The sequence below is a fragment of the Leptosomus discolor genome, chromosome 1 (assembly GCF_034619465.1).
Source record: "Leptosomus discolor isolate bLepDis1 chromosome 1, bLepDis1.hap2, whole genome shotgun sequence".
NCBI lineage: Eukaryota > Metazoa > Chordata > Aves > Leptosomiformes > Leptosomidae > Leptosomus > Leptosomus discolor.
In genome coordinates this window covers 15,036,878-15,181,056 of record NC_141391.1, presented here as the reverse complement: position 1 = coordinate 15,181,056, position 144,179 = coordinate 15,036,878, and the positions used below count along the sequence as shown (strand labels likewise).

General features: G+C 39.3%; 1 protein-coding gene across 1 annotated transcript; it reads left to right on the top strand.

Moving 5' to 3' along the window:
* The first annotated feature begins 42,386 nt into the window (after window positions 1-42,386).
* Window positions 42,387-141,889, top strand: TRPC6 (transient receptor potential cation channel subfamily C member 6). The gene is made up of 12 exons (XM_086481751.1): window positions 42,387-42,529; window positions 102,593-103,367; window positions 111,019-111,204; window positions 114,343-114,507; window positions 119,200-119,413; window positions 121,278-121,505; window positions 124,720-124,984; window positions 127,918-128,113; window positions 129,791-129,994; window positions 138,256-138,339; window positions 140,243-140,318; window positions 141,738-141,889. The coding sequence occupies exons 1-12, from the start codon at window positions 42,387-42,389 to the stop codon at window positions 141,887-141,889; spliced, it is 2,688 nt and encodes an 895-aa protein (XP_086337877.1).
* The last annotated feature ends 2,290 nt before the right edge of the window (window positions 141,890-144,179 follow it).

Genomic DNA, 144,179 nt, shown 5'->3' with positions numbered 1-144,179 from the left:
TCAAGTACTCTGCACTAGATGTGAAGTGCTTATGATCAGTCTATGCACCAGGAGAACTGCATAAGTACATCCCACCTGAGGTGCAAGAACATCTGTGATAGGCCATCCAGCTGAACTGTGACATGATGTATTTCAGTCTTCAGTTTCATTATCGTTTTAGTACTATGATTCCGAACTCCGTTCAGCCATATCCAGGGGTGGCAAGTCTGCAGTTTCCTTTGACAAAATGTTACGCTACTGAGACATCTTACCAGAAACCATATCCAAACCTATTAAGGACAAGAAGGTGATTTGGAGTAGGCAGCACGGATTTGTAAAGAGGAAATCATGACTGTTCAACCTGACAGCCTTCTATGATGAGATGACTGACTTGGTTATATGAGGAGAATGGGCTCTCAGCATGTTTGCAGATGATACAAAACTGGAAGGAGTGACTGATAAACAAAGTGAGTGTGCTGCCATTCGGATGGGCCTCAACAGATTGGAGAAACAGGCCAACAGGAATCTCACAAATTTTAACAAAGGGATATGCCAAGTCCTGCTCCGGGTGAGGAATAGCCCCAGGCACCAGGACAGGCTGGGGCCAACTGGCCCTAATGCAACTTTGTAGGAAAGGACCTGTAGGTCTTTGTTAACACCAAGTTGACCATGAGCCAGCAATGTGCCCTTGAGGCAATAGCAGCCACTGGGCTCCTGGGCTGCATCAGGCAGAGCATTGCCAGCAGGTCCATGGAGGTGATCCTCCCCCTCTGCTCAGCACAGGTAAGACAACTCTGGACCCCTGTGTGCAGTGCTGGGGTCTCCAGTACAAGAAAGATGTGGACATACTGGAGCGAGTCCAGAAAGCAGATATGAGGAGAACCTGAGAGAGCTGGGACTGTTCAGCTTGCAGAAGAGAAGGTTCAGGTGGCTGGTATCAGTGTGCATAATTATCTGATGGGGAATAGTAAAGAAAACAGAGCCAGACCCTTCTCAGTGGTGCCCAGCAGGAGGACAAGAGGTAATGGACACAATTTGTTATACCAGAAATTCCATTTAAACATAAGAAACAATTTGGTTATGGTTGGGGTGCCCAGAGACTCTGTGGAGTCTCCATCCTTGGAAATATTCAAAATTCAACTGGACATGGCCCTGCGCAGTCTGCCATAACTGACCCTTCTTTGAGCAGGAGGTTAGATGACACTATCTCCAGAGGTGTTGTCCCACCTCAGCCAGTCTGTGATTGGACCTGAATCACATATTTCGAACAAATATGTGTTTCTCGGTTCTATTTATTTGATACAGCCACTGACTACTTCTCTGCTTTGACCTTCTATACAAATTCTTTTCTCTGGAGATTTTTATTACTTTATTTTAGGAAGATTAACCTGACATAGACTGAAAGTTGTACCAGTTGTATAGGAACTGTATGTACCAGCCATCAGTCTTCTTATGGGATGTTATAGGAATCAGCTCCATCAGAAAAACTGCAAGAGAAGGAAAAAGAAAAGACAGTGCTGCTAAAGATTCAGGTTTATATTGGTGCCCTCTTCAAAGGACATAGGCTCAGATGACATCCATGAAAGTATACCAGAAATACGAGAACTTTTAGATACATTTCTTAATATTTTTCTTTCCTTATTTTAAAATCTTGTATTACTTTTTAAGTGTGTAAATTATTAAAAGTATACAGAACTACTATTTCAACTTATGGAAACAGTTATCTTGGAACAAGTATGGTCTTGCTAAACTGGGACCCAGAAGAGATTTTAATACAATCTGAGTAACCTAAAATGCAACATTTCTGACTCCATTAATTAGGTCCAGATCACTGAGAAAATATTATTTCCTTTTCTTCTACATCCATAATTACACTTCTTCACATGTTTCAGTATTAAAAACTTAAGAAAGCTTAAATAAGAACACTGTTCTCAAAGTGCTCTGGTATCTAAACTAGACATTGTTAACTCCACCTATAACAATACAAGCTGACATACAGAAAGTAGCAGCCTCTCTTGTAATTAGCTTGTAGCCCAAAAGAACAGTTTATAACCTGGCATAGTAATACCCACTTTCAAGTACTGTAAATTGGTGCATAGCTCAAACGTAAATGCACTACAATGAAAATAATTGAGGTTGCAAAGAGACAAAAATACCATGAAAAGTAAATCACTGCTTTCATCATCTGTTTATTCAAGCACTAGTCGTATGTATTCTTGTATCACTATCTCATATATGCATACCAAACTCTGAGATTATACCCTGAGAATTTACAGTTCAAGCACGTATATTCATAATAATAATGTTCTTTCATATAAACATTTCACAGCTTGAAAAAAGGCTAAAGTTTCAATCATAGGAATTCATATTCTCTACAGATCTCTAGTGTGTCTCCAATTATACATTGAAATGACTGACACTTTAACTCCAATGAAAAAGTTAATAGGTCGCTGTGCCTTATGCCTGAGAAGTAATTGTCAGTTATACAATACTATTTTTTCCTGAACAGGGAAAAGTTTGCTTTCAGTCTGTAACACTGCTATGAAATAGAACCATATTTAGAAGGCTGTAATGAAACTAACACATGGTGAAAAATAATTGATGAGTAAAAAATATCGAATAGAAGTTATCGGTTAACATGCATCATTAAAAAATATTAAACATCTAGAAGAAGAAAACTGCCACAGTATTCTCTGCTCATTTAACTTTAATCCGAATTCTCGGGTGCTAAGCATTGACACAGAAAACAGCTGCTGCAGTAACTTTAGGCGCAGGCCAGTTCAAATGCTTCTAAACAAAATGAGTTGCAACTGAGCATGCCTTGCTGCTCTTCTACAGCCCCTAATCGTTATGGTTTCTGAGCACCTCACAGTGTTCAATGCTCTTACTCTCACAATGGTGTTCTCCTTCATGAGATGGCAAAATAGTAGGACTTTTAATTTTTTTCTGGTGCTGGTGCAATCAAACGTTCAGGCGCTTCACTGTTGTCAAATCTGTCATACCCGCCTATATGATTAATGTCCCCACAAAGTGCCTGGGAAGGAAAGGCCAAAACAGAGAAAGCCCAAAGATGAGAGCAGCTAAAACACAGTGTGCTGACTGGGAAGCTGCCTATGATCAGCCTGTGGGGAAACACTGATATGTACTGAAAACTGTTTCTTCCCAGGGCTGAGTTGCCTCATGCACAGTGGCAGATAAGTGCTTCTCTCCACTTGAGACTCTTATCTCTGAATCCTTCAGCAGGGATGGCACCTCTTCTCTCTTTCTGAAGCTACATCTTAGCACTTGGTCAGAATGTGGCATCCTCACATTTAATTCCCTCTTGTACCCAAGAATTTCAGGCCTCTCTTGTCCCTGGAAACGTCCTAGTTTTAAGTTATTCTGGGGTTATGACGTTCTTCACCTCTCCAGGTTTTGTGCTTGCTGAGCAGCAACAATTCCCAATTGTAGACAGAGTAAGATTCAATTTCTGCCCTGCTCAGTGGGGTGCGAGGCGTGGAACTGCAACCACTTCATGGCTCTGTTCCTACAAAATCAAATGGCAGAAAGAATAGGCCCTATAATTCTATAAACTGTAATTCACCTACACGATTTCCCAGCTTTGGTTTATCGCTGATTACAGTCCTCCACAAACACAATTATAGGTCATTATATTTTCCCAAGGCAGCAGAATTTTCCGTGAGCGATAGGCTATGTGCAACTGATGGCTGCGGCTCTGAGCACCTTTGTGCAGTGTGGATCTGGTCACACAGTCACATACAGTCTGACATTATGAAGTCCAGAAAAACTAGGAGATAATTTTACACCTTTGACTTGGATTCCTGTGTTGGGACCACAGAGTCCCTTTGTCGTAAAGGTAGCAGCCTTTAGAGAGTAATTGAGAACAGCCGCGTTGGGAGCCTCCCTCACTCCCCCGCTCCTCGGAGTACACAGGCTCCCACCTTAGGCATAAAGCTAAATGCCTCAAGTACGGAAGGTTAATGTTGCCATTTTTATTAAGCTTAGTAGAAATCACAGAAAGGCCAAATTATCATGTGCTGATGCCCTAGCAACCTTTTGATGTAGTGGCCTTGCTGTAACAGCAGAGAAAGTCTTCCCATAAGATTACTCCCAGTTTGCCAAGAGAAAGGTTATGAATAGATGAGAACAAATATCCTGAGATAACAAAATCTTTAGGATTTTGCATTGGATTATTGCTCAAATAGTAAAAAGCTATGTGGAAAGTCTGAAGCTAAATGTTTCAAATCTCCATTTTGCTGATGGAAATTAACCCCTTCATGAAAAGAATAACCTAGGATCCATACCATCTCCTCAATGTGTGTGTCTCAGCCACAGGACTTGGCATTCAAGCAGCAACTCAGCTGCTTTTTGAGACACAATTTTTTTGTGTGTGTTTACGAAATGACAGGTGGTGGCTGATGCCATTTATAATCCTAGGGCTACTGGCTGCTTCTCTCAGTGTCACACTCAAAAGCTGGAGTGTTTCGACTCCTTTCACTTGCAATGGCTGTAGACAAAGGAGCTCACAAAACACTTCTTAATTCTGCAGTTTCACATTAGTGCAACTTAATGCAAAACAGATCTTTACTGAGGCTTCAGAGTGGGGTTTTTGAAACTTTGTGTACAGCAATACTGCAGAGGAACTTGAGCTAATGCTAAATGGGTCAGTGGGACAGCGGAAGCTGCATGTCCATCCTGGCAGATTGCACTTCATGAGAAGCTCAGCAACTTCTTTTGGGACCAGAACTCATTCAAATTGTCTCAGCTGTTGAGTAGGTGATTTTCCTATGGAAAGTCCAAATGGGATTTGGGATCTTCCTTCACACTGTTCTCCTAAAAAATCTTAGTCTTACGGGATATTTATGCTATGCAGTTTCTGTTAAAGGAGCCATAAAATTGTGTTTTATCATCAAGATTTCTGGTTGTTCTTGTGGCAACTTTTTGAAATAGAGCTGTGGAAGTGCAAAGATTTGTGCAGAACATGTTATCTGAGATGCTGTAACACTTATTTTGTTTATAGCTAAAATTTTAGTAAATATTCTTGTTTTGCGGATAGTAAGGCTACAGCAAATATGCAACCAGCATAGAGGAGCATGCACAGATAAGAAATCAAAAGTAACACTGTCCATTTATTGTTGAAATGGGTAAAAAGTATGTAATACTTTTCCTCACAGGGAATTAAAAAATATAATATTAAATTAAACAGTGCACAAGGAGGAAGGAATAGTGCTGTAATATAGTCACAATTACTTTGGATAAACATTCGCGTAACTTGCAGAGTTACATTTGGCTTTTCAATACTACATTTAGTGCTTCCGATGTTTCGCAAGTATGTAGCTACTAAACACGTAGTACTAGATTGTATGATACGTATATAAACCAGAATATATTTCAAAATATAGTATTATTTAGATGACTTAATGCTGAAAGAACTTGCTGGAACTGATGATGAATGAACTAATGAAAGCATGAGAAAATCTGTGTTATCCTTTTCTTTCTCTGTTAAGATCTATGTTATACATATGACCTTACAACCAAGAACTCAGACTGGACTTTGGATATCACCAAAAAACCAGAAATTCCAGGAACTTCTCAGAGATGTCCGAAATAAGTTTTGGCCTTTCACTAACGTAAGGATTTGTTGGAATGTTCCAAAATCAAGAAAAACATAAATTAAAAAAAAAAGATTATGAACATTTTCTACTGTTTGCTGGTTTTGTTTGTTTGTTTGTTTGTTTTTAATCAAGGTGAGAGAAAATAGACAAAATAAAGTAGATAAATCCATCATTGACCTAATCTAGTCTTGGTGTTAGTCCTGCTGTGAGTAGAAGACTGGATTAGATGACCTTCAGAGATCCAATCCAACTAACATTTCCGTGAGTAAATTAAAATGTATTTAACCAACCAACATTACATAATTTGCCATTAAATCAAGAATGCTTGCCTCAGTGTTGAGCAAGCTGGGGACTTCATTGCCCTGGAATCAACTTTGTGCTCTGTTAGAGACTCCCTATGAGAAGGTTTCTGGGATTTGGAAAGCCCTTTAGTTCATTTCAGAGTGTGTCTCTACAGACATGTAAAGACATAACTACTGGTGTGATCCTTCCTTGATCCAGAAGCCTGTAGCAACAGTGTCCCAGTACTGAGCTCAAGATAAAGCAGAATCATACCCTTCCTTTGTTGTGACTGTAACACTTCTGGAAGAGCAGAAAGGAAGCATACCAGCATGGACTGATTTGATTTTTAGCCAAACATACATATACTATCTGATCTCCACATTTATGACAGTAGGGTTTCATGGATTTACTAACCTCAGCCTTATACAGTTGGTGACAAAAAATAGGCTTTTTCTTAGCAAGCAGCTATATCTTAGAACAAAGGTTTTTCAAAAGCTCCTTGAATGCTGGTATACTAGGTATTTGAATAGCTGCTGTCATGGAAATTAAATGTAAGTAAAAGGAAGAAAAACAAAAAGGAATTTTATAAGGGACAGACACTAAAACTTTTGTTTCACACATATTTGGGATACTGCAAACTAATGCTGGGTTAGAAGAACATAACTCCAACATAAAATGGAGGTGGGATCTGTATAAAAACTTGGAATGTTGTACAACAGAATCATGTAGATATGAAATTGGTGTGTTGTAGATTGTGGATAGAAGCACCAAAATGCCTGCAAAAGTGACGTCTGCAAAAGAGATCCCTATTTGCCAATTACCACAGCAACACATACCAGCTTGCAGCAGTCCATACTCAAATGTCTGTGGTCATACTTAAGAAATCTCAGCTTTGATAAACACATTCAGGTTTTCAAGGTAGTTCCCTTGTGAAACAGAAGAAGAGGGAAAAAAAGACTGTGGCCAATAGTAATTTACGTATGCTAATGATATTTAAATTATAAAATGCTTTTAATCTCACAAAGTACTCATGAGATATAGTGTCTAGCAATTTAAGTCAGAAAAGATTGAGAAATGACAAGATTGCCATACAACTGTTTTACAACAGACTGCCAAGAATGTGATCAATTCTTCATCACTTAGAATCTTTCAATCAAGATTAAAAATATTTGAAGATATGTTTAATTTAAGCATGAACTGCTAAGGTGGGTGCAAGAATTACTGAGTGAAATAGTGTGTCATGAATTACCTAGAAGATCAAATTAAATTTCCATGATATATGGCTTTAAAATCTATGAAATAGCATGACTGACACTAATAAGATTTTGATCTAATTCACTAAAGTGATTCAAAAGCATTGGAGTGTGGGAAACTCGAGTAGCTCTAGGAGGTAATTTGAACATTTTCAGTAGAAAATAAGGTCTTGGAAGGTTGTACTACTGACATGCAAATCTTTGTAGGTAATTTTTGCAAACATATAAAAACGTGATGTATCACATTTTACAGCTCAATTCCTTCTTACTTAAACAAGTGTCTAAATTTTTGATCTGTGATACAGAGAAATTTGTCCATTTTCATAGAAAACAAAACTTGCCATTTCTCATTTTAAGTAGATGAAATATTGTTGAGAAGAGGAATTAAGCAGAAACAAACAAACAAAAAGTTTAAAACTATAACCCTGATTGAAAAATACTGTTTCAAATCTATTGAATGACTTTGAAAGATTTGGCAATATTGGAATATTTTTGGTTTGTTGTCTGTGTTGCAATAGGGTTAGTAATTATCAGTATCTTGGGACAGACATGTATTATCTGTATATGTAACACTCACTACCTTGATGTGGTGCAGGACTTCGCCATTCATTCCAGTAATGTTAACAGCAACGTTTAATCAGTACAGTTAATACTGAAGAAAAGTATTTTTTGTGATCCATTATTGGACTACAAGACTCTTTTGAGAAAATAGGCCTGCCACACTCAGGAATGTATTAAATGTTTGTATGTTCTGAGACTAATGCAGAGGACAATTTATAGAAAGTTGCATTGACTTTTCTTTAAATAATCTTAATGATTCTAAGATTTCTTGCCATGAATGTGCTTTTCTAGGTAATTTTCCTCGCTACTAGATGTTAATAACACACAAAACATCTATATATCTGTCTGTCTAGATATATCTACTTTATTTCGTGAGCACTTAAAAATGACAGAAACACACAAATTACCTTAAAATAATTGCATACACCATGAGACTGGATAATTGTGTGGCTAATCTGCCTTTGCAACTACTGTGATATTTTGAGAAACTCTGTGAACACACCAAGCTGAGTCACCTCAGTGCTGTAATTGCACCTGAATCAAGGCACAGACTTTGTAAGAAGGTGCACACACACAGAGACACTGTAAAATGGGGAACGTGTTCCCTGGCACAGAGCAGAGCGCTGAGTAGGGACTGGCCTCCATGAAGGGAGCGCTGCCCAGAACCACTGTTGGAAGGGGAAGGAGATGGGGACCAAGACAAGTGTGTGGCTTTATCCCTCCACAAAAAATGTATAAAGCTTTTTAAGAATAAGAGGGAAGTTATAGAAGGGAGATACTTTGTTTGAGTGTACCTTAGGAATTAATTAGATCATGATCTCTTTGTTCAAATGCACAGGCCAGTGCCTTGCAGTGAACTGGTGCGCCCTCAATGCCAACACCCAGTCCTGCAGGTTGTTGTTAAACCTTCTGTGCACAGAGATGTCACTGGGCTGAGTCTGGGGCTGACTGGAAAACATGACTATTGTGGGGCCACTTATTTCAAGAACTTATAATTTATTTCAGTTCTGTAACAGAATGGAATTATTTTTTTTTTTTTTACTTCTTAATGAAAAATCCAAGGAAAGCCTAACATAGCTAAAAATCTTTAGTGGTTTTTTGCAGTATAAGAACAAGGATCTGGTGGATGATTTAACTCTGACAAAGATGTAACATCAGCATGTCTTGCCGTTCTTTCTAACTTCCCTTTTTGCTCTCTTTCATTCTCTTGTTCTGACCAGAATTTTCATCCAAGATGTAATAAACCTTTTCTGAACAGAAAATTATATGTTACAAGGAAACATTTTTGTTTCATTAAAGAACAAATTTTCTTCAGGTCTAGTTGACGTTGCAAGAATATGTTCTCCTCAGATTTTCTGGAAAAAAAAAATAAATCTAGTTTTAGACAAATATAACAGAAGAATTAATCTGGTTCTGCTCTTGACTCACCCATTGATGGTTATCTTCAGGGTACTCCGCTTCTGCTTCTGTTAACGCCACTGATGGCACTGGGAATTGCCGAATAAATAATTTTGATTTGTTGAGGAAATGCTGAAATGTTTTTATTTTATTTTTAAATCAGTACAAAATATGTGTTTCAGGAGCTTTTCACCACATCAAGAAGTAACATTTTGCCATTATCAGGCTAAAGTTTTTCAGTGCTGTCCAGATTTTCATGGTGAAAAATATCAAAATTTTGATCAAGCATTCCAATTCAAAAATTAATTTTAAATGTTATTTTATCTTGAACTTTTTTTGAAGGATTGTCCCACCAGGGGCAAGTTAGATCAATTTATTCCTGCTGTGAGAGGCACTACATCTGAGAAGAATTCACCTGCAAATCTACATGAGCAGTCTCTTCCAGAGACTTCAAGGCTTTAGATTACTGCCCAAGGCCATCTTAGGTTCCTAAAAAGAGGAATACGCGAGTTGAGGAATTGTTATAATCCTCTGAAAGCATTTAAATACTTAAACTACTTTTGAAAATTTCATGGCATGGTTGTTTTACATCATAGATACAAACATGCTTTTGAAAGCCTCTCCATTAGCAATTCATAGTATGATCACATTACCCCACATTTGTTTATAATAATGATACATATTATTTAGGAATTCTATATTTGTAAATTATGTTATTAATCATAGTTCATACAAGTTCTTTTCAGAAGAATGAAGCATATCTGGTAGTTTCTTTTTGAATTGATTTGGTTTGAGCCTTCAAGTATCTTTTGTTTCTTGAAAGATGCACTTACGAATATTACCATGATGAAAACAGATGTTGTTTTTCATTCTAACAGTGTTAAATCCCTTGAGTGTCAGAACTCCTCTTTTAGGCATTTGGCTGACAGCAGAATCATTACTTATGGTGGCTGACTTTTTCTCTTTTAAAAGATACCAGGTAGATGAAAATTGCTAATTTTTGAAGGCTTTAAGAGCTAGTCTTTTACTGATGACAATGAACATTATACAGTAGAAACAAAAAGATTATCTTATCTTTCAGGACCCCTCAAATAATGGCTTAAATTGGATGTGCAGCGTAATTATTCGACACGTTTCAATTTTTAGACTGAGTACAAAAAGCACAGTGAAGATCATGTCTTGCTAGAATATATTTTGTATTAAACACCAATATTTTGACATACCCATCTCAGACAATGGATCTCTTTGAGATCAGAATATTTAAACTGAATTAATAGTATAAAAGCTTGCAGAAAGAGTGTAAGTATGGAAAATCAGAGCTGATATTTCAGGTTTTTAGCAAAATTAAAAAAAAAAAAAAAGTATTTGATTCATTCAATACAAATTGCCTCACTCAAATTAAAAAAAAAAAAAAAAAAGCCACCGAAAAAGGATATGTTCCTGTTTGGCCCACTTGCCTATAATAGCCAGTCAGGAATGTAGGATCAATTTAAAAATGTAGGATCAATTTAACTCATTTACTAAGGTATTCTTAAAAGTATATTCCTTCTCCTATGCAAGTGGTCAAAGAGTCAAAGCCATTATGAGACTCACATTTCTGTGCTCTTTGTCGCCATTATTCCACTGTCTGAGAACAATTAAGCCTTCACTGGAGCACTTAACTAGGCACTGGGATCCAAGTATCTCACTTCTGCAAGGACCAAACTAGTGGGGTAAGATACCAATTGCTTTTTATTCTCCCTCTATTCACTGAGCATTTTATAAAAAACCTGGTTTTTATAAAAAAACTGTTCCAGCAGAGAAATTGAAACTAATACCAACAGGCTGCTGCTGAGATGTACATAAATGATAGAAGATCTAAACTTTCTTAAATACAAAAGAGGAATTGGACCTAGGTCTCCCATATTCTGAATATGTGTTACAACTGTTAATTGTAGGATAATAAAAGGGCAACATCACACAGAGGTAAGTCTGACACCTTAATTTAGATGCCAACATGTGACCTAGGTGTCTAGGTTCATATCAATGGGATGTCTAGCCAACCGGGAGTCAATGGAGCCTGGACAGTAATTAATTTGTCTTTACAGAGGAATTCAGTATTGCATCTTTCATGTTAGTAGGAGACTGGCAGATATAACAGAGGTCCAACAGAAGAGCTGTATCCTTCTGGAGTGACAGCTGGAGGCCAGGAATGACATAATGAACTATTTCAAATGGTCTTTGATAGCACTGAGTGAGCAACTTCAAGAAAGATCTCAGAGCTCTCTGGGCTCTGAGCACAATGGCCATATTGCAACTGATTGCAGTGGGAGCAATCCTGAGATACGTAGCTCAAAGGTAGACACCTATATTTATATACACATCTAATTTTAGATGTTTTCAATTAGAACTAGATCCCACTATCTTTATGCAGGAACTCTGCAAGTTTAGACACTGGTTTTATACAAGAATCAAAACTATTTGGGGGATTAGACACAAATTTCTATTGATAATAGAAACTGAAATTTGATTCATAGTAAATTTAGGTACAACATTTTGTCAGGCTCACGAAAAGTGAAATGTCTGAAAATAAACTGTTCTAATAAATGACAATTATAAAGTTATTAGAAGATGCTTTAGGAGTGAGTATTATCTAATTTCAAAGTAATTTTTAATCAGAAAGATGTACTCAATAGCACTTCAATAAAATTCGGCGATGATGACAAGTCACAAGGTGTTGCTAACACTAGTTAAGACAGGAAACTGAATACAGAGGAAGCACTTTAGAAAGGAATGTAACAGAATATCAGAAAATATGCCAAATGGGTTTGCACAGCAAGGTTTTGGTAGCTGGGGGGCTACAGGGGTGGCTTCTGTGAGAAGCTGCCAGAAGCTTCCCCTATGTCCGATGCAGCCAGTGCCAGCTGGCTCTAAGATGGACCCGCCACTGGCCAAGGCTGAGCCCATCAGCCACAGTGGTAATTATTCAAGAAAGGGAAAAAAGTTACTACGCAGGAGCAATTGCAGCCGGAGAGAGGAATGAGAATATCTGAGAGAAACAACTCTGCAGACACCAAGGTCAGTGAAGAAGGAGGGGGAGGAGATGCTCCAGGCGTCGGAGCAGTGATTCCCCTGCAACCTGTGGTGAAGACCATGATGAGGCAGGTTGTCCCCCTGCAGCCTACGCAGGTCCACGGTGGAGCAGTTATCCACCTGCAGCCCATGGAGGACCCCAGAACAGAGCAAGTAAATGCCTGGAAGAGGCTGTGACCCCCATGGGAAGCTCATGCTGGAGCAGGTTTGCTGGCAGGACTTGTGACCTTGGCGGGGACCCATGCTGGAGCAGTCTGTTCCTGAGTGACTGCACCTGTGGAAGGGACTCACATTGGAGCAGGCGAAGCATGTGAGGAGTCCTCCCCCTGAGGAGGAATAAGCAGCAGAAACAACATGTGATGAACTGACCGTAATGCCTATTCCCCATCTCCCTGCACTGCTGGTGGCGAAGAAGTAGTGAAGTTAAGCCCACAAAGAAGGGAGGGGCTTGGGGAAGATGTTTTCAAGATTTGGTTTTATATCTCATTACCCTTCTCTGATTGAATGGCAATAAATTAAGTTAATTTCCCCTGATCAAGTCTGTTTTGCTCATGATGGTAACCGTGAGTGATCTCCCTGTCCTTATCTCTGCCCATGAGCCTTTCGTTGTATTTTCTCTCCCCGTCCAGCTGAGGAGGGGAGTGACGGAGCAGCTTTGGTGGGCACCTGGCATCCAGCCAGGGCCAACTGACCACAACACTGGACTGTAGAAGTAAGTGAAACTCTGTCTCTTGGATCTAGGATGTAACATTAAGAATTAGCAATGGGAGCATCCTGCCATGCAGGAACTAAGTGAACCAATGAAGTCCTCTGTCTTCTATGTCACTCATGCTTCACAGTAAGAACTGCATATTTTAGGGAAGATAGATATAAGGATTTACTTTCATTCTAAGACTTGTGAATAAGTTCTAAGAAATAGGATCATAGCTCCTTTTTTTTACTCAGCTTGACTCTTAGGTAGAGGTCTTCCCTGTTCTGCTAAAGTAATTTCTGATGTAGATGGTGTTTTACTTCTATTGCACATGCCAAGATGCAAGATTCAGTTCATTCACCCAACAGCAATCTATACATGGGTTAGCTTTCTGCCAGGCTGTTGAGTTGCATCAGCTCACAGAGGGATCTGCCCAAGTTGCTAGAGCCAGCAATAGGCAAGCAGAAGGTCAAGGGGATGGAGGAGTGTGGAGCTGAGATAAGGGATGGAAACTCTTCTGCTTGGAGGCAGTGAGTAGTTTGGTTAGCTAATCCTCTTTCATGAAGCAGCATCTAGAGTTAGGTGACACAGATATTTCATGGCCAGAACTGGATTTATATCTTTGTTTTCTGCACCTGAACAAGAAAGTCCAGACATGTGGCAAAATCGCTGTAAACAGGTTGATAGGGCAAGAGCAAATGACCTCAAGTTGCGCCAGGTGAGCTTTAGGATATTGGGAAAAATTTCTTTTCTGAAAGAGTGGTCAAACATTGGAACAGGCTTCCCAGGGAGATGGTGGAGTCACCATCCCTAGAGGTGTTCAAAAAACATGTAGATGTGGCCCTTCAGGACATGGTTTAATGGGCATGGTGGTGTTGGGTTGACAGTCGGACTTGAGAATCTTAGAGGTCTTTTCCAACCTAATGATTCTAGGACTCTATGATTCCAAATGATTAGCAGTGTGCTGTTACCTGACTGGTAAATCAGACTTCCTGGCTCAGCTCTGAAGAAGGGCAGAAATGACAATCATTTTAGCTGGATTTTGCTAAAAATCAGGAAAGCATTAATTACTACATTTTGAATAGTCTTGTATAGGTGTGTGCTATTATTTTTCAGGTACAGCCTAAGGATCAAATGAGATTCCACAGAGACTTTTTTTTAAGAAATCATTTTTGTGCAGAGAAGGTCGTAAGAGGTTTTTCAACTGAGAGTGTTGGAAAAAAGTTATGCATGTATATATATGACCCTTTCTACTATAATAATAATATTTTTAAAACTTCATTAGGCATTTGCTGATTTACGTAGTGTTGGGGATTTTTGGTAAGGTGGCTTGGAAATGTGCTCAGCAGAAATACAAGAAAATTCATCACAAAAGTAGCTGGTAATGACAAGTGATGCAGATATGAAATGAAATAGCCATGGGCTCCTCCATCCAGGTGTATTTACATAAAACAGAACAAAATTAGGAATCTCCTTGTCATCCTGGCCCTGCAGCAGGGTGGGATGTGGGCATGGGACTTGTCCTGTCCCTAGGTTCAGGTCAAAGTCTCCACAAACCTAAAAAAGCCCAGCACAGTGGTGACGGGGAAAGTGATGCATGGTGAGGCAACCGTAGGCAGGCAGGGTAGGAGAACTGCTAATGCTTCTAAAGAGTTTTTATTGCCAACTAGCAGAGTTTCAAAGTATGCTTTGGTATTGGGGGCTCTGTAGTTACACAGAGCTTGCTTTTCCCCAGGGAAGTTGATCTCCACTTTTCAGATATCACCACAGACTTGAGCACTTTCGTGTCAATTTGCCTTTTTCGAAAGGCAAACTCTGCTCCTGCAAATGGAGAACAAAATCATAATTGTCCTGTGATGTACCTGATAAAAGTCCCACTGGATAAACTTTGTCCTGTTTCAGGCCTGAAGAAGTTCGTTTCTTTGCGCAACTCTTTTGTTAGGTCTTTGCCAAAATGTTTTAATGAAATATTTCTCTGTCAGAACACCAGAGGCATGAGGTGGGCACTCTCAGCTCTCTCAGCTCGGCTCACCCTCTCTGGGTGGGGTGGGATGTGGCATACTGTCTGTAGAATAGGGTGACTTTTTGCATAAATTGAGCAGGAATCAGGCATTTAAGAAGAATGAAACATTTTGGATTAAGCTGAAATGAAGTTTTATGGAGTTTAAAAAAAGTGCTAAAATATTCCCGTTTCATATCAACTTTGTTTCAGCTGTGTTTTTTTTTCCCGCATCATTTGGGCAGTGAACTAAAGAGGCATTATTCATACAGCTGTACGTTTTAAGTCACTTGTATATTTTACAGTGTGCATACCATCATTGAGGATAAAGCCTTTTGTTTCTAATCCTTTCTAAACATTATATAATATTGAGTTTATAAAATCCAAGCCAAGGAAAATAATCCAGAATTTGAGTATTATGACGTTTCCAGGATAGATGATGATTAGTATCTGTGGCTTGGCAGGTGGAATGCCTGAAATCCCCAGAGATTATGAAACTCACTCTAAACCATACAAATAGCCCAAATGGGATTCTGTGTAATTTTTCTGGCTTTTGGTATAGCCCATGTCTGTATTTCCTTCTCTGTAGGAAGTGTAATTACAGTAGTTTATACAGATAAAACTTCAAGTGCACTTTATCATTTTTTTTTTTTTTCCCCTGAGGTGTGGCTCTGGGATATCAACCTAAACAAGCAGCTAATAGCAATTGATTTACACTGAGTTTTTACTAATGCACTCTATATTTTTTTGTTATAATTTTTCTTGATTTTATGGCGCTTTTCAAAGTCATGATTTGGATAGGACTACGTGCATAGTTAATTTGGTTAATAAAATGCATAAAGCAACAGCCTTTCATCTTACTTTATGAAAAGATTATTTATTGTCTGGTTTTCAAGCAGAGGCTGGTGATGCATAGAAGCAGCTTCATGCATTTCTTTATTCTTGTTAGTTTTACCTTTCACTGTAGTATTTCCATGATCAACAATTTGATTTATATCTCTCAGTTGCTGTTCTTTTCCTTTACAGGCAAAAACATTGTTTAAAGGCTCTGTTCACTGTATTATGGCCTGCACATTTCTGTCTGTGGGATGTATTTTAAATTGTCAGATGAAAAAGCACTTCGTGAAGTACTAGAAAAACAAATTCAAATGTAATGAAGCATCTGTCAGCTTGTGAAATACCTCATTTTGAGAATGTTTGTATAAAAAGGAAATACTGTGTTTGAATTTTCCAAAATACCACATGATTAACTGAAATGTAAGTGTAGCCTGCTACTCTTTTAAGGCACCACTACAACCAGAAGGAGGAAAGATAGGTCTGCCAGAGACATTCATGATTAATCGTGGGTAAATCAAGGCACTTTGCTTTTTCTCCATTCTTAGTTATAGACTGTAGATAATCTGGACCTCATAAATACTTGACATGCTTAAAAATATTTCCTTGTAATCCTTTCTTAAAAGAGGATGTAGAATAAAGCTCAGATGGAGTTGGATGTTTTTTTCACATTGATTTTTCATATGATGATGATATTTAAAAAAAAACCAACCAAAAAAGTTTTTCAAGTTTTATTATTCTTTTCATAGGAATATCTGCAACATTGTACATAAAAATTTTACTATGACTACCAGAAATCTTTTCTCCCCCAAAATGCTGAACTATACACAAGCCAAAACCAGAGTTGTATAGATTTAATATTTTGCATCTCAAAAGTTATATAATGATCTGTAAGTCTCACCTAATTTTGAAAGATGGTTTGCTTGTGTAAAAGAATATAAAAAAGAGTAACAAATGATGAAGATGAAATTTCTGAATTTTCTTTCTCTAACAAAAGATTTTTACAACACTAAAAGTGCTCATCTACATCACAGAACTACAAACATTTCAGGCCACTAGCAAATCTGCAAAAAAGCACAGAACATGAAACAGTTTCAAGAAATCTGCTGAAAATTACTCTAAGGCACTGAATGCTCCATCAAGTTGGGAACACGAGCAAAGATAAAGAATTAAGTTAAATCACACTTTTCTAAAATATTGTCATCAGAAAGCTGAATTGTTGCATAAAATCAGTAGAAACAAATGTGTTCTTATCATTCAGTGCTTGAGTTGATGCTGTCATGTTGGTGCATCATCCCCAAGTCTGTACGCTAAAAAAATCGGGCTGAGCTTCTGCATCAGCCAAGTAAGGGAGTTCTCTGTTCCTGCTGCTGCTCTGACCAGTGCAGGCCTTTCTGCCAGAGACTGCAGGGAGACGATAAGGAAGCACTAAGGTATATCCCATTACAGGACAAATAAGACTGTCTGGAAGTGGGATTCCCCTTTTAAGAGGTAGCCTTACACTGGATGGTGGATATCCAGCCAGGGAACAATTGCTATTATCTATTTTGGGTTGAGATTCACTTCATGCAGCCTAAACTATCTGGTCTGTGCAAGTTGTCCAGTGTCAACAACAGAATCACTGTAGGATAGGAAAGAAACTATGAAAAAGCAGTGGAAACAGAGCAATCTTAATCCTTGTGTGCCTAACTGCAGCTCTTAGGCCAAAGGAGGAAGCAGAAATACTGTAATGAATTTATTAATATTTACTATTTAAAGGTTCTTTCCTAGCAAAATGAGCTTTTAAATTTCCTTTAATGAAACATAAACAAATTTACAGTGTCCTATTAAACACTGAGGAATTGGGAGTGGTTAGCTAAGTCTGAGCATGTCCATGAGCTTCTGTGCACAGACACTCACGTAAACACATGGACAAAGCTCAGAGGTTCATCCTCAGCCTTTTCACACCCAGAACTGAGAAATCTCTGAAATGAGTATCTTGCGCTTGATGACCTGTTTTAAGTGCTGCTAAGTGTACCGAGCGCCTAGTCCATTGCCTTCAAACTGTCTTCTATGTGACAGAAAAAGGACATTGCTGTTCTGTACAGGAGAACTTTCTCTACACACTGGTTGCTTAAAAAAAGGCAGTGTGCTAGAAGTACTTAAGTGGTGGCAATTAGTTTGTATACTTTGAATAGGAAATGAGAGTCTTTCTCAAGAAAACAATCTCATTTAATGAGCAAAAGTATTGCTGATTTGAGGAAATGTAATGAGTTTGAAATTATTTTTAGTGACATTTATTGCCGTTTTGAAAGACTAAAATAGGAGAAATAAATGTGGTGTTCAAACTGAGGTGGTCACCTCCCATAAAAGGGGATGGGCTGTGGCTTTTATTGAAGAAGCCATTATATTAAAAATTTGGACATTACTGTTTACTTTTTATCTGAGTCCTCCTGCACATTGCTTTCTGCAAAGTGCTCACAGCTTGATCTGTTCTAACAGAGACTCTAGCATCCTTCAGAAAGAAGCAGGATGAGGGAGAAGGATGTGTGCAGATCTCGCAGCAGTATTTTCTATACCTCAGTGATATAGGATGTTTACAACCTGCTGCCTTCCAGACTTATTGATTAAAGGTTATTTGTCACCAGTGTTCGCTTTTCTTTCAGCAGATCAGTGCAGTGCTTCTTGATAAAATGCACCAATTCTTTGTTCCTATTACAATTTTGTTATTCTGATCTATGTATTATTAATCTTCATATGTCTTGGTATTATTTAATCTTAATACTTGGTTTTATATCTTTCAGGTCCTGTGCTCACACCTTTAGACTACATAGATAAGATAGGCTAACACTGGTATGTTATTGACACTGTTCTAATCACAAATCCAAAACACAGCTCCATTTGGGCTGCTATGATGAAAACTAACTCCATCTCAGCCAGAACAAATACACACTGTTATTGTCCAATTATGGTCTGAATTTTTGAAACAAAATAACTAGAACCTGCACTGCTATGTATTTTAACCTCCCCCATATGACTGCAACAAAGAAGTAGCACCTTCACATTTACCGTCAAATAAAAACAGCTCTGTATCCAAAACACTGAAGTTAACTGATGGTTTATTCTTCTTTCAGCAGCTACTCATTAGATAATTTATTTGTTTTAAAGACGGATGCTGTGAATCAGAATTCTTTAGTTGACGTGAAAATCAAGTCCACATTGAAATTGCCTACTATCCTGCTTGGGATGGACTGAGGAGAAATTTAGATATCTAGATTTAAGATTTGAATCATTGTTCCAGTCAAGCTTTGAACAGCTATCACAGGATAGCCATAAATTTTAGTGACAGATGTGTTCTGAATGGCAAATCTCCTAGGCATGCTCAGCAGCACCCTGAAGAGGTAGACCTCTGAAGTCTATTACCATTAAGAGACTGATCTAGGACTTCTAAAACCATCTCAGCCCTCAAAGCCCCATCCAATGGTGCTGAGTACTTATCATTGTGCAGCATTTGAGAATAATTTGGCTTCAGAAAAGCCATCTGTATCCTGGGCTGCATAAAAAGAAGTGTGACAAGGTCAAGGGAGGTGATTCTGCCCTCCTACTCCACTCTCGTGAATTAGTATGAGATTTGATAAACCATTCTTCTTACGATCTTAGACAGCCCAACTGGAAAATTCAGCTTTTCTCTAAATCACATGCTTGGTTTGCACAAACTACACAACAGCATCAGATGAGCAGTGTTTCTGTTTTTCAAAAGCTGACTACTGAATACTGTGATTTATTTGCAAGAAAATTTTGAAAGAGTAATGGTCTAAATCCCATGCCTTTCTGCTGTTTATTCCTAGGTGGGAGCCCAGAAGACAAACAAATGAAACATATAGTTCTGCTTAGATGAATTCCCTAAAGGTTTTTCCCTACACCTCTGGGGTCTGTGATGATGCTGTTGAATCCCACCAGGCCCTGCATGCACAGGGACCAAGCATCTCTTTATTAGCTCCTCGTCCAACCTGTTGGCAGTTTGAATGCCAGCTTTCCCTGGAAAACTGTCAGAGGAACCAGGAAAATAGTTTCACAAATAGGTAGCTCATCTCCTCTGTTTTTTGTTTTTTGTTTTTTTTTTTTTTTTTTTCCCTGTGATTCTGGTAGTGAAGCAGGAATGATGAATTGTGTCCGGGCTCTCTGCAGATTAATGACTTCAAAACACCCAGAGCCCTGGATTTGTGGTGGATTTGGATGCATCCACAGGTCTGTGGAAAGGTCAAAATGAAGCAAAGAGTGAAACGTTAGCTTGTTCTCCCTACTTTTTGCTTCGGATCATACTCGTGTAGTGGATGCCTGCTGCACAATCATCTGGACATGGAATAAAGCAGAATATGAACCTCAGAATTTGATTCAATACTTCACTATTTTAGTTGGATTAATTCTGAGGCCTTCACTGCAGTAGGCCAAATATGGCTCTAATATACTTGAAGTCACATTCCCCAAAGCTAAATTTGTGTTATTCCTCAACATCAAGAAGATGAAGAGATGCTGATGAGTGCTGATGAGTTGATTGGTAATTGAGTTAATTTTTGAATGACTTTGTCCTGATTATTTTGGGGGGTTTTAAGAACTTTTTTTTTTTATAGTCGGGAAACAGAATTTAATTGCTAACCAGAGTAGGTCTCCTGAATTTAGTGGTGATAATTTTAAGCAACTAGTTTTATCCAGATATTTTAAAGCGTGGATTGCTTGTCTAAAGAAGGATATAAATACATGCATACGGACTACACTGCACTGCATTAGCAAAAGTGCTTGTGTGTAACAGCTTTCTTGGCTCCACAGCCAAGGGCTGTGAAGGGGCAATTCAATCTTTTTTTTTCAGTGTATTTGTTTAATTTTTATTATGTTATTAAAATAGAACCTTTTGCTACATAGACTTAACATAATATTGCTATAATCTATTTTTCATAGATTCCTTGACTCTTAAGATTTATGGAAAATAGACTGAAAATTGACTGAAATGTGTTGCTTATTATTTTGATTAGCATAATTATAAATGTGGTAGTAAGAATCTGTATCCACTGTTTGCAAGCTTTCTATGGGCATTTGTCCCTATGCTGGTGAAGGAAGCATCTCTAAAATCAGTTTCGATCTTCCACCATGGAAACTTCAGAGGGAGCAGGGAGGTGGATTCACACAAAAAAATAACTCAGAAATAATATAGGCTCTTAGGGAAACTCCAACTAGCATCAACAAAGACTGAAAGGTGTAAAAGCCATTGATCATACTGCCGAAGAGTTGCTAAACAGGTGTGAAGCATAAACTAACTAAAGAAATTAAATCCAGACCTACATAGAATTCTCTTAGAAAGCTTGAGATTTCCACTGTGGTCACTTGAAATGTCACCCTTGCAGGTTTTCAAGCTGTTATCTTGTCAGAGTCCAATTAAAAGTGTATTTTTATCCCACACCTAGTTAGCCTTACTCTCTTTTGCCCCACTAAATGGGCTTTGGCAATGCAAATCCAGGATGTAAATTATATTTGCAGTCTCTCTCAAACAGTTTTACATTGCTGCAGTGGTGGGAAGAGGTCTTTGTAGGAGAATCAGGTCTGGTGTGTCTTTTAATATTTTGTTAGGAATTTATCATGAAAGAGGTTATCACTGGGATGGGTTTCAGGAAGCCCAGCAGGAATGTGCTTACATACAGTTGGGGATTACTGCCTGTGAGAGGCTTTTCATGCAAAGACTGATATCTTACATGATTTTAATACTGCATGGACAAAAATGGTAAGTCGTGAAATGGAAGCAACAGAGAAAGAGTTAGTATTCATAGCAGAAACAGAGAAAATGTATCTGGGTGAGTTGCACAGATGCTAGGAGTCTTGATGCAGACAGTGCTGTTCTTTATTTTGCTCCTCATTTGCTATTGAAATTTAGCAAATCAAAATTCTTCTCTGTCTTCATTTATCCATAATACATTCCCGTCTCCCAAGTTGCTTCAAAGATTCATTAATTAATTGGTGTTCATGTAGTAATTAAAGTCCTTAGCTGAAGTAATTTGTTAAGTGCTGTCACGAAAGAAAAAATACTTCTTGGACCCTGTAGAAATTGAGGGGGACACTTCAGCAATAGTACACTTTATCAGATTGTGGGAAGTTTTATTATTTGGATTGTGTAAGAATAAGACTGTAAAGTACAAAACCATGGGTATAAAATCAAGCAATTGTATGTGATGAAAGTTAAACGTAACAGCACACTAGAATGGAAAATTTTTTATACAAGACATCTCTGAAATGCCAATTCCCCCAAATTAATTGTTTAACACAGATGGATGAATTCAGGTTTAACAATATAGATCCATGCACAACAAAACTTGTTTGTTACACAGGAGGTACTGAATCCTCTGGGACAAACCCTGAGATATTTGCCTAGCCTTTACTCAGCCCAAACTCTCATAGGAAACTTTGAGTGGAAACTCTGTTGAGTGAGGTCCACCCTGGAGCACTCTGTGAGGATTTTGCAGTAGCTGAAGAAGGTTTAGATGAAAATCAATATATTTTGTTTAGGGTTTGATGATTAAGAGAAGAGAAACAAAGTTCTTAGAACTTCTCAGATCCAAGGATTTCACAGGAAAATTAAAGTTTGGCCAGGCTGTTTTTCTAATACCTTAATGGTAATTAAGAATGAAGGGTTTAACATGACAGCTTTGATGTGTATATGTAAACTGTGATGCAGCACTAAGTCAGTGTAATAAAACACTGGAATAGGCTCATAAAACATTGAGGAAGGAGTGCGTAATAACGGCTTAATGCTGTTTTCAGTATCTTGAGAAACACATTGCATAATGATGACTTACTGCTAATGGATGATTAATCAGGAACTTAGATTGCCATATTTAAATACCATATATCATGAACTCACTTAATTAGGACTATTGAATGGGTTAACTACTATATACCAGAAGTAACATCTAATAGCCTAGTAAAAACCAGTCAATATGCTTGGGAAATGGTATGGTGCTATGAAATACCATCATCATTTCTAGGCTTTTGTCACAGCTTCAGAACTGCCAGTGGTTTCTGGATAAACAATACAAAGAAATAGATAGCACTATTTTAAAATATTAAGGGTTCTTATTCAGACAAACTTTAGTACCTCCTTTCTTTCCTTGAGTAAGACAAAACAAAAGCAGTTAGTTCTTCAGCATTTTTTTTTGGCATGCCTGAGACTGTTATCTGTCACATACAGATGCAGAATTTAAGGTGTGGAGAAACAAAATGATTTAACATCACACAGCAGTTAATGGTAGAATTAGGACCAGTTCCCATGTCAGCTGCCAATGGGTCCCAAGCCAGTGTTCAACACAGTAGATTGTGTTTCATCTGTTACTGAACTTCTTTTGTGAAGTCCAAATAAACGGCTTCAGAGGGACTGAAGGTGAGAATGGGAATCCTTTCCATAACTCTCCTGTGAAGGTTTTGTAATCCCATTGTTGCTATAGTGGTAAATGAGATCCTGTGCATCCCATGAAAAAAAAAAAGGATAAACATGGTAATCAGAGATCCTGTTGTACTGAGACAATTTCAATGCTTGCACCTGAATCTTGATGTTGCATAGCTGGCCTTTTTCTCTTTTGATTCAAGCTGTCACTAGCCTTGTCACGACTTGCCGTTCCCCAGATGAGTGCATTATTTACATTCACAAGGCAGGAAGGTGTTGGTGTTCAAATGAATCATATGAAAACCAATACTACCACCAAAATAGCTTGGAGAGCAGCTGTATGCCTGTTCAACACACCCCTTCACTTCAGGAAAAACTGCTACAAGAGATTTTCCAGGTGGAAGTTTCAATTCCAAATGTGAAATGTAGAATATTTCACTTCAGGTAAAAATTGCAAAAGCATCTAAGGTGCAGTTTCAGAAGTCAAGCAGCAAGGCAAATGAACCTATGGCTGTACCTTTATTGGTACTTGTACTAATTTAAAGTTAATGCCTGTGGTCCTTTACTATTCTGTCATCAAATAGATGGCTGATTGATACATAGAATCATAGAATCACAGAACACTTTCGGTTGGAAGAGACCTTCAAGATCATTGAGTCCAACCTTTGTCCTAGCTCTACCAACATCACTAAAGTCCCTAAGTACAACATCTACCCATCTCTTAAACACCTCCAGGGATGGTGGCTCCACCACCTCCCTGGGCAGCCTGTTCCACTGCCTGATAAACCTTTCAGTAAAGAAATTCTTCCTAATATCCAGCCTGAACCTCCTCTGGTGCAGCTTAAGGCCATTTCCCCTTGTTCTATCTCTTGTTACTAGGCAGAAGAAACAACCCCTGCCTCAGTACAACCTCCTTTCAGGTAGTTGTTCCTTAGGAGATCAGGGTGCTTTCATGCATTGGTCTATGCACAGAAATTTATCCCATCTTCAGTTTGACTCAGACTCAAAAATGCATACATAATTTTTAAAATTGTGTCTTGAATGTCTAAGTCAGTTCACTACTTCTGGACACCTGATGAAGATTTATTTATCCAGGAGGGAGACAAGATACAACAGAGAATTCCTGACATGTGTCATCCAAATCCCGTGAGTACCATATTGATTTTTCTCCCAAGGGGCAATTGTTTCAGCGAAGCAGAGCTTAGCAACACATTACATCTAAAACTGAAATGAGAAAGATAAGTTAGGAGCAGCAGGAGAAGAGGAAAGACATGGATGTGCTCAAGTGGGTCCAGAGGAGGACCATGAAGATGATCAGGGGGCTGGAGCGCCTCCCCTACGAGGACAGGCTGAGTGAGTTGGGGTTGTTCAGGCTGGAGAAGAGAAGGCTCCAGGAAGAACTTATAGCGGCCTTCCAGTACTTAAAGGGGGCCTGCAGGAAAGGTGGGGAGGGTCTCTTGGTCAGGGAGTGCAGTGATAGGACGAGGGGTAACGGTTTCAAACTGAAAGAGGGGAGATTTAGATTAGATATTAAGAAGCAGTTCTTTACTGTGAGGGTGGTGAGACACTGGCACAGGTTGTCCAGAGAAGCTGTGGCTGCCCCCTCCCTGGCAGTGTTCAAGGCCAGGCTGGATGGGGCTTTGAGCAACCTGGTCTGGTGGAAGGTGTCCCTGCGCATGGCAGGGGGGTTGGAACTAGGTGGTCTTTAAGGTCGCTTCCAACCCAAACCCTTCTGTGATTCTATGAAAGGAACTGTGACTATAGTGGCAGTAGGATCAAATTTATACTACAGAGAAAACAAATCTGGGAAAGGTGACTTCATAAAACACCTTGCTAAAGTATATATGTACTGTAGCTAAGTTATGGGATCATAGCATCCTCAGCTAGGTTTAACCAAGGTAACATAGATACTGATGATGACAAGACAAGATCATGAGTTTCAGCACAGACAGCACTAAAATACCAAGGGACACCATCTTACATTCACAGCCTATTTCAAAGCCTGCGCCATTACCTGGGCACTCAGTCACCTCCACATTTCCCCCGTCACAGAGCAGGTGACTATGAAAATACTTTTGTAGATGCAGATGACAAGATGTTCTGATCCTTTGGTTCTCTCTGTTCTCCAGCTTGCAATCTCCTTGTCTTCTATAACGAAAATGACTGTCAATACAAATAGATGTTGTCATATAGAATAGCTGTAATCTGTCTGGATGACAGAATAATAATAATAATAATTTCCTTCATATTGGGAAATGACAAATGAGAAGCTCAACAGGTAAGTAAGTCCTGCTAAAGTGCAAGAATGAAAGCGGTTGGAGCAAACAGAACCATAGCATTTAACATCCTACACAAGCATCAGTGATGATATATTGTTAACAAAAATGTTAATTCTTCTCCATCTTTTTCATCCAAACTCTACTTCCTCTTGATGTTACAATCTTGGCATCTGGATTTTACACAGCTAAATTTGAGTCACAGTTTTTTAATATTTATAATCCTTTTTGCTGCAATAATGTGGGCATGTTATGACTATGATTCAGCATTATCAAAATCCATTACATCAATTTGGAGAATTTGTATAGCTTGCAAATTTCAGTTTGATTTTATGAGCCAGTGCTCTTATCCTTTTCCATACTAAAGATGGATAAGAAGAAGTTTTCCTGCCTTCTGAAGATTTTCACGTTTTCCAACATTTTCTTGTTTACTTCAGGATGAAATTTTTAAAAGTTTTACATGAAAAAAAAAAAAAGTGTATGAAAACAGTTTTACATCTCCTAGTTAGAAATTATATTCAAAACACTTGTTTAGAACAGGGACTTGTGTTTGACTGTTTCACATATTCTTTCGTATTTTTCTTTTTTTTTTCCTTTCATTTTGAAAAAGTTCTACTTTCCAATCAAAAAAGGTAATCTAGTTTCAATGAGTAAACCTCTTTGTTTTGCACTGAATAAATCCCCGTCACTTGCACAACCAATTTTTAACATTGCCTTTTATGGTCTTGTCTTTGGAAACAGCAAGGAAATGGTCTGGGGTATGGTAAGCATGGGTGGGGTAGTGAGCAGCCAATTCAAACCTACTGCAAGGTGAATAGAGCTATCTGGAAATAGAATATATTTCTAAATGAAGATCCAGAATGTTGACAGGTACATAAGGAATAGGACCATGTGCTGAATCACCTAGAGAGGATTTTGATTAACTGAAGAGCCTGATCACTTAAAAGATATGAAAAAATCTCAGTTGGCTCTCTGTGTTTGAAATACTTTTTGCAAGACAGTACTGGTTGCTGGCTGCGAGACAAATATAAGAGCAAACTCTCATACTATATACATTTGGAGGAAAAACCCTCCAAGTATAATGAAGAGATCTGGGTATCCAACCAGACGCAAAAGAATAACTTTCAGTGATGGGAACACAGAGGCAACAAATGATGTAAATTGCTTAAATGGTTTTCACCAGGTCTTATGGTATTCAAAAGAATCAATAGCTGTGTTAGAAATCTTTGATGTGAAGAGATTTCGCTAGTACCTGTCCCTAGGGATACCTGTTAGCTACTACAAATCCATCAGATACCTCTCCTTGCCACTGGAGCCCAGAGTAGATGGGATGCGAGTGGGAACTCTGGGCACAGAAATGTCCCACAAACACAAAGAAGGCGCATCAGCTCAAAATGCAAGTTTAGCACTTATTGTGAGTGTCCAGACAGGACTAAAGCTGTTACATCTGCCCTGTTAGTTTTTTTCAGGTAACTGTTACAAGACAGCAAGCAAGTAAAAGTGGGTTCACAAAACAACCATAACAATAGGAACGTATCCCATAGTTGTAACAGCTCTGTTTGTTCCTTGGCTTGGGGACAAACTTGGTTCAGACTTTTGATCCACTTTCTGCTTATGGCTTGTATGGGTTGTATCCATTTTCCAGAACGGGTGAATTTTGCTCTCAGTTACTCAAGAGGAGACAAGGTGCTGGGGGAGGCTGTGCAGCCTTGCGGCTGTGGCACGAGAGCACTGGTGACACTGGCCAGTGTTAATTACAGAGGCTGCTGTCCCCTCAGTTCCATTAGAAAGTAGTTCTGGACTATATTATTACAGTGCTGGTTTAATCAGGATAAAAGTCAAGACTGCAGGAAAAAATATTTACTAGTACTGCTAAGAGCAGAATTTGGAACATATGAATTGTGGAGTACCCAGCTGTCAGAGATATAAAGCATCCTAAACACAATATTAGTGTATTTTTAAATTTCCCACTTGCATCCTATGCAATGGAGCAATATCTCTGTGTTTGGAAATTTCTACTTTCTTTTGTTCTTGAGCAGCTACTACGTGTTCTCAGCAGGATGGCTTTGTATGTTGTTTAATGTGCAGTTTTAAACTTAACAGTGTAATTGTATTTACTACTGATAAACTGTATAGATTTTCTAAATCTGTTATGACTGATTGTCAAAGACCAAGTTTAAGACCTCAGTTCCACAACCAGAGATCCAGGTTTTCTGATTTAAATCCTGAAACCTCAGATTTAAACCTGAAAAAAGAGCATCTCAGCTCTTCTCAGTTGCAGGACAGGGTTTTGAAGAAGTATTCTCGCTTTGAACACAACACTTCACAACTCAGTGGAATTTAGTGCTAATTTTAACCTATGTGATAAAAGAGCTTCTTCTGGAGTACTGCTGAAAGGGCTTAGAAAGGCCCTTTCGTTGCTGCATCAGTGGGTAAGAACAGAGGACACATGCACAAGGAACTTCCCAGAACCGTTGTCTCCAAACTGGAGGTCTATTGCACTTATTTTCCCCTTATATGTGGAACTAATTCGTGTTCTGCTTGAAGTCAAAATTAGTTTTAACATTAAAACCTGAAAATTATTTTTAACATTAATCCTAAAAGGAATATGAAGTGAATTCTTATTTTCAAGTCTGTCTTTGCAACCCAGAGGACTAGAAGTTTTTTTTTAGTGAGAACCCTCATACAAGTAACATGATCCCAAAAGATGATGAGTGAAGAAGATGAGCAGATTCTTTAAGACTCAAGATTCTAAATAGTAATTATCAATATGCAACACTCTACTCAGAGACAAATAACAGCAGTCTTGTGGTTCAGAAAGCAGTACCATGGGAGATTTAGCAGAGAATTTATTAAATAAATCAGTTAAGCCACAATCATTTATTGTCTCCAGTGAAAACAAACTTCCAAAGAAAAATGTTGCCTAAAAAGTCCTCTCTAGAATGCTACTGTGGTCTTGGCAACCTTAGCACTTCTTAGAAATGTCAGTGTTTCAGAAAACACCTGAAGGGGACAGAACCTGAGGATTCATTTTTGCAGAGATTTCCTATTCCCAGCCTTATACTTCATATGGTCCTTTCCAATGGAACAACATACACTCTCAGAAAAGTATCATAGCTGAAAGGAGTTATAAACATGTATCCACTGTATGTACCTTAGCACAGAAAATGAATAGAAGTCATTATTAAGTATGGGATTTGGAGAGCAATTCCAAAGACCTTCAGTCCTGCAAAGATCATGTATTTACTCTAAGCATGTACATAGTGCCACCGCAGTGAACAAGGTTGCCCACGTAGACCTAAAAAAACCTGCAGGATTTCAGGTCTTACGAGGTGTAAAATGTCATGATATAGCAACCTATTAGGTCCTCTGGGATTTGTTGGCTGGATTTATAACTGACGATTCTAAAAACATCCACTGAACATTCATGATATTATAGAATATAATATTGCAAGCACAAATAACTTAATTCATACAATGATAATTTTCAAAGTAATTTTCAACAGTTCCCAGTAAGCAAGGCCAAAACAATTAAATGGAACTCCACTGGGCTGGTTCGTTGTTGTGGGAAAGTTTTTGGTATTATTATGAACTATTAATAACACAATGATGCTGATCTATCTCATCCAGACAGCTGAGATTTGCTTAAAGCTTTTGTCCAACCCTGGAAAAACTCTTGTTTCTGTTGTAGTCCATTGATAGCATGATTTCCATGGATTTCAGTGGGATCAGAATTTCATATCAATAATTAGTTTCCTAGTGGACTATCTACAGAGGGTGATACCATCAATTTGTTTCTTTATCAGTAATTCGAACAGTTTGACTTAACTGTCACTGTCTGAAAAGATAAAAATGTTCCAGTGCTTAATTGATGGGGGAAAAAATGAAGTTTATTTGGCTCCTGGAACTATTGCACTCTGAGAGAATTTAAGGTACTTCATTCTGATTTCAAATTTTCAAATGTAATTACTAAAAGTGAAATAAAGTAATCACAAAAAAAAAATCAAGGGGATACATTTTGAAGGGATCAAGAACAGATGTTTTTCAGTTGGGGACTTAACTGCTTTCCCAGACAAAAAAAAACCCTGTCAAGTAATAACTGAACATTTTGGAGACATTGGATCCTCTGAACATTGAGAAGAGTTTTGTGTGAAAAGTTTCATCAGCTTTAGTCAGGATATAATTAATGTGACACGGGTTAGCTCGTGTATTTTGGATAAGATTCAGTGTTTATGTAATTTTTAATTCTTCAATATCCTTTCTTTCTGACTTTTTCTTAGAATTATTTGCTAGGGACACAAATTGCTTTGACAGAATAAATGCACACCTTTTTGTAGAAGTTTATAGTTGTTATTAATTGATATTATGAACTAAAACTAAGGGTGTTGCTTACTTGACACAATATGGATAGTTTTGTGGGTGTTTTTTTTTTCAGGTAAGTTTTTGGTTTGTCCTTGTTACGAACTTTTTTTGTCAGCTAAGACAGCCCTACTAATATTATCCTGTGGAGAGCAGCAGAATATTCGGTTAGTCATATTTTCAAAAACACCATGTAGAGTGAAAAATACAGCGGTTCATCTATTTATATCAATGAGCAGGATTTTTCTAATCCAAAAGAGGATTATGGCATAGTTTGGAGGACCCAGACAGGATTAAAAATATATCGTAGAACTGTGGCTCCATATAGGTGGCATGGAATTTAATAGTCTCTTCAGGACATTGACAGAGTTTTTATTGCAAATGTACTCCATTTGGATCTCAGTAAAATCTAATTCAGTAAAAAACCATCTCGGAATCGAGGTGAACTGTGGAGAATGTACTGTTCCACATAACTGATGTGTGTATAGCTGTGTGCAGGGGATCACTGCTGTAGTCTGCTTACATTTCATGTATCTTTTGCAGTCTGTTTTCTTAAGCACTGAGGAATCAGGAGGCCGGCAAGAAGCTGAGAACTGTGAAGTCTGGGACAAGATGTTTTGCAACTGCAACTTGTCTTGCAACTTCAGCTTCGTGAAGAAAACAGAGATCTGCTGACTAAACCATCAAAAAGCTGTTAAACTTTACCTGGAAACACTGAGTTTAGTTTGTCTCTCAGTAGGCCTGGTTTATTCAAAATTATTTTGTCAAAACTTTTTTTTCCTAGAGAAAATTTCGTCTTAAAAATTTCTTCTTCCTAACTTTCAATCCAGCCTTGCTTTCTACATACATATTTATCCATTCCTCATTAATCCTACTTGTCAGGAATGAACTGAACACTCCAGATTCCTTTTGTGGTGTTTTTTGTGCATATTGATACTTTGCAGAATCTCATTACATGTGGTACAGCTGGTCTCAGGGGATAAAAGAAGATCCCTGCATATTTACCGAAAAGGAAATGAGCATAACAATTCAATGCATTCTTTTTCATATTTTATTTCATTGCTAGCATTATTTACAAATGCACCAACCATGCAGCCATTTTTCAAAGCCTGAACAAAAAGTATCCAACCAGATTTTAATATTGCCATTTTATTAATTAGTGCTACCAGATGTAAAAGATCAGTATTTTGGAAAGATTTCTTACTGTATATCACTTGTCACAAAAAAATGGTAAAAAAACCCCTCAAAGATGTAGATTTTCTCCAATTCTTAATGAATATTTTTAATTAGAAGGAGAAAATGGTCTTCCTTAGAGCTGCCGTGTCTGTCCCTCTGCCCTAACCTCATCCCACTCCTTTAGTGGCATAATTTTATGTTAAAAACAGTCTTTACTAAATGCTAGAATTGTTTTTTGTTTGTTTGTTTGTTTGTTTCTTTTGAGGGTTAAGTGACCACGGCATGAAATACGCAAAAGGGGACTCTAGAAACAAGTATTTCTTGTTTACCACATTTCCCAGTTTTGTGTGTCATGACTTCGTGGGACGGGCGTACATCTACAATCTACATCTACAGTCTTAAGTTTTATGTGATGACGTGTGTGGGGAGGCCTAAAAGTTAATAGGTGAATGCTGAACTGCGGAGTAGAAGTTACTTTGTTCAACTTTTACACATTCGAAGTGTAAAACCAACTACTTCTGGGGTAATTATCTAGACTTCCCTGAAGATCACTGGGTGAAAATTTCTGCCTGCAGTGTGCAATTAGTCTTAAATTAAATGGATAGACAATTACCTAGAGAAGAAGCCTAAATATCTATATGTCCATGTTGCAAACATCCAAACGTAAGCGAAAATGACTTTCCACCCATATGATATTCTTAAAAACCCAAGGATGATGTATCTTTGCCTCCAAACATACCTTCCCTCTTCTATACCCAGCCAGTATCATGTCATTAATAGTGCAGATAGTTTGGTAAAGGATTAGGCAGACGAACACTGCGGTGCATTTTGTAAACTCCATCAGAAGGAAAGTTTTCTTCAGAGAGACTGCAGATGTGCCATGATCTGTTTTGTGGTTTAACTTTTTTAGATTGACATTGATTTTACTTACATGATGCTGTGCTTAATGAAAATATTTCTTCGAGCTTTCCATGAACTACAACAATTTTCTATGTGCCTTAAATTTCTTAGTTCTATGTTATGGTGTTATCCAAACCCTTCCATGCTATCAGAATTTTCACAGGACAAATAATAGCAAATTTCTCAAAGCAAATTTCCTGACTACAAAACAGTAATGATCCAGTCGAAATGATGTGTCTTTTATCCTGAAGTGGAAATGAAAAGTCTACGTTAAAGCACAGTCTGTTTTATGGACTCTGCCTTTACTGCTTGGAAATATTATGGAAGAAAATCCTAAAACCATTAGAGTTTACCATTGCTTATAACATCATAGTTGTATCAAAACTAGAAGTAGCAAGCTTAAATCTATCCATCAGTTAAGCTAATAATACCAGTCTAGGATATATAACACACTTCAACAGTGGAAGTAGCTTCATTGTATCTAACAAAGGAGTATGAGTCATTGTAATTTTTTTAACTAAGTGGTTTGGCCTGGATCAGAAATTTCATAAGCTGCATAAGTAGTGACCATCATTCCTGAAGTGCCATGGTGTAAGAGTAGTAAGCAAATGTTATGCAACATGGCAGAGTCAATCCAGAGGCCTGTGACACCCGTTAAATACTAAAATAGCGTCATCAACAACAGTATAAAGTATTTTGTGACACTGTGGTGGCATAGGCAGACACAACAAATAAGCATCTTACATAAGTATGTCAGCAATGTAACCTCTGAAGGGGATAATAATTTAATGTTTCAAGAATGATCATGTTTGACAAGACCAAATAATCTGTCAAACCTAGTGTTCTGCATCTGTCAGTAATACATGCCTAAAGACAGTGCAAAATAAAACAAACATTAAGAGATATCTCCCCCTTTTTTTTTACTAAAAGTCCAGTGACTTGTGTCTTAGAAGCATTTCTGGAGTTAGAATTAATATCCTTCTGCTTAGTGAAAATTGGTATTAATGCATCTAACTGAAAACTCAGCTGTCAGGATAGCAATGTTCTCTGATTATAGATTGAGCTTTCGTCATCTGGCAGCCCTACAGCGCCCATTCACTAGCACTTACGCCATCTCAGGGATGCCCAAAACAGTGAGGCTGGTGCTCATGGAATAAGGCATATGAGTTTCCTTCTTAGAGGTGCACTGATTGCTAGATCTGTCAGCCCAAGAGCAAAGAAATATTCCAAACAGCCATGATGACACCAAACAAACAAAATCTACAGAAACGCTGCACATTTTCTATCCTGAAGTCACGCCATTTTTTTCCAAAACCAATATTGTATCAGTCCAACACTTGTGTAGAGAGCAGTAGCATCTAATATATTTTAACTTCTCATATTCCAGAGTTTGTGTTTATCTGGTTTTAGAAAGCAAGCCTAGCACTTTAAGAATAAATGAAGTGAATAAGACCCTGCTGCCTTTGCCTAATTACTACAGCAACCAACCAATTTCCCAAAAGAGATCATGAACAGAAACGTTACGACACAAAACTGAAGGGAAGGAATGACATGAAAATCTTCTGTGCTCCGTATCACAGTTGTTAATTCACCTGAAATTTAAGTTTCGTAAACTGCAGGTAAAATGTAATTAAACACCTGACTGTCCCTCCCATCTGGTGTCAAGACACAGAGTTACTGCTCACTGAGGTCTGAAGTAACGATGGGTAGAACTGATTGTCAAAGCATGTCCTGGCAGATGCCACCACAGCTCAAACTGTTGGATGGAGAACATATATAGGCAGAATACATTTATATGAGACTTGATTTTATCCAGAATGTTGGGTAGAGCTTGTCAAATTGTTTGTGACAAGCCCATTATGTAGTACACTGAGTTGTCTTTCTTACATTTTCTGTATCAGCCCTGTTTTCTTCCTCAAGATATATATGTGGCTATATTATATATACTATATATTATACAATTTAGTTCATAGAATTCAACAAGTGATGTATGTAAACAAACTTCATCCAAGAAATCTGGTTTTGTGGGTTTTTTTCCTAAAGTTGCAATAAACAAGTAATTATCCAAGTTTTATGATATTATTTCTTCTTTATGAATGCATGGTGGAACTTTCGAAAAAGACAACAGCAGCAAGGGTAGTAACTGTCTTTTCTTGAACAATCTCGGCCACATGTAATTGCTGATGTGTGACTACAGACATGAATTTTCTCTCAAAACAGTTATTCAGACAAACCCTTACTGATCTAAAAATATGTGAATGCCAAATAGTGGAAGCCGTGAATGTAGAGCAACCAGAAAGTCATGGGAAGGCTGACAGTGCACCACACAACGCAGGAAAGCCCATGGTCGCCAGGCGGAGCTGTTTCAGCTGGCACACCCCTTCATGCAACACAATGTTCTTTTCCTAACTCACTTTCCCCTGATTTCCAAACAAAACAGATCAGGTCAATTGTCTGCAGCAAGAACACAGAACTACACTACAAATATATAAAATACGGGCCTGCCTGCAGAGCCCAGCAGGGACATTCTGATAGTTGGCAGATGTATAGCATACCACATCATGTTTTCTCTGTAACCCTGATGCTCTCAGTCCCTAGAATTACAGGAAAAAAAATAAAATCCCAGCATCTTAACATTTTAAGAGGTGGAATCCCATAAAACAATTAATGCTGAGAAGCATTAAAGCCCTCTACTCTACTACTGAAGTCACCCTTATGATGAAAGGCTGAGGGAGCTGGGTCTCTTTAGCTTGGAGGAGACTGAGGGGTGACCTCATTAACGTTTATAAATGAGTAAAGGGCGAGTGTCAGGAGGATGGAGCCAGGCTCTTCTTGGTGATGGCCAATGACAGGACAAGGGGCAACGGGTGCAAGCTGGAGCACAGGAGGGTCCACGTTAACATAAGGAAAAACTTTTTCCCTGTGATGGTGACAGAGCACCGGAACAGGCTGCCCAGAGAGGTTGTGGAGTCTCCTTCTCTGGAGACATTCAAAACCCGCCTGGACGCATTCCTGTGTGACCTACTCTAGGTGGTCCTGCTCTGGCAGGGGGGTTGGACTAGATGATCTTTCGAGGTCCCTCCCAGCCCCTAACATTCTGTGATTCTGTGTGATTCTGTGAACATGATGCACAATTCAGGGAATACATAAATAAGAGACCATTTGTGGATAACTTAGAAAAGATATCTTTAATAGATAAAGGGTTCTGAGTTATTATTTTTAATACAGTGGAATATCAAAGATTATAAATTCCATCTTGAAGGCAGCGTGGCAACACTAATATCCATCGTGTCAGAATCTCTAAATGATAAAGTCGACATCAGTGGGACATGTTCAGGAGGTACTCACTACAGCTAATCTGCTTTTAAATGTAACAAATCTCTTCTATTGGTCTCCTGTCAACATATTTTTTCACATTTTGTGTTTTTATCTGTTTGCCAAAGATGCAGAGAATTGCCAGTGTTATGCTGGGCAGATAAGTGATATGAGTGTCATCAATAAGCATGGGAAACTCCCCCTCCCGAAATCATAGAATAATATCCCTATGCATGATATTTGGTTTGAGAACTAGAGTAACTACTGGGGTCATCTCTTAATATGATGTAGAGACAAACCTGAGTGTTAAATGGACAGGGCTAACTCAAGATTTCTAGTACTCACCAGAAAAAAAAAAAAACATACTTTTTTCATTATTAGAAGCTTCACACCTTCAGCTTATAAAGATCACTTATAAATGAAAATGAAAATGTTGCAACTGTTACGAACCACATTATTTTCAAGGCAGTATGTGATCACGCCAAGTTAAACGACTCGTTTGTGCAAAGACACTTCTTTGCCAGTAAAGGTTAAATGTCAGCAATAGTCATTTGAATTTGAGAATCTCTTTTTGCTAAAGCTTTAATTTATTTGTCACTATTTATGATACTTGTTTATCCTTTATACATTGGTAGGTCTAAATATCAAATCTCCAAGATGAGTCACACATATTGATTAAGTATGGACACGAAAGGCTTTAACGTATCACTTTCTTTACTTCCTTGATAAAGTTAGGTAACAAGAGGAGATGCTTCAAACCACTTGGGCAAAACACAGAAGTTACTATAGTGTCTTGAGTGAACACTGAACCCGCATAGAAAAAGTCTTATATTGGTCACTAAAAGGACATTGGGTTATCGAAAATATTTTATTTCTTTATGTAGTGACAGGAAAGGAAAAAAAAAAATCTAATTTTGGTCTCACTTATACTGATTCAATAATGCCATAATTCTATTGATTTCTGTCAGATTACTTTTGCTTTTTACAACATATATGATCTCTGGTCCAGCATCTCTTCACACATACACTCTTTTTGGTAAGTTAATACTTTTCTTCTTCCTTGGAAACTAGCAAGTTATTTTCCACTTAATTCTATCTAGTTTTGACTTCGAATATCCTCCTACTCACTCATAATACAGAAGGAGTATCTTATTATCTGTAATGGGAATAGGGGCTTGATGACTAGTAGTGTTCTTTATCTTTGAGCAGCATGCCTCAGACTACTAGGTTGGAAACCCAGTATTTATCCAAAACCCACAAAATTATGTATAATGAAAATGCAATGGATTTAATGACAATATTTCAGTTGCACTGACTTTCACAGTGTAGATACAGTACAGGTGGGTGTGAGTGCATTTCAGATTTTTAAAACTAACTGACAATAATTAATTATACCATGTAAACCAAGGCAAGTGTAGTGTGAGGGACCTTGTGTGAAAGTGGGTAAAGAAGAATTGTATATTTCTGACAGCAAAAAAATAGGATAGCGGCTGAGCAGGATCCTGTAAGTTGTGTTTGTGTACACCTGTGTAAGTGATGGTGATAGGAACATCCCTGGCAGTCCAGCAACAATGATGTTTCTGGAAATCTCTGTCTCCCCCCAGACTAGAGTCCTGAGTATTAATGTCCAGGTAGGAACACATCCTTAAATTCACTCCTCCTCATCGCAGACCCTACTTCTCTCCCCTCTCTCTTACACTGCAAAAGTCCTGCAGTATTTCCTGCCCCTGAACGCCCCAGAGTATTCTTAGCCAAGATATTCTGGACAGCTTTTGAAAACATTTCTACTGTTTCTGTGATCCAGTCCTAGTGCTCTCATCTGGGTCCCAATATCCACTAGCCATCTGAGCCCACCTCCTCATCGAGCTCTCCTTTGCAGAAAAAAAGGCCCAGCTGTAATTTCTGACAGTGATTAGAATTTGCACTTGCAGCATCCCGTGGGAAGAAAAGGAGTACACATATGAGAGCTAAATGTGAAGCAGCAGGCTGGATCACGGCCAGAAGAGATTCTCCTGGGGAAGGTTTTTGACATAGAGAAGGTTTCCTGGAGGCATAACATGATTCTGTCCTCATTCACATTTAGACAAAGGCAGAGACTAGCTGTGATCAGAAAGAGTAGTTGACAATGGCTATTTCATTTTTTATGGAGAGAACTAACAAAACTACTGAGTACCAGTGGTTCACTTTGCTGGCTTTATAAAAGCAAGTCTTGAGCCCCGTACGATGCAGCAGGGAGGAATTCCAGCAGGCAGGTTACACATCTTTCACACCTCCAAGAAACCTGTGTTCCTTCACTGTACAGCATACTCCTTTTCTTTCCAAGTGATGCTCACACCCACAGCAGCAGCACTGATTAGCCATGGCACTATTACACTGACTTGTCCCTTTCCTGGCTTTTTCAGGCGTATCTTTGACAGCATTGCCAGTGCAGAACTGAGTGCCAGGAAATGAAGACTCTGGCATGAGCTGGAGTACCTTTGTCAGTGCAATCTAACCAGTTCACATCACAAGAGTTTGGTTAAACATGAGCAACTCAACATCACTCTGTGAATCCTTGAAAGTTTCTGGGCTACAAGTAGAGGTTGCTGTTGCCACTTCCTTTTGTTCCTAAAAAGGTTTAGTTTAATCTGCAAGTGAGCAATGTAACTGCACCTATATCCTGCTGTATAGAGATAACCTTTAGCTAAGTTATTCAGCGAGGCTGAATCATGGTGCTGTGCTATTCTGCGTGGCTTCTTCTGCAGCTTTCCTTGCCATGGTACCCAAGCGACTTCTAGCAGTCCATTAAGCAACGTGCCTGTCACTTGTCAGGCAAGTTCACTCTGTCTCTCATCCTTTCCCCTGCATAGGGAATAGGAGCTTTCAGTTTCTGTTTTTCATCTTTCTGAGTGAAACATCTCGGTCACTTGACAGAGTGAATGATGACAGAGTAGTTTGTAACTTCCTGTCTGTAATAAAACCAATTAAGCCAGATCTAAACTAACACTTTAATTTCACACTAAATACATAAGTTGTTTTTATCTGAGAAGACAGATGTATTTTCAGATTATGTAATACAAAAGGTGCACAGAAGGGAAATATTAAGCAGGTAAATTTTGCAATTTTTGTATCATCAGTCAGGATTATAATTTTTTTTATTTCAAAAGAATGAAAGTTAGTATGTGTACAAGTCAGATAAAGACTCAGAAAAAATAGCTCTTTTGTCTAGTTCTGTATTCACTCTGATTTAAAATATATATCTGAATGGGAAAGACTGCAGTGACGATCTGGTAACTTTTTCTACAACATGCACAGGAATTTCATTGTAATTCGATTTGCAATTTAAATGTCTAATGAAACACTGCATGAATACCAATAGTGGGTAATTCGTTAAAAAATAGCATATGTTGTTTATTTGTGCAACAGAAACATCAAGTCATTAGCAAAGCCAGAATAATATATCAATTTCATTTTGGTGTTGGAAAGACCTGCAAGAAGTGTAATGAACAATTAACGTCATACTGATAGGAATCTCTTGTCTTGTCTCTCACAGAAGGACAGGACCACTCCTCGCTTCTTCATCCCAGCATCTTGCCGCCAAAGTGATTCTCTGTAACTTCGCCAGCTTTCAGACAGAGTGGATCATCACCCCTAGGCTACTACTCAAAGAAGGAAATAGAGGCAAGTTCACTCATATCCTGAACTGTTCAGATTCAAATGCATCCAGGGGACCATAAGTGCAACAGGACACCACCTTTAGCCAGGGTTTCCATCGCCTTGTGCTCTTGGGACACCCACTGACTTCAGAAGACATGTGCTTATCTAACATCTAGTAGAGGTATGGCCCACTCCCATAGTGATGCATATTTTCTCTCTGTAACCAGTCAATGAAGACTAGACAGTTGCTATGGTACATTGAAAGACACTTTATTTTTTTTTTTAATTCAGAATTTCAGCTCAGCACTCAGCACTTCTCTCTTTCAAGGATGATGAACATTTTTTGTTCCTGTGACCTGAACTGCCCAAGGTTTCTGAAAACTCACACAGCTGTTTAACTTAGCAAATCCTACTGGTCCTTGATGAAGTGAAGCAAAACTGCACCATACAGAGGTGGTTTCCCAGAAGTGATTTGTACTTGACAAGCAGTTAGGGATGGAAAAGCATAGATATTTTATTTATCACCAGACTGAATACCAAAAGACAACATAAATATGATTTTTTTTTTTTTTTTTCCACCATTCCCAAGATAATAGGCACTTTCTCTGTTCTGGAGAAAATTCATTGCACAGTGCCTATTCAGGTGTCTCTCTGTACAGACCCCTTTTTATAGTTCATTTTGACAGCAGTGCTATGAAACACGAAGGACTAAAATAACTAACCCGTATCACAGAAGTAATGACCATGGCCATCACATGCTGCTAATCTGAAATAATAAAAAATCTTGTACTGAGATGAACAAGAACTGGAAGAGTTCACAATGCTACCATGTTTCTCAGCTATCAAATACTCACAAGCAGCTGTTTGTGGTTAACTTAACTTTCAGTAAGCAGTGAGTAAAAATACCGATGTAGGCTTCCCTGTTGAAGTTCGTTGATATTCTCATGGTGTATCAGTTCTACAGCACACACAAATATTGTTTTCTTTCACCTTTCATTAGTTCCACTGTTGTAATATGATCTGAAAGAAACCAGAGAGTCATCACTGCAACTCATGTGTGGCTTCAGAATTCGTGGAAGATTTGGGATAGGTCAGAAAGTAAGAGTGCCTGGGGTGATACCAGAGCTTACAAGGCTGAAATAAAAATTAAGATGAAGGAAGACTTGGGATCTAGGAAGGGAAGCACCTGAGAATATGAGAAATGTCACCTGGAAGCTCAGAGAGATGCACAGGTATCATGGGGTAGATGGGAAACAGTCCTAGGGGCATTCCAACAGTAAGTAGAAGATTGAAGATTCCATAGAACCATGGAATGGTTTGGGTCGGAAGGGACCTCAAAGATTATCAAGTTCCAACCCCCCTGCCATGGGCAGGGACACCTTCCACTAGATCAGGATGCTCAAAGCGCCATCCAGCCTGGCCTTGAACACTGCCAGGGCGGAGGCAGCCAAAGCTTCTCTGGGCAACTTGTGCCAGTGTCTCACCAAGGAAGCAGCAGAAGAAAACAGAGAAAATGGCTGAGCAGGCTCTGAAATCAAAGTATCTGATAACCCATCAGCAAAGCAGGATGGTATTAATTTTAAGAAAGAGGAAAATATACCAGAGGGTGAGCAAAAAAGAACAGAGGAAAAAAGAAAAGGATCTAGAAGAGAGGATCTGAGACACCAGTCTAGTATCAAACAGAGCAGTTGAAATAAAACAGAGAAATAAAAAGTATCTGCAAATATTCTGGGAATATACAAAAAAGACTAAGTAGAGGAGCACTGTATCTTCATAACAGCGTAGGACAAGTGAAATGAAATGGTTATGCACAAGAGCAGTGAACACATTAAAATTCTTCACATCCCAAAGTACTCTGTTATTGGCAAACTATTTTCTTACAATAAAAATGTAATCAAGAGCATGTTTCTCAAATGCAAAGCCCACACATAACTTTGTCTGTTTTTACAGTAATATGAAATAAGAATTAGCATGAGAATATAAAGTACAAATGGTAGTATTGCTACTAAACCTCCTATTTAAAATAAAACACACTTTAACAAAAAAAAAAAAAGTCTTGCAAAGAAAGAAAGATTTTTAAAACCCGTTATAGTCTAATTTTAGCAGCTGTAAGTATGAGGACAAAAGAAATCTCAGAATTTTTGAGCAACTGTGGAATTCCCTTTGACTGCAGGTATTTCTGAACCTCATCTAAAGACCATGTAAATACCGTCATAACTTCAGTGAGCTATGGATGGCTTTACACACCTCCTCCTCTTGCAGCTCAGCAGGTGAAACGAGTCTCAGTGGCTCAGGCAGTCATCAAAGCCATGGTCTGGCAAAGGCTGGTGGAGAGCACAGGGAAGTGTCAGTCAGCCTGCCTGGCAAGCGATTGGGCTGGGGTTTACCCAGGTGGTTTCTCAGCACATCCACAAGTTGGGGGAAGATGTGCCTGCCTGGAGAGTAAAGGGCCGTGTGCCCTTCAGATACACACACTGGTGATAGTTTCAATATGTGAACACGGCCGGGGATGAGGGAGACGCTTTATTTGGATGCGCTCGTTTTACCTGTACATTTAGTTATAAATACTCCCTTATGAAATAGTAAGCCTGTTATGATGAAAAACGTGAAAGATGCCTGTGGGCATATGTTGTTTCTTCAGTGCCTTACATTTTTATTCCTAGAAAACTTCATAATTATTTTGGTTTATTTCAGCTATTACAGTCTACAGAAGCGGAATATCACCAAGAAAGCGCTGCCAGTGAAGCACAACTGAGGAATACAGGCAAGACTGAGTTTTGCTAAAGTGTTATTGCTGTGAAACTGTCGTTTTGCTAAGAAAGGCGATATTTTGCCCCTGCTCTTACCTGAAATTATTAGAGGTGGTAAAAAAAGGCGAACATGTCAGTGGAACAGCACCCGCTGTCTTCCCCAGCCAGAACGGAGTGGGGGGGGCTCGCTCCCTCTCCCGCTCCCCAGGGCGGGACCCCACCGCCGCCCGCTCCCACCGGGGGAGCCCTGCGCGGGCGCGGCGGGCCGCGTTATACACAGAGGGGTTGAAGGGGAGGGCTGTCCCTGCCGACGTCGTCTTTAGGACACAACCCCTCTTTTTTGGGGTGTTTCGGAGCGCAGGTACGCCCACCCCTACCCAGGAGGCTGCCCCGTCCGAGCGCAGGTGAGGCGGTGTCGCCGGGGCGGCCGCCGGCCGCCAGCTCCGCTCCGGCGGGGCGCTGCGGGCCCGGCGGGATCGGCTCGGAGCCGGAGGGGGCGGCGGCGGCGGGACGGCGAGGGCGGCGCGGAGGGGGGCACGGCAGCCCCTCAGGGGAGGCGAGCGCAGCCCGCCGCCCTCCCACCTCCCGCCCCTTCCCGCCGGCCGGGGACGACTGCGTCGGCTGACGCGCCGCAAACTTTACTGCCCCCGTTCCGAGCTGCGCCGCGCCTCGCCTCTCCTCGGCGCGGCGGGCGGCGGAGGACACAGCAACCCCTCGGCGGGGCGCGGGGCAGCCGCCCCTCCGCGCTGCCCTCCCGCCCCCGGGGGACGCGGCGCCGCGCGGAGGCAGAGCCGCAGGGCTGCGCTTCGGAGCACCGTTCCGCGCTGCCTCCGCGCCGCCCCGAGGGAGCCTCCGCGCGCCCGGGCGCCGCAGCCGCGGGACAACATGAGCCAGGCGCAGCCCTACGCCCCGCGGAAGAGCAGCTCCCCGGCGGCCGGCGCCCGGCGGAACGACAGCCAGGACTACCTGCTGCTCGACGCGGAGCCCTGCGAGGAGAGCGCCCTGCCGCCCTACGCCTTCTACCCCGTGTGAGTCCCGCTGGCCGCGCCCGGGGGTCCCTCCATCCCTCCCTCCATCCCTCCCTGCGCGGGCGCGGAGCGGGCGGGGGCGCCGGGCCCTGCGCGAACTCCCGCTGGAAGTGGGGAGGCGGCGGCGGGACGGGTGCTGCCGGGCCGGGCTGGGCTGGCTGCCGCGGCCGGCGGGAGGTGCCGCGGCCGCCCGCTGCGTCCCGGCTGGGGCAGAGCCCGCGGCGGGACCCGCCCGTGAGCAGCCGCCGTGGGGACTTGGTCATTTTTCCTCGTCTTCCCCGGTGGAGCAGCGGGGCGGTTGTGTTGGCGAGAGGCGGCGGAGCAGGAGCAGCCCCGTGCCCGGTGGCGGAGGTCTCCTTCCTCGGCGCGGAGCGCGGTACCTGCCCCGCCGCGGTGGGGGCGAAGAGCGGCTTCGGTTTGCTGGGAGAGTGGTGCGAGGGGCGTCGGCCGTACTTAAAACTAGCGGTACCTAATGGGTTTAATACATTGCCAGAAATCCTAACCCCCACGATCAGTTGCTCCCACAGAGAGAGTGCACATTAGAGGCGCGTTCATAAAACCGTAATCCTTTCATCACTGCATTTTGTCAAAATTATCTGGCCTTGTGCAATTTCCTTCTCTAAGTTTTGATGGATAGTTGTCATTTAAAGTAGGGTGTAAGAACATATGCGATAAAAAGTAAATGAAATGTAAATTATAAAGGTTCCAGGAACCGCAGTTTTTAGCATCCAGGTCAATTGACATTCGGTGTTGGCGGTGTCCCTCTGGTTATGTGTTGTCAGCATGACTTCTATAATTACCACTTGTTAGTGCTTTTGAGGAGAAGCTATCCCACAGAGGGGGAAAATGGGTATTAAGCAATTCAAGATGAGTCCTAAAATCCCAGGTGATTATCAGAAGATGAGTACTTTCTTTTGTACAAATTGTATTTTAATGTTTAACTGCTAAATTCCAGTTATCAACCTCCCATAGTTTTTGTTGTTTTATCTATGAGGGGCTTGCTAACCACTTGCCAGCTACCTGGAAATAGGAAACAAATAAATGTAAGGAAACTGGCAGCACTCACAGTGTTTGATTATTTATAAACTCAGCCAAGAACAACCAGAGTTTTCAGAGTTCACTGCTCTATTGCTATTCCTAAGTGTCTTTGTAGAGTACTAATTCAGTATTCTCATGTAGCAGTAAGAGCATACATTATTGCACATTGGACTTACATTCACATATTTTGAGATAAACTCTATCTGTCTGAGGAATGCTTTCAGAAGTAAAACCTCATGACAGTTCAGAGATTGGTTCTGACTAGTGGACTTCAGCTGTGAACTCATACGGCAATTCTGAAGTTCCTTTGCTGTGTACTCATTCAGATTGGTTGTGCAGCTACGAGACATGTCCAGGGTATAGTGATTACTAAGCACAGGTTTTGAATTTTCCTGCCTAAATTCCAACTACATGTTTCAGGTACATTTTGCAGATCTGTCTTTTCAGCCAGAAGTCATTAATTCAAAGCATCTCTTAAAACAAAATCTGTGGAGTGCTAATATTTTTACTTCAGCAGTGTAAGCCTGTATTAGCAGCTTTTGGTCCAGCACACAAGTGTGGAGATCATCTCTCATCATCTCACAGCAACTATAAGGAAAGCCCACATCCTAACCAAGTTGCTTTGTAGGGTAGTACGAAATGCAGGAATTTATCTCCCACTATGTCATGTCAAGGCCTTAGATGACTGATTCTGTGATACAGGTAGGTCTAGAACACTGGAGTCCCTCCCTGATGGAAGGTGTTTCCACCAGTCTTTGAGAGAATAGACAGAAGCTGCCTGATACACGTGGTGGGTATAAATTTGAGGAATGTGCCCCTTCTCAAATATATATATAATTGCTACTAAAAGGATGTTTTAGTGGGCAGTGCTTGCTTTTTAGATGCATGTTAGGCATGGGGAAGCTGTTGTTTGGGTCTTCTCTGGATGTGGAAAGGAGCCGCTTCACAAGCACCTGTAGACAATGCCTACACGGCAACAGCTGCAAGGACTTCCTTGGCTGGCGGGGATGAATGCAGTAAGTATTGGCTCCTCCAGGGTATGGTGATTACTAAGCACGGGTTTTTAGTTTTCCTACCTAAATTCCACCTGTGTAATGTTTTAGGTACATTTTGCAGATCTGTCTTTTCAGCCAGAAGCCATTAATATGGCCAAGAACATAATAATAGGATACACTGTTTCTAATCTTTGTCATCTACATGCAGTGAGAATACTTTTCTCTGCTTCATTTGAAAATCCTCAAATGACCAGTATTTCCTGATGTTGTTATGGTAGGGAGTGTTATATATATCTTACCTTCTATCTGTAGAGTCATAAGGTCTCTGGAGATCCCAAGGATACTGATGATGAAGGGCATGTGTTACTCTGACAGATAAATTATGTAAAATCAGTATTTCATGTGTTGTGAATCTGCTTGGACTCAGTGTGTGCGCCTTATCTGTCTGCTTTGTCAGTGTTTATTCTTTAGCTACTTCTCCAGAAATGTGGCAGCTCAGGGAACTGGTCATACTGTCAGCTGCCATATTTTTCCCTGAAAGTCCTCATATGAACCTTTGGTACCCATTGGATTATGAGTCTAGACCATGGGGTCTGTGGGTCTGTCCACTGAGATAGAGCTGTGTGTCCCTTGAGATCGAATGGTATGTCTGTGCTTAAATGCAGACACAAGAAAATAACCCTCCAGCTTACATCAGTTGGTGTATTAAAGTATTTTATAGTTGGTGTGTTTAGTTTTAACTAAAGCTACTTAGATTTCACTTAGAGTTATTTCATGGTATATCCAATTGCTAAGGGTATTTTTTTCAAGCTAACTGGAAAATTATGGGCGTCATTTGCATGCACAAAAGTGCCCCAGGAACATCTTGTGTGACGGTGATTAATGCAGAACTGTAATGCAGAGTACAGCTGATGTCCCAAAACAGCTGAAGTGTACCTCCTTTTAAACAGTACTGAGAGGGCGACATGTATACTGGTGTAATACGGCATGTGACTGTCGCTTGAAAAGTAGTCCGATACCAAGGAATAGTTTTCCTCAAGTGGTGACTTAGTGCTAGTGCTGACGTTATTGTGTGTGTTGTTTGTAGAACATGCTTTTCCTGTGTTGTTTTCCCTTTAAAGTGATGCAGTGGCTGGATTCTAAAATAACCATTTTAAGAGAACTAAAGCTCTAATCCATCAAACTACTATGTTAGTTCAGTGGTGTTGCTCCTCAGCCTTGATATACAGTCCCTTTATAACAGCAAATAATTGTCTCTGTAATAAAAGACACTGAGTTTGCCTTTTATTTTCGCCCAGATGATTTTGCAGATGATTTGTTAATTGTAAAATAGCATGGTCATATTAAAAAACAGAATAATTGACAGTGATCAGCCCAGCTGGCTTGATGTTTTGTCAATGAGTTCAGCAGCACTGATTGGATTATTCTGTTATGTTTAGGCTGAGACAGTGTAGTGCGCTTAAATATTAAATTACCTGTAAATTGGAAAAATATTTGAAATATTGACCTGTCAATGTTAACTGACTCTGTGAGTATCAAGAAACCTGACAGGCTTACTCATATATTTGGGGCTTTCTTTGAGTTTCAGTGCTCATGCTTAACAATTTGCATCATACGGAATGAGTATGACCTCTGAAGAACAGCTTTGCTGTGTCTGAGGTAGCTGCTGTCTTGTGGCAAACAAGACTTCAGCAAGGTACCTTGGGCACAGCAGCTGTGCCAAGTAGGGTCACACAGTCTTTTGTCAGTAAGTGGGTAGAAGACTCTTACCTTTATTTGCGGTGTGGTGCAAAATGAAATTCTAATGGGATTTTGTGCTGAAAAATCTTGCTTTTCTTTTGAATTCAGAACCTTTGGTAGGAAAACCACACTTTGGGCTATTTGCAGGATTTGTAATTAAATGGTTTCCAAAAGATGAGGCTGCTTTTTAAGAATTTAATGATTGTATATTAGAAATGATAGGCAAGTAAACACTTTCTTTCTAGTAGTCCTCTTCCATCTAGTCATCAAATCTCACCCCTAATGTATCAAAAAATACATTGTGACATACATGTCAGAAGATTGCTTCCTGAAATTACAAAAACATGGATACATTTTGAGGTTTTCTTCCTCTTGTACAAGCATTTCATTGGCAAAGAGCCCAGTTTTGTAGTTTAAAACAGGATGGAAAGTGCATTTCAAGGTCTAACCCCAAATCTGAGTGCTGATGTGTAGTGTGGGATGTGAAAGTGATAGTACTTGTGTGTAAACTTCCCTGCTGAAAAAATGTTATTGAAGAACAGATTGTCAGCATACTGAGATAGTGAGAATACACTAATTCAGTCAGACATCTGGTTATATTGCTTATTTATACTTTGAAATATTTTGCATTGTGAAAAATAAATATGTTTTCTTATACACGTGAGGAAGGATAATTATGCATTAAAACGTCAGTTGTAAAGTAAACGAGGCACACAAATTATCAAATGAAAACAGGGGAAATAAGGGTTCTGATGTGTGTAACTGCCTTGAGGTATAGATTATGCCTCAGCTTTTGTGGTTTTCAGATCAAGTGTTTCTCGGCACTATCAAACCAAATACATACTTTAAAATCCTCTCTTTGTTAAATAATTTGTTTAAGAATTTCTTTCCTTCCTGCAATATAACATTTTCTGCTATTGGCATAACATCATTTTTATCTCCAGCCTCGACTATCTTGCTTGAAATGACCTGTAAAATTATCTTCCAGGCTCTTCATTAGACATAATCTCTTCAGGGAGTACTGTGCAATGTGGCAGCTGTGTTTCAGATTGCTAGTCTCTTTGCTGAGATGCTGTGTCCTCTGAAAATACATTGCAATAGTTTTGTTGATAATAAAAAGGTGGAAGAGTTAGTATGGAGAGGGCTCATTTCCTTGGATAGCCTAGTGGGTGGAACACTTTCCTGTGAATTAGGACTAATGGATCTACTTCCTACTGGGCACAGGAAAAAAAAAATCATGTCTGGATCTCTCATATTCTGGGTGTCTGAATTTAATCTGTGAAATCTTGGGTAAAAGAACATCACCATTATTACCAAGCCCCAGAAAACCCAGCTTTCTGTTCCCTCTGCATTTCCTACAAGCATCTGGAAAAGACTGCTTCACTTTGAACTAAAGATATGTTTAATGTTGAGTTCTGCTTTTTTTCAGGAAATATTTTTTTTTCTTAATGAAGAATAACAAATAAATATTTTGTTTTAAATCCAAAGGAAATATATTTATTTTGATATTTAAGCCTGACAGATTAATTAGTAAAAGAAAAAAAAAAAAATCAGTCACGTGGTCTGATATTTCCTGCCTCATCAGAAATGAGGAAAAAAGAAACCATAACCATGTTTTTTTTGGGTAAGAGATTCAATAAAAGTTTCTTTTAAAAGAGTGGCAAAGCAGATCGACAATGTTTATTTCACCTTGGAGAGCTGAGGTCTGTTGCTAGCGAGTACTGCTCTAGCTTACCCATGCAGCTCAGTCAATAAAGTCAATAAAGTGGATGATACTGGCCAGGGATAGGTGCTGGGTTGGTCATCTTCATCGTGCTCTGTTCCAGCACATCCCTGGAGCAGACTCACTGTTCTGTAGACGGAGTTTTCTACCAGATCATTTTATGCTTTGAAGCTGTTTGAAAAAACAGGGAGCTTATGCAGAGACTGGTACACAGCCTGAAAGCTATCTCTCAAAGGTGAATTGAACCACATATGTTCATTTTTGGTGAAGACCTGCGGGGTTTGTTGGGTTTAGTTGTTAGGCACTTTGGTATTCACTGCATGTGCTCACTGATTTAATAGTGAACTTCCGTTGGTCAAGGACATTACCTGAACAGTTTCCTGTGCTAATGCTTCAGAATAGATTTTGCTTGACCCATTGCAGTATTTCTGTAGGTTTATTTATACCCATTCTTAAGGAAAAGGTATATTTGTGGATCACTCTTACATAGTTACCAAACGAATGAAAGTCACTTCTCTGTGGGACTTAATTTTATAGAACTGGAAGCTTTCCATGTGAATATAAGTAATTTGTTAAATTTGCATGAGGAAGGTGGGTAGTGCTTAAGAAATGTGTGGGATATATGTGGCATGCTTTTCACTGCAAATGTTAATAACAAGTGTGTTCTTTGTCAAACACCCTCCCGGCAGCATTTGCCACCAGAGAAGCTAAAGGTTATAATAACTGGCTACTTGAAGAATTCCTGCCAACTACCAGTATCCCCAGATAAAGGTGACTTGGCCTGGTGGGTCTACCTCGTCATGCTGTGTTTATAGACTTTCCAGCTCTGCGAACATGAGCAAAACCTCAAACTGTGACACAGTGCAAGGCAACAACTTAGCAAAGGGCTTCAATCTTAAAGTGCATAGAATGAGTCTTACATACATGTTTGCACACGTACTTGTGGGTAGAGACACCTGCGAACAAAGCCTACTCAACAGGAGGCTTAGAGGATTTGTGTTGATAAGCAGTATTTACATGTAAGTTTTGATAATTAAATGTGGACAAAAAGCTTAGTGATAATTAAATGCAGTTTTCTCTGGAGTGGGTTAACATTTTTATCTTGCAGTAGAATAGTTATTATTTGTTTAGCAGTGACCACTTAAATACTTAATCAAGTATACCATTTTTAGCAAAATGGAAGTTACAGAATATAATGTGAAGATGACTAATTGAACTGTGGATTTATTTTCTATATCCATTTCTATACAAGTACATTTTTTCATACCATAGTACAATTGACATCACAGCTCTATTTCCCCTCCCAACCTAATATATCTTAATAAACATTTGCCAATATTGGGAAAAAAAAAAAAAAAAGGCAAGTTTGGAATAAAATGTGAGATTGGCTACAAGAACTGCAGGTAAGTGGAGTAGAAGAGGAACTGTGTATCAAGACTTGTCATTTCAGATGTGTTCTTGAAGTTATGTGGGAAGTGTGGATAGTTTTTCTGCCAGTGTTGAATGTAGTTTCCTTTTGTTAAAAAAAGTTACTAATTTGAACAAAATGTCAGTGTTGTGGATTTGAATTTGCTAGGTGGAAGCTTTGTGGTGGATGGGCCACTTTCTATTACTGTGGAATAGTATTGATGAAATAGAAATGACGAACAGTAATGATAATAGTAGTAATGAATCACCACGAAGTAGATGTGACGCCCACCTCTTTGCTCAAACATTCTTTCAGTAGTGCCCTTGCATACTACATAACAGTCATACGGCTGTTAGTGTTCTCCCTCATACATCATTAATTAAAAGCAAACCCAACCTTGCCTATTGCCAGCTCAGAAGAATGTGACTGGAGTTCTTTTTTGGCCTTAGAAATGGATTAAATACTGGTTGTAATGTCAGTATTTACCTTCATGAAGAGGTTAAAGTACTGAGGAGTTTTTAAAATTATTGAGTATCTTTGAGGCCTTCCCATGCTGCTAGAAAGAAAGATCATGAACCAAAAGATCACGGTTGATGCAAATTTGATTTAAAAATACCCCAGAAAATAGAGTACAGATCACAAGGTCTGTATGATGCAGAGAATATTAGAGTATTCAGACTGGAGAATTTCCGTGAAACTTTCCTGCTTTGTTACCAATTCTTGAATGAAACAGTGCATCTCTTACAAGTGGCACCTCATATTCTTTCAAGTTAAGTCCTGGTCTATTGAAGGTCATGGGAGTTTTGCTGGATAGCCCAGGTGTTTGGCAGGTTCATATCAAATCTACTCAGTTGTAAATGACCAGCAGCAGCCACAGCCCTTCCTGACCATGTGCACAAGTAGCTGTTCCAACAGACTTGCTCTTGGCTCACTTGTGGTACGCCCTTAGTTGTGCACGTGGCAGGTTGTAATCCCTGAGCTGCACCAGAGTCCGCATGTATTTCTAACCGGGTGCTGGTTAATTTCTGCTAATCAGGGCAAACTACTATGGAGCCAGTTGAATTGTTACTTTGTAAAGAGAGGACCTTGATGTCACTGGGACATGTGGGGACCCACCATGTGTAAGCAGGCAGCGTCTTAACTCTGAGCTGGACAGTAACTAGCATGAGACCAAGGAGGTGTTGAAGAGACTTGGCAGCCACAACCATCCTGGTTCTTCCTGAAATGTTATTTTTATGCATCTGATCAGCTTAACTAGCAAATAGGTATGTGCACAGCAAACTGACAGAGTGGAGTACAATGCTGGTCTGTTGCCTTCTGTGGTGGTTTTGTGTCTGGCGGGGTTTTGGCGTGGTTTTGGTATCGGGGGAGGAGGCTACGGAGGTGGCTCCTGTAAAAGGCTTCGAGAAGCTCCCCCGGCTCCAATTTCGGACCTGCCTCTGGGCAAGGCCAGACCAATGGCACCTCTGCGGATAACCACTGAAGAGTGAAAGAAGCCGTTGATCGTGTCTCTTTGTTCTGTTTGTGTTGGTGAGCGAAGGGGGGTGGGAGAGAGACAGCCCTGCGGACACCCCGGCCAGTGAGGCAGGAGAGGGGGAGCTGTGCCGGAGCAGGGGTTCCCCTGCGGCCCCTGGAGCCCAGCACTGGCCCAGAGGTTCCCCCGCAGCCCGCGGAGGGCCCCGGGCCGGAGGAGCAGGGGCCGGCCCGGAGCAGCCGTGACCGGGCCGTGGCTCCGAGGCAGCCCGCGCTGGAGCCGCCGGTCGGTGGGAGGGCGGCAGCCCCGGGAGGGCCCCGCGCTGGGGGGTTCTGGGGAGCTGCGGCCCCGCGGGAAGGACTCGCGTTGGGGCCGTTGGAGGAGGAATGTCTGCCGGGAGAGGGACCCCGCGGTGGGGCAGGGGAGGGCTGCTAGGGCCCCTCTCCTGAGGGGGAAGGAGCAGCGGAGACCCCTTGTGCCGGACGGACTGTGACCCCCATTCCCTGCCCCTGCGCTGCTGGGGGGGAAGAGGGAGCAGAGCTGAGCCGGGGAGACCGGGGGGAGGGGGGGGAGGTGTGTTGTATTTAAGACCTGGTTGAATCTCTCATTCTTCTTGATGGTGGTGGTTGATTTGCATTAAATGTATGTTGTTTTCCCTGAGTTGAGTCTGTCTTTTGCCCGTGACCATAAGTGGTGAGTGAGCCCTCTCTGACCTTTGTCTCAACCTTCGGGCCTTTTTGGTTGTATTTTCTCCTCCCCATCCCTCAGGGGACGGGGTAGGGGTGAGCAAGTGGCTTCGTGGGGCTTTTTTTTGCCAGCTGGGTAGGCTCAAACCGCGACACCTCCCGTCTTCTTCTGTCAGCGCTGGTGTTAATTCAAATGGACACTTTGGTTGTGCTGATTTTCCTTCTGGCCCAGTCTGGATTTCTCCTGTCATGCACGTTGACTGAATTTATTCAGGTAATTAAGGGAATATTCCCTCATCTTTGAGGAGCAATTTATGTTTTCTTTCTCTTCTGTAAGATTTTTGCCTGCTACGTACATGTTTCAGCTGTTCTAGACATGATTTTTCTTCCCTTTTTTAGAACAGGTAGCCAGGTCAGACTGCTAAACTTTGTTAGTCCTACTATGTGTACACGTCTTAGGCCTGCCAAGTGGTAATAATCCAATACTTGGCACTTTTTGTATGGCTCTTGAAGTGCATTGCAAACAGACGCGTTGCACACAGTCCAGCTGTCAGCCTTCCAGCCGCTGGGTGCTTGGCAGCAGACAGAGCGGTTCTCACAACAGCAGTGTTTTAAATCACGGATTGCGTCAATTGAACACCTCTACAGCACCTGGCACATTGCAGGAGAACGTGACAGCGGTACCACCAGCGTGAAGCCAGGAAATACTTTTAACTGAGGTGCAGCTTGTGGGAGGATGCTTTGTAAACTGGCAATCTGAAGGTCTGTGCCATTGAGACTCATGGCGTGAATGTCATGATTACCATTTCTCTGCTAATCTTGGTGTGGGAAAGTGCCCTCCCTTCCCCACGTGCCCACGCTCCTGCCAAGTCATGCACAAGCAGAAGCACGCTTATGAGTGGGGGCTTGTGATGGGGACAGTGTCTGATGCATTTGATCACTGAGCACTGGGCTCCTGCATCCGTCCCACACGACACAGCTGAGCTCGAGAGCGCTGTGTGTTGACTTACAAAGCCCCACCACACAGGGAGCTTAGTGCCATGAAAGATCCAGGTATTACTAGGGTTTTTTCCTAAGCATCTGCAGCATGTGCCAATGTTTACAGTCACATTCTGGGAGTTTTTAACCATGTTTAAGATTTATGGGGCATCAGAACTATTGAACTGATTCTTAAAAATTATTTTTTGGTTTTTGGTAATCCTTTCAGCAAACACAGTTACCCTCTTTGAGAATTGTTCCTAACCAACTGTTTTTCATGACTGAAGACTGTAAACCAAGTTTTCCTTCTGTTTTGCAATGCAATAATTGATTTTCTATGTTAGTTTAGTTCCACTCTGCTGAACTTTGTGTTTATGCATTATTTCCTTAGCTAATTTAAAGTTACTTTAAATTTTCAAGTGTTTTCTAAAATTTATTAATGAAATACCACATGTACTAGAAATTTCTAGTTTATTATCTGCATTTGCTAAGTTTCTTGGATTATACATGAGTTGAAGATATATTTCTGTTTTTTTCTTTTCTTGCTGGATTTATTAATTTGTAGTTAATTCCAGGAAACCTCCTGTGATCCAAATATATTAAGTACATTAAGTACAGAAGGATTTTGGAATGGTAATTTAAAGGTTATAGAGCTTTATTTTGGGCACATGTGGGAGAAGAGTCTTTTTAGAAGCTAATATAAACATATGTAATACTAGTGGTGCTTATTAGATCATAGAATCATTAGGTTGGAGGAGACCTCCAAGATCATCAAGTCCAACTGTCAACCTAATACCACCATGCCCATATTCAAAAGGAAATCCCATGCTCTGAGAACTCTGGAGCTTCTCTTAGCTCTGAAGCGAAGGACAAATCTGTACACTCATGGATCTGCCTGCCCCACGTCCACTGCCTGGCTCTTGCTTTCTTCTGTCCTGTAGGAGCACATGGAATAAGAGGGTTGGTCAGAGGGTTCAGGCCCTGTATAGGATCAACATGCTCCACTGCACTGGGAAGGTGAAATTAAATTGACTCTGGTGCAGTGGGGTACTTGAGGACATTTACGATAGAACTTCTGAAATTTCCATAGAGACATTTAAGTCCTGCTCTCACTAAATTATCTGACAAATGAGATGCAAAGAGCAGGCTGCTGGATGGCAGCAATGACTTTTTCCTGTCTGTAGCTCTTCTTTTCCTCTCTCCTTAAGATCAGGTTTACTATTCATTTCTCAAGACAGTTTTTGAAGACTACTGCCTTCACAGCTTTTTCAAGTGAGTCTTAGAATCATACTTTTCCCCTTACAATGTACTATATTGTTTTTATCTCTCTAAGTGTAGAAATCTGAACTGAAAAATGCAATGACCGTTAAAAATTTGATTGAAGTGCGGTACTGCTAATAAAAATTAGTTAATGCAACTTAGTTTTCAGTAGTGGGGATGGAATTTTCCAAGGATACTAGATACTTTGTGTGGCCTCCCAGTAGCATTCTCACTTCAGGATCTTAAAAACTAAACCCACACAACATCAACATTGCTGGAAAGTTTGGGCTGCAGTCTGTCTTACTGTTCTGAGTCCCTTGGAGGTCAGTGAGAGTGAGAGTCTGTAGCAGCCTCTTGCTGGCTAGGAAAGGCTAAGGAGTTACAGCAATGTGGCAGATACTGTGGGGGCAGAACAGCCATATCTTGAACTGACATTTCAGCAACAAATAAAACAAGCAAAAATTAGAGTGGGAGAGGAATATAAGTGAAGACACGGGCTATTCTATTTAAAACATTTTGTAGAGCACTGATAACATAAAAGTCAGCAATAGCAGTCTCTCCAAAAGGTCTGCAGAATGATCCACTGCCTAAGGTATGAAGCGGTAGGAGTTCTTCACTTTCCTTCAGAAAAGAGTTTTAGAGGATTAAGTCAGAAAGCTATTTAATCATTTAGCAACATCTGATGAGAGCACATTGGTAGGTAAACAGCAACTGATGTGATAGTGAAATTTCAGCACTGCTTTGTATGATAAAATAATTATGATCTTACCTAACAAGTTGATATATAAAATATATACTGGGATTTCTTACCCCACAGCCACTTCCAGCCTAAAATCAGCAAGAGCCTTTAATACATAACAGGAAGGGAAACTTAAAAAAAGAATCTAGACAGGGATTTACACAGACAGCAAGGCTAATGCCTCTGGTCTTACAAAGCCACCTAAGGATCATTATGACCTGAAGTTTCTATGTTATTGATTTTTACATCAAATCTGAAAAACAGCAGAAATTTCCCTAGTTGTCAATGAGAGCATTGGTAAGACCTTAAAGGGAAAGAATATCCTTTTGGATTAACCAGCTTCAATTCGTGCAGGATTTGTGATGTGTCTCCATGAATTGATGAGGAATGCGCTGGCACAGGGACAGCAGCACTGCTGGGTATCAGTGTGCTTTTTCTGACCTCTGGCTGTGTCAAGGCTGACTTACTCCCAGCATGCAAGTCTTGGCATCTCCAGAGGGCCAGAAAAGGCATGGAGGTGCATAGCGAGGAGGAAGGGAAATACGAGGACCCACTGTGGGGAATATGGTGCAGTTCCTATCTGGATTTCCTTTTTTATTGAAAAGTAGGGGATGGGAGGTACCTGTCCAGGTATCACCCCAAAGGCAGCATGCATGCATACAGGAAGGTACAGGAACTTGGGAGGACTCCTGGTGGTGGTGATGTATGAACAACATCTAATTGTGTCATGTTGTTGAGTTCATGACTTCCTGGTTTCATGAGTCTTGAACTTCTAGATCAGGTCATAGGTATTGCATATTGTGCATCAAGCATAGTAGGATTGACATGCATCCATGGTTTGATTTCAAATCCTATCTCCTTTAGTAAATACATTATGAACTTTACTATCTTCTATTGCTTTTGATTTAGGTGTGGGATTTGAGGTTGGAAGGTGGAAATCCTACTTGTATCTGTTTTCATGTCTGTGGTGGTCTTCATGCTTCTCCCTTAGTTAAAGACTGCTGCTGGGGTGGCAAAATGTAGGAGAGGCCAAGGGGTTTGTCTGAAATGGAGCATCCAGCCTGGCCTCATGGTCTGAGCACCTTCCGTAGTGAGAGAAAGAGACAGGCCCCTTCGTGGGCTGGTTTATCACATCTGTTTCAGAACTGGGTCAATCACAGTGGTGACTAAAATATTGTGGAAGGATTGTTGATGAATAGCAAATCTATATTCCACAGCATGCAGATGCGTTGCCTCTGACTTTAGTTGCATTTGTGTTCAAATGCCTGTGGAGAATATTATCCTCAGTCTTTGATATCCCTGAATGTATATTTTGTCCTGTGTTTCACTCTTTGTGTTGTAGTGTATACCAGTAATTGATAATTTCAATATGGAAGAAGAGATGACATGTTTCAGGAACAGAAATGAGAAATACATGATATACAGTGAAAAACAGCATGTGATTCTTTGTCTAAGGCTAAATGTGTGTATATATATGTATGGATTTTATGACCTCTGGCTAGTGAACTACACAAAATTTAGATCAACTTAATTTTTTTGAGAGAAAATTTTGGGACACTCAGGAGGGGTAATTTGCATTAGCAAATAGAAGCAGGAAGAAGAACGTGATATATAGGCCCTAGCAGCTTTATCTTTTAACAGAAGGAATATTGTTTCAAATCTTGAATTAAAATTTGAGCCAAGCTATTACAATGTAATTATTCATTTTCATTAAAAGCTTCACTTAGAATTTGCAAAAGTATTAAATCTGAATGTTTTAAAAATAAATTGTAAAGATAGATTCCGTAAGCATCACAAAAGATTTTGCAGAATTTGTTTCCTGTTTTTTTTCAGTTGGTCGGCATGGATAAAGTAGTATTGTTAGTGGTGATGTAACTTTGTCTCAAAATAGAATTTCTTACAGTTAAGGCTGTTTACGAACGTTCTGTAATGTCAGATCGTGTTCTCTTCTCTTGAGTTACACGTATGGCTCACTGACACAAACTTTAATTAATTTAATACTTCTGCAGTCCGCATGCAGGCTAGTACAGACTGAAGTTAAGAACATACCTCAGTTGAAAATGAGAATTTGCTCTACAATTATTTAAAATTGTAAAACATTAATTGCATGAAATTTGCATAAAGCTTACACAGAAAACAGGAACATTTGCTGTTCAAGAATGCATGAAAGTCTTCATTTTCACTGCCTTGATGACCTCGACATTCACCTAAAATTATTTTCCTCCATTCACAAATTATTTACGTGTAAACTGTCCCTGGGGTTTAAGGAAGGATCCTGCCCACTCCATGCCATTTTCTCCTCAAGACAGAAAGGCACTAAAGGTAACTGTCATTTAGAGACATGAGATGGGTAAATTTGTCAGCATTATGTTGGGAGAGGTGGAATGTTGTCCCAAATACGAAATATCAGCCAGACAGCCCACGAACAGTGGCACGGTATGGCTGGCTGTTTTTCATTTTAAGAAATATGGAACAAGATTTGGAGCACTGAATGCTGCCTGAAAATTCAAGTGCATCCTTCTTTGCAAGCTCAGAGCTGGACTCAGCAGCAGGCTGCTGCTGCTCCTTGGCTCGTGAGGGACCTGAGGGTGGCTGAGCTGGGATCCTGCCTCTATCTGCTGGGGTTGTACTGCCCTACTGTGTCACAATAGCAAACAGTCAAGACTGTTGCAACTTTATGAGCATGATATCTCACGTAGGTAAGCACAATGTAACAAGTTGTTATTTCATCACTTAACTATCCTATACGAAACTGAAATTTAGAGATCCCATTGAAGTTCTGAATAAGTTAGCATGATCCCATTTGGCACAACCTGGGAATTTCTTTATAGTCTTGGCTGAAGAGTAGGATCACCTTTACCTCTTGCTCTGCTTAGTAACCTCTGAGCTCAAGACTGAGACACAAAGTGGAAGAGAACAAGAAAGCATCTGTTGCTGCCATGTATGCCTGAAAGTATCAGTTCTGAGAACATAAGAGGCAGTAAATACCAAATTATGACTGCTAAATACCTTACAAAAAGAAGGCAAGCTGCTAAAAATTATGTATCTGGAAGGAATATTTCAAAGGAATGAAGAAATTGAGAGATGTACGAAATAAGAATGACTTTTTTTGCCGCCTTCTCCAATCATCAATCAACACCTTCCTAAAAATTCAAGCTCAGTTCCAGAAAACAGCAAAGCCGGCTGAAGCTGCTGTAGATTCTCATGCCCTGGAACTGGATGTCACAGACTGGGGGAGAGGAACTGTGAAACTATTGTCCTGACACGTTTCACGTGCAGCATTTAGAGAAATGATATGTTGACTAGACGAGCGTTATATCCCAGAGACTGTTTCTGCATCAGAGTATGACTCCGTTCCTCACTCTTCTATGCTTACTGCTGCTCCAGAGAGTGTGTAGTATAGTACTTACAAGAGGATCATGGTGGAAAAAACCCACTTCTCTGTAAACAAAAATTGTAAATAAAACTCTGCAAGTAGATTTTTTTTCTTTCTACCTCTCCCCACTGCCCCCCCCCCCCCCTTTTTTTTTTTTTCTGGGATGTCAGCGTGTAACATCTTGGCAAAACAGAGCAATACAGAATATATATGGACACTCTGTTCCCATTTTCCCAAGTCCTATGTAAAAGTGAAAGTTGAATAAGTTTGGGATTTCCATTCCTGTGAAAAGTTACTGTTTTCGTATGTGTTTTCGTGGTTAAGAATGTTACAATTTAAAATTTTTTTGACAAATAAGTCTTGACAATAAGTCTGGACTGTTCTCAGAAATATTCACCATTTACTTTTTGATCCAAAGTATTTCGATAGGTCTGAAATAAGAGTGTTGAACTTTAGCTTGTTGAAGCCACCCTAAATCATATGTAAGTCAATTCAATATTAACTGCTTTTGTTCCCTACCCCAAAGCCACCCTGTCACTACCCCTCCTCATCTGGACAGGGGAGAGAAAAGTGTAACAACAGGCTCGTGGGTTGAGATAAGGACCAGGAGATCACTCAGCATTTACTGTCATGGGCAAAACAGACTTGACTTGGGGAAAAAAAGGTAAGTTATTACCAGTTAACTCAGAGATGAGGAGTGAGAAATAAAACCAAATCTTAAAACACCTTCCCCCCACCCCTTTCTTCTTTCCCGGGCTTAACTTTGTTCCTGATTTCTCTCCCTCCTCTCCCCTGAGTGGTGCAGGGGGACAGGGAATGGGGGTTGGGGTCAGTCCATCCCTCTCAGGGGGAGGACTCCTCACACACTTCCCCTGCTCCAGTATGGGCTCTCTCTCATGGGAGACAGTCCTCCATGACTTTTCCAGCGTGAGTCCTCCTACGGGCTGCAGTTTTTCACGAACTTCTCTAGCGTGGGTCTCCTTCATGGTGTGCAGTCATTCGGGAACTGACTGCTCCAGCGGGACCCCCCCCCCAATGGGGTCACTAGCAGCAAACCTGCTCCAGCGTGAGCTTCTCTCTCTCCACGGGCCACAGGTCCTGCCAGGAGCCTGCTCCGGTGCAGGCTTCCCACGGGGTCACAGCTTCCTTCAGGTATCCACCTACTCTGACGTGGGGTCCTCCACAGGATGCAGGCAGTCATCTGCTCCACCACCCATGGGCTGCAGGGGGACAGCCTGCCTCACCATGGTCTTCACCACGCGCCGCAGGGGAATCGCTGCTCCGGTGCCTGGAGCACCTCCTCCCCCTCCTTCTTCACTGACCTTGGTGTCTGCAGAAATGTCTCTCTCACATATTCTCACTCCTCTCTCTCACTCAATTACTGCTGCACAATAATTTTTCCCCTTTCTTAAACACGTTATCCCAGAGGTGCTGCCACTGTCACTGATGGTCTCAGCCTTGGCCAGCGTTGGGTCCATCTTAGAGCTGGCTGACACTGGCTGTATCAGACATGTGGGAAGCTTCTAGTGACTTCTCACAGAAGCCACCTCATAAGCCCCTGCTACCAAAACCTTGCTGTGCAAACCTATTACAGTTGCAAAACCAGTATAGTTTGATAATATGTAGATCTAAGTAAGGACTGGTTTTGGCTGGTATTTACCATCACACTGCAATGTCAATGCTCCAAGACCTGCATTTATGTGTCAGTTTGAATAGATACCCCTTAGGGAGATTTCTTATTTCTTTATTTTATCGTAGTGAATTATTTAGTGGTAAGGTATGTTTTGGGGTGTCAAAGACCGAGTTGCAAGACCTGTTTCAACTTGGGGAAACCAGAAAACTCTATCCAGAGTTGATACCTCCCAGAAAAGTCTGTCTTTTCCTCGGATTTCTTCTTGAAGATGAAGGTCTCGAGTTTTTCTCAGTGTATTTTGAAACTATTTTTCCACTCTGAAAGTGAACCTGTTGATTTCCATTTAGATATAATAACAGTCTTTGTCAAGTGGTTGTAAAAGCCTCCCATGTTATTGTATTATTGTTACCTAACTGGATAGCTACAACTAATGATATTGTCAAATATACTAGCTCAGGGATTTCTTCTGTGTGATCAAAGGCAACATGGTGTTCAGTGGATGCCAGGGCTTTTGGCTCTCTTTTTAGTGGTAGTGGGTTCTTTAAATTTTACAAATATCACAGGAAAATATTCAGTAATTATGAAGCAGCAGTCACTGTTAAAGGTCTCATTTTAGGTATTTCAAATCTATCTAGATCTATCAAATCAGGTCTCTCTCTTATGTTGTGCGATGTACTGGAATCATTACTACATCTCAGGCCTCAGAAAGGCAAATGATCTTTTCCTGCCGGAATTGCATGTGTGACTTGCCGCCAATTCTGTTTTCACTAAAAGTGTCCCTGAGGTCAGGATACTAAGTGCTTTGTTTGTGCATAGCAGGGAACAATAAACATCATCCTTGTTTCTTTATTCTGATAAAGAAACAGTTTTTAATAACAGTAATTACAGTCATTAGAAATAAACCAAAGCAAATACTTTTTAAATATTGTTTTCCCTTTCATGTAAGCACACATTGAAATACTAGGCACTTCTTCAGTGCCTGCTGTTTATCCTGAAGTTGTATTGTGCTGATTTTTTGAGGAATTTTCTTTCTCTTTTTTTTTTTTTTTTTTTTGGTGCGTATTTCTTCAACCTACTTTGCAGCAGATAGTGGGTAACATCTATGGAAAGAACTGTGCTCCCTCCTTGTTTTCATGGAATTCAGTTTCATGCTTTTTAACTGGTTTTAGTTTTCCACTGGGTAACACTACTGTTCTTTTTGTTGAATACTGCTTTATTTTTTAAGCACTTTTAAGATAAATATTATCATACTGCCTTGCTTCTTCCATTTAATTAGCAGTGTATTACATTCACATAGTGAAAATGACTTCTTCCTAACATGGATGCAGGAAGAGTATAGGTAGGCACATCTCATTTTCCCACAAGCAGAGGAGGGGAAAAAAAAAAGTGTCCTGTACTGGAACTAGAGTTACTGTGGAAATCATTATTTTATCCAAGAAGGAAAAATTGGTTAAATTTATTGTTTTCTCTGAACTGGTTAAAAAAATAGAGTTGCTAGTTAGCACCAGCATTTTTTTCATGGATTGAGTTACAAATTAACCTTTTCTGGGAAATATTATTTTGTGGGAATGCTTAGACCAACATTCATATTAGCTAGTGGACTAATTTCATTAAGCTCCAGAGTATAATGAACGAACAAATGGATAAACATGTTGAAGTCCTTAACCAGTCAAAATTGACTGTTAGAATAATCATATCCATTACCTTTTTGGAGCTGTATTTGGTATATTATTGCATATCTGTTTATTGGGAAAGACAATTATCTCTAGGTTAATTGTTGTCTTTAGTATAGTTATATCCTCTTCTGCTTTTTTTTTTTTTTTTGCGAAGCATGGACAACTTATTGTCCGTCCTTCCTCAGGTGCTGAGCAAAACATGTACGTGCTACTTCTGCAGAAGAGAGTTTGCTGTCACCAAACCTTAGTCACTTGTGTAATTCCAACAGACTCACCTATTGCTATTTCCATTTTAGACATTCAGAAGACCTTTGCTGCTTTTTCCCGTATCATTCTATGATTCTATGATACTCTGAGTAGTCCTGAGGTTGTCGGTTGTCATTTTCCTAATCAGTTGGTTACATGGCTTTCATTTCATATCTGTCCCTTTTATCCACAATTGCACTCACTCTTAAGTTATCATATTAATCTAGTTCTTCAATCACAGGAGACATTTGTATTCAGCATGGAGGATCCGTGATGTTAAAGTGCGTATTTTTCTCCCATCCTTATTTTATTGGCAATTTTCTTCAGTTCAGAGCCCTCACCCATGACAGGTCAAGATCAGCGAGAGATAAACAAAGGAGGGTATCTGGAACAATATTATATTTTTAAAAAAAGAATAGGATCTGAATAATAGTTCAGCATGGAGAACTCTGTATTTAGGGGCTATACTTAGAAGTTGAGGCTATTTGATGGCATCTTAGTATTTTTACGTTTAGTATCTGCAGTTCTCTGGAAAAATCAGACACAATTATTGTCAATGGTAGTGATAAGTGGGTTAGATTGATTTCAGCTACATTTGATGTTAATAGTCAGATTTTCAAGAAATAAATAGAGGCTGAATAGATCTTCTGGGGGTGAAAGAATTACTCAGTTTTTGGTTACGATCCAGAAGCTGACAAATATGATTAAAGCACAATTTATTCCTGTGTTGGAGTGTTAGTTCAGTGCTGACTGAAGAGTGTGCTGATCTGCCACATCCCTGTGAGGGGCTCGCTGGTCTGTGTTGTACACCATAGATTTTATGGATAAACCATGCAGGTGTATTTCCCCTCATTCAATTAACAATTTATTTTTTTTCCACTCTTTTCTATCTTTACTTGCACTGCAGGTGGAAATATTAGGGTGGTTTTCGTTGCCACATTGTTTCTTGTCTAGAATTCATACTTTGTGACTTGATGAGTTTTTATTGTCAACTCTGTGCTGTAGAGGGTAAGAATTACTCTACTGAGGATCTTAATTTTTGTGCATGTTTTTCTTAAAAGATACTCAGTAGTCTCAGTTTAGGACAAGCAATAAAAAATGTGAATAGCTAAAATTAATAAAGGTTTACAAAAATAAAGTGAAAACTCTGTATTTAGACTTCTTAGCTTTGGCAGCATTTCTCTGACCAGGTAGCAGAGGAAGCAGCCAGCTGAAATGCTGTCTTGTTAAGGCATTTTACATTAGTTTTATCATCCTTTTTCCAATCCTTTCCAACTCTTATGTTGGAGATGATTTTCGTCTTTCTCTGACTTGTTTGCTAATACTATACCCTATTGCCTGGAACTAAACTCTGTATGATAAACTGTGCTAAAGGTAAAATTGTGTCTGACTCATGCCAGAAATAGCTTGTTCCACTAGGAGAAGAGGGAAAAGGAAGAAAAGGCAACCTTGTGACTTTGGTCTGTACTCTGTACAGGGTGTCAGTGTTTCACCCTGTGCTTGAGTCTCCCCATGCAATTCCTGGGTTGCTGTGTTACAGTTGGATTTAGATACATTCAGCAGCTTACTAAACTGTACTGTGTGATATGTGTTTGTTTTCCCTCCTTTTAGAAATGTGTGTTTAATATATGCGTACACTCATACTTGTTCCCTTTTCCCCCTTTTTGAAAATGGTGGCATTAAATGGAATTGAAGGAAATTACCCCTTGTCATTAAGTGATCGAAGCAGTGAGAGCTCAGCAGAGCTCTTGGCAACACCAGCATGGGCTTGTGTTATCCTGTCAACGTAGTGTCACGTTCCTTCTCATCTGCTGAAGAGTTCTGCGAGTAGATGGTGTCTGGACCTTACATGGGTATGAATTGTCTGAAGGCAGTCAGGAGTTTCTTCTCCCTCCCCATCACACGGCACCTCCGAGGGGCATTGTAACTTCTGAGCTAAGGAAGTGTATGGCACTGCTGCCAGGATACCCCTTGGCAGTGTTACCAAAAGACACAGAGAGGGACAGGGAGAAGACAGGATCATGTTTCTGTCCCATAGGTACATAAAAGGGGTGGCTGAGGTAGCCAGCCTTGTGGGATACAGAGCAAGGATTGTTTTGCACCTTGTACATACAGAACTCTTTTATCTGGGTTAGTTTTTGGGATGTGGTGTTAGCCACTGCATGCCAATTCATATCTTCCAAATGCCACTTGACATCATTTAAAGGCTTGGACAGTTTGAGCATGAGTTTAGAGGGAGTCAGCATGTCCTGGCATCATGCCTTTTAAATACATGCCTGCAGAAGGTCTGAAGCAGAAATTCTTCTTGGTGCCTGAGCGCCTCCTTGTTGTTGCAATAATATGTCCAAGTGCTCTAGTGTTTGGCAAGTAGTTGCAAACATAAGCAAAGCAGTTTTCAAACAAGGCGCTACAGGGGTAAAGACACAAATATTTACTGCTTGAGCTTAAATCTGTTGTCTGGAAAGAAGAGAAGATTCTTGGGTTTTTGTGTTGCCTGGGCATAAAGTTGGGAAGGGAAAAGCTAGAGTCCTAGCAAGTGTTGTCACAGATGGGTCTTGTTTGCAAGCCTGAAACCAGGTTTACTTCTTCTGTTTCAGCGTATACTGGCTAATGTTGTCATACTTCATTGCAGTTGCCAAACACAAGATGTTGTCTGTACAACTCCCCAGTTACGGCTAGAAGAAGATAGTGCTCTGTAGAGCTTACCTACTGCTGGTAGATCAAGAGATTAGTAAGGAGAGCAGTTAAATACTGTTTAAATATTGGAAAATAAACATATGTTGAAGAGGTTGATAGATGAAGTGTAAGAGATGCAGCTTGTGAACTTTTTCAAGAGAAAATCCATCCAGCTGGATGCCATAAAAGCCAATTTGGCGAAAGCAACAGTAGCTTTATCATGCAAATGTTAAAGTGTGGGGTGCCACAGTTGTCCCTCTGGTTTGTCCAGTTTCTTCATTCTGCTTAATCACAGATGCCAGCCAGAGAAATTTTTCTGTCTGGGGAGGCAAAGCCCCAGGCCTGGGAAGGTGGCAGACAGCATTACAGAAGCTGCTGCCTCTTGTGAGGCTGTCTCTGAGTGTGGGCGCTCCCTTCAAACAGAGTAGTGATTCATTTCTGACCAGGAAAGCATGCAAGGATTGTTGTTAGTAGTTTAAAAATGAGAGGACTACAAGACATTTGACAGCTATTAGTTTGTTTTGACATGTGATTATATGTGCTTAAATCATAGCTGTGGAATCGAAGCTCTGTGAAACCCTCATTTGCTTTTGAATTCATCTGTACGCAAAAGGTGTAGGGAGCAGTGGAGGTAATATGAAAATGTAGGTTATCTAAGTCTACCCATAAGGTTGCACACACATTTAAGACTCCTCCAATTCAGAAAGCACTTGAGCTTGTGATTAAGTCTTCATGGTTTTAATGGAACTAAAGTGTATTCTTAAGTGAAAATCACAGAGCTTCTTTTCTGAACTTAGTCTTTAGCTACAGAAGAGGAAATGGAAAGAATCTGTTCTGATATTTTACTACTCTTATACTCCTACAAAATTTTTTTTTTCTAGTCTCATGTGTGTGGTATTTGCATTGTACAGAGCTTAATGAAAAATATAGTTTTAAATATATTAAAATAACTGTTTTAATTTCCCTAGTGTGTGTTTCACATCACATTCCTGAACATGATTCTGACATTCTGTGCTTTTAAATTACTTAAATTATAGAATCAATAGGTTGGAATAGACCTCTAAGATCAAGTCCAAGTGTCAACCTAATAGCACCGCACCCACTAAACCATGTCCAGAAGCACTACATCAATACATTATTTGAACACCTCCAGGGATGGTGACTCCATCACTTCCCTCGGCAGCCTGTTCCAATGTTTGACAACCCTTTCAGTGAAGAAATTTTTCCTAATGTCCAATCCAAACCTCCCCTGGTGCAACTTGAGGCCATTTCCTCCTGTCCCATCACTTGTTCCTTGGGAAAAGAGACCAACCCCCACCTCACTACAACCTCCTTTCAGGTAGTTGTAGAGAGTGATAAGGCCTCCCCTCAGCCTCCTCTTCTCCAGGCTAAACAACCCCAGTTCCCTCAGCTGCTCCTCATCAGACCTGTTCTCCAGACCCTTCACCAGCTTCGTTGCCCTTCTCTGGACATGCTCCAGCACCTCAGTGTCCTCCTTGTAGTGAGGGGCCCAAAACTGCACACAGGATTCGAGGTGCGGCCTCACCAGTGCCGAGTACAGGGGCACAATCGCTTTCCTACTCCTTCTTGGCCACCTGGGCACGTTGCCTGCTCATGTTCAGCCGGCTGTCGACCATCATCCCCAGGTCCTTTGCTGCTGGGCAGCTTTCCAGCCACTCCTCCCCAAGCCTGTAGGGCTGCATGGGGTTGTTGTGACCCAAGTGCAGGACCCAGCACTTGGCCTTGTTAAACCTCACACGATTGGCCTCAGCCCATCGATCCAGCCTGTCCTGATCCCTCTGCAGAGCCTTCCTACCCTTGAGCACATCAACACTCCCACCCAATTTAGTGTCATCTGCAAACTCACTGAGGCAGCACTCAATCCCCTCATCGAGATCATCGATAAAGATGTTAAACAAGACCAGTCTCAACACTGAGCCCTGGGGGGCACCACTTGTGACCAGCCACCAGCTGCATTGAACTCCATTCACCACCACTCTCTGTGCTTGGCCATCCAGGCAGTTTTCAACCCAGCTTAGAGTGCACCTGTTCAGGCCATGAACTGCCAGCTTTCAGAGGAGGATGCTGTGGGAAACGGTGTCAATTATGCTGATATTTATTTTTCTTTTATGGTTTATTACATTGGGAAGCAATAAGTTAAGTTTTATGTAGTATTTATTTGAATATTAATGAGTCATTTAATTGAGTTTGTAAAAATATGAGTTAGAAATTTTGCAAGACATAAAAATTTAAGTTCCAGTGTTTAACATGAGTGAACAGTATTTATATGATATGTTAGAATTATGGGAAGGCAAAGAGGTATTATACATGTATTGAAATAATCTGTTTCTGTATGTGGATTCTATAAAGCATGTTATAAGGCTTTAAAGCACTTGTCAGTTTTGCAGATTTAAATGGGAAAAAAAAGTTAATTTGCATAAATAGAGATTGAAAGATGATATGGCATAGATGAGCAGTAGGACCTTATCTGCCTAAGAAGTTCTATCGACTGTAAGGTATTAGAATGAGAATTAATTTGACACTGATGCTTTCGTTTTGATTCCTGAGACGACTTAAATGTGTCAGCAGTGAGAAGTGCTGTTAACTGACAGTAGAGTCAATGGAGAGGATTGCAATGTTTCATGCCTAGTTGAAGAACAAGAATTTGAAAATGAGGGCTGCTGACTACATGAGCAAAAATTGGCCACTAATTTAATTTAGGAGAGCAAATGAGGGTACTTAAGCATTAAAACCTGAACCTAAGTATATCTGAGGAAGTGTTTAAAAACACTGAGTGTGTCTTGGCTGAGGTCAAGCTGTTGAAGTATATACTGCCAGAACTTCAGCTATTCTTAGATGACAGACAGTGAAGATGGGAACACCAGTGCTGTAGTTTTATGGCTCTCCTGAAGTAGCCCTGAAATTTGTGTTTTATATCATAGAGAAGTAAGTTTCAGCTTAATTTAGCCATGTAGCATCTCTTCAGTTTATTTATTGCAGGTGAACTGGATTTGACTAGGTATTGCTGTACTTACACAAGACTCTCTTCTAGTTATAAAACATGTGATAGGTTTTCTGCAGTTCTCCAGATATTTACCAGTTGTCCTCTCGTTGTGTAGGCTGAAAGTCTGCATGAATTTCCGATTAGCTGGACGGATGGCTACATTCTTACTGATTAAACTGCCTTTTGTGTGTGTGTGTGTTGTGAGGGGTGTTGTGTTTTGATTTGAGTACCTTAACAATTTGCATTTTTAGCAGTTAAGTGTGACTGGATGATTTGTAATTTGCAAAACTTATAAAAAAAAAACTTTACTGTCAGCCACTTTCTTTATTGACAGATCAGACTTCTTTATGGTTATCTTTAGAGTTCCTATCAATTTACAAAAACAATTCCTTAGGAAACTGGTACAGGCAATGCCATAAATGCAATTAAGTGAGACACAGATAAATGTTATGGTGATAATGGGGCATTTATGCATGTTAATACAACTGGGAAATGATCAGTGGGTTTGTAACAGCTTACAACATCTGGACATCACCCTTGTGGCATTGATTGGGGAAAGGGAGATGTGTTTGAACAAATTTTATGTGGATGGACAACACTGAGAAACATTTTATTTGAAGACTGAATTATTATAAACTTTTAAAAGCCATTTTTATCATACATGCAAACCCTTTTACCAGTGAATTTGTTTTAAAATTATGAAGATTAGTCTTTATGATTATGGATGTTAATTTCATAACATCACTTTTAGAACAAGGAACTTATTGTATGGGCGATTATAACTACTGTGAAAATAAATGCTTTTGATTATTTGTATCTGCCACTGGATTTATGAGATTTCTGATTCTGAGACTTACAAATGAATTTGCTAAAGTGAGCTTCAAGGTTTGATGAAGTTGCCTGTGTATGATCATGGCAGTATTTTTTTATGTGCATTCTGTCAAAATTTATCCTGAATCTGAAAATTTTAAGGACTAGGCTGTCAGCGATTCAGTACTCAGCTCTGTTTTTTAAGTTACAACTGTAAAAACTTCAAGGAAAATTAATGGTGACCTACAAGTGTGAATAGCACTGAAACATTCTGTATTTTAAAGTTACATTTCAAGATATATAGTACACTTACAATCTGAGAACTTTCATTAAGGATTTCTATACTGTGAGGTGATCTAATTTTGATTTTGGGGGTTTTTCAACCAGATAGGAGTCATTGTTTGTTTTTTTCCAATAGGTGAAGTTTTTCAACTCAAAGCAAATGGATACTCTTGACATCCTTATCCTAGTGCGAGTTTAGTGATATTATCTATACTTTCTTTGTTCTAAAATGTACATTTCAGTATGAGCAAAATTCTTGTTCAGGGCCTGAAGGCATCATCTCACTTGACACAGTAGTTAGAAATAGAATAATTAATTATATGCTGTGTGAAAGTATCTTTCCAGATTTGCCATTTGTTTAAAGTTTACAATATTTACTGCGCATTGCACAGAAACTGGGGCAACTTTCAATTAAAATAGGCCCTACTTCTCATTCACAAAGCTGATTCTGATCCTTTTACTTATGTTGGGAAGACCCGGACCCAAAATATGCCCAGAATCATACTTGGGTTTGACAAAAGGTTTGTTTGTTCCCCAGTTAAAATGACAGGTGCAGTATTTCTAAATGAGCTTCTTGGTAAGCTTCAGAAATGCAATTGACATTTCAGGGACTGTGGGTTTGGAAGAGGCAGAGACCCCACAGACTTCTGAGGTCAGTGGCCTCATCAGCCAGTGCCTGGGAGAAGCTTGGTAGTGGAGTTAAGGTGTGAATGTTATGCTCAATGCGTGAAACTTGACAGATCTGCAACAGTTGTCAAATAACTTGGCTATGAACAAAGGTGAAAGAGTGAAGTGTATCTGGCAGTGTTAATTATGTCATTTGGTGAACTACTCAAAGATGCTGAAGTGCTACATTGAAGAATCCCAAAAAAATTGTTAGAAGAGTGATACATATTCAGACTGAAAACATCAGAGTTATAGTGGTTTAAAGGGTAATACAGACAGACAATTTAGCAGAGCTAAATTGTTATAAAACCAATCATGGGTGTCTTCAAAGAGCAGCTCTCTGATTTGAACTTTTGTCATCTTGACATCACTTCTGTCATCACTTTCCTTAAAAAAAAACACAGCTTGCCCTGTGTTGTGCATAATATACTTGATCGTTGATGTAATTAATTAGACCACTGGAGTTACCTTCATAATCAGTAGAGAGAAATAGTAATTTTTAAGTGCACAGTTTACATCAACCTAAAGGTAAAACTCTAAAATAGCGCAAAATAGGTGATCTGTACCCCAGGGTTGATGGTTCTGTTGGTTACAGTGTGAAGCGTGTAGTCTAGCTCATGCTCCTTTCCACATTGTACTTGCTATGTATGTTATTTAGATAACTGTATAGAAATGCAGAGCGCAGCATATCTCAGTGGTGGTGTACTCAATTGTATACATTAGTTGTGTTTAAATTAATCTTTCGGACAAATTAAATGGAATATCTGAACTTCTGTGAACTTAGTCCCGCTTCGCAATAGAAAGGCTCTGTAAAGCATTTTCACATGGGTATTGAAATATCAGTCATGTAGGACACCCACTTAGGGAGCCCATTTAGCTCTTACATCTTGAAACAAGCCTGAACATCTTAAGTATGTTCAACAAGTAGAACAACACCTATGAGCGGCTCAGCTCTGCCATTTTTTACTCTATTGTGTCAGTTGAAATGAGACATGTATTGAGCAATGTCTGTTCCAAAATAAACCCTTCTTAGCCTTTTATATTGTCTATATCTTTGCATTTTGATTGTTAATCTTTGCTGACTGATTTAGTCTTTTCTCTTTTTTAATACTATTAATTGTGATAGGATCCATTTATCTCTTTACTATTTTTTTTCAAATTAAAGGTCAGTGAAGACTGATGCCAGCAGAACATTCCCTGCTTTGAGATTCTTAGATTCACCCACTGTAGCTCTTCCTTGTGGTGGAGTAGTGGACTGAGACTTTTCTTGGTTCCTTGTTTCCTCTTAATGTGTTTTTGGAGTAATCTCTGATTCCTCTTCAAGCACCTTCAAGCTGTTTGAATTTTATTTTTTTCCCCATGCTTTCTGCCTCTGTATTCGCTATTTGTGTTTGTATTCTTTCTTAGCAAGCTGTCACTTCTGTTTCCAGTACTTTCCCCTCATGTATCCAGAAAGACTCATAATTTGGTCATGATCATCTACCATCCTTTTTATCTCTTATAATAGAAAAACATATATTTGTCCCTGTAATATTTGCTTTATTTTTAATCAACTCCTAGTTCTCATGAACTTCTTTTCCTTTTAGAATTTTTTTCCAAGATCTTATTTACTGTTTCTTGAAATATATTCTGCTGTAATCCACTATTTTTTTTTTTTGCCATTATACTTCCTTCTTGTATTATAACCATTTCCCTTTCCATTTATTGACAAAGTTCTCATTTTCCCAACTCAGGCAATTTGATCTGAATTACATAAAATTAATTTCCTGTTGCTCTTCAACTGTTTTGTAAATAAAAAACTGGATACATGATTGAAATGAACTTATGAAATGTGATCAATAAATAATAAGCTACATTTCAGTCAGATAGACACTCAGAAGAATTATAAGACTGTTTCTTAAAATGAAATTTCCTGTTGGTAGAGTTGCTTCAAAACATGTTATAAAAGGAATAGGGAAAATACTACATCTTTTCCAAGGCTGACAGAAGCTTTCAGTTTCTAAAGGCAATCTTTCCTTTGCCATTTCAGTTTTTAATCTATCAAATAGATATTTCATGACTAGAGAATGGTAGATGTACTAACCCTGTTTTAACAACAATACACAAAATTTTAGAAAAAAATTTGAAGGAAAGACTAATTAGACAAAATGAAATAAAATGCATTACAGGCCAGTAGAAGACTAATTGTATATGGATAGGAAGGTCAGTAGAGTTAATTTACCAGAACTCAATAAAGCACTTGATATAATGTCATATAGGAAATTATTTGTTAAGTTGGAAAAGGTTGCTGTAATTGAAGAAAATGGTTTAGCGGAAGGCAATAGAGTGTTGAGTTCTGGTTTCCAAATGTTTAACTTTTACAGTTTTTCTTAATGTAACTCTTTTCCCTACTCCAAGGGAAGTTCTTTGAAGCATTACCTATCTAAAAAAGTTTTTTGTATAGTGAAAGTCTTCCCAGATTGAGAATAAACAATCCAGTTCCTTCAACCTTATTTCAAGAGCTCTTTTCTTGATTTCTAATGACTTATTACCACATGTTTGCCGGTGATGATTTGATCCCTATTCAATCAGTTGTAGAAGTTGCCTCTCAAATCAGTTCCTGTTTCTTACGTGTCTGTGCTTTCAGAATATACTTATTTATTCATTTTCTAGGTGGAAAGGGAGGCTACCTTTATAATGGTAAATGAAACAGCTTCTGGAAACATTCCTATACTGGATGTGCTGTTGTACTGGGTACTGGAATGCAGTTGTCTATATTATTAAATTGTTCATAGAGTCACCAAATCATAGAACACTGTGGGCTGAGAGATACCTGTGTAGGTCATTTAGACCAAACCCCTGCTCAGAGAAGATTGTGTTGCTCATGGCATTGTTCAGCTGGGTTTGAACAGTTTCAGTCTGGAGCAGTGGATGTTGCACAAATTCTCTGGCTGGTCTGTGCCACAGGGAAGAATTCTTTATACCAAATCTGAATTTCCTGTGTTGCAACTTCTGCCTATTGCATCTTGTCCTTTCACTGTGCACTTCTGAGATGAGCCTGGCTTAATTATCTTTATATCCTTCCAGTAGGTCTTTGTAGAAAGCAAAATGACTAAGCACAGTTTCCTTAATCTCTGCTTTCATTTCCTATGCTCCAGCACCCTTGAGCACTTGCTGGACTTGTCCTCCTATATCCATGCTTGTTTTTTGGATTTTTTTTTTTTTTTTTGTCCTAGTGAGTCCAGAACTGGACACAGCACTCCAGATGTGCCTAGCAGAGTCTCGACAGTGCTCAGTAAAGGCGAATGTCCTGGTTTGAGCTAAACCAGCACTAATTCTGTTCAGTGATTTTACTTTTCAGTTAAGTCTCTTCTAACTGCAGTTTCTCAAATCAACAGCACGCTTTTCCAGACAGTGACAGCTTCTAGTGGTGATAGCTCTTGGTGTTTATAGTTAATACCAAAGAATGGTATGCATAAAGGGTCTTGCTTATACTTGCACCTATGGCAACCAAGGTCACTGCTAAATTCTGTACCCCATATTGACGTGTCAGAAGTGAAAAGGGGTCATAGCGAAGTGAAAGGTGGCACCTGCAGGGAGGAGTGAACTGGACAGGTTACCCAAAACTGAGCAAGTATTCCATCCCATTTACATCATATTCAGTATAAAGCTGAGGGGTCGCAAGTGTTAAGCTCTCTTCTTTGATGGCCAACATCCAAGGAGGACTCCATCTGTTCTTCTATCTGCAATCCCGATCCAGCTCCTGTATCAGGTTCCTGTCTGCTGCCAAGTCCAGCTTGGGACTTCCCCAGTGCCAGCCCTGCAGCGTCAGTGGTGACGTATCGTCATCAGGGGGGTTGGGTTCAGTATTGTATGTATTTTATAAATTTCTTATTATTTCTCATTTCTTCTTATTGTTATTGTTTTATTAGTTTCCTTTTCCAGTCCCTATGTCTCTCTCCCTTCCCTTTTTGGGGAGGCAGAGGGGTTAATAGAGAGCATCTGTCATTCCTTACTGGCTGGCCCAGCCCTAAGGTGTGACAGGGAAGGATCACTTTCCTTAACCTGCTGATAGCACTCCTGCTGACACAAGTTGTACATGGTTGATTGCCTTTGCCACAACAGCACATTGCTGCATCCTCTTCACCTTGAGGACCTTCAGGTCCTTCCTGGAAGGCTTCTTTTTATCCAGTTGTCCTCCAGCTTGTTGCACTGGGTTAAACCATCCCAGACATAAGGTTTTACAGTTGCCTTTGTGGAAGTTTATGACGTTCCATTTGGCCCATTTCTCTAGTCTACCCTCTGAATAGCAGCCACACCCTCCAGTGTATCAAACAGTCTCACCATCTTGCTAAAAGTGCACTCTGTCTCATTGTCTGTGTCATACGTTAAACACTATTGGCACTAGTGTCATTCCTGGAGGGATGCAGTGGTAACCAGCTGCAACTGGACTTCGTGGTGCTTATGACTACCCTTTGAGCCCAAACGTCCTGGTAAATTTCTGCTCACATTATCGTGCTCCTCTCCAAACCGTATCCTGCCCATTTGTCTGTCCCACTGTGGGATCCTGCCACTAGGTTCACTGCTCCGGTGAGTAAGTAGGTGGACCTCATTCTCTTCAGCCTTCCTTTTTCACTGTAAAAGCTTTTCTAGTTCCTTTTCACATCCTTTTCTAATTTTAACTTCATCTGAGCTTTGGTTTACCTAACTCCATCCCTGTGTGGTTGGGCAGTATCTTTGTATTGACTCAAACAGCTTGCTCCTCCTTCCACTAACCCTATGCTTCCTCTGCACCTGTGGTCAGTCATGCTGGCCTTCTGCTGTGATTGTTTGACTTTTAGTACATCACAAAGGACTGTTTTCATATTTTTGAGGAGGGTGTCCTGAAGATCAACAAGTTCTCCTTGACTTACTTGCCCTCCTACAGGATGCTGCCAAGCAGTTCTCTGAACAAGTTCATGTTTGCTCTCCTGGAGTTCAAGGCTCTTATTCTGCTGTTTGTCTTGCTGCCTTCTTTCAGGGTTTTGAACTGCACAACCTCACAGTCCTGCAGACAAGGCTGACGTTGACTTTAGTATCTTTAACCAATTCTTTGTTTGTGACTAACAAGTTGGAAAGTTTCCTGGCATGCTTTATGCCTAAGCCATCTACAGTCCCCCAAACAATTCCCTTCACAGTTTGGGAATTAAGAGTGTTGCTGGAACTTTTCCCGTTTGTTGGTTTTCATGCAGCCACTCTGTTTTCAACAGTGAGAGAGTTTACTGGAACTGAGCACAGTGGTCGTAGCTGTGGGCTACTGGAAGCCAACTGGCATTAGTGCACTCAAACATTCATTTTTACTAGTGTAGACATAGCTGAGGATTAGTGTCACAGGCCTGCCATGCAAGCAGTTGACTAAAATCATGAAATATGCCATACTAGATAGTGCCAATGAATAGAACACATTTCTTTGTTCTGCAAAAGAAGACTTTCTTTAGCTCTAAAAAGGGCAAAGATACAAAACAAATGATAGACATATTCAAGTGTGTGTGTGTGTTCCCCCAAGCGCTCAGCCAGTCCTGACCTGAGGAAGCTGTAAATAGAGAGTTCATTGCTGGTAAGAGACAAGTGGTCTGTCTGATCCCCCCCATACCTCTGGTGATATACTGGTTTTCCTAGCTCTAAAAGTTTTCCGTTGGGCTTAAGTTTGCTCCATGCTGCTTCTAGAAGGAAAGCCTGAAGGAGTAGCTGATGCTCTTTTACTCTGTTTAAACTGGTCCGTGCGCACTTCCAAAGCCCTGCATCTGAAACATGCCCTGGAAGCTTCCAGGATCACAGTTGTCCTTTCCCCACCTCCATCTTCCTCACACCCCTCCTGCCTCCATTTGGTTTTACAGGAAAGAAACTCACAATATGCAGGTTGTGAGGGAGCCATAACTCTCTGGAGTTTACCCAATGCTGAGTTTTGACTTAGTCTTAATAAATAAATCTCCTATGACAATTTAATTTAGGTGCCTATTATGGCCGCAATGTAACCATTGAAAAAAATAAGCTCTGACAATAACACTAAAAAGGAATGTGTTTCTAATTGAACAATAGAAGTGTAAATGTGTTCTTGAATCCTTCTAATAAAATCAAAATATGTCACAGTAGCAAAAAAGAGGAATTGGCCTGAGGAATACTTATGAATTTATTGTATGTGATAGTATTTAACTGAAAAGTTATTCATAGTGTTCTAGGTAGAATTGAGGAATTTGTTTGTTTGTTTAATTATTACTGCTTGCAGTATTTCCAGTGAATGTTTTACTTCCACAGACTCCTCTATATGGTAGCTTCTCTAAGTCTATTGAAACTGCTTATGAAGTTTTTGCACTTGTAGTGCTGCGGTTTAAATCTGTGTATTGATGTCGTTCTGCAGTGATGGACACCTCATTGTGGATGGAGGTATCTGACTGTGCCATGCCTTGTGCTGAACTGGAGCTCGAAAGCTAGGACAGATCAAAGCTGGCTCCTGCAGAATGACAGTCTTGGCACCAGTCAGCTTGGCCAGAGACACAGTAGCTGAATACTGCATGATATGTATGTACTGGCCCGTGTTTGCTACAGCGCTGGAGTCAGTAATTTCTCATGTATCGCAGAGTGCAGGAATGTTGCAAGAGTCCTGTGGACTCAGTAACTTCAGTTTCTTGCCAGTGTGGCAGCTCTGGGCTGGCTTTGTGCAGTGCAAGCTGTATGTTTCTGCAGCACACTCCCACTGTGCGTATTGTCACAGCTTTTTCATTACCTTCATAATCCCAGAGTGCTGATATGATGTGAATGGGAGGTTGGCTGTATTAACTATGGAGAAATACTGGTCTGCAGAAAATGGTCATTGCTTCTGTGAAAAGCATCATGGAATGAGATTTCCTGAAGATTTAAGTAGCAGCCAGATCATGAGTGAAGGAAGTATCATCCACAGGTCAAGATGCATGTGAGGTTCATAAATGTTTCTTTGTGCTGTGCAAAAGTTTCTTATGGGAATTTTTGCTCGTTAAACACAGATTATCTTCTTACTGTTGTGTGTGGTATGGACATTCCCCTTGTTAAAAACAGGTAAAACAGAAAATATTCTGAAAGAGGATGTTGAGACAGGTCATAGCTAAGGTCTGTGAATAGTTAGAGAAACAAGACTTGTCAGTCTGGAGTTTAATTGATCCTGGAGGACAGAAAAAATTGCTAGATGAATAATGATGAGTCTTGAAAAGCCCCTCACGTTCTATGACTACTCTATTGCTTCCAATATGAGAAGCCACCTAATACCCTCTTTCAAACCCTGCAGAAGGGATTTTCAAATACTTTATGAAATACTTCGATTCAATTTTAAAAATTTTCTTTAGTTTCAATCCACAGATTTCAAAAGTAGGTTTTTTTAGTTTACAATTTTCATAGGCATTTGTGATTGCCTATCTTAGGACTCTGGTTTCAACAGGTGAGTATAAAAAACTTCAATCAGAAAGTTGTTCAAGATTCGTCTTTTCATATAAATAACTTTTATTACACAAGGCTGGATTTGAATGAGTATGTCCAATGTTTCATGGTAACCTAAGAACAAGCAGCACTGCAATAAAGTGTGAGAATGAGACAATGAGAAAGATAAGAATCTTTTCCTCCCCTAGTAAATTCACATCTGAAGAGTGAAGGCAGGTTTCTTGAACTTTCCCCAAAACCATTCCCTGAGGATTACGTAGCAACACTGAGATTCTGTGGTGATAGAATACAAGGGTTTATACTTCTCTATAACCAATTCAAATCCACTCTGTGCTATCAAAAATGTGAGAAAGATCCTTGCCTAGCTAAAAAGTCATACTTCATGGAACTTCAAGAATCTAACTTCAAAATTATTGGTAGCCTCTTGCTCTGTGTTCATAAGAAATTATTTGGCGTTCTCATTTTAATTCTGCAAGTACTGTCAGCATATGTGCTTAATGTTTTTGTCCGTTTACGAAATCAGGTATTTCATATGCATAGTATAGACATCTTGCTTTTCCCACAGAGAACCTCTACATGAATACGTATGCACAGTCCTTCACATGTGGATGCCAGCTTGGCCTGAACTTGCTCTTAGCTTATAAATGCGGTTGGTATGGTGCAGCATTTGGGTTACAAGCTCAGCTGGAAGGCAGATGGCTGAGGCTGAACTTTCGGGTTAGCTGTGGTTACTCAGCTTTGCAGTTGGTGGAGGTTCACATCAGGCCAGCTTAGAAAGTCAGCAGAATGAATGCTTGCCTGCAGGCAAAGATTATACAGATGCCAGAGCATCACTTTTGATGCTCATTAGTGTATCTGCCCGGGAACTTCAATGTGTCTGTTTCTACTACATGAGGAAAAAGGAGAATCTCCAGTGGTTACAGGTATATGCTCTATCCTTCTTCTACCATTACATTAATTAATTAAGGTAATTACCTTAGTATAATTAAGGCACTGAACTGTTGTTTATCAATAACATATTGATTACAATCGTTTGCCGTCACCAAAACATTCCTTTCCTTGCAGTTTTGATTTCACATTTAAGAACACTTTCAAAGCCTTTGTTTCTTCTTACTGCTCTATTTTTCCACTTAGCTCAGTGCTTGCCTTCACGAACGGGTGAAAGATTGCAAATTACCTACATAGGAGGATTCAAAAGACTAAAGGATCCTGACATGTCCATTACTTAAGGTGAAATTGCTGTGCTATCCTTTTTGGGTGACTTTTCCTCACTTTCTTTCATTTTCTAGAAAATACCTTAACATACAATTTAACAATTGTAATCTTAGAGATACCGTTGTTGGTTGAAGTTTGTTTCTTTGATTTGTTTTAATTTTCCATTCTTCAAACTCTCTCCTGTTCACAGAATCTGCAGGTTTCACATATGCATTAGTGCAGATACCTTCCTTCTTTTATTAGGTTACAACTATATTTTAGTTGTAAAATAATATTTACATCTTTACATTGCAAACAGCATGTCCAGAAAAAACAGGTGGCTAAATATTTTCTAATAGGTGTAAATATGAATTTATTAAAAAGGAATTAAGGAAGACTGGGAAAAAAGCTGCTACTTCTTGTAGAAAGGACTTTTTTCATTTTAGGAACATTAAACACATGGCTGCGAGACCTCAGGCTGTTTTGTCTCCCTCTCCTCTGAAATCCATCAATAACTGCACAGCATTCTTTCTTCCTCTTTATTTTGTTTCATCGCTTGTCCTTGGAAATATGGCGGGGGGGAGGAGAATCTTGTCATTCAGCTAGCCATGTTTCCTGGGATATGCAAGGTTTATTATTTGTTGTGGAAACACAGGAACTTTATTAGGGTTATTCTTGGGTATCTGCTCTCTCCGTGTTTTTCTTTCAGGACCCAATGTGCCTTTTTCAGCTTCTTGTGAATCTCCTGCAAAGAGTCAGTAGATATTAGGAACTGAAATAAAATTGATATTTTTGTCTCCCTCATAGACCTGTTGATCACAAAGGTCCTGTGTTTTCTTATGTGTCTGGACAGCATCTGGCACAGAGGATTTCTGCTCAATGACTAAAGTCCTTAGGCTATGTCTGTACTAATAAATAAGTGCGTGCCAGGGAATGTTCCTGGGCAGCAGAACTCAGTCGTCTGTGCAGATAAACTATTAGCATGGTCCCTGGTATGTTTTTGGGCTAAGCCAAGTATCACTTCCAAATATTCCCACACACCGCTCAGAGTTAACCCAAACCATAGAAAATTTCCATTAGGTAGTCTGAATGCTGCCACCCTGTTTCGGTAACTAACAGAGTTTCGTAAAGCATCATGGGCTATTCAGCACCAGTTCTCTTCAGTGGCCCCAGCACACTTCACTTTTTTAGTACAGATACAGTCTTAGCTTTTCCCAGTTCCCAGACTTGCTCTAACTCAAGAACAAGACCCAAGAACTCATACTTTTCTTTGGATTTCCCTCCCACGTCTTGAGGCTTCCGAAGAAAGAAAATGAGTCTGCTGGCTGGAAGGCAACCTGAGCACACTCCAGACAGGTCCTCAGTCTGGACAGGGGCAGAACCAGGATGATGGAACACACAGCAGAAAGCACCTGCCATTCTGTTTCTCTATAGCCTTACATAATGTGTCCCATTTTGAGCATAAAACAATTATTTCAACTTTTGTTTCCTGCAATAAAAGGGAGGAGTCTATATCTGCTTGGGCTCCTGTGAAGCCCATCATTCTCTTCAGGACCGAGCATGCCAGAGGCAGCTTATTAGCCTTCCCTGTGATCCAACAACTCTCTGCACCTGGCATAAGAGTTCAGGAAGTGTAAACGAACAAAACAGTATGGCAAGCTGAAAGCAAGAGAAATGAATGAGCTTCATCCTCTCTATCTGTCTGCAAACATTTAATTATAGGGTTAAATTCAAGTGCACACCTCTACCAAAAATGTGATATGCAAAATTTTTCTAAATTTACACAGTTTGACTTATGTTTTACGTAATGCAGCAAAGCAGAATACAGTTGTCTTTTAAGAGTTGTAATTTTGATCATTGCCAAGTCATACAGTGAAATCCCAGCCTTATTAAAGCGAGCAGCAAAACTTCTGTTGTCTTTGATGGAGTAAGAGCTTTATTCCTGTTGGGTTTTTGGGGTTTTGTTTGGTTGTTTTTTTCTTAACATTGATGTTCTAATACAGTGTGGTCACTAAAGTAATATGGCTGCTTATTTTAATAGTGATTCATCTCTTCCAAACAGATAGTCTTACTTCATCTCATCACAGGACTTTTCAGACCCATTTTGACCATTAAAGGTCCAGACCAGTTCTCACACAAGTCAGCAATACTTGGATCAGATCCAAAGACATGTTTGGCTTTATCTAGCTTATGCTGACATGGTACAAACGCAACTGCCTGGGGAATTTTCACAGCATTATTTGACCTTTTGCAAGAGCTTAGATTAAATATCAGAAAACTATGTTTTTAAGAGGGCATTGTAAAACTCTGGGATCCATGCTTTAAATAAAATTTCTTGTACTACTTCAAGCATGAGAATACTCTGTATTCTGCTTTATAGATAGAGGGGCACAGTTTGAAAAACTAGTATACTTCAGATTCCAGAGGCAATGTTGTTGTAGTCAGAATGATTCAAGGATGTTGGCAAGATAAGGTTTGTAGATGGAGGTGATACTTTTCTTGGAATTAGTGTAGACCTGAGTTAGAACATGAAAAAGTCTTATTTCTTCTCAGAGAAGTTTAGTGAAGTAAATGTAGATATCTACATCTCAACTAGGCTTGCTTAGCTCATTTTATAATCAGTGGAGATAAACAGGCACTTCTAATATGCAATTCAATTTAGACGTTTACTTGAGGCAATGAATCATGCTGTGCAAGGGCTAATTTCTGTCCCTCAACACTGTTGGAGGTTTGGGGTGCCTAGCTCAGTTGCAGATGTCTGCATTGTGTACATCTATATTTAGTCAAATCAATCCCATCTGATTGTGTCACACATAATGGATATGATTAGACATTATCTCATTTTCCAAGTCAGTTCTGGTGTCAACATGAGTATACTCCATTAAAAGCTGCCAGATTGTTTTCTGCTGTGCTGAGTGACTAATGTTTAAATTTTTTTGAAGGAAACTACACCATACTGACATACAGTATGTTTCTTGCTAGTAGATTTCTTGTGCCGCTTAAGTCAGAAAGATCTAGTGTACTAGTGTAGACTATGCATAACAAGAGAAAGCATGCTTGACAGAAGAGCTCCCTCCTTTCAGGGAGTGTTTGGAAATGCTGAGATGTTTTGAAGTCTTCTGTGTAACAGCATGAGGACCAAAGGATAATTTGGTCCTTCTAGGCAGAATTACTGGCGTCCAAACAGTCCTTCAGAAATTCTCCAGCCATTCAAAGGAAAGCAATTAGTTTGCTAAATTCTATTAAGAACATTTAACAATTAAAAACAAAAGAAGAGACACTAAGGAACTTGTTGTTTGAATTGTAATTAAAAGATAAAGCATTAGTTTAGAAAGAAAACTTACAAAGTTACAGACTTCATCATACTCCGCTAAATCTGTAACTTGAATTTGTTGACTTATTTAGTTATTTCTCCCAAGTTACTGCCCAGTGTCTGGACTTCAGCCTTGGGAACAATTACAGTACTTGTTCCTTAGACGCCAGTTGTCACATCCTGATTCCTTCTCACCCTGTTAACACACAGGGTGCGTACACATCCCTTCCTTGCTCATTTTCCCTGTCTAAAAGTGAAAAGGTTCAAATATAGGTGTTACAGGAATGAGATGGAATCCATTGATGAGAAGAAATTTCCTGTGGCCTAAAATGTGTGTACATGGTGGTTTTAGCCAGGAGCCTGCAATGCCTTCTAATGAACAGCTTGACAAGGTATTTAGAGAAGTTTAAGCAGAGAGATACTTGTGGGGTTGCCCCGTGTTGTGTTGGCAGATGCTTACACATGAATGCACCTACAGAACCTGGTTTTACTCTCTGAGGCTAGAACATACTAAGGACACCTGTAAGATAATAAAAATAGAAGTACGTAATTAAAGGAAATTTCAGGTCCGTAAAGAGGATTATGTCTCCTCTGCTTCGACTCACCCTGGGGCATCGCAGGGCCTGGGCAGGTGGCCGCTGCAGGAGGTCTCTGCGAGACAGGTTGTCCTGGCAGGAGTGGTGGTGCATAGGGCAGGCGGTTTGAATTTTGTCCCTTTGTAAGCCGAGCCACGAATTGAGCTGCTTACTTCAGAAACTGCGATGATAAAGCATTATCATGAGAGAACGTTCTGTGAAACCTCTCAGAATGAAGCCTACAGAGAGGCAAGGTAATTGACGATCGTATGAGGCCTGTATTTTTGTACATGCTTGCTTGCAGCCTTGCTGTAAAATGTATGGAGGTGATGGGGCGTAGATAGAGAACCCAGTGACAGCTGTCATAGTTGATGGCTGGTTTTCGTTGCCAGCTTGTCATCTTTGAAAAGATGTTGTCATGACAGATGGTGCGCATACAGGTATAGATCAAGACTCCTCTAAGTTCTTCTGAGGCTTCCTGGGTGTCTGTGGAGCAGTCAGCAAAATAAGAATTTGCAGGCTTTAGATGCTGCATGAGTAAATAACCATAAGGGCAAAACCTTTCTCATAAAATTAGTGAAATTTATTTAGTTTTGTGTAGTATTTTGAAATACCTTCTGTCACATCACTGAATTCAGTGCACATGAAATGGATGCAAGTTTTTATTCTGGCGTGCTGTCAAAAGGGGTTTTGGTGTACACAGTCATAACCAGATGTGGATACTTCATGCAAAGAGCTGTGGCTGCTCATCACAAAAGCAATTTCAGAAGCTCAGGGAATAGAACCCTCAAAGTGATGTTTCACAGAACACAGGACATTTATTAGTTCTCTACTCAGGACAGCATTTAGGATATACTTCTTTAATTCTAGCAAAACAGGCAATGTGGGAATATTATTTAGCTTCTTGCAGTGTTCAGCAAAAAAAACACCCTAGACATAGCAGTGCCTACTGCCACATAGATGTAAGAGGTTGCATTTTACCCCAAATTTATTTTATTGTGTTTATTATTCTTTCTGTAATAGTTTTGCTTTTGCAAAGCCTCAAGAAAAGCATACTGTTGCTCAGGGATCTGGTGACACAGTGATATTGTCTCCAGAAGCAAAAGCAGACAGAAATTGATTGTTGTGTCTCAGGGCCACTAATACCAAGTATGAGATGATAACACAAGACGTATTTTTCCTTTTAAGGCTCAAAAATGGTAATAGCTTGTGACCTTGAAGATCAGGATTAAAATGTGTCCTTTTGATGCTGAGCAAAGCACTTAAGACTTTTTTAAACTTTGCACTGATGGGCCTGCAGAGAATCCCATGCCTGCAATCACTGAAACCTTTCATTTCTTCTCTAATGAACTTCAGGAGAAAAAAAAGAAGTTCCCCTAGAAAATAAGCTGCTTCGTCCATTGAGTTCATTTAGTCCTATCCCAAATGTGTTGACATCAATGGGAATTTTTTCTGTTGTTGTCTGCAGGTTTTGGATTTGAGTGGCTGCTGTTCTGAGGGAATCAGAATCGGCTTTACTTTTTTTTTTTTTTTTTTTTTTTTTTAATTTTTTTGAGAGCAACAGAATCAGCTAACAGATATAAAGTCAAATAGATTATGGATGTCCAGGTCAGTTCCAAGTTCCACATAGTGACATCTGCAAGTTTCTTTCTTGCAATTTACTTTCTTTTTTCCCCGCCTAAAAGACTAACTCAGCTGGGAGGTCAGCTCTCAGGCTTTCAGTATTGTTGTGGAAGTGATAATAGGTGTAAGAAGCCTTTCCTGGGTACAAGGAAATGTGAATTTTGGCAATCTAAGGAAACAACATGTTCTGACGGTTTCCTTATACGTCATTGATGTTGCCCATGTTTTCATGTGAAAATAATAAATTAAATGCTTCACCACCTGCTATTTCGTTGACTTTTTTGTGCTGCGAACAGGGACCATGAATGGTAGCAATACAGCTGTGAGTAGAACTGGTGTAATTCTGTTATGCCAGAGAGGGACTGAAGCTTCAGCCAGGAGCTCTATATTAATTTATTTTCTTGCAGTCCATTTATCCGCAAGGATTCCTACATACAAACTTGTGCAGCGGTGGCTGTTGGGGAGTGGCATTTCAAAGATGTCTATTGTCAGATCTTTCACTGTTCTGGAGACGCACGTTTAGACCACCTCACTAGTCTCTGTACTTCTGGGAGTGGAGAATACAAAAGATTATTTTACTTTTCTTTGTATCTCTGTAGCTGTTTGGTAGTATAGCATGAGGATTCTATGCTCTCTGAATATACAGGTGTGATGAGTTTGGACAGGATACTTTCACTGGCATTAAAATCCAATTAAATGTTTTGTAGGGCACAAGAATTCTTCAAGTAAAACAAGGAACATAGTTTGAACTGAGCAAACCAGCGTGTTTTTCTTTCTTTCTTTGTGGAAAAATGTTACTTTAATGATGCAAAAGGAGAAGGGGGACATGCAGCCAGAAAGGGCCCGACAATGCACAGTCCTGCAGTGTGTATGATCCAAATTCAGGCCGTCTCTGACACCCATGGTTTTTAGTTTTGCAGAGAAACATCCGAGATCATTTACTGCTTCAGGAAATTGAGTTTGTATTCTTGAGTAATTTCCTGACCTGAGGTCCTGGTTGTTAAGTTTTCCTCCAATTTTCTCATGCTCTCCCCTATTTAAAGAACATTTTTCCCCTTTGGATCAACTGACTGCTGTCTTGTCATTTTTAAAGTGCCTTAAATAATCCAGGTGCCAGCCTGAGAAGTATGTTTATGAGTCAAATTTCTTACATGGTTTTCCTTCATGTCAGCAGTGCTTCCTGATACAGCTGTGGAATGATAACACAACCCTTTTAGGTCATTCAACCAATTTTTTATGGGCTAGTACAGCAAGTCCTATTCAGAAAACTCTCTCAGACTTTGTTCAGTTTTTTTTTTCTCTAAGAAAAATCTAAGAGAATCTAAGAAAAAATCTCCGATGAAGACTGATATTGCTGATGGTTCAGTGATATTGTTTGATATGTGATATATTTATTTTGATAATTTATTTTATCATTTTTACTCATTTAATTTTTTCCCCCTTCCCTGCCTTATTTTAATGTTTGCTTCTCTTTTTTTTGTTGGATGAAATGGGTCAAAAACTTGAAAAATTATACCTCAGAGGCAAGAGAAGTGAAAGGAAATATGTGGTCTCTGTCTTGGGATTGTTTTCTAATGAATTTGCAGTAAGTTTAGCATCCTTTCAACAAGTTTATTATGGCTGTTGTAAAGCTGTCATGATTACTCTAGCAATTACAGTAAGCAACAATTTCAGCAGAAGTACAGTATACATGTAAAGTTATGCAAAGGGTTAGACTGATAAACAGACTGTTAATGTTGATGACAGACAAAGGGAATGTAATGTTTTAAACTTATTTTCTCCCTGCTATAGCAATGCAAACACATTGATTTTCTTGGAAAAGATGAGGCTGACGCAGTATATAAGCATACTTTCATTATTACTGAACTGTCTATAGAATGGAATAAACTAAGAAGAAACACAACAAGTACAATTAAAATCTCTGGCCTGATTTTCAGAAGGTTTGTAAGACTCATGGTTAGAGACCAACAGATAATTAGAGAACAGACAGAAATAATACAACTTGTATATGAAGACCTGAGGACAAGGTCCCTACATTTTGTATTTGTGCGTAATTCAGGGGCACTGTGTTGTTCTCCATACAAAATGTATTAGTCAGGAGAAAGGTAAAATTGAATGAGCTTTTATAAGGAACATTGAATAGTCATGGTTTTGTGTCTGTCGTTTCCACTGTTTCTGCTTTGTTTTGTCTTTTTGTTCAGTCTTGAAGTTATTTTTAATTTGCTTTTAATTCTTTAACTGTTTGTATAAATTTTCTCATAATGGCTGATAGAAGTTTATTCTCTTCTGCATGATTCTTCTCAGACTGTCTCATAATGTCTGTCTTTTTTCCCCAGTAGTCTTTTCCATGATTGTCTTATGTTTTGAGGAATAGAAAAACATGCAATATCCAAAACCATGCAACCTCAAAAAGAGCGAGCTGAGTTCATCCACCTTATTTTTAACTTACTTCTGTTACTGCTAGGCATGGCTTTAAGAGGATACAAAAGGTGCTTCAGTAAGAATTCATCCATTTGGAAACTAAAGGTGGCGTTAGATGAATCTATTCACCTTTTTGGATAGCTGAACTAGTTTTTGTACAGTGAACTTGGCCCAGATGCTTCATTCACTATTACTTATTTATAGGTAAAATGTAAAGTATTTTTAGAAAAACGAAAAAGCTCATTCTTTACTTACAAGAGTTCTTTATTTAGGTCACGTAAAAAGAAAGAAGTGGGAAACTTTATACAGTGTACATGAAATGTGGATAAGGAAATGTACTTCTGGCTGTGTTTCCAAAGATACCACTCTAGATTCAAGCTGCAATGAGAGGTAAGGAGAGGGTAACAGTTACACCAAACACTGGCTTCTTTCAGCTCAATTCAGCAAAGCTCTAGGTGATCTGAATTGGTTTTTCTGCTTCCACAAATGCGGTAATTTGATACTTTTTTCCCTCTAGTATTAAGTACTGGAATGCTTTCACTTTGGTTTTCTGAGTAGAGCTAATTTTCTATTACTTGTCTGTTATGTGGAGATATGAGGTGTCTCCATAGAAGGGTTTTCTTTGGGCGGTGTGCAGGTGGTATGTGAGGAGATTTTGATTTTTGGCATAACAAACCAAAGTTTAGACTTTGGAATGGTTTGCTCTTTCTGCTTACTGCTAGAAAAAGAATTGAGGGTGAACCTGGGCTATTGAACAACTTGGCTAATGTTGAATAAGCAGTTGAATAGATGGATTAGATACCTTCTAAAATTGTACAATATGTTCGCTTAATATTCTTTATCAGTGTGGAATTGAAACATTGAATGAACTTCTAGAGTAAAATGACAGGATATATTTTTCTTGCTCTCTCCTAGTTGATATTCCACTTTATTATTTACATATCAGACAATCTTGCATCCACTGTTTTTTCTGCATACAGAAACCAGTGTACCAGTGAACCAATGAAAGTCAGAGCTCAGCACTCAGCAAGGAGGTAGAGTGGCCACTCAACTGGCTTCTGCTCCAGCGAAGTCTTCTGAGTGGAGTGGCCTAGACCTGTGGTGCTCAGAACGTTTCTAAAGATTTGAAACCCTATTTGATCACAGCTGGTGAAGACAATATAATTACCTTACTTAATCCCAGTCTGTTTTTTTGGTTTTGGTTTGGTTTGGTTTGGTTTGGTTTTTTTTTAAATTGTGGATTTTTTCCCACCAAAACTGGACAAAGCAAAACTTCACCTTTTATTTATTCCAGGAAGATGAAGACTCATATGGATTTTAGTAGATTTATTGTTTGTATTGTGAGACAGATTTTTAGTCTAATACAGAGAGAAATCTCCTATTAAGCAGAACAGAGCTGGAGATAAACAGCAATGGTTTAGCCGTTCTCAAATACAGTTTAAGCTCACACAGCCCGAAGTACTTCAGAGTGCCTTTTACTTGCAGAGGCAATGTGGAACTGACTCTTTTCAGTCTCCATGTATCTACTTCATCTCTATGTCAGTTACAGTTGCATGTTCATGAAGTATGTTCATGATGATGGTAGGTAAAATGAGGAATTTGCATCAGGAAGATCCAACTGGGGACCTGTTGTGTTCTGATTCCTCTGCATCACCAGTGATCTGTGAAAGCTCAGTCAAAAAAAAAAGGCAAGAAAATGGAATGCTTTAAAAGGAATAGGGGTGGGTGCATTTTTTATAAGCTTAATTAAAAAGTCTTCAGAACTAATCACTTGAGGTGGTTAGTAAATCTAATGAAGAGTAATGATTGTGGGGGGGTTTTTTACACTTTTTACTTTGTGGAGAAGGTAATGATTGTCTGGGTTGAATATAATAACCATTTATTACTTAAAAAATGGCCAGTAGCGCTAGAAGATGACCTGCTCTTTGTACAGTTCTAGCGCTGCTTCCCGTAAAATGTGTGAATGGAAATTTGGCGTTCTTGGAGATGTAAAGAGAATCCCAGCTCTGTATGGCAAGTCCCTCTAAGCGTACAGCTTATGTTCCTCCTGTATTATTTCCAGTTCTTGTACTTCAATGGCCATCTTTCATTCTGCTGCTGGATTGTTCAAAGGGGAAGAATGGTTCATGGAAAAGCAACTGTATACAGTATATATAACTATAATGTTTTAATTTGGTGAATTGTTTGTTATATGAACACTCTGATGTTTCTATGCTTTGAGGAATCGGATAGTCCCTGAAAATAGATGATTTATCTATCAATAGCCAGGAGACTTTGAAAACAAGAGAGCATGCCTTATTAATTTTCTGAAGTCCTTTTTAAGTACCATAAAAATGTTGCATCAGATAAGTGGTGCAGATAGCATATTTATGTTTTCTAAAATCACTTGACAAGATTCCTCACTGGAGGTTATGAGCAGTGGTAAAATGGTGTTGAGTGAAAAATGAAATAGAATATTGGCTAATTCCCAGGAACCAAGGAACAGCCATAGATGGATCTTTTCATAATGGAAAGGAGCTAAGAATGGAGTAATCCATCAGCTTATTCCTGTCAGAAGGGGGACTTTATTATACTGCTGGGCTTCTCCGTGTCTCAGAGCACAGAGAGGAGAAACAAACACTGTCCTACATCTTACAAAAATCATACCATGTGCTCTGGGAAAGTAAACATGCCTTCTATATTTCAAAGAATCAGAAATTAAAATGGTAGATGGGCTTTTTTTTTTTCCTGAAAATATAATTTGGTTGGAATTGTTGAATTTTAGGAGTAAAACCTCTACATTTATTTCTTACAGCTACAAGGTAAGAGATTTTGAGCCCTGATTACCTGCAGATAATTATCTGTCTGCTGGAATCTGGTGTATCTCCATGCAAAGTTTGTGCAGCTTTTCCCCTGTGTGTATTCCCTGGGGAATTTCAAAGTAGGGTGCCTCTTCTGCATGTTCAGGTTCGGTTGATTGTTATTAACAGCTGTCTTCTAGGCTCAAATAATGTAAAGTGCATCCCATCGCTGCCCTAAATAGCTTTCATTTTACACATAAAAACAGAGGACCCAAACGATTGAGAAGAATGGTGCATTGCTTTTCAATTTTTGTTTTAGTATTTTAATTTTATTGTATATTATTATTTACAGGTAATTTATTAATATCTGCTGAGAGGTTTTGAATATGGATAACATAGGTGACAATATTATCTCTAATGAGTTCGTTTAAAAATAAATGAAGGAATTAAGTGCTTGGGGAGAAGCATTTCACAAATGAGGTTAATTATCACGTATATCGGTAAGCAGAGTTCAGTTTGTGAAAAAAAAAAAAGCAGCAGAATGAACAAAGACTGTGGTAAAAGGCAGAAAGGTAAAAGTAAAATAAACCGAAGAGGAGCAATACTAGCAAGAGTGTGAAGTTTCTCTGCTGTTAAAATGTCTTCTTGAATGTGGCAGCTTTACAAGTTAAAGTGAAATTAAGCTTTAAACATGCAACTCTACTGTTATCGGAAGGCTAATGCCTCAGGACCATAATAGGACATCTCTTCATATCTGAAGCTTAACTTGAATATATCCTTCCCCAGCATTGCTCAAGATTTCTTTCTCCTTTGTATTTTTTTTTTTTGTCAACAATATTCAACCAGGACTTTTTCTTGTCCCTATCTGCAGCCTCCCACAGATCTGCCTACTCTAGCAGAGCAAAAGAGAATACTCCATGAGATGCTGTTAGTAAAGGCTGCTAAGTTAGGTTTACCCATCATTTCACAGATTTAGGCAGTCTTTTGTGTGCTGCATCTAGCTACAGTGTTCAGCTGTAGTCACCTGGAGTTGTAGCCCTTGCAGTTCCACAGCTGGGATTTTGCTGGAGCTCATAAATACATAAAGAATCATAGAATCATTTTGGTTGGACAAGACCTTTAAGACCATCAGGTCCAACCATTATCCTAACACTACTAAGCCCACCACTAAACCATGTCCTTAAGCACTGCATCTACATGTCTTTTGAACACCTCCAGGGATGGTGACTCCACCACCTCCCTGGGCAGCCTGTTCCAATGCCTAGCCGCTCTTTCAGTAAAGAAATTTTTCATAATATCCAATCTAAATCTCCCCTGGCACAGCCTGAGGCCATTACCTCTTGTCTTGTCATTAGTTGCTTGGGAGAAGAGACCAACACCAGCCTCACTACAACTTTGTTTTGGGTAGTTGTAGAGAGCAATGAGGTCTCCTCTCAGCCTCGTCTTCACTAGGCTAAACAACCCCAGTTCCCTCAGGCACTCCTCATAAGACATGCTTTCCAGACCCCTCAGCAGCTTTGTTGCCCTTTTCTGGTTCTGCTCCAGGACCTCAATGTCTTTCCTATACTGTGGCGCCCAAAACTGAACGCAGTACTCAAGATGTGGTCTCACCAGTGCTGAGTACAGGGGCACATAACTGTACTGGAGAGTCCTACCTCTTCAACCCTTACTCTTTGCTTTGGGGATATGAGCTAGTGACTACTGATGCTGTCACTTCCCTGACCGCAGACAGCCTAAAACTGTATCTCCACGAAGAGTGAACTGTCCAGTTACTCCAAATTAGATATCTGAGGTTTCCTTCTTTTATTTCAGTCTGCTGGTCCCAGCACCATTAAGACCTTACAAGTAGTAAAGCGCTATTAAGTGGGATTAAATGTACCTCACTGAAACGCCGTGTAGTTGAATCTTGTGGGTTTTTTGCTCTAAAGGTCAAGATATGCTATGTAAAGTATGTTTCATACATTATTGTGTTTACTATTCAGAAGAGAGTAACTACTTTTAGAAAAAGGTTCTGAGCTGTGCTGTCAGATACTTTAAAGGACTTAAATTTCAAACTAGGGTTGGAGAACACAGGGGAAAATCTTCCTCAACTGTATTTTTTACAGTTAATTTCTCCTGTATGTACAAGTTCATCATCAGAATCATGAGGCTTACATCTTCTTCTCTAGCTGCAAGCTGCAGTTGGATAAGGTAAGAAGGGTTGCATGTAGAGGATGATAGATGATAGTATAGTAAATCAGTGTTGCTGCAGTATATAGGCTATCCCAGCAGCATCAAGAGCTCATGCCATTGAACTTTGACATTTCAACTCTGGAATTTGCTGATGAAAAATGGACTGCTACAGAGCTAATCAGTTAATGGTTGTTTTCCCTGTCTTTCTGATACATTGTACTGAGATGTTAGTGTCTTTTAAAGCTGTTGTTTAATTTCAGACAGTGATATTTATTAGAAAGGAACCTAAATCAAGATCAGCTGTCTGAACACTTGAGTTCTTCAAATTCTGAAGAAAAATTGTAACTCTGGCCAGTTTCTAATCCTTACTCTTATTTGCACTAATCTCTTTAGTGTATTTTTCTTGTAGGCGTGAAATGATTTTATAAACATGAATCCATTAACTGTAAATTACCACTATACTGAATCAGATTTCATGTCTCTGTGATAGATTGTGGCTTTACTCAGAGGAGCAATGCAAATGTAATTTTGTCTCTAGTATATAGATGTACTTTCCTGTTGCTTAATTTATTAATCTTTATCCATTCTCAAGTTTATGTAACCAAATGCTCATACAGAAATGAATTTTTATTAAGCTACATTGTTACAGCCTGCACACATCCATGTGATACTTACAAATATTAAAATTATTGACGTAAATCCAAAGCTTTCTAAGTCCTGGTCAGAGAATGAGAAAAGTAACAGTCCTTTGAAGAGGTTCCTGTGCTTTTCTTGTTTATGAGACACCCAAAGGAATGCTGTTCACCTCTCAGGGTAAGCTGAAAAGCCTCAAAACGCTAGAGAACATGGCACTGTGACGTGCTTGTGGTGGGTGGGCCCTGGCTGGACTCCAGGTGCCCGCCAAAGCTGCTTTATCACTCCCCTCCTCAGCTGGACAGGAGAGAGAAAATATAACAGAAAGGCTCATGGGTGGAGAAAAGGACACGGAGAGATTATTCAGTAATTACCATCACAGGCAAAACAGTTGTCTTGGGGAAAATTAATTTAGTTTATTACCAAAAAAATCAGTGTAGGATAATGAGAAATAAAAACTAAATCTTAAAACACCTTCTTCCCATCTCTCCCTTCTTGCCGGGCTCAACTTCATTCCTGATTTCTCTACCTCCTTCCACCCGCAGCGGCTCAGGGTGATGTGGTCAGTTCATCGTATGTTATTTCTGCCGCTTCTTCCTCCTCATGGGGAGGACTCCTCACACTCTTCCCCTGCTCTACCATGGGTCCCCACCTACAGGAGACAGTCATCTGTGAACTTCTGCAATGTGAGTCCTTCCTGTGGGCTACAATTCTTCACAAACTGCTCCAGCGTGTGTCCCTTCCATGGGGTGCAGTCCTTCAGGAACCAACTGCTCCAGCGTGGGTCCCCCATGGAGTCACAAGTCCTGCCAGCAAACCTGCTCCAGCGTGGGCTTCTCTTTCCACGGGTGCTGCCAGGAGCCTGCTCCAGCATGGGCTTCCCACAGGGTCACAGCCTCCTTTGGGCCTCCTCCTGCTCCAGTGTGGTGTCCTCCAGGGGCTGCAGGTGGATATCTGCTCAACCATGGACATCCATGGGCTGCAGGGGGACAGCCTGCCTCACCATGGTCTTCACCACAGGTTGCAGGGGAATCACTGCTGCGGCACCTGGAGCACCACCTCCCCCCCTTCTTCACTGACCTTGGTGTCTACAGAGTTGTTTCTCCTCTCTCCAGCTGCAGTTGCCATTGTGCATTTTTTTTTCACCTTCTTAAATACGTTATCCCAGAGGTGCTACCACCATTGCTGATGGCCTTGGCCTTGGCCAGCGTTGGATCCATCTCGGAGCTGGCTGGCATTGGCTCTGTCGGATATGGGAGAAGCTTCCAGCAGCTTCTCAGAAGCCACACCTGTAGTGCCCTCGCTACCAAACCCTTGCCACGCAAACCCAGTACGGTGCTTTACTGCCATGGGGATCAGAACAAATTGTAACAGAAGCTATTGGCATCTCCTGTGGGTTATACAAACAGCTACAGATATGGGAGTACTTTTACTGAATCTTTCTGCCCAATGTAAAGGATTAAAAAGACAAACTAGTACTTCTCAGTTCTACCTGTGGTTCAAGAAAACCTTTTGAGTCAGGCACCAATATACAGTTATAGATATGGTTAGGTATGTACATTATTTTCTGTGTAAAAATATATATATATAAAAGGGGCAAATTACAGACCTCGCAGTATCCTGTCTCCAACACAGGCCAAAAGCAGTGTCTAAAAAATTAGACTAGTGAAGACAAAAAGCCATGCTTTCCTAGCTTCCTGCAGTTTACTGCTCAGAGACTTCAGAAACTTAGTATTTAATACCAGCAGTGGATTTCTGTTTGCTAAATTTGTCTAGTTGCCCCTTGAACTTATTGTTAACTTTTAGCACCCATAGCGTTGTGTGGCAGGTTCCACATACTAAGTGCACAGTATAAAGGAGCACCTCCTTTTGCTTGTTTTGGACCAGTTATCTGCTAATTTGCTTACTGCTCTATTTTCTTCAGTTTCCTTTGTAGGGAAGAGTTACAGGCTCTGCTTGTACTTGTTCTTGGAAAAAAAAAAAGGAGAGCAGGCAGTATAAGTCATCAGCTCTCCCTCCAAGTGCTATTTAAAAACATGCCTATGTGTGGTCAAAATCAAAGATGATGTGACAGAAGGAAAATACACATTATAGGAGCGCAATGTTGCATTGCCAGATAGTTTTAAATATGTTATTCTGTCAGTTCATTGACATGTGCTCTCTAGAGGGAAGGTGTATATGTGTAAATGGGGCCTTGCTCTTTCTAGGCTCCCAACCATTCTCTTGGATTCTCAGCATCAAAAGTTCAGTAGTTGCCTTATGATGACTCAGATTTGAGCAAGATAGCCATGTGTGAGCAGTCCTGGAGGCAGGGAACCAGATAAGGGGACTGACTGCAAGCATCCCAATTTTGAACTGTAGACAGTGAGCGGATGATAAATCATTAAATGCTGAGAAAATAACCTGGCCCTTCTGGACCCATAGGTTTCAACCTGTTTTCCATTTAGTAATCACTAAAATTAAAGATGTAGTTGCTTTTTGAGTTCAATGCAGATTAGTGGAAGGACCACTATTACTGATTTGAATAACATGCCCAGGTTCTGTTTATGCAGTTGTGACATGGGCAGCAACACAGTGCTTGATAGAGAGAATGCACATGAAATTACATTGTCTGTTCTGCTTTTTATCTGTCTTCTAGATCATCTATCTATTCACCTGATGAGTAAATGCAAAGTGTTGATTGAAAAAAACCCCTATTTTGTGCATCGTAGCCTGTTGTTCTGACTAATAGAGCTCACAATATAGATATAATATGAAGCAAAACAGGGTGGTGCAATGGACAGAGAGGGAGCACAAGGAAACAATGAAGTTGTGTTAAGCAACTTGGTAGACAGTAGTCCTTGTGTCACAGACCGGTATTATTGTAGATGCTTATTAAGTAGCGTTAGTCTGTATTTTTCCATACACTTTGGGGGGACTTAAACAACCACTGTCACCACAAGAATCAAGTCTCCCTCTCTCCTCATGCCCTGCCACTGATTCCTGTCCTCACACTACCTCCTACCATGGGCCAGCACAAGTGTTTGCATCTGTATGATAAACTGGGTTGGAGAGTTGGGCTTAGAGTAAGCATTTATTTTTTTTTTTTTCCGGAAATGTTAATTTTCATTTAGATAAGCTCCTTGATAGGGGTCAACCTGGAGATACCCCAGTAGTTACGTCAGAATAACAAATAGCATGGTGTGAGAGTAGCAATGAGCAGCCAAAGCAGAGTAGAACATTGGGAGTGTTTCTGCAAGGATGCATGTGAAACAGCAACCTGACCTAATTTACTAAGCAGTTAGCAAAACTGTTGCACCATAGAAATTATGACAGTATAAGAATTAATCAGTTTAGTTGAATAGATACCAATTTTAATCCTTTTGAATCTAAAAAAAAAAAAAAAATGTCCCTCCATCTCTATGGTATCAACATTTTGTGTCACTGGATTTGATTTGGAGAGATGAAACACTGAACTTCGTCTATAATTTAGTTCGAAAGAGTGTTTCTCTTTAAGAATCTTGGAGTATCCAACAGGAGAGTGCCAACATTATGTTGCTTGTATATAATAGAAGTTTACTTTCTTTGTATCTACTTTTAGCATGATACAAGTATCCATGGTCTATTTTAAGTGATTTTATTTATAACCAGTGGGACACAGCACTAAAGCACATACTACACGGTAGCACAACATTCCAGAGATCTGTATGAGAAGTGGGTTTTGCTTTTATTTGAACTTCTTGTCACTTTGTTCCTAAGGAACTCTGAGAAAATAACAGAGGCTATCTTGTTGACGTCTGCTGCTTCACTAATGTAATAATGTTCTGTTTAGAGAGGCATGTTTGTCATAGCCAGCTGTGTTTGTGTTACAGCCATTATATTGATTGTGATCCTTCTAACTGGACAATGTTTTAGCTTCATGTTAAAAACAATGACCTGTTACCTTTAGTGATTTAGTCTGCAATTCATCGAGAATAGTCTTATGATAGTAGTAATGAAAGAATAGTAATAGAAAGAAGTGACATTGGGAAAGTTATGGACATTTCAGTGGTGGATGTAATATGAACAAGATAGACCTTCTCAGTGGGCTCATACCTAGGTAAAGAAATGGATCCTAAATTGCCATCTTGGATAAAGTCAGACCTTGAATTTTTAGTTTGCTAACTGTGGTGGTAGCTTATTAACACAGAAACCCCAGTGATAATGAATGGAAAGGAAAAGGCTGCTTGAGGCAGCCAGTCACCTAGCAATTGTTATCTACAGTAGTCTTCATGATAGCAGCAACTACTGATAGTCATCTCATAATGAGGTGAGTAATGAAAGCCAGTAACTCACCACAGATTGTGAACACAGCAGACTGCTTGCGTAGCACGTGTAATGTACAGCTCTGTAAAAGACATGGCTTGAACTGGACAGCAAGGCCTTGACCAGAAGAGTGGATTTCCGAAAGGGGAAATAGTTCCCAGCATTAACAGAAGGAACCTCAAAAAGAACCATCAACTGCAGTGACAAAGTTAGGCACTGCCCACTAACTGAAGAGTGAACAAGGCACAGGACATTCAATTTTGCGAAACATGCAGGCTCGGATAGACCTACACAAATTGTTTAAGCCCTAACTCCAAAGGCATATAGACACCTCCAGACCTGCAGAATGATTTGCTTCATCTTAAAATGGCTATGCATAAGACTGTAGGAATAGATACAGATCCCTTGGAATATGCTGGAAGCGGAATATCTCTTTTATATAAACACATGGCAATGAAGGCTGTGATGTACTTTAGGTATTCCGTACAAGAAACACAAATTAGTAAAGTAGCCAGCTGTTAAATTAATGCTAAAGTCACTTTGTATTTCGTTTGTTTCTAATTTTTCTTTTTTTTTTTTTTTTTATAGTCTTGTAGCTAAAATGCTAGCTTTATTTTGAATTATTAATACTTTTTGATCTTTGTTTTGCTGTTGCTGAAACCATTAAACTTTGGATGATCTGTCTCCAGAGGGGTAGAGGATGTGACAAAATTATGCAGTAGACACCAGAAGGTACTTCCAGTTTTTTTCCTGGAAAATATGTAAGGAACGTGGAGCTGAAAGTTTTTTTATTGGGCAATTTGGTATAGAGGGGAATAGTGGGGTTATCAAGTGCCAAGCTTAGTAAGGAGTTCCCTCTGGTGGGCGCACACCGGTATTCTTTGCCACGTTCTGCAACGAGAGGGCAAAATAAAGGCTTCCTGGCTTTAAACAACCTCAGAGTAGCACATTGCTCAAATAATCTGTGAAACTAGGGAGTTACATTTAAATTAAAGTGTGTTTTAAAGGGTGAATGCTTTCAGCATTTTTTTACAGTTGAGGAAGAATGTTTGAGCAGGTATGTATTAGATATAAAGGAACTTATATATGTTTTGCAGACATAGCTAGATACCATTCTCAGCAAGATCAAGTACTGGAAAATAGCAATTCAGTTTTTCAGTAATGACCCTAAAACTAGACTTCAAAGCTTATATTTAAGGCTTATTGTCAAAAGTTTTCAGCAGCCAGAATGAAATTATGCATGTGCTCAGGTACAACATGATCTTTAGACCTACAAAACCCAGTTCCATTGTAGTCTTCTAAAGCTTAAAATTACACTAATCCCCAAAGAAAAGGATGATAAAAATAAAAAGCTAACTTTTGGCACTCCATACTAAGCAGTCTCAACCCATTTCTTAGTGTCATCTGTCCTGCCTTACCATCCCATGCTGTTTAATCTGCTCTATTTTCTTTGCCTTACAAGTACAGTATATAAAAGGTTGTGGGCCAGTAAAGTACCCTCTTCTCTCCTTTTCTGTTCTTGGGAAAGTTTAAATCCCATTTCCCTGTTGAAAAGCTTCAAGCAATTAGAGTGTTGAACAGTGGGTCCACATGAATTTCCATAGTCTTCCTTTTGCTTCTAGTGTACTTTCAGAAGCCATTTTTTCTGGTCTTCACATCCTTTACTACTTCTAATTCCAGATGAACTTTAGCTTTCCTAACTCCATCTTTGCATGCATATGTATTGTCTTAGTGTTTCTGCCAAAAGTGAGAATCAGAAGGATAAGGATAAGCAGGAGAGATGTGTTATTATGACTTGAGCAGATGTGGGGAATTTAGACTATTTATCTTAGGCTAACATAAACAGAACATAGCTAATGTTAGGTTAATGATGCTAACCATCCTATATGCGATACATAATCAACAAAGAGATGGAGTTCCTGCTCTGAATCTCGGTCTTGTGGTGTCTGTTTGCCTTTACTGACTGTAGGAGTTGGAGAGATTAACCTCATTAAACTGAATTTGTGAACACTTCCCATGGTATGTGGGAGATGCAGCATGGCTTTTTGGATAGTCTACGTTAGCAGGAGAAGCTTTCGCATACACAGTTGCAGCACATATGAAAGGAATGGGAGAGAAACTGATGGAGTAAGGATTGAGGGAGGTGGACCCATGATACCATTTGGAGCAAAACAACAAATATTTTTTAAAACATGGTTGTTTTGGACTTTAGAATTCATTGGAGTGAAAGGAAGTAGAGGGAACATGGATGCTCTGGTGATTTCTAAGGTGAAAGATGCTGCAGTAACTTTTGTTGGAAGATGGTCATCACATCTTAAAGTTGGAAGAGGCTGTGGAGAGGGAAATGGCAGTAGCCATGATGAGAGTTATCAGAAGTATAGATACAGATACTTGTAGCAGCTGATATGCTGACATACACTTGTGTTAATTCAAATCTTTCCAAGCCCTGCCCTTCCTAAATGTAAGAAGAATATTAAAGGTCAGTACATGATAGACACTGGTTACTTTACTCATTGCCTGCTTTTGCTGCCAGTTGAGTTAGCACTGAGAAAATATTAGCACCTATAATGACTTTTATTGACCAGAGTAAGGAACTATGGAAGGGACTTAATACTGCATAGCTTCAGAAGTGATCAGGATACAATAGAATTTTTTACTTTAATTTCATTGAACAGGGTAATTGAACTTATGTGACACGTGATTGACCTGCTACAGAATGTGTCCTGCTATTGCATTTCATTTGGAGTTCTCTGACTCTGTAGCAAACATTGAAAAGAAGTACCATTCATTTGAATAAGAGAATTTTTGTTTTGTTATTGTGATAGTGCTTACATTTGACACAAAAAAATTTAAAGAGAAACCAAGCAACTGATACTCTGAAAAAATCTGATTGTAACAGTTTATTCAAGTCAAGAGCTAAATTGCATAGTGGCTTCTCAGGTAGAGGTGGATGTTTTCACCTTTTGCTACTCAAACTTGCTTAGCCCTGTAGAATCCAAAGAGCATTATAGCTTCTGCTATGAAAGAAGAAGGAAAATGAAACACCAATCAAATATAAGTCAAATAAGAGGTTGACTATTAATACCAAAGCAATCTAAATGATGCAAGCACAGTTTCATGTACATGTAACTGTTACATATAATAATTAGTTTAATTATTTGATATTTTGTAATAAATAGTTTTTCCAAGTAGTTAGTAGAGAAGCATTTCCTCTTCTTTCAGACAACACAAAATACTTAAATGCCATCAGGGCACTATTCAGTTCTATGTGTAAATTCATTTTAAAAGCAAACTTTTTTATTAGTAGTAAATACAAATCCTATGAACTGTGGAGTGTAGCTCAGAAAAAAGCTGTATGCTCCTGTATGCTCTTTATATTTATCCTAGTTTTCCTGTATATATGTGTTGAATCTTATAAGGTTGCTATATTTTTCCAAACTGAAAAGAACACCTCAAAAGTATTCCTTTTTAAAATAATCATAGAATCACAGAATGGTTTGGGTTGGAAGTGACCTTTAAAGGTCATATAGTCCAACCTCCCTGCAATGAGCAGGGACACCTTTAGCTAGATCAGGTTAATCACTTTAAATGTCACCTTTCTTATCTATATTTCATCGGCAAATGCTTTTTTTGACTCAGTCATGCTTTATTATTCCTACGTGTTTAGGGCTGTCTCCTGTGATGATTTTACTAGGTTCTTGCATTTATGCACTCAACTATAGAATACAAAAAGTGCAAAGCAGTGTGCATCAAAGAAACAATGTAATTGTTCATGAAAAGTGCAGAAGAAAAGAATAATTTAAAAAAATTATGTATCTTACTGACAGCTGTCTAACCCAGATATACTTGTTTTTCTAAATATCGCCTAAGAAAGATTAGCAGTTCACAATTCAGCAAACTCCCATGACATCACATTTGTAGAAAGTCTTAAAAGCAGTACAGACAAAGTTTTTGTATCAATTTTTTATAAATTTGGTCTTTTACGTTAGAGAAACTTTAATCAGTTAAGCTCTAAAACCAAACTATGTGTAATTAAATTTGGTAGAAGCATACATGTACAAGACGTGTAACTAACACTAGGTATTGTTTATTTTTACTTTAGCTCTAGTTCATTTCACTATAAAAATGTATTTTTTCAAAGCATTGCAGAATTTGGATATGCAAAGGCAATGGTGGATGAAAATCAGTTCTGATCATTTGATCACAATCAACTAAACAGTTTTTCTCAAAATTTTATGATTATTATACCGAGCTTCTTTTTTCCAGGAAGCTATAAAACTCCAGAAATGGGTAGCCCAATTAAAACCCCCAACTGTAGCATTAACTTAATTGGGGTATTTAAGTACTTTATTTTTTGAGAGCTGACTCTGTTGTTGTGGAAGTTAGGGAACTTGTCTCCCTCTTGCTATGGTCATTTCTTAAGAGTTATTCAGTGCATAAATCTTAAAACACAACAGGTTTTAAAATTTCCCCTTACATTCTTTTCTTTCTTGTTCCCCGCCCCCTCTTCTTGTCTTTAACTTCCTTCCCTTTCCTGTCTCCCAGTTGGTTTTCACCTTACCAGTACACTCTTACAGTCCATGTCTGAAGACACTTTTCAGGACCACTTTACATCCTTTAAGGTGTAACTTTCACAACTGGGGAGTCTGGTGTCCACTTTCTCTGCCATGATCTCTCCTTTCTACCATTTAAACCCTGTTCCAATTTAGCACACGCATTTCCAGTAAAACACTTGTAGATATATCAAAAGACGCGTCCATTTAGCGAGTTTCAGTTTTTGGCACCAATGCCAGTAACATTTTCATCCTTTCAGTTTTCATGTTTTCTATAAAATCTCTCCAGGGGCTTTCTTTTCAACAAATAAATTTTTTTTTAATCTTAAAATACCTGGAAATATGCATGGAAAAATTTCAACCAGACATACAGCGTATTCACCTATAGGACATGCTTTGAACCCACAATAACTGAGACAGCCGTTGTAGAAATCTTGAGGAGCAGAAAAGGATGGGATTTAACTTTATTCCATATCATGAAATAATAGACATAGTCTGAATGAAGGCTGTAAACTTGCCGCTGCAACACGCTATTAGTACTGACTGTGTATTGAACAGTGTTAGTTGTCAATTTTCATATATTCCACGTTCTGTACCTGTGATTATCTTGCCAAAAAATTGTCATTTTAGAGTTAAGACTTTGGCAATTTGAAGCATTTCCGGTGCTTCAGAGGACTATATCTCTGGAACTGAGAAGGCAAGAGGCAAAAAGGAAATTTGGAATAAAGTTAATGATAAACCAACTAGAAGAAATAGTATCTTGTTACTTTTTCTAAAGATGTTTTGAGTTAAAAATGACTGATTTTTTTACTGTCATTTAAATACTTATATTCATATTCATCAGTAAGTATTTAATGAATAAAATATTGCTCATGGTTATTATTTTGTGGAAAATACTAAAAATAGTGAAGTGTATTTGAGCATAGGTATGTAAAGAAACATTAAGCCACCATTCAAAAAGAAAAAAGATGAAGCTGTAGTGAGTATTATGTAGTTTAGCAGAGTAATTCTAGGAGAGAAAATTATTTGCAATTGAATTTTTGTTGAGGACTGGGGTCTTAGTTGACTGAAATACCAGTCATTAATTAGATTTTCTTCTTGTTAAACGAGAATGTAGCATATTTTGTAGCATTCCTCAGCAAACTTAACTTTGATATGGTTCACTTTATGTTTTAATAATTAAATAATTATTAATTAAGTAATTGATAATTAATATAAGAAGTGAGGAATGGCTGAGCGTTTCAGTAGTAGAACAATGGAGCTATCATGAAGCAAGAATTGGCAGGATTTGTTGGCAAGCCACTGAGTGGAGGAATAAATAGGATATCAAGGTTATGGACTGTAATAATGAAAAGGATGGTGGAGATGGGGAGTAACAGATGTCATCCAATGTAGTTGATAGCTTTTATCTTGTGCAGATTCAATTTATGACTGAGAATTCAATTATAGAAGTCAGAAAAACATCAGCAGGGTGAAAGGAGAAACCAGATCCAAAATGTAAGTTAGATAGTTGCTGAAGTAGTGATGGGGGTAAGAATAATAAGATTAAGTGAAGTCAGCCTGCCTGCTTTTCTGAGGCAGAAGGGAATTTAGACTAGAGTTTCCATGTTTGTGTGCCCTGCTGTCCTGTGCAGTCCCTCATCCCGTGACTGCTGCCTCCTTTCACACCATGGCTTGTCTTCACTCTGAGCTGTGACTTAGCACCACCATAGACTAAGTAAAGAACTTCGGGTGAATGGCATCCTGAGGGGATGGCGGCTTTTAGAAGGGCCACCTGAGGGCACCTAGGCTCATGTGGTGTCACTGAGACCCCTCCTACCAGCTGAGCAGATGTGGGCTGTTCTTACTGCCTTGTGCTGTTGATACCGCTGCCTGGACTGAGACAGTCATTGCATGTCATCGCTATTCTCCAGGTCATCTTTGTATTTAAAAAATGTATTTAAAAAATGTATTTAAACAATGAACTTCACAACTGATGTTCTTTTTTTTTTAATACCCAGCTGTTCTGCTGAAGTCTTTCAAAATATCTGCTAGATCTAGCAAAGGTGTCAGAAAGAAGTACATTCATCTAGAGAAATCGTAGTTTTGTTCTTGAAGCAATTCTCAGACTTAGATGAATGTTTTCTGTTGAAATATTCCTGTAACCAGAAAGTGAAATCTTAGCGTGCAAAAATGTTATGATGCTTTCTTCTTTTCTAGATTAAAATAGGAAGCATTTTTTTCATGAAGTAACTGTGCTTATCCAAGGGATGTGTGGGATACCAAGAGCTGATGAGAAGTTTGGATAGAAGAGTGCTGGAAAAAGAGAGGGGTTTCTGTGTAAACCTGAGAAAGGACCTTACCTTTAAAACTGTTATTCTACCTATGTAACATGAAACACAATCTGACTTCAGTAAAAATCATGCAAAAGCTGTGGAAGACAAATTAGGGAAAAAAAAAGGTAGTCTTAAATGGTGATTTACTAGGGCTTTTTCTTGTTGAAATAAAATATAGCTGGCTACTGATTGCAGGGCTGTGCAGCGACAGGGGTTACAAAGTGTATCAAAGTCAGGGTTTCTGGTCCCCCTGCTGCATTGAAATATGCAGCAGATAAATGATTAAAATTGTTTTATTAATTATTATTTAGAATGGATATGCCCTTGCATAAAACAGAACTAATAATTTCTCAATTTCCACACAGCCGAGGCAATGAGAATAGACTAGCACTACGACGACAGACCATTCTGCGGGAGAAGGGGAGGAGGCAGGCCAGTCGAGGGCCAGCGTATATGTTTAATGACCGCTCAACAAGTCTTTCTCTTGAGGAGGAGCGCTTTTTGGATGCAGCGGAATATGGAAATATTCCAGTGATTCGCAAAATGCTGGAAGAATGTACCTCACTCAATGTGAACTGTGTGGACTATATGGGGCAGAACGCCTTGCAGCTGGCAGTTGCCAATGAGCACTTGGAGATCACAGAACTTCTGCTGAAGAAGGAGAATCTGTCTCGAGTTGGGGATGCCTTGCTTTTGGCTATTAGCAAAGGTTATGTTCGGATAGTGGAAGCCATCCTAAACCATCCCGCGTTTGCTGAAGGCAAGAGACTTGCATTGAGTCCTAGCCAGTCAGAGCTCCAGCATGATGACTTCTATGCATACGATGAAGATGGCACACGATTTTCCCATGATGTTACACCAATCATTCTGGCTGCTCACTGCCACGAGTATGAGATCGTCCACACTCTGCTGAGAAAAGGAGCTCGGATCGATAGGCCACATGACTATTTCTGCAAGTGCAGTGAATGCAATCAGAAGCAAAAGCATGACTCTTTCAGCCATTCTAGATCCAGAATCAATGCCTACAAAGGTCTGGCCAGCCCCGCTTATCTGTCTTTGTCCAGTGAAGACCCTGTAATGACTGCCTTAGAGCTCAGCAATGAGCTGGCTGTACTTGCCAACATCGAAAAAGAGTTTAAGGTGAGTAGAGAGATACTGATTCTGACAGACACAGAACTGCGAAGTTCAGTCAAAGGTCTTTCTCCCATTCCTTGAGCAGTAAGTGGTCAGCATCATCATCATAAATCATCAAGATAATGTGGGAAAATATGTAATTGTTTAATGAATGGAAGATTTAAATATTTGGGAATGTCTTCTTGCTCTGTGCTGATTGTAATTCATGCTACTTATGTACAATGTGCCAGTGAACTCATTTTCCAGTTCCTGTCAGGCAGGATAGTAAAGGATACCCTTCAAACCCGTGGGTGAAGCTGGCTTAGGACAGGGGAAAGAGGAGACTAAAGTGGTGCAGTTTGGTCACTTCTGAAAGACAAATTGCACGATTCTGTTAAACTCTCAGGCATTCTCATTATTTTCTCATAGTTGGGCTGAAACCTTTCTTACTCCTCACAATAGTTTGCATTTATTCTCAAAAGGACTGTAAATAATGTCGTCCTTTTCATTTTTTAATGTGCTGCTTTTCTCTGGTATATCTACTCACCTCTTCCTCTTTTTTACTTATTTGTACTTTGTTATATGTGAACTCTGTGAAGTTAGACTTTTTCAGTGTGATATAGAATTTTTAATATTTCACAAATGCATAACTTTGAGAAAAAAAATAATTATTGAGACCCAGAGATTAAAGGCCCTTAGGTCCTTGAAGCATGAGTGTTCTTTGGGGTTATTTTTCTGTTATGTAGATACAATGGTGCACAACCTACAAAAATATTTACCACTTTATTTGTATTAAGACAATAAGAATGTAAGCTTTTTGCTCTCAGTAAATGCAAAGTCAGTGTTAATTATGGCTTAAGTTAACTAAAATTCCTTGGACTGGCTTTGTCTTATGGGACCCTGTTGAAAGCAGATGCTAGTATATGATACTGTTGTGACAGAGCAACATATGTAGACTTCACTAGCAGGAGATCAAACCTCCTCCAAAGCAGTAATAGAATATTTTCCAGCATTGTGTTAGGAAGAGTTTGAAGTTGCCATGATCAATATTTAATGTTAATCTTCTTAGCAGTGGCACAGTTCACAAGGCCGTGAACCCGTCTCTGCTCAGCCAGCCTGAGCTGAGATGCTGCAATTCTGAATTAATTACTCCTCACTCGTGCTCATAAGTGTGTCTTTTTGGCACCAATCTATTGTAAAGAAGCTGAAATACTTCTTGGAGAGGGAAAGAAAGGAGGAGGAATGTGCAAGGGGATCTTAAAACCAGCAGCTGAGCAGCTGGAATCAGAGCAGAGGAGAATTTTTATTTTGAATCAATAAGACAAAATGCTAGAAGAGCATTTCAGCTTAATGTGGAGGGTGAACGTCTGCCCATGAAGTGCCTGGCAGAAATCCTTGGGACCTCAGTCGACTGAGATTTCATCCGCTGCTTTCATGTGCAGTTCAGAGAAAAGTATTTAAGCCACGTACTCTTGTTTCTTTTTCTTTAGCAGCTGCTGAAGATGTGAACAAAAGGACTTGATTAATTTAAAAGGGAGTAAATTTAGAACAGAACAGAAAAACATTTTTCATACACCATAAATGCAGCCTGTTAAGTTCACAGCTATGTTGAGATAAATAGCATGTCTGACTTGTAGGGACTGTATAGCTCCATTTACCACAGTTGGAGTGACACAAGCTAAGATTATTATAAAGATAAATAAAATCAAGTTGGCACGAAGTGTTCTTTAAATGTGTGCTGCAGTACACAACTGGTGAGATGAACTGGGAACGTACTATTTGTCCACTAGGGCAGGGAGTGGAGCACATGTGTGAGAAAAGGTGCTCTGGTTCAGAGAGCAATGGGAGGCTAAACAAGAGACAGGGCAGCTCCTTATTGCTGGGCGTTAATCAGCCAAGCTCTGCTGGGGACATAGGTACTCTTTAGAGTAGAGTGAAGGGGAACAGGAACAAGGAGGAGCAGGAGCACAAGGCAACACAGAAATTTAACTCTCCCTTACTTAAGGTTTCACCAGGAGCAGGCAGCTGGCAGTATAAGGGCTTTTGGGAATGTTTTTGTAGGTTCTAAAGTCATGTGGTGGTTCTGGATAAATATTAAAGACCATAGAGTACATTTATACGTGCATTGACGAGATTTAACATTTACACTATTGATGAGTAATAACATTTACAGTATCTAGACAGGTTGGGGGCTTGACTGAGAAATACCTGGCTTAGGTTCAGTGCAGGCAGTACAAAGGTTGTGTGTACAAGTTGCAGGAAATGGATGCTGTCGTATTTATTAAGTGTGGGCTTGTTTGTGCTCCTGCAAGCTCATATCCCTTAAATTGTAGCAATTTATCTGAAAATTGTTAACCTTACTTTAATTCAGGAGTCTGCTACAATTATCCAGATAGTGTAGTCCCTGTGTAAAAATGTGGTTTTTGTAAAAATGTATTACACGTGTTAGTATAATCAAAACAACTACATTTTTAGTGCATAGATTAGCTATGGCAAATCTTTTGCTCCACCTAGGGTTTACCTGAGCCATTTAAAGTATTTCAAACCTTACCTAAATGAAAATTGAACTTTCTGGTAATACACTGTTTTGAAAGTCACCTATTTTATAGTGCTGGTGGCGTATTGTTGCAGAGGAGCTTCCTAGTTGGTGCCTACAGCAACCAGTAGCACAGATAATTCCCAGGTCTTCCTCAGAGGCAATGGAAAGGGTTAATGCTCAACTGTGATGCTGGTTGTTTCATGACTGTCTTATAAATTACTCTCTCCTGTCTTACACTATCAGTTAATGTTAGAGATAACGCTGACCATGAAACTGTGATTCACGCAAAAATAGGAAACGCCATAATCAGCAGAAACCACTATTCTCTGGAATAAACTCATTTCTTTGCTTCAAACCTCTGTAGCAGTGTCATCCAGCATTACATGCCTGTTGCATTTGGTTGCAGGTATTGTTTTTACAAGTGTTTAGGAGGATCATTCTTTATTAGGAGTAAAACCAGAAAAACTTAGAAGATGACTTCTGAAGGAAGACTATCTGGACAGACATGTCAAGAACAGTGTAGGAATGTTTCTGTACCAAGCAAACAGCTAGTTCAGGCTTCCCGAGTAATTCTGAGATCTTCAGGATTTTCTGAATGCCATTTAATTTAGCTTTTTATGACATGGCTAAGTGTGTAGCTTTACAAAGTTTGGTATTATATGGAATGTTTTTATTTGGGGGGATTGTGCTTGTATTTTCTGTCATCTGAATCGTTTGCCCACCCTTGAGCTAATATCTCTGCTGTGTCCATAAGGATGTAGATGATATGTGACAAATGTTGTCCTGCAGAGATATGACCTGGAGTTATTAAGAGGGACAGCTGTGGCCCAGTGCTGTTCAAAATGGGTAAGATTTGCACTTAGTATAGAGTCCACTGCAGCTATAATGGCAACAGACTGTTTGATTGTTTAATGGGATGGAGTACTTTTAAATTAAACATAGATACATTACTGTTTGCTGTAAATTAATACCCCTAATAAGGTCATCTGAGTTTGCTTTTCTGATGAGAAACAGAATTCAGTTTATCATCTCAAAGTCTGATTTTCAGTTTGTTTTCATTTATACAACCCCCATTACAGAAATCATTACGGGTATTGTCAGCTGTCTTAAAGAAAAGGTAACATCACCTTTTAGAGAAGAAAAACTGAGGCACTGAAGGAGTAATGGACACCTTTGTAAGGGGAATAATGTGTATATATACCTACTAAGATGCCTAAATCCAACATTTAGGTCCCACTTATGTTCACAAGGCACTTTGAAATCCTGAGTTGTTGTATAACAGTACCCTTGTTTCTGATCTTGGCCTCTACAGTTGACTAAGCAGGGCCAGGATGTGGTCTGGAGCACTGCTCCATCTCATCTGTAGGGTTCAGGGTCAGACTGCGTCCTTAGAGTATTTTCATCCAGTGCACAGCCTGGGGGACAGCAGGAACCTGTGACTGGTCACAGGAGGCTGCGTGGAGAAGGCCCCTTTCCTCTGGGAAAAACAGCTGTGGTGATGCTCTCCTGGCCATGATTTCCTGCTTACATGGTCAAAGGTAAGGCAAGTCCTGATCAGCTGAGGTCAGAATGACCGTGACCTGCTTCCTCCCTTAGCTGGGACACCAAGACAGTCTGCAGCTGCTCCTGCCACAAAGGACAGGTGACCCCTCTCAGCAGCAGCCAGTCACCTGCACCCCTCCTGTCATTTCTTTGCCACTAGCGTCTTGTTCCCCTGGTTCCTCACCCCATGCATCACACACCCCAAATCATCACCTTCCTGTTGTAGGGTGGGAGCAACCAGTGTGCAAAATTTGGTAAAACTATTTTCCCTAAGCGGTTGAGGAGCCCTGAACCAATGTTGTCACACGTGTAAAATAAAGCACACACATACTTTATTGCAGAATTAAGGGCCGATTCTTTTTAGAGGTTCCAATTCCAATTTAGTTGCTAACTATCTTCTCAAGTCTCCCAGGACTGCTTTTTTAATTAATTAACTTTACAATTTGCAGTAAAGGAGAACTCATGGAATTACCCATGTGCCTTTGGCCATTTTCAAAAATAAGTTAAGCCAAACAAATTACCATGTTCACTTGGCTCGCATTAATGATAAGAGACATGTGAGATGCTGGGGTAGTGGGAACTTTCTCTGCATGTGTGACAGAGACACCGTGTTGGCAAGAGGAGTGTATTAGTCATTTCTGCTTTCGCTACACATTTAAGTGGACCGAGGAGACAAAGGGCAAAAGGTGGCCTGTGCAGTAGTCTCTGCAAATTAACACATTTGATTTCTTAGAAACAAAGTCGCCCAGCTAGAGCTACCTGCCCTGTGTTCAGACCCTGACAAACCTTCCCATAGCAGTTTAAGACATTATCATCCCATCTGTCCTCCATACCCTTCCCTGAAAGGCTAAATTCTTCTTAAGGGAATATACATCAAGACAGCAAACTGTGAACTGGAGCAGCGACATGCATTGCCTTCATCTGACTGCTGTGTTACAACCGTCGTCCTGCGCTGCGACTGGGATGGAAACGGTGATCCTGGGCACCACTCAGTTCTCCACAGCTCGTTTGTTGTAACCTGACTGCTGAAGACATTTCAGCTCATCTGCTACCACTGATGGCAGCTGTTGTCAGTATTTCAGGGGAGGGGAAGCTGTTTTATTGTATTTGCAAATGACAAAATAAACTGATGGAGTTTATGGATGAATTTACTGGGTGCTAATATATACTGTGATACTGTGTACAAACCCAGATTCAGAAAGGATAATTCTGCAAAGTGTGAATGGGGTATCTGGCTATCCTTAAAAGTGCCCATTCAGTATTCATTTTGGTGAACAGACTACACTCAGAAAGAGTCATGTTCTTCATTAGAATAAGTTATTGTGTATGATTTTTGTTTTGAGACTACCCAAAGGCATTGGACTGCACTGCGGAGTAATGGTCTCCTCACATATTGTTTTGAAAATTTGTGTTGCATCTCAGTCACCAAAGCTGGAAAATACTAATTAAGAGTGTGTGTGAGTGTGCATGTATGTATGTATGTATCTCCTACCAGAAAATACGCACATATCAATATATTATAAATATATTACAGTATTTTGTAATAGTTATTTATGAAAGCCGAAGTATTTTGTTACTAAATTTATTGAAAAATGCTCCTTTTTTTTGTTTGATGTTCAAGAGTCAGATATCAGTTTGGAACAGGTCATGGTACCTAATCGTACAAGGGTGCATAGGTTGTCTGTTTTTTCTTTGTCTGTGAATCTCAAATGGCTACTTTTCCTTTCATTTTGAAGAGGACATTTATGTATTAAAATGATTGAATACTGAATCTTACCTTAGCTGCTGCTACAAAAATGAAAGCCAAACAGAAGGTAATATATTACTCTCAAAAAATGTCTTTCTGTAGTTCCAAGAAGTCAGGATTTTAGTTAATCTCTCATGTTATTCTTCTGAAGAGAGGCAAAAAAAAATTACGATGTTAAAATATACAACATGTCATGAAATGGCTAGTTTTAGTATTTAGCTTCCGTTGTCTTTGTAGAGAGAGGACATTAAAGTTCCTTTCTCTTTTATGACAGATTTGAGCTATCTTGCTTACATTACATTATTGAAAAAATAAATCACTTGCAGTTTTATATAGACATACAGTAGTGTCTATAACTATTTGTCTGTGGATGTTTGCATCCGTCGAAGTGAAATAGAAAACTTGGATGCAATCCTTTAATATATCCAGGTAATAAACTGGTATTGTAGTGTTGTGGGTAATAAAGCATGTTTCTACATGCATGAAGTACACCCTTGACAAATAAATTAGAGTATTCTGTATACTCAAAATAACAGTTTGTCTTCCAGGGTGTGCATTAGGTGGCAGTTAGTATGAAGGAAGTAATTAAAAAGAAGGGACTAAACAGAGACTAAGAGTGGGAGAAGGGGGAATACTATGAAGAACAGACCAGAGGAGGTGGAAATGTGTCACTGTAATAAAAGCAGTCATAGAAGGCTACTTTGAACATGAAATAGAGACTGCATGAGCAGTTCTGTATGGTGTGGGGTGGTTGGAGTTTTTTTCATTTTTTTTTGTTTCAGACCAATTCTACAGTAATTTAATTTTTCAAGACATTGGAATTAGCAAGATCACAAAAATATCAGAAGTTGTCGACACATGTATGAGTAAGTCTCTTGTAAGGTCTAGGCTAGGGGCAATATATCTGTACACATTTTTTAGCTTTAAATATACATCTGTATCCATCTAACTCCTTATCTGTCTAGCTATATTCATTTTTTATGACCCAAACACAGATGCAAGTAACGAGTGGTTAACAAGCTGTGGATTGCAATGATCAATATATATATATTTTTTTTGACTTACGCCTTTTGGAAAACAGTGACTGAGAAGAATATTTGGTAGTTAAAGCAATAAGCAACTGAACCTGCAGTTGTGGAGCAACATTTTGGCTTACAGGCAAAGTCTGCCATGAGATATTTGTGCTAGAGACCACTGAGTTGAAGTTAGAGATGTGATATCACAATGCTGTCTGTAGCACTGTTGGCACTGTTGCTGAAAAACAGCGATCAAATCCTGTGTTTGCAAGCTAAAGAGATGTTGGAAACTGAGAAAGATAAGATTTACAAGAATAATTCAAGGCCTGAGAAAATTCGATATATTTATGTAATTCTCAAGAAGGTTAGGAAGTTCTTTAGATGTGTTCTCTGTAGGATAGTCATCTTGACCAACTGGTTGTGTAACTTTCTACATCTGAGCTAGTTATCTAGATTTCCATGACAGTCAGTGAATAGAAGAATTTCCCCGCTGCTATTCATTTCAACTTGAAATAGTCATTGAAATATGTCATAGGATTTTTCTGAAACTGTTTTTTTTTACTTTCAATTGTCTCTAAAGCAAGTGTAGAGAAGTAACTCAGGTGTAAAATTCGATAATGTAGATGTCCAGGGTAACCAAGGTGAGACGAATCCTACTCTTTCAACATTCAGGGAAAGTAGATGCCTGATAACAAAGTGCTGTTAATCTACCAGAAAAAAACATAACAAGAAGCAAAGTATTGATGCTCACAGATGTGTAGCTGGGATATAGAACTACTTCTCTCATGTTAGGTCTAAACAGCAAGATATCTTCTTTCTTCTTTTCTTTTCTAGAATGATTACAAGAAATTGTCTATGCAATGCAAGGATTTTGTAGTTGGACTCCTTGATTTGTGCAGAAATACAGAAGAAGTGGAAGCTATTTTGAATGGTGATGTAGAGACAAGCCATAATAATGGAGAACATGGTCGCCCCAGCCTTAGCCGCTTAAAACTCGCCATTAAGTATGAAGTTAAAAAAGTAAGCAATTATGTTGATGAAACAGACATGTCGTGATAGTGGTATTAAACTGTGCTATTATTAAATGTTTATGTTTTGGTAGCCTATGACACTTAAATGAATATTTAGGCCCTTCTGCACAGTGTATTTTACAAACAAAAGAATCCTTGGTCCAAATAGCTTGCAATATAAACAAGAAGCAGATATTCAGGGTCACAGTGAGTATGAGAGCAAATGGCTCTAAAAAATGTGTAGCTATATGCAAAAATTGTAGATATTTACTTGGGTTTAGTTTTAATCTATTTTTTAAAAAAAGAGGAAGAAATTTGCACTACTTCTGCAGCTTGGAAAAGTGTAAGATTTAATAAAAAACAGAGGCTAGAACAGCAGTCCTGTTCACTGCATGATAACAAATATTGATACACATTTTTGTCAAGCTATTGTGTCTTACTCAGAAAGCTGAGAAAACTTAGTGAAATTGCGTGTCTCACAGAAAATATCTGTATAGAGGATCAGAGACAGAATCTAGGACTAATAGTGCTGTGGTTGTCACTTCTGAAGAACGGCAGGCCCCAGGCAGCATCAAATACAGGAGTTATTATCCCTTTTTTGACTTACTTTCATTTATACTGTCACTTTTAATACTCTGGTCTGCATTTGAAAAGTGCTCAGTGAAACCAGCTGAGTTAGTAGCTGCACCAAGACCCTTGAATTACCCAGAAAGCTTCTCTTGGATAGTGTAGGTTCTAAAGTTCTAGGTGACATGTGTGTGAACCAGGGGGAAATGATTTGTGTGATGGAGTTTGTACAACTGAAGATCAAGATACAGCTCAGGAATACACTTTGAAAGCAGGTTACCCTAAAGTAGAGCTGTTTCCTGACTGAGCAGCAAGACCTTCGGTAAAACTTTTCCTACATAATGAAATGGATTGGATCAACACTGTGAAAATAAACAATATCTTATTTTAACAACAACAAAAAATAGATAGGGAATCTGGATCTTAAAAATCCAGTATAGACTTAATATATGTATTTGATTTATAACGGAACAGTTGCAGATTTTTTACAAAAGTTGAATTCACATCTCTGGGGACACCTCAAACATTTATATGTGAGGAGTATTTATCTGTTCATGAAGGGAAGAGAAGAAGAAAACCATTTTGACTGAAGAGCACCTACCAGCATATGATCACAAATCTGCAAAATACTTGGCAAACTGTGGTCACTAAAGAGTGCTGAAACAGCTTTTGAAGAGAAGATACCACATTAACATCCTTTGTGGTATTTGGATCTTAATCCTATCCTTCCTTGTGTGTGAACTTTCTTTCAACACTTTCTGTTGCCTGAATAAAGATATTTCTTGCCTGTTCAGCCAGTCATCTTTTAAATATAGAGAACTATTCTAGAAATAAATGTGCTAGATTCAGTTAAATTTTTAATTGTATTTCCAGGTCTAGACTTAAAAATTTTTGGTGCACAAGAATCCACATTTTATTATTATCTAGCTTGGTAAGATGCTTCTTATACTCTCCAGAGATGTTGACAGAAAAGAGGGTGTTGTGGTTTAACCCCAGCTGGCAGCTAAATACCATGCAGCTGCTCGCACACTCCTCCCCCTCCAGTGGGATGAGGAGGAGAAATGGGGGAAAAAAAAGTAAAATTTGTGGATTGAGATAAGAACAGTTTAATAATTAAAATAAAATAAAATGTAATAAGAGTAATAATAGTAATGAAAAGGAATATTAATGTAACAAAAGGAATATAACAAAAAGAATAAAATAAAACCCAAGAAAGACAATACATAATGCATAGTGCCATTGCTCACCACCTGCTGACTGACACCCAGCCAGTCCCTGAGCAGCCATCCAGCCCCCTGGCCAACTTCTCCCAGTTTAGATACTGAGCATGACTTTCTATGGTATGGAATATCCCTTTGGTTAATTCGGGTCAGCTGTCCAGGCTGTGCTCCCTCCCAGTTTTTTGTGCACCTGCTCACTGGCAGAGCATGGGAAACTGAAAAATCCTTGACTTAGGATAAGCGCTCCTTAGCAACAGCTAAAACAGCAATGTGTTATCAACATTATTCTCATATTAAATCCAAAACACAGCACTGTACCAGCTACTAGGAAGATTAACTCTATCCCAGCCAAAACCAGGACAGAGGGTTATAGGCCAAACTCCTCGGTTTTGCAGAGTTTATCCAAAAGATTCTAGAACCAAGTTATAAATAGTCCTTAGCTGATTTCCTGCAAAAGTGACAGCTGTTTTCTTGTGCCAGCTGAAAAAAATGGTATTTTCCATGTTAGCATTTGAAAATAGGGCGTACTCTTTCTTTCATAACTAGAGACTACATAGCATCCTTTGCAGAACAGAAAAACCTAAAGTTTTGGAATTTTTGAAGTAGTAACATGAAAATTATAAATGCAAGAAACAAGTAGAGTTTCCAGAATCACAGAATGGTAGAGGTTGGAAGGGACCTCTGGAGATCACCTTGTCCAACTGCTAAAGCAGATTCACCTAGAGCAGGTTGCACAGGTTCGTGTCCAGGCGAGTAGGAGACTCCACAGCCTGTGGCAGCCTGTTCCAGTGCTCTGTCACCCTCACAGTGAAAAAGTTTTTCCTCATGTTGAGGCAGAGCTTCCTGTGCTCCAGTTTGTTCCCGTTGCCCCTTGTCCTGTCGCTGGGCACCACTGAAAAGAGCCTGGCCCGATCCTCTTGACACCCACCCTTTAGATATTTGTAAGTGTTGATAAGGTCCCCTCTCAGTTTTCTCAAGGCTAAAGAGCCCCAGGTCTTTCAGCCTTTCCTTGTAGAAGAGATGCTTCAGTCCCCAAATCATCTTCGTAGCCCTAGTTTGCCCAGTTAAAGTTTGTGTTTGATTACCCTTAGGTGGAAATTAGTAGTTTGTGATGGAACACAGTGTCAATAAAATAATAGTTTTTTTTAATTAAAGGATTTATTGTTGCTGATAGTAACATGCCTTCATACTGTGAGATTATACTCATCAAAAACCTTTTTCTTATACCCTTGTTAATCCTCATTTGAGTATAAGATCAGTTGTTGCTCTTCCACCATCTTAATGCACTTCATATAGCTGTTATTTTAATAGAAGATATTCTGATAGTGGTAATATTTTTGTGCTCCTTTTCTTTGTTACAGTTTGTAGCACATCCAAACTGCCAGCAACAACTTCTTTCAATCTGGTATGAGAATTTGTCAGGTTTACGGCAGCAGACCATGGCAGTGAAGTTTCTGGTTGTTCTTGCTGTTGCAGTAGGACTGCCATTCCTTTCAATGGCTTACTGGATTGCTCCTTGCAGTAAGGTCAGTTTGTGAAATTTTGTGGTGACCCTTTTTATTAACTCCTGTATCACCTGTATGTAGATTCTTGTCTGGCAAAGATGAAGCATGAGTATAAAATACTGACATGCTTGAATAATATTTCCAAAATGTGTTATTGTAAAGCTGAGTTAGAATGGAAAGGCTGCAAGATTGCATGTTCTGACAATTGTAATTAAGACAGGTAAATGTATTGTGTTGAGTGCAATGTCTATTAAATTAAATACAATGGTTGAGCAAGAGCTGCCTTGTAGAAACTGTACTTTAGAAACAATGAGTCAAACTATTCTTCCTTTATGTGTTGCCTTAGTAGGCAAATGCAGAGGATCCTCATTTCCCCATTGATCCAAGCTATGGGCTGATTCCAACTACCTCAAAGGCAATTTTATTTTTGATGATTAAAAATTAATAGATAAAAGTCGCTGAAACATGAATGCCAGAAATTAAAACAATCATAATCAGCTTTCTAGAAGTCAAAGTGAACTGTGTTGGTTTGTCAAGACAATGCTCATACTTGTTATATTTCATGAGGTTTTTAAAGCGGTCATGCAGCCTTCCCTGCATCCAGTTATAATGCGCTGTCTGAATTTGGATGCTACCACTGTATCTGTTTTGGATGATATATAGTATGGAAAGCCTTTCCATTGAAGATGGGTTATGATCTCTGACCTTTCTGGACTTTGTGTTGAATCTCTGTTTTAGTTTGTCACTACCTATTTTAAATGAACACTGATGGAAAATTTCCTTTGAGAGTACGTTAGAGGAAACAAATGGGATCCTATAAGGATTATTCAACAGGTTACAGTACAACATCTGTGATTTTAGCAGGTCGAATCCTGTGCACGTACAATGATTCCAGGGGAAGGAGAAAGTTGAAAGAGAGGGCTGTGGTCTTTGTAGGGTTTTTTTATCATTCTCTGAGAGGAGAAAGGTGGGCCTTTTTTTGTTTTGCCAGGTTTTTAATTTCTTTCCATCTGGACAATAAAAATCAGTTATATAATTTTCGCTTTTCTGTATAGCAACTAGGATTTTTATGAATACTTTTGTCTTAAAACATGCCTTGAGCTTCAACATACTTCAGTAATTGGCTTTCAACTATAGCAGTGTCGTTTTGCTTTTTCAATGATTTATTGGATCTTAAAGTATTTTTGAACCACTGTACATTCTGACAAAGCTATTTCAGAGTAACTTTGTGAAGTCAAGGTTCAAGCGACAACCATCCTTTTAGGTTTCACTTCCTCTGTCACTATTTAATTGTCTCATCGTGTGATTTATATGTTGGAATGCTTTTTGTTTCATTATATTTTGCAGACTTAAAATCTAATCCACCTTTTTCATCACTTGCCCTTTTTTGCCTTGTACTTCACTCATACTTCAAAATTTGATTCTTCTGGTTTTTGAAGGCGAAGGTGTTTACTGTTGAGTTTCAGCATAGGGTGGCTCCAATACAGAACATGGTCTGTATCGACAGTCTTCATTTTGTGTATGAAATGATGGAATTTTATAAATCTCTTCTCCTACCAAGATATAGTACCCGTTCTTTTTCAAGGTTTGGCACTATATATCACAGTGACAGAAGAGAGAGAAAATACTCACAGTATTTGTGGTGAAAATAACAGCTTGCAGTGGGGTTATTCTGACACATTTCTTGATATTCTCATGCCATGGCTCTGAGAAAGGCAAAAATATCTTTTTGCAACATTGTCAGTCAGTTACCTGTGTAGCTGACCAGTTTTCTCTTTAGGCAAAAGTTAATTTGAGCTTGGAGCACAGATGCTGAATTGAGAGTTTCAGATCTGGAAGAAATTTCATAGAAATACGTGGACCAAAGTCATGTTGATTTGGCAGGGATTTACTAGTATCAGATGCCAATAGGGATTAAGATTGCCTCTTATTTGAATTTCAGCCAGAAATCCACATGGAGGCACTTCAAAGTTTTGTGAACTGTTTGCTCTGCATTTCTTGGTAATTTAGTGTAGCCCATTGACATAATGAACCCAAAGCTTCTAGAATAGTATTTTATTACGTGACATTTTGAAAGAGTAAAAACATTTTTCAGTTGTCTCCAAGAATCTTTAATGTCTGTGCTTTTCAGCTGTAATTAATAATAGAATGAAGATTTTGAGCTTTTTGAATTCGTAAGTAATTCAGGCAGTCCCTGGCTGACATGAGAGATCTGAACTTGAAATTGAGTCCTCTTTTCGCTGTTCCCAGCACCTGGGCTTAGTGTTTCTAAAGAAGTAACTTGCTAAGTCTCTACATGCTTTCTAAAAGCATGTCTGAGGGTTATACCCATTCCTCTTTTTCACTGTGGTAGAGGGAAAGAAATTGAACATTGTGTCCAGTATATGAGGAGCTAGAAAATTGTTCTTCCTAAGAAAGTATATGCATTATATCAGACCTTTTATCATTTGTGATAGATGTGCTACCTGGAGTCCTATTTTATAATTTCTTTATCAATGTCATACTCCATAATGTTACAATACCGATTGTTTCTACAGAGTCATAAGCTGAGAATAATGTGAATCAGTGACTCCAGCCCCCAGCAATTTCAGGTGACCCTATAAACAGATGCATACATGTCAAGGTATCCACAGTGTAACTATTGTATATCTTGTCCTAACCCAAAAGAACCTATAAAACACCCTCCAAAACTCTATAGCAAATCAAAGGCCATAGCACAGAGAAGCAGAAACCAGGAAAAAAAAAAAAGAGGGGGGGCAAAAAAAGCACAGCCAAACCCCAAACCAATTAAATTACAGAAAGAGATTCAGAGCATTTAGAAGATCATGTCCTTGGTCTGTGCAATGGGAGGGAATTATTATGTCAAAACACAGTGAAAGTGTTAAGGAGGGACTTTAGCTTATAGAAAAGTCCAAACTTGTAAAATTATGTCCTTGTCTTTCCATCTTGCTGTTCCTTTCCCTGTTTCATATTTTCTAACCTGTATCTTCTCCATAAAGAGACTCAGATTTTAAAAGTGTCATTTCAAGATTTTATTGGATCACTGTTACATGGCAATGCTGTAATAACTTCCAGCATTTGTGTAATCAGTTCAACCATAGTCAGGCCTGCTTCCAGGAATATTTTACTATATATATATGTAAAAAATACTTTTCTATCTCTTTTGAAGGGGTGGGAGCAGGGGCGCTAGGAATTCAGTCTTTTAGATTTTGTGGGTTTTGATCAAGGGATATATTAACATTACCTCCTTCGGTATTTTTCTGACTATGTCTCTTTCTGGCATTTGTCTCCTAACCCATCTTCGTTTGTGAACACAAGAATAATGCATTTAAAAGGACACTGTCAAGGTACTTTATAATTTTCCAGCTCTGCTTATTGTGTGTTGTTTATGACTGTTCCCTCCTAGCTTGAAATAAAATCTTTCCCTATGATGATTACTTATTCTCTTTGTAGTTCATGTGAAATAATTGGTTGTCGAAGTTCATCTCATGAGGCTGACGGAATGTATTATTTAATAAAAGATAAATTAATTTTATTGAGTAAGAAATATAATGAATGGCATGGGTTTGCGAAATAGTATGAAGGAGAAAGAAGATCAATTTTTGTGCCTGCTAACCTTGACAGTGTTCCTTTAACAGTATCTTCTTTTTACATTTGTCTAGTTTTCTTAATGTTATCTGTATTTGAGACCTTACTATCACATCCTTAGCTGCATCCTCTTATTCTATGTTTCTGTAAAAGCTGACTGTAAGGACAGCAAGATTCTGACTTTGATACTGAAACAAGTGTAGCAAAAATATGAATGCCAATAACTTACCTTTCTTAACTTTCTGCTTTCCCCTCCCTTTTCCAGACCACAGAATGTTACATGTTTCAGCTGAGATCTGTGACACTTGCTTTCAATTCTTTCCAAGGAATATTTGTCAGATACAGATACTGTGTAAAATAAAAAAAAGTATTTTTCTGCAGCTGCCAACTAAGTGGACAAGCTAAGCCTTTTACTGTTAGTACAGGCACTCTCAAAAATACAGTAAATAATTTTTAAAAGTTCAGCTTTGTGCGATTTTGTATGAAACTTGTAGAGTTTTTAAACTAAACCATTTTAAAGTTGTTCTTAATCATGACAAAGTTGAGGACATTTCCATTAAAGGAGTCAGGAAGGAAATTAAGACACTACACAGTGATAAATATAACCTTTTGAGGCCTCATGACTTTTTTTATAAAGGAAAGTAAGTTGGGAAAACTGCACAATAACTCTGCTAAACTGAGTATCATGTCAATCAGGAAACAGAATTCTTTAGTCATAAATAATTCCTGGTGATAATTTAATGCTTTCACTAAGTCTCAAAATCTCATTTCCTTTGTTGCATCATAAAGATGATGAGCATGTAAGAAATTCAACCACTGTAGTATTTTTTTCTCTTGATCACCTATAATAGACTTAGATACCCCAAAATAATTACGGAATTATTTCAAAACATGGAGTTAAAAATACATCTGTGGTGAAACTGATAGATTAACCCTCTGAAAATAGCAAATAAGTAGAAACTCTTAAAGATGACTGTCAACACCATGTCCTAGTGTACAACTTTTTCCAAATACTTCTTCCTGTGTGTTATTGAAATATATATTTCTCTGTGTTACTGTTCTTATACATTTTTATTTTGGAAGATGGCAACGCAATATCTTTGTGTTTCATTACCTCTCTTGCAGCTGGGGAGGATAATGCGTGGACCTTTTATGAAGTTTGTAGCCCATGCAGCGTCTTTCACCATTTTTCTTGGTCTGCTTGTCATGAATGCAGCTGACAGATTTGATGGCACCAAACTCCGACCTAACGAAACAACAGGCAATGTAAAACAGCTATTTAGGATGAAAACATCCTGTTTCTCATGGATGGAGATGCTAATTATTTCTTGGGTAATAGGTAAAGATTAATTTTTGCTTAAATTTGTCTTGCTGTTATTTCAGTGAAGCTGGACCAAATTTAATCCTTTGCTATTAAAGTTATAGGTAAAAATTGCAACAAAGGAAGTTTGTTTGGCTGGCTGCATTCCCACACTGGCCTCATCTTTCTTAATGGATGTCAACAGGACTCACATGTGCCTAGTTAATCACAAACACTCAGATTAAGGACTTAGGTGAAATCTACATCATCTGAATATGAATGAATTCAGTTTTATGAATATCAAAGGAAAGTGTCTACCAGTTTCCTGGGGTTTTTTTTTAGTCATGCTGTGTCAGCTCCCACGGGAAAAGATTTCCACATCATGGGCCAGGTTTTTTTGTATGCAATTGTTTCTTTCAGCTGAGATTCTCTTCTTTTGCAACTGTGCCTGCAGAATTAATAGTGTATAGCTGAATGCATTACTGACAAAAGAGAAGAAGAATATAGAGCCCTGAACATTCAGCGGTAGATTTTTCCATCCCAACGTAGGGATGAAATGAGTATTACTCTGAGCTGACCCGTTCAGTTTGGTGTTGCAGTACTATTCAGCCTCAGAACTTGAGCACAGATCCATCAAAAATATTTTAGTTGTCTGATTCTTATTTACAAGTCTAATACCATTTATTCCAATGGGGGTTAAATGCCCAAGTATTTTAAGGGTCTGGATTCTGGTCGTTACTTAAGTCAGTAATACGAGAGAGTTAAATTCAAGCTGAGTAAAATCTGTTTCCATTCAAGAGCTTATGCATTTTAAATATTCTGCTTTTATGAGCTCTCTGGGATTGAAATTGGAGCCATTTATATACCAACTGATTCTTACAGCTTTAAAAGACATTGATGATCTTTATTTATTTCATCATAAAGCTGTTCATAAATTATTATAATTGTGTATTATAGGAATAATATAGCACTTAGATTTCCAAATATTCTATAAATGTCAATGTTTTCATCTGATAATAAAGGAGTAAATAATACTTTCCCAATTTGAAGTTCTAGTTTGCCAATTTATCTATTTTTATATATTTCAGTGTCATATGTAAGACCATTTATGAAAAATTGATTCAGTGCATACAGATGTAGGACTGAATTTAATTACTGTAATTAACATTATAATTGCCCTTATCTGAAAATGATGAAAAGTTCCTTCAGACAGTTTGACAAGTGCAAAAAATAGTGACATTATTCCAATTCAGTTTTTTATTAGCTGTTTTTAGAATCCTAGAAATGTAGTTCATGATTAAATAAATTTTATCTTGAAAAGGAAAAGGATTTGTTCCACAGAAAAGGTGCCGTGAACTAATACTGTACTCCTATATTTTATTATTAAGGGAGAATAATTAGGAATGAAACAGATAGATACCTTTGCCCTATTGAAGAAGCATTAGGTCTGATTCTTACTTTCATGCTCATTTGTTGCATATATTTGCAATTTCAGTAAAAGAGACTGTACCCAGGATACTCTGCAAATAAGAAAGTGTGAGTTCTGCTATTAGTTCTACCACTGCTGTATGATCATGCCAGAGCACTTCTGCTCTTTCCATCTCTTCCTGTGTCTGTAACAGATGGTAACATTCACATCCCATTCTTCTCTTTGAAAGCTTTTGTAGTTGCACAGGAAAAAGCAGTATGAAAGATTGTTGTTATTACTCACATGAGAAAGAAATACTGGAATGTATATGACTTGGCAGGTTCAAGGATTTTAGTTTGTGTTCGAACTCCCACTGACCAAAATTGTTTTGAGTTTGACTGCAGCCGAGAGCATATCCTGTACATAATAAAACATCAAATAAAACAAACGTGAAGATAAAAGAACACACTGTTTTCTCTGTTCTGTCTTATACAGGCATGATATGGTCCGAATGTAAAGAAATTTGGTCTCAAGGTCCAAAGGAATACCTTTTTGAGTTATGGAATATGCTTGATTTTGGTATGTTAGCAATTTTTGCAGCATCATTCATAGCAAGGTTTATGGCCTTTTGGCATGCGTCCAGAGCCCAGAACTTTGTTGATGCTAATATGAAAGATCTGACAAGTCCAACACTGGAGCCCAACATAAAATACTATACCTTGGGTGAGTTGATTGCGCATGATTAAGATTTACTTCTTGGGCCAAGATAAATTGATTTTCTATTAATAAGTCTCCAACACTTTGTTCCACAATGTACTGGTTAAGAAATTCCCACCCCTTCTTTTTCTTATCCCTACTGTTTGGTCACCGTTCCCTTGGCTATGCTTGTACATCTCTTTGGGGACTGTTCTAGACATCAGGCACTGAAATGATCTAAGATCAAAATAACAACACTGTCACCCTACCCCTTTTCAAGATTATTTTGATCCAGGTCATTTCATCTGTTCAGTTACACAACGCTATCCTGCAAACGCTTGCCTTGGTGCAACTGTGAACACGATGTGCTGTAATGCAGGGGCAGAACTAAGCAATAAGATGCAGGAAGTTCTTAAACCTGTTTTGCTGACATAACCAATATATCTTTTATGTATTCTTTGCTCAGAGACTCTGTTATATTATTTTAATATTTCTCAATCCACTCTACCAGTAAGAGATAAAAATGTTCATAAACTTTCTTGGTATTTATGACAAGTGACTAGAAGATATTTTGCCCGAATGAGAAAAAATTAAGCTCTGTTTACTTGTGTTCACTCACAACACTATCACATTTCTCTTCCCTTTATTAAATATTTTTCTCTAGATACTGAATTATATCAGTTTCTTTCTCTATTCCATGCTTCAAATACTGTTTCCGATAAGTTTGCATTTCTTCATTATCCAGGCTGTAGAAAAAGCAGAACAATTAATATATATATTCTGAAATCCATTAAATTTTAGTCTTATAATTTTACTGGAAAGTTGCAATGTTCACGTAAGTTATAAAAGCAACTAGTTAAATATTTATTCAGTTTTCAGTAACACCCACTTGAAGAATTTGCAAACCGTGACTGTTGTTTATGTTCAGAGTTTCTGGGTGTGACAAGCACAAGTCTTGCAACTCATTTATGCTGTATAATACTGTATCATCTAGCAAGGCAGTTTCCATTGGCATCAGTCATGAGTTGTGACTTTGTGATGCACTTAAGCAGATCGGATCCATTTTTTAGTGTATGCAGGTACACTGAAGTCTGCTTGGAGAACATATATGTAGTGCTAACATGGATAGCCTTAATAGTGAATATTTAATGCCACAGGTTTTATCATAGGCTAGCAAACATAACTTGGAGACCAGGCTGAACACGAGCCAGCAATGGGCCCTTACCACAAAGAAAGCCAGTGGTATCCTGGGCTGCACTAGGCAAAGCATTGCCACCAGGTTGAGGGAGGCGATCCTTCCCCTGTGCTCAGCCCTGGTGAGGCCACAGCTGAAGGACTGTGTCCGGTGCTGGGCTCCTCAGTACAACAGAGACATGGACATATTGGAGAGAAGGACCTATGAAGGGCCACAAAGATGATGAAGGGGCTGGAGCATCTCTTCTAGGAGGAAAGACTGAGAGAATTGGGACTGTAGAAGAGAAGGCTTAGGAAGGATTTCATCAATGTCTATAAATGCCTCTAGGGAGGGTGCAAAGAGGACAGATCCAGGCTCTTTTCAGCAGTGCCTGGTGCCAGGACCAGAGGCAATGGGCACAAACTGAAACACAGGAGTTTCCCTCTGAACACCAGGAAACAATTTTTTACTGGGAGGGTGACTGAACACTGGCAAAGGTTGTCCAGGGAAGTGGTGGAGTCTCCATCCCTGGAGATACTCAAAAGCCATCTGGATGTGATCCTGGGCAACTGGCTCTAGGTGGCCCTGCTTGAGCAGGGGTGTTGGACCAGGTGGTCCAGAGGTTCCTTCCCACCTCAAACTTTCTGTGATAATACAGCTCATCTGGAAACCTGAAAGACATCTGGCTACTAGCCCATACTGAAACATCTGCCATCTTTGATTTTAGTTATCTGTGAAATTTAAGGTAAAGCTAACACGTCTGCTTATGTGAAAATGTGCCGTCTTTGGCCATACAGACATTTTCCCATTTGAATATAGTGTGTAGTAGGCTTTACAGTTAGGTGCTCAATAAACAAAAGAATGTGCACATACCTGCAAGAAACACACAGCAGCTAGAAAGGCAATAAATATGTGCTGACTGAGCCTTGTTATGCCTAAAACCAGATTCATTCATTATTTTGTCATGATACATGAATACTGGCATGGCAGTAAGTTCCTTGAGGAATACAATTTTCTGTTGTATGTAAGGACATTTTGAATAATGCTCAGCATCATTTGGTATGGATATATTATAAAGCTGTTCAAATAACTGACTTTTTATTAAATGGCTTTGTTAGTTAACAGCTCAAATTAGAATTTTTCCACATGCCAGCAATTGCCTTCATTGCACTATAAATTACTTGTTTAATTTTCTGGCTTTACAGTAGTGTAAACACAGATAACAACACTCTTCTGGGATGCAGGAAACCCATCCCAGGTTAACCTCTTTGCCTGAAGCACGATAGTGAGTTAAATTTAAGCCTCCCACATCATCAGAGAATGCCTTAATCTCCAGCAAGGAAATATTCTGGAGGGTATTGTTTTGGATTTCTTCTTCTGACACTTTTCTGTGAATGTTTCTTTAAGTACAGGTTTGAACCTGAATGTTCTCTTCTGCAGTTGAAAGTGTTCCATATTGAACAGCAGTGTCACATTCACTCAGGACGTTCAAGTAAATCACACAAGTGGATTACCTTCAACAGAAGAGATTGATAGAAAAGGTGATGGAAATAGGTGTTTGGTGTATGCCAGGAAAGGGCCATTACCATTTTGCTATGAGTAAAAAGATGGAGTAAAGAGAAAAAGTAGAGAAACATTATTGTTCCTACAGTTTTGGGGTTGTGGATGGCATTTAATGATTCCAGATCCCCACATCCAAACTGGTTTGGGTAGCTCAAACAAATCACATTTCTAATTTAAGTTATTCACTTTTCATCACCTGACACTGTAAGCTGAATTTTACTTAAATTCTCTAATAGGCTGGGATTCATCTCCTGAAAAGTTACCTTAGGAATCTTACAGCCCACTTTTATAATCGATGGAGATCTAATCAATACAGTTAGTGGAGCTGTGAAATGGTTTTAGCACTACCTGGCTCAATTCAATTGGCTAAATGTAAGTGACTAGTGCTGTTTGAGTTGCCCAGGGTTTCTTCCCTCACCTCCAGCTACTGTTCCAGAAAGACCTCCCATAGATACATACAGATGTCTTGAAATACTGACAGAAATTCTCATCTTTTGTTTCTAGCCAGAATAAACTGGGATCCATCCGATCCTCAGATCATATCTGAAGGCCTGTATGCAATTGCAGTAGTATTAAGTTTCTCCAGAATAGCCTACATCTTACCAGCTAATGAAAGCTTTGGACCTCTGCAGATATCACTTGGCAGAACTGTGAAAGACATCTTCAAGTTCATGGTGATATTTATCATGGTGTTTGTGGCTTTCATGATAGGCATGTTTAATCTCTATTCCTACTATCTGGGGGCAAAACAAAATGAAGCATTCACAACGTAAGTACAACTGATAAAACTGTAATGGTTGTGGGCTATTTTTATGGAAAGTCAGTTGCTTCCATTGTGTGTATTAAGTTTACTAATTGTTTTATAAGGTTTGCATCTCTTAAAAATTTCTTTGTCTTGGATTAGGTAATAATTTTCTCTCTTGTTCTGATGCTTAAAGGATATATTTGAAATCAGAGGATCAGCTCTTGATCCCAACAATACTATGATAAATCAGGTAAAACAGGCTGGGAAGGTGAGATGTAGTTGCCCTTTATGTGAGAGAACAACCGGAATGCTTGTACCTCTGCCTAGGGATAGACGATAAACCACTGAGAGCCTAGGTCAGGATTAGAGGGCAGACCAACATGCATGATTTTATAGTGGATGTCTGCTCTGGAATGCCTAATCAGGAAGATGAATTAGATGAGCCCTTTTTCAGACAACTGGAAGAAGCCTCACACTTGCAGGCCCTGGTCCTCATGGGGATTTTTAACCACCCTGATACCTGCTGAAGGGACAATACGGCACGGCACTATCAGTCCAGGAGGTTTCTGGAGGGTGTTGACAATAACTTCCTGACACAGGTGATGGAGGAGCTGATACAGAGAGGAGCTTTGTAACATTTGACTTCTACAAACAAGGAGGAACTGGTTGGGTATGTGAAGGCTGACAGCAGCCTTAGCTGACCTTGAGATGGTGGAGTTCAGGTTCCTGAGAACAGAGAACACAGCAAATAGCAGGACCACAATGCTGGACTTCAGGAGTGCAGACTTTGGGCTGTTCAGGAAAGAATCGCATGGGATAAGGCCCTGAAGAGAAGGGCAGTCCAGGGAAGCTGATTGATTTTCAAGAATTGCCTTTTCAGCTCTCAAGATTGGTCCATCTCAATGGGCAGGAAACCAAGCAAAGGTGCCTGGAGGCCTGTATGGGTGAACAAGAGTGACTGATAGGCCAGCTGGTTGTGATGCCACTCAGAAGGACCTCAGCAGGCTGGAAAAATGGGCCAACAGGAACCTCGTGAAGTTTGACTCAGGGAAATGCCACATCCTGCCCCTGGGGAGGAAGAACCCCAGGCACCAGGACAGGCTGGGGCTGCTGGAAAGCAGCTTGGCAGAAAAGGACCTGGGGGCCTGATGGACCCCGAGTTGACCTTGAGCTAGCAATGTGCCCTTGTGGCAAAGCAGGCCAACAGCCTCCTGGGCTGCATTAGGCTGGGGAGGCTTATAAAAAACCAGAAGTACCTCAGACCCCTTACACAGTACTGTACATATGTCAGATGACCTGGCAGTGCAATCTGTACTAGCGCTGCATGCACAGGGCTTGTTCCTGGGGTTGTTCAGGGATTTCGGGACATAGACTGGGTCAGACTCTGGGCCTGCAGGACAGCGTCCTGCCTGCGAGGGCGGTCGGCACCAGCACTTCAGAGAGCAGCACAGAGGGTCCCTGCAGCACATGGGAGCAAGGCTGGTTCCTCCATAAAGTGCCACTGTCATCTGTAGTTGAAGCAGGCTAATCACTACAGCGTGACACACACTATGAAACATTCGTAATTAGTTCAGACAACTTTGTATATTCTTCCTAGTCAAAAAAGTAAATCTAATCCCTCTTTTAAGCTCTGGCTCTCCATAGTTTCCAATGGCAATAACCTAGTCCATCTTGAGAGACAAAAATATATTCCTGCCCCTTCCTGGATTTTTTTGACTTTTTATTTCATTGGCTATTCTTTTTTTCTTCTCTCACCATAAGAATAGAAATTCTGAAGGTACTCTGTCTGTCAGGAGTTATTTGTTATACATTTGTCATGCCTCTCATTTCTAGCTGTGATTTTAAGATAAATCACTTGAGTAGAAACTCATTCTTTTCCATGCTCTGCAGTCCTTGCAGTCCTTGCCCACTTAATTTCTGGCTGTCATGATATTCAAGCTGTAGCTGTTATGATGTGTACTCAGCCAGGAAATAAACTTGGCCAAGGGGCAAAAATTTGTTACTACTTTTTTAGTATTATTATTTCACAAAAAAGATAAAGTATGTAAAACTACAACTCACAGATGGAATACTGATAAAATATTACAAGCAGAGAAGTAAATTCACAACTAAAAAATGCAAGTTTCTTCTAACATTTTTTTCTTAACAATAACACAATAAAATCCAAAATGTTCTTTGCAATGCTAGCGTGTTTTCGGACATGGGGAACTGAGATTTCTTTATCAAGGCAAGAGAAAATATGTCTTCAAACAGGTGGAGATAGCTAGGAAAAGATATCTCAGGGTTTTGGACTTACGTTTATGTGTATATATATATGTATATATAAACTGATTAAGAGGAAATAGATGTATTTAAATGAACTAACCTAAAAAAAAAAATAAATCAGTATCCCCACACCATGGCTTATTACCTTTACCCTGGATTTTTGGAAGAGCGAAAACTCAATGGGAGGCTTATGGTCTGGGAGACTCATTTTTATGCAAAATGCTGATTTGCAGGCAGACATTCTGTCTTCTTCACAGTTTCAGAATGTTAGTCATATTAACGGTGAAATAATTGCTGCTAAGTGAACTAATGGTGCAGTTAAAATAAAGTATTTACAGGTTAATTATTTTTGTTATTTACATTCACATTACCAGCAAGTGTGTTGCATGTAGATTAAAGTAGTTAACAAGTGAATCATTGTAATGTTCTATTGAGGATGTATATATAATTAATTCCTAAACTGAATCAGATGGTTTTATTGTCAGTCCTAAATATTAGGAAACTTATATTACAAAACAGCCTGTACTATGAAATTAGTCTGCTTGTTCTGCATAATATCACTATGGTAGAGTTCTACATTATGATAATGGAAAAATTGATACACTGTATAAAAATGGTAACTAGCAATTTATACAAAAGAATATACTGCTTTTCTTCAGTAACATATGCATGTGTTCAATTTCTCCTTTCAGTGTTGAAGAAAGTTTCAAGACATTGTTCTGGGCTATATTTGGACTCTCGGAAGTTAAATCAGTTGTCATCAATTATAAACACAAATTTATTGAAAATATTGGTTATGTCCTTTATGGAGTCTATAATGTTACCATGGTCATTGTCTTACTGAACATGCTTATTGCAATGATCAACAGTTCATTCCAGGAAATTGAGGTAAAATTTCCATTTACGGTGAAATATCACCACATTTACTGTTATAGCTAATTGTCTAAATCTCCCAGAAAATTTTCTTGTTGTCATCTTATTTAAGAAAAATAACACATAGGCTTTTGGAATATATTAGGAGAAAATTTTAATTCCACTGTACATTTTTATTAGAAAACACCTGGAAATTACCCGGCTGCATGTGCTTGCAACAGTAAGAACTAGACTGGGCTAAGAAACTGCTGTTGAACTGTGTTATGTTCCTCAGGAAGATGGGCTACATTGTGTGACTTCTTTGTGAATCTTTCATTTGCCTCATTTGTGGTTTTTATTTGAGCAGTGTCCCTCTTGCTGCAAGGATGTTCTTGTTCCTATGCCTTGACCTTGCAAGCAAGTCTATAACATGCGATTTTCTTATTTTATTTAAACAACTGTTGCTTTAGTTCTCTGCAGTGAACAAAACTTTGCTTGACAAAGTAATGAGTGGGGCTACTGAAAATCAGCATGAACTTTTGCATGCCATGGAAAACAAAAGGCTAAGTCATTACATTGTTTAGAATAAAAGGGAAGCAGATCTCCAGGAGCTAAGCCCTCGCAGCATTTCCCAGATGACACCCTTGCTACAAAGCAGCAGGCTCTTGTTTGACACCACTCTGGTCCCAGGTTCTGGGCTCTGATTTGGCGCTGTAGTGTTGTCCAGCTTGAGCAAGAGCAGCACAGATTCTCTAGGGAGGTTCAGATTCTTCTGACTCAGGAGGCCACAGAACAGACAGTCAGGTTCAGAGTAATAAAAGCCAGGCTGTTACCCAAATATGTGGTGACCGAATACAAACAGCTTCTAAAAACAACTACAGCAATATTGAGTCATGTCCTTGAACATGACATCAGTTCTTTCTGCATAAAACCCTCTTGAACTTTACAGGGAGGGATAAAGTGAGTGTTTTGGTTGTTGTAAACGTTAAACATGAACTATGGTATCGATAGCATACCTGATTTAATCACATATTCCAGGAAGTGGAAGTAATTGGGTAAGAATCACCTAATTTTTTTTGACTTCATGTTTAAAGTAATAGAATAAAATCTTAATTTAAAATTCTGATGCTATGTCTTTTTCACAAAAAAGATAATAAACTAATTGCTACAGAAGAGACCAATATGAAAAAAAAATTGGATCTGGTAGTCTCGTTGGGAGATTTACATTTTTGTTATGTTAACATAGGATATTTCCATTTTATTTACTAAGCATGACAGTGTTCTGAGCAAGCAGCTACTCAGTCAAGCCATAGCAGATGAATTTGAGTGTTGCCATGAAGCTTTAACTTGGGCACTGTATAGTGTACTTTGAAGTCAGAGCTTTCGTTCTTTTTAGTGTGTTTACAAACAGCACCAAACAATGAGGTCTGTCTTTGTAATCCTGTATTGCAGACTATTAGCATGCACTCTGGAATAACCAATGTTTAAATCAAATCCACTTTCTTCTTCTGTAATTGCATTATTTTAAATGGATTAATAAGCACAGTTCCGTTCATTCAAATTTGATTTTCACATATTATAAACAAGTTCTTCATCTGTTTGAGATTAACTTCAGCCAATTATATTCAAAACACACATAAAGTTTAGCTAAAGCATCTTCAATAGTCAAGGTGGTATTAACAGTGTATTAACAGCTGTGTTTCTGTTTTGCAGGATGATGCTGACGTAGAATGGAAATTTGCAAGGGCTAAACTTTGGTTTTCTTACTTTGAAGAAGGGAGAACTCTTCCAGTTCCCTTCAACTTGGTGCCAAGCCCAAAATCTTTGCTGTATCTCCTACTCAGAATCAAAAAATGTATTTCTAAACTATTTCTGTGCCAAAAGAAGAGCTTTCAGGAAGATGCAGAGATGAACAAGGTGATTTTTCAATGTGTATACTGACTGCTAATTTTAAAAGTTAAAACCAATTTTAACTTCATTTTTGTTGTTGACCTGTTTTTCTCATGAATTTCCCAACAGACTTGGTCCATACTGAAGTCAGTCACTACGTATAAGCTGAAATTCTTACTGTTTTTTAATATAAATATTTGTCTACATTTGTAATCAGTTAAGTCCAAAAACACCATTGTAAATTTACAGTTCTTCCTGCTTCTTATCACAGAATCAGAGAATAATTCAGGATGGGAGGGACTTCAGGCGGTCTCTGGTCCAACCTCCTGCTCAAAACAGGGTCGACACTGAGGTCAGGCCAGGTTGCTCAGGGCTTCATCCAGTCAGGTCTTGAAAACCTACAAGGATGGAGACTGCACAACCTCTCTGGGCAGCATGTGCCACTGCCTGACTGTCCCTCATGGGGAAAAAGTTGCTTCTTCTACCTCTCATTTGAGTTTGTCCATTGTCTTTCATCCTCCTGTCCTGCAGCACTGGGAAGAGCCCAGCTCCATCACCTCAATGACCTCCTCATACACAGTGGGGGCCACTGTTAGGTATGCCTGAAGCCATCTCTGCTTCAGGCCAAACAAGCCCAGATTCCCCAATATCTCTTCACAGGGCGAGTGCTCCAGCCCCAAATACCTTGGTGACCCTCTGCTGAACTTGCTGCAGTTTTTTAACATCTTTCTCACTGTCCCCCAAGTCCCGCAGGTCCTTTTATGCAGAGCCTCTCCCCAGCCAGCCAGTCCCCAGCCTGTGTTGTTGAAAGGGTTACTCCTTCCCATTTGTCCTTACTGAAATTCACAGGGTTCTTGTCAGCCCTGTCCTCCTTGATGGCATCCCTGCCCTCAAGCCTATCAGCTGCACCACCCCCCACCACCCCCCCTCACCCCCCATTTGGCTTTGTCTGCAAACTTGACAGGTGTGTGCTCCAACACCTCCTCTGACACCTGGTCTTTGATAAAGATGTTTGAAACAGCGAGTTCCAGGACAAGACCCCTACGGTACCTTCTAAGTACAACCGCCCAGCAAGGAATCTGCCCATCTAGTTGTCCAGCCATCCAGACAGTAACATCCTAATGTGGGTGTAAGAATATTCTAGGATACAGTGTTAAAACCCTTGCTAAGTCAAGGTAGGTGACATCTCCAGGTCTCCTCTCATCTGCAGATCCAGTCATTTTATCTCAGAAGGCCATCCAGATGGCCAGACAGGTTTTACTTTTCATAAATCCACGCTTTCTTTTCCCAATCATCATCTGCTCTTCCACGTGCCCAGAAATGTGCACCAAGAGGACTCAATCCATTATTTTGAAAGTGACCGAAGAGAGGTTGAGTGGCCTGTGGTTGCTCAGATCATCATTTTGAAGATGGGTTTGACATTTTTCTCCCTCCAGCCTTTGGTGACCTCTCCCAATCTCCATGATCTTTCAAAGACAACAAGATACTTGCAAGGACTTCATCTGCTCTCTCAGCACCCGTGGATGCAGCCCATTGGGTCCAATGAACTTGTGTGGGTCAGGTTTTCTCAAGTAACTCCTGACGTGACCCTCCTCCACAGCCAGTCATTCCCCTTCTCCTTGAATCCCTTCACTAAGGATGGAGCTCTGAGAGACTGTTAGTGAAGCCTGAGGCAAAGAACGCATCACGTCCCTCAGCCTTACCTGAGTCCATTGTCACTGTATCCCCTGCACCACTGAGCAAGAGGCCCACATTTTCCTTGTTCAGCCTTGTACTGCTATTGTAGCAGTAGAAGCTCTTCTTACTGCACTTGTGAATGTCAACTTAAGGCGAGGTTTGTCTTTCCTCACCTGCCTGGGCAGAGTTTCTAAGTTCCCCCTTTGTATCCTGTCTTTGCTTCCACTGAGAATGTAGCCTGTTTTTATTGTAAAGCATTCTGTTACCTGTTTTATTTGCACAAGTGCAGTAAAAAGCACTTGAGTTGATTCATTGCCGTATCTCATGGGCTTATTTAAAGAGTTTCTAGTCAGTCTGGTTTTCCTGCAGTGTCTTGGTATAAATCAAATCAATTGCTTTAGGAGAACATGGGACATAGCACATGGTGTTAGGTGGTATTGGAAGTTTAAAGACTAGCACTGTTGTAACACTATAGGGAAGAAGAGCTTTGCAAGACAACTGATCAGATATAGTGAGTGGAAAGGTGAGTGTATGGTAACATTTGCACAAAAAAAGGAAATGACAGGTTTGTCACGGTGGGAGAAACAAATACGTAATGTATGGAAATTTTAATGTGGAAGGATCTTTGTTAAAATACACAGTAGTCTGCAGTAGTCTGAGCAGAGGCCTGTTCAAGGTTAGGAGTTCTTGAGTCTGTAGTCAGGGGTCATTAGACTGAGGGCCAGTAAAGAATTTACATGCGTCTGTCAGCTCTGTCACTAATGTGACAAGCACGTTTTACATCACAGTTGTCAGTTGAAGCGTAAAAGAGAAAAGAAACTGCAATCCTAGAAAGAAAAAATGGAACTATAGGGAAAAACACTGCCTCTGACAAGCCTCTGCCTCTGGTTAAATGCATAATAGTCTATAAAAACAAACACAGATATTACAAATGCTGTCACCAAAATCAAGATACCTGTTTAATTCAGATGTCTCATGTGTGCTAATTTTTCTAGCATTTCACAGACCTCACTTCCTTGTATTTGGGAAATCTAATCCTGATGTATTTAAGACCCAACAGAGGTAATACTGTGTTTGCTCAAGTTTTTAATGACTGCAACATTTGCAAAACTTTTCATCAAGTGGCTTGATGCAAATCAATTTCACCGCTTCCACAAGTGATAATCACTGAGAATCATGACTTTAAGGAAATGCATATTAACTTTGAATTGAGTGACAATGAGAAACAACAAATCAAACAATTTTTTTTCCTAATTCACCTAATTTGTGACTTTGAAAAGCACATAAGTAAGTTAGAAGCTTGTTTTTAATGACTTTTTAAAGTGAAATTTATGTTCCCATAAAACAGGTACTCTTGAAAATCCCCTTCTTACACCCTAAGGAAAGAAGCTGGATTTTTGTCGTCCCTTTCCGAAATTATATTCAAACCTAGCAATTCAGACAGCTAGAAAGGTGCAAAGTGTAATAATTATCAATTCTAGATAAAACAGTAATAGTTGTGTCTGCTTTTACAGCAGTCCCTCTGAAAGAGAACTATGAGGATTAACCATCATTTATCAGATTTTTTCCTGGTTTAATTTTTAGTGTTCAAATATTCATGCTTTCCACTCACTGCAGATTGTAGTATAACTAATGGTAAATGGAATGTGCTTACTCCCCAGCAAAAGAAGCTCTAAAACTGCAAATCAAGTGAAAAAAATAAAAGCTTTTACATTGAAAACATAAAGCAGCTGAATCGCATCTATTCATTCCTCAGCTTTTCCATCAGGGTGACCTGATACTGCCAGATGATGACATTTTTACTTACCTTTTGGACATCCACATACTGTGGAGCTGATTTAATCTGAATCTATCACATGCTGCCATCCTTCACACTTCTAAAAAGTAACTAAAATATTTTTGGGTCACATTTTGACCCACTGTTGATGATTCATTACTGTTGAGGCTGTTTTATGGCATCTTCTCAAAGGCATTCTCACACTTTGTGGGTTTTGACTTTGGACTCATCCTGTGCTGAGCAGGTTGGTGCTGCTGTGACCACTGAGCAAGGGGTTACTATAAACGCAATGAGTTGTGCAAAGATAAGAAAAGATTTGGCAAGACCAGGACCCAGACCTGGTCGCTGTGTCTGTGCAAGTAAATTAAATGTGGCAGGGAGCTTATCTGGGCACTGAGGCCAATTCAGGAACGGCTTGCCCCTGTTCAAGTAGTTTTCCTCCCAAAGTGGGCTTGCTGCAAGCTGTTGTCCCCAGACTGTTCCAGTTGCCAAACTGTGCCTGGGGAGAGAGACAGTTGCTTTGGTGCAAGTCCTACCTGGGAGGACACTAGAAGTTTACTGATAGAAGACGTTGCATTGCAGTACCCAGAAATGTTGACACACACTTGAGTTTGCTGGTTCAGACCCAGCCTGTGGGTCTTCCTCCTGCAGAGCCTGCAGGGCAAAAGTGGCACCAGCACGGGGGTGAGTGTAAATACAAGCATTAAGATGGGAGGGGGGGATTCTGCCCCTAGAGCCAGCTCTGCCCTGATGATGGCCGTTCACAGAAAATGAAGCCAGATGCCGTCAGTGCTAAACGGCGAGTGGTTTACATAGCTGTGTTCAAAGTGTAGTGCACCAGAAACTAATTTCTTGAGACATACCTACATATAATAATAAAGGCTGTGAAGATGTTTTCTTTCAGGCTGTTGATTAAAGCCCCTAGATTTCTTCTGTTTCAGGCTAGAATTGATGTTTCAAACATCAAGTGAACAAGAATTTCAAACCAAAGAAGGAGAGAAATAAATGAAGGAAAAGGAGAGTGTTAAAGAAACCTACTTTGAGTTTTATTCTAAATTGAAAAATTGCCTTGTGAATGAGAAAGTTTATGGTTTAAGAGTCACAGAATAGTGGCAGATGAAGTATTTAAGACTTTTTCTTAAAACGTGGCTCTTTAGAACAGAAGTAAGGAACAACTAGTTATTGAAATAGCTTTAAATCCCCACTCAAAAAATAAAAAATCTGTTAACTTTTACTTTCCTAGTATAAAATCGTGTTTCTGAAATTTTCACAAATGACCTTTGGTTATGGGAGTACAAACTGAGTCCCTTACTGAGGACCCTCCGTTCTGGTCCAAGCATGTACAATTTACTGTCATTTCCCGTCTTCAGCTCCTTCTGAAAACTGGGATTTAGACCATAACAAAGTGCTACACAATACAGCTACAGTAATTGCGTTACTATTCTGATTGCACTGAATTTTAAGTAATACTAAAGAACAACAAAATGAGAAGCAAGTTTAAAGAAGCTGTTTTTCTAAGAGCAATGATCCATGTATGCTGTGTTTCTTCTTTCACACAACACTCCTGGAGCAGAGTTATTTTTGTTAGGGTTTATATCATTGTTTTATTTAAATTACATTTTTATCCCCTCCAGTTACTCATGTGTAGATGTTAACTCATGTGTGGATGTTAACTTGAAAAATATGAATTCTAGTTCAGTCATTAATGTGACAGGCAGAGTTACTCTAGTAGTAATTTTTGGGAGAGGAAAAAAGCCATAGGCATGAAGCTTAAAGAGAGTTTAAAAATTTTCTATAGAAAGGAAGTTATAATGAAATCTTGGTAATCTCTGCCACCAAGTGGTCATTCAGCATTGCACAATAGATGTTCTGTCCTGTTACGGTTACACATAAGCAGTTTTAATGAAGTTATACACTTCTGACTTACCTACTGACTTTCAAGGTGCAGTCTGTAGCTAATTAAAAGTATTATTCTGTTCAAAAAATGTAGAGTGCTGAAGGGTCAAAGTTAAGCAAAAGATGTTACAGTGTGTCTGGTTCTACAGGTTTGCAGTGTCTCGTTGACTTATTTCACCACATATTACCTATTTTGCTATTTCAAGTGAAAATTAAGTTTTAGTTAAGCATTGAATTAACTTTTGAAGTGAACCAATGTAACATACATTTGAAACTAGTAACTGGCATGACAGATTACATTTAAAATGCATAATAAATACTAAAAATACATAATAAAATTAGATGCATTGTAGATTATGTGAAAACCGGTAAGTAACAGGATCATGAGTGGTATCACAGCTGCAAAAAAAGTGAGAGGTGCAGAAGGGCTGGGACACCAGCCACATAGCTATAGCCTGAGCTCACGCCCTTGAGCAGCTTTGGCTAGGGTGACTGTGCCAGTGCAGAGGAAGCATACTCCTCCTCTTCCTCTACTGAGCTATTTCCAAAAATTGTGCATTGGGAAATCAGGAGCCGAAAAAGCAGGAACATTGATCTCTTTTTAATCTAGTAGTAAAGGTAGAGGCCCCAGAGACTATTATTAGTTCTAAAATCATGAAAGACATAGTGATTACACAGTAGTGTAAACTCACTAGCCACTATTTTTTTTATTTTTATTGTAAATCAGGTACACAGTTTAAGTTAAAATGTTTAAACTTACATTTTCTAATATATATTCAAAACATTTATTCCAGCAAGAAAAAGCAACAATAACTTGCTCTTTTTATACATCTTTAATTCAACTTCCATCCAAATTCAATAATATGTTAGAGATAAATATGAATTATTTATATATCTATTTATGTATTATTATATATCTTCTATTATTATTTTTGCTTAGTCAAATAAACATATTCTGAATGGATATTTAATGTTTTTTAAAGTATGGGTATATAGATATTGTGAACTCTTTCTAAAGAATAAAAAGAAATTCCAAATTCAGTGTAAACTTTATCTTAATTGCAAGTTAATATATTTTATCAATCTGTAATCTTTTCTTCAGAAAAAAATATCAAAGTACAAACCTAATCTAGTGAAAGATTGCTGTGCCCATGGCAGGGGGAGTTGGACTACATGATCTTTAAAGGTCCCTTCCAACACAAATCATTCTATGATTCTATGAAATGCTAAAGAAAATCTAAAAGTATTTAAATTGTTCCCTGTTTGCAGATTCATGAAGACTTATTTGCTTTACTGTTAAAATGAATATAAAGTTATTTGGAATTCTACAAAACAAGAAGACTTTTAAGGAGCAAGCTCTATAACAGCTGGGAGAAATGAGAATTTTAATTGATGTCCTCATTGCTGGTTAAACAGCTGAATCTGGTGCCTCATTCAGCCTTTTTTTACAATTCCCAAGATTTTTTATTTTACCCTTTGTATTAGTACATATGTGTTAGAACAAAGCCCAAGTAAAGCTCTCTGCTGAGATGTTTTTGATTGTTTTCTAATTGACATCCGATGAATATTGATCACATATTCCATGTTCCTACTTCCATTTATTATCAAAGTTCGACCATGGGAAGTTCTAGTTATACCTCAAGAGGTCATAGTGATTTCAGTTGCAGGAGAAATGGCTACATGAAGGCTTTAGCCTTCGTTAACATCAGGCATTGTGTTGTGGGCTCCCTTGATGTGTGACATGCCTGTACAGCTGCATAAGCATCTAACCCTCCTCTGCCTTTCTCCCCACCAAACTATATCCCAGCCTATCCCACATATTAGCAGGCTTCAAAGTGCCCCAGTTGGCTTATCTGTAGCTGCTTGATTCATTAAGACACAGAGATAACCAACATGGAGAACCTCACTGGAAGTACAACACGATCCCACAGGATCTGAGACAAGGCAGTGGTAGCCCTGTGCTTTAAACCCATAAAAATTTTATTGTACCATGTTTAATGACAGAGTTTTTAGTGACAGTCCCACTTACTCCTCATCTAGATCAATCCTGATTTATATTTCACTTTTTTTTTTTTTTTTTTATTTCTTGCACTGCTGCTCATTAGACTGGCCCCATTATCAATCTAATGTAATATCATTCATTCTGTTTTGCCTGTTGCTATTCACTCGTACTGCAGGCTGGTCATTCAGCTTGAGTCTCAGTTCACCATTTTGTGATGCTGTAGTCCTTCTCAAAGATGTGAATCAGTAATGAAGCCTGCAAATTGCATCCTTGGTGTTTCATCAGGGAGTGATGCCCTTTCCTTTCAGCATGTGTAGTAAAGAAGAGGCTACTCAAAACCATCAGCTGATAATTTTGTGGTCCGTGGCATTAACTGCATAACTGATTACATTCAGCCATTAGTGCAAGTGAGGGAAGATGCAAACTCCTTGTGTATTTTGTGGTAGTGGAGGTCACATCAGTTACGGGCAAGTGCTATGAAAGAAAGGAAAGGGGTAATGCTGCCACCTGTCCTTCTTCCTTGGCTTCTCCCACACCCTGCCCTGACTCTCCCTTATCCATTGCCTACAAAGCTGTGCCACACCAGTGCTGCCTTCCTTCTGACATAGATCCCCCTCCTGTGCACCTGAGGAGCAAGAGAAAGCCTGCAGGGAGATGGCTGCTCTGCTCTGGTCCCTTGGGCATGTTAGGAGTAGGTGAGAGGCAGAGTTAAGGGAGAAAACCTCCCAGTTCTCACTCTCCTACATCACCATCTGAAAGGGTTTGTTTCAGCTCTTGTGATGAAGTTCTGCACAGGTACGAGGGCTTTACCACAGTAATTTAATAGTCCCAGATTGAGCTTAACAGTTAATGTTCTGTCATACGATATATGAATGAGGTAATTTAACCATATTGTTTCTCTGTTATTTTGCACTATACATAATGTTTCCATTTCAGCTTGGTCAAAGGAAGCAATCAAGTATAAGAAGCTCAGATGAAATCCACTTAAACAGTTTAAACAATCCTCCAAGGCAATACCAGGTAAAAAAAGAGTTTATTTTTAAACAAAACCAAAAAGTAGTAGAACTGGCAGACTGACAGCATGAGGACAGTTTTGGATTTATGTTAAACAACATGAATCCAGAATAAATCCACAGACCTTGTATATGTCAGAAATAAGTGCAATGATTTAAGTATTTGCAGCACGATCAGAGCGTGGCTTTCTCTCCTTTTTCTTTCTTAAATGCTACCCTTATAATGCAATATTTTAAAGTACTTGAAAAATGTTTTTAATTTTAGGGACAGGTTGTGTCCTCAGCTGCACAGTGAGACTTAAGAAAACCAAAAAAATAAACCCAAAATCTTCCTGTGACATCTGCTGAAGCAGCTCAGCTTATTGTGCCACACCTGTATATACTAATACCTCAAGCATGTAAATATCTTTTAGCCTTTATGCTGTCAATACAGCCTGTTTAATCTTCACCTTCTTAGCAACTGCAATGAGCCTTTGTGCAGCTAAGTATAAAGAGACCCAGCACAGTCCACATAAAGCTCAGCTTTTCTGGTCCAGAGGCTGCTCCTTTCCATCCTGTAATACTACAAAGCAGTAGAAAGGAAGAAGCAGGAGCTGCCTGGGCAATAGAACAAGACCATCTGAGTGTAAAAGGGTACAGAAAATAAGTATACCTTTTTTAATCATAAGATGGAAGAAAGTTTTTCCCCTTGGGTAGGCTAGCTCTGCTCCACTCTTACATTATGCAATGTCTGCACAAGTCTGTTCCAAAAACTCCTTGACTTTTTCACAGCGAATTTCATTATGATGCAGTGATAGACATTAAGATTACAAATTTATCCTATAAAGGTAAGGATGTGAGGCTTTGATTTGAAACATTCTCAGATTATTAGAATAAACAGTCCAGCTGCTGACCTTGCAAGGATGACTGTAGTGATGGTCTGGAACCACTAATCTGGGATGATTCACCTCACAGCCACCTCTGATCAGGTCTGTTACTGTGGAGACAAAAGCAGACAGATAAACCATGTATGTTTTATACCTTGTAGTGAAAAATAAAAAGTATTGTGTTGTCATGGGTTACACCATATGAAAGTATTAAACCCAAAGACAGAAAGATAGATCCTCAAAGGTGATTAGATACTTTGTATCTATTCAAGTGATTTGAACTAATGGGAGAATCAAGAGGCAGAATTATTTTTTGCTGGAAAGGTAAAATTTACATCTAAGTTTTCTGGCCTAGGTTCCCCTTGTTATTAGCAGAGAGGGTAGTCATTCTAATGGTGTAATGTATTTGATAAATTTTAGTTGTCTGAGATGAACTGTGCACTCGGGTTTGCTTTTTCTATCCGTGAGGGAATTAAAGATAACTGCCACAGATATGTATATTTACATTAGAAAATATCTGTATTTGGCTAGATGAGTCCCAGCTGAGATGCTTAAATGACTTTTAGAGTTCTGGGTCCCATTTTCTCTAAACATCACATTGGGAAAAGATAACTTATTAAATATAATATAAAAATAGATTAAAATAAACTTATGGCAAAAGGGTTTAGAAATTAGCACAGCTAATCAGGGTCATCATCTTCTGGTAGCAATAAAGGGTAGACGGCTTCACCTACATGATCAAAGCTGCAACTGTATTAATCATTCCCACAGACTCCAGTAGTGGGTGAAGCCTCGTGAATGATAATATTCATAAGATGTGTTTAGTTTTCTAACTTTCATGTACCTACACGTGCAGAATCATGAATTTTAAATATATACTGTAGATGAAAGCAGAGGTTTTTACATTATATTCCTTTAACCTCGGAAGTGCTACACTGAAATGTCTAAATGCAACAGAAGGTAACAGAGCTCATATTTTGAAATGTCATAGCAATACTAGAAAGTCAAACTAAGACTCTTTTTTTCTTCCTTTTTTCTCTGTAGAAAATAATGAAGCGTCTCATTAAAAGATATGTACTGAAAGCTCAGATAGATAAGGAAAGTGATGAAGTCAATGAAGGTCAGTATGTTGATGAATTATGTGTTTACCTCTAATCAGAGAATCAAAACAAACTAATTAAAGTGGTTATATATGCCACTTGAAAAAAATATTTCCAAAATACTTAATCCACTTGAAATGTTTACAAGTGCAAGATGTAAAATTAACATGAAATTGAATTTAAGGAAGAGCTATGACTTTCTGTCTCTGCTCTCCCGTCAGAAACTATCACTGATCTGATGACTTCTTGTGAAAAATGTTGCTACTTCTAGTAATGCCCATGCATTTCCCATGGTGAGGCTGCATTTAATGAAGCAGGTGGTTTGGGGCACTCCCGTATGATTTCTCTCTTATGTGAATATGTGTTCTTCTTGGAGATTCATATATGGGGATACACAGGCTTCAGCCTGTTTTTGGTGTGATTTAACAGCTGGAAACAGCTAATGAATGCACTTCACAGAAATGTTCTCATCTGTTTGCACCCCTTTGATGCTGGAAAGACATTTAGTGCAGCAGAAAAAGGAGAGGACGGCTCTTCTTTGGACAGGGAGAGGCCTTGCTGCTGGCCAGGAGGACTGAGGCACTCCCAATCTGCATGATCTGCAGAAAAGGACCTTGGGGTGCTGGTCAACAGCCAGCTGAACATGAGCCGGCAGTGTGCCCAGGTGACCAAGGCGGCCAACAGCATCCTGGCCTGTATCAGCAATGGTGAGGCCAGCAGGAGTAGGGAGGTGATCGTGCCCCTGTACTCAGCACTGGTGAGGCTGCACCTCGAATCCTGTGTGCAGTTTTGGGCCCCTCACTACAGGAAAGACATTGAGGTGCTGGAGCGTGTCCAGAGAAGGGCAATGAAGCTGGTGAAGGGCCTGGAGAACAGGTCTGGTGAGGAGCGGCTGAGGGAACTGGGTTTGTTTAGCCTGGAGAAGAGGAGGCTGAGGGGAGACCTGATCGCTCTCTACATGTACCTGAAAGGAGGTTGTAGTGAGGTGGGGGTCGGTCTCTTTTCCCAAGTAACAAGACCATCCCTGGGGCTATTTAAAAGACGTGTAGATGTGGCACTTAGGACATGGTTTACTGGTGGACTTGGCAGTGCTAGGTTTAAGGTTGGACTCAATGATCTTAACGGACTTTTCCAACCTAAACAATTCTATGATTCTATGATCTCTCTTGCAGCAGAACAGCAGCTTCCATTTAATGGATCATTTGAGTTTTGTGAACTGATGTGATCTCTCACACTTTTCCTTCACATTTGGTTGATTCCTGAATTGTATCTTCATATTCCTGTCCCTAAGCCACCATTCACCAATGGGCAACAGAACATCTGTTTTTTCTGTTTCAACAAAGAAATCCAGAGAAAATCCATGATAACTGTGAGATATTTCAATACACTGTTTTTTTCCTTTGATTCTTAATAGTGTGATCTTCTAACATCTGTTGCAGGTGAACTGAAGGAAATTAAACAGGACATCTCAAGTCTCCGGTATGAACTCCTTGAAGAAAAATCTCAAAATTCTGAAGATCTGGCAGAACTTATAAGGAAACTTGGGGAAAAACTGTCAATTGACTCAAAAGAAGAAGAAAGCAAGAGATAACCTAAATGCTTAAGAAATACAACAGAACATTAACAATTCACTTAAAGCCATATTTCTGTTTTTCTCAAGTCTAACTCACATTTCTACAACAGATTCAGAAATTAAATCATTCCAGTCCTTTATTGTAAACCACAGTGGCAATTCCTCTGGCTTTATGGTAGGGAGGAGATACCGCTTGAGTAAAGGTACTTATTTATTCTTTACTTGCTGAAGAAGAGTTAATTTAGGATAATTTTAATGTTCAATTTACCTCTCTTAGAATTCCAGTGGAATCTTGATAAGCCCAGTCATGAAAGATTAAAAGCATAAATCTGAAGTTTTCCTACTTTAACTGGTTATTTTTCCAAATTTCCTTTTGTAGACATTCTTACATATATTTTAGTGAAGCAAAAGAGGAAAATTCCAGGCTTTTACATATTTATATCAAAAGATATTTAATTTTTCAAGCATTCCCAACTAGCAAAAAAACCCCAACCTAACTGCCTTTCTTAATAATGTGCAGGATATTAAAGTAATTTATTTGAACTTTTCCTTGAAGAGGTAGATATCAGAATACTCAGAGCACTGTGTTTTCCCTGCTTATCCCTGTCACCACTGGACTATCCTAAAAGATACCTATGGGAGTTGGTACACCGGGAAAGAAATATTTTTAACCAAGTTTATTGAAAAGCTGTTGCTGAGGCCTGAAGAAGATGTCTTTCATCCAAAATTGAAGTTCTTGAAGTTCTAATCTGTTCCAGAATTCCCCAGTTCTGTAGATCTGAACTAAAACTTGTGAACTGTGGGATTGGGGTTTGAGTGTAATATTGGTAACATCTTTATTTAAGGTGGAAGATACTAAAATGTTAGGTACAAACCCTCTCTCTGAATTCTGGGAATATCATGCATTGAGGGGCATGTTTCCCCACAGTTAAACTTGTTTAAATCATTGAATTTTATTCAGATCTATCTTTAGCAAACAAAAAACATGTTGTTCCAAAAATTCATGAAATCTTATCTTCTATGGATTTGCATCCCCTGTCCTTTTTTCTGCTGGAGAAAGCTCAGCTCTTGTGACCTAGGACTCCTTTAATGAAGAATCTTCATTCCATGACATCAGCAGACGCCTCCAATGCTTCCACCCTGCCCACTGCAATACTTCTCCTATGTCTCCTTCTGCTAAACTGCAGAAGAGGTAGCCCATGCCATGTCTGGCTGATAGTTGTGTGACTGGCCAGCTAATACGTCCATGCAGGATAGTCAACTGGTTTCTATCTCTCTACATAGATACAGGCTAAATTCCATCTAATTTTTCCCTCATTTAATACAGTAATTTGGGTTGCTCTCTTCTGACAATCACAAATTGTGGGACTGTTAGAAGCATATATTACATTGGGGACCTCTGCTCCTCTTTAAGCTTGGTTGAAATTAGTGAAAGGGCTGTAAAAAATTGTAACAGGAACATCAAGATGTGTAAGGCACCTGTAAAAGTCGTGTATGTTTATGAAACAAGGCTGAAAATGGCTTGTCGGTAATTGCTTTTAAATTAGCTTTGTGAAACTTCTTTGTTGTGGAATGTATCAGAATGTTTTCTCCTCTCCCTTTTAGGCTGGAGGTTATTTTTTAATGGATTTAGATTAGTTTCTAGCTGAATTTACTGATGGTCCTTTTTAAAAAAATTGTTGGTAAAATCACTGTGCATTTTCAGGGGAAAAAGAATGTATTAGAATGGGTTTTGAATTCACATGGAGACAGGTAGAGGTGAGGGGCTGTGTCCTGCCTGGAAAGCAATGGAAGCTGCTGTGGAGGTTGGCCTGTCCTGAGGGTGTTTGTCATGGTTTAGAGGGACTGCTCAACCTTCTGCTTGGCCCATTGGTTTAGCCAGAAATGGAGCATGTGGGACAATCCATGTCCTGTGGGCCTAATGATCTCAGGGTTTAGAAACTTTTAAGGCTTCTTCCTATAAGGGAGGAGAAGGAAACCAAGCTTTTCAAAGGTAGTAGAGCAGTTTGTATTAAAAACCACAGTGTACTGACCCAAAAAACTACGAGCTACAGAATAGTCAATTTCATAACTTGCCTTTGATCATGAAAAAGCATTACCTCATAACCTGCGCTATTTCCTACAGTAATCAACAGGGGGTACTGCGGACTCTGACATGACCTGACTGGCTGGTCTTTGGCAGAAACACTCTGGTTTCTCTGTCAGCCGTTGTGTGGAAAACGAAGGGAGCTGGGGTGATCTCAGGCTGGAAGGCAGCGTGATGCTAACATCGCTGCCTTTCGGCTCCTGGATAGTTCCTGCCCACCTC

What these genes read in the sequence shown, in the direction of transcription:
- TRPC6 (XM_086481751.1), top strand. Translation starts at nt 42,387, where the DNA reads ATGAGCCAGGCGCAGCCCTACGCCCCGCGGAAGAGCAGCTCCCCGGCG. An exon ending in CAAAATGAAGCATTCACAAC is followed by an intron (nt 124,985 to 127,917) that starts GTAAGTACAACT and finishes TTCTCCTTTCAG; the next exon opens with TGTTGAAGAAAGTTTCAAGA. An exon ending in AAGTGATGAAGTCAATGAAG is followed by an intron (nt 140,319 to 141,737) that starts GTCAGTATGTTG and finishes CATCTGTTGCAG; the next exon opens with GTGAACTGAAGGAAATTAAA.